The 119852-nt window shown below is 36.1% G+C and overlaps 8 protein-coding genes, 1 long non-coding RNA gene and 1 pseudogene across 21 annotated transcripts; 6 read left to right on the forward strand and 4 right to left on the reverse strand.

Annotated features, from left to right (window-relative positions):
• Positions 1-7434: 7434 nt before the first annotated feature.
• Positions 7435-12507, reverse strand: LOC109052600 (growth/differentiation factor 5-like). Its single transcript, XM_019070013.2, has 2 exons — positions 11588-12507; positions 7435-8535 (listed from the first exon to the last, which is right to left on the reverse strand). The coding sequence occupies exons 1-2, from the start codon at positions 12213-12215 to the stop codon at positions 7673-7675; spliced, it is 1491 nt and encodes a 496-aa protein (XP_018925558.1). The 5' UTR covers positions 12216-12507; the 3' UTR covers positions 7435-7672.
• Positions 12508-20083: 7576 nt separating this feature from the next.
• On the reverse strand, positions 20084-29859 carry LOC109052602 (syndecan-4-like). Its single transcript, XM_042726546.1, has 4 exons — positions 29592-29859; positions 23172-23375; positions 22462-22660; positions 20084-21735 (listed from the first exon to the last, which is right to left on the reverse strand). The coding sequence occupies exons 1-4, from the start codon at positions 29652-29654 to the stop codon at positions 21575-21577; spliced, it is 627 nt and encodes a 208-aa protein (XP_042582480.1). The 5' UTR covers positions 29655-29859; the 3' UTR covers positions 20084-21574.
• Positions 29860-46070: 16211 nt separating this feature from the next.
• On the reverse strand, positions 46071-49110 carry LOC109052601 (oxidative stress-responsive serine-rich protein 1-like). Of its 2 annotated transcripts, none has more exons than XM_042726547.1 (4): positions 48775-49110; positions 48178-48274; positions 47954-48070; positions 46071-47197 (listed from the first exon to the last, which is right to left on the reverse strand). In XM_042726547.1, exons 2-4 carry the CDS (start codon positions 48261-48263, stop codon positions 46495-46497), a joined length of 906 nt encoding a protein of 301 aa, XP_042582481.1. In that variant the 5' UTR covers positions 48264-48274; positions 48775-49110; the 3' UTR covers positions 46071-46494. The 2 variants fall into 2 exon arrangements, with proteins under 2 accessions (XP_042582481.1, XP_042582482.1); XM_042726548.1 differs by having other exon boundaries at positions 47954-48064; positions 48775-49107.
• A 768-nt stretch (positions 49111-49878) lies between these two features.
• On the forward strand, positions 49879-56092 carry LOC122137711. Its single transcript, XR_006155057.1, has 3 exons — positions 49879-50111; positions 53625-53830; positions 55046-56092. It is a non-coding gene; the product is annotated as an uncharacterized LOC122137711 (long non-coding RNA).
• Positions 56093-58135: 2043 nt separating this feature from the next.
• LOC109106609 lies at positions 58136-66081 on the reverse strand (annotated as a pseudogene).
• A 3018-nt stretch (positions 66082-69099) lies between these two features.
• On the forward strand, positions 69100-88017 carry LOC109091206 (matrilin-4-like). 12 transcript variants are annotated; one of them, XM_042726549.1, is made up of 17 exons: positions 69100-69278; positions 73470-73586; positions 74518-75081; positions 76399-76521; positions 76612-76734; positions 77813-77935; positions 78191-78313; positions 79511-79633; positions 80679-80801; positions 81119-81241; positions 81535-81657; positions 82020-82142; positions 83259-83381; positions 83856-84269; positions 84998-85150; positions 85414-85518; positions 87708-88017. In XM_042726549.1, exons 2-17 carry the CDS (start codon positions 73514-73516, stop codon positions 87764-87766), a joined length of 2598 nt encoding a protein of 865 aa, XP_042582483.1. In that variant the 5' UTR covers positions 69100-69278; positions 73470-73513; the 3' UTR covers positions 87767-88017. The 12 variants fall into 12 exon arrangements, with proteins under 12 accessions (XP_042582483.1, XP_042582485.1, XP_042582486.1 ...); XM_042726551.1 differs by lacking the exon at positions 80679-80801; XM_042726552.1 differs by lacking the exon at positions 79511-79633.
• Positions 88018-94610: 6593 nt separating this feature from the next.
• On the forward strand, positions 94611-96367 carry LOC122137712 (fibroin heavy chain-like). Its single transcript, XM_042726562.1, has 4 exons — positions 94611-94664; positions 94786-94921; positions 95152-95448; positions 95501-96367. Exons 2-4 carry the CDS (start codon positions 94816-94818, stop codon positions 96220-96222), a joined length of 1125 nt encoding a protein of 374 aa, XP_042582496.1. The 5' UTR covers positions 94611-94664; positions 94786-94815; the 3' UTR covers positions 96223-96367.
• A 3531-nt stretch (positions 96368-99898) lies between these two features.
• Positions 99899-100849, forward strand: or90a1 (odorant receptor, family 90, subfamily A, member 1). The gene has a single exon (XM_019122690.1). It carries the CDS (start codon positions 99899-99901, stop codon positions 100847-100849), a length of 951 nt encoding a protein of 316 aa, XP_018978235.1.
• LOC109052257 (odorant receptor 131-2-like) lies at positions 99946-107928 on the forward strand. The gene is made up of 3 exons (XM_042726564.1): positions 99946-100081; positions 106690-106719; positions 106819-107928. Exon 3 carries the CDS (start codon positions 106859-106861, stop codon positions 107894-107896), a length of 1038 nt encoding a protein of 345 aa, XP_042582498.1. The 5' UTR covers positions 99946-100081; positions 106690-106719; positions 106819-106858; the 3' UTR covers positions 107897-107928.
• A 6485-nt stretch (positions 107929-114413) lies between these two features.
• LOC109052258 (odorant receptor 131-2-like) lies at positions 114414-115882 on the forward strand. The gene is made up of 2 exons (XM_042725189.1): positions 114414-114520; positions 114605-115882. Exon 2 carries the CDS (start codon positions 114706-114708, stop codon positions 115627-115629), a length of 924 nt encoding a protein of 307 aa, XP_042581123.1. The 5' UTR covers positions 114414-114520; positions 114605-114705; the 3' UTR covers positions 115630-115882.
• Positions 115883-119852: the final 3970 nt, after the last annotated feature.

The raw sequence follows: 119852 nt of genomic DNA on the forward strand, positions 1-119852 counted from the left end.
AAATTATATTCGATCAAAAAAACACATGAAAATTCTGTCATTATTTACTCATCTCATGATTTTCCAAGTCTGTATGATTATCTTTCTATATCTTTTCTAGACAATGAAAGTGAAACCGAATGGATTTTAGAAAAAGCACAATAAACCGAGTTGTGCACTGTTTAGAACTGAATTTAGAATCACTTTTAAATTGTAGCAAACAGGATACAGAATTTTAATACAAACATAAGGAAGTAAAATGAATTTACAGAAAACAGATAGATAATAAGATACAATATGATACAAGCATATATTCAAAAGGCTATAGAATTTCATGCACAAGTGACAAGTCATATGAGCTACTTTTATGATGTTTTTTTTTTTTCTTTCAGTTTTATACTTTCATTATATGGACTAAACTGCGCTGGACAACTCTTGTTTTCCACAAAGGAAAGTCAGTCATACAGGTTTGGAAAAACATGAGGGTTAAAGATGATTTTGAGGTAAATAAACCCTTTACTGGCAGCATTTTAAAGCAGAATTTTATAATGTTAAACTCATCCGTTTTTTTACTTCATATGCTACAGGGGGTGCACACATTTTACATGGGAGATGACATCACTGTGTACATGAGCGTCAGGTGGTTCGATGCCTAACGCAGCTGCATTGTTTTAAATGGCATAACTGTGTGTTTACCCACCAGGCTTAGGTTTCATACTTCAGCCAAATGCAATAAAAGTTATAACAAAACATACCTGCATTCTCTAAAAATCCCAGTACATGCAGCACTCAGTTTCATTTGACAGCTGATACTAAGCCATGTTATTCCCAGCGGAACCTGTTTTCTTGTTGGAAATCTACTTCCTTTCTATTTGGGGCCCAGAAGGACTCCAGCGAAATGGACGATTGAACAATAATAAATAACTTTTATTGCATGAAGCATGACTTGTGTGATTTGCCACTCCATCAACCAAATAAACCACCACTGAAAGAACGTGGGTGCACAACATAGATCCGGGCCTGAAATACTTTCGTTTGTTCCTACAGTACAATGTTCTATACATCAGTGCTATGGGATGCAATACTCATCTTTCAACAAGCTATAAGCTCTAATGTAAATTCCGCCTCCTCAGCTCCCATTTCCGTCGGGTGTGAGGAGAGAGTGTGCCTGGCATACTACAATAAACACAATAAAACACGATGTAAAGGACAAAATAAATATTCCCACAGGGTGGCCTGCCAATGTTTTGAGAGGCTCCAGTTTCGGTGACAACTGGAAATGTACATGTAGTACTGCAGGTGTTGGCCACATTGGAAAGAATAGAACAAAATCAATGTCAAAGCAAGGAAAAGACAGGCAGACCACAGCGCACAGAAAATAATAATTTTCATATATAATAAATAACTTGCACCTCAGAGTGAGCAGACAAAATGTGGTCATGGCTTTCGGAGGTGGATGCCTGTCTGCTGTTTCGGAATGCAGTCGTGTAAGACTGTTCTGGGTGGCAATTATAAAAAAAAAACTTTGACAGACTTTGCTCGGGCATTTAAGAATATACATAAGTCAAGTCAAGTCAAGTCTGCTTAATTGTCAATTCTTCCACATGTACAGTACATACATACAGAGAATCGAAATTGCGTTACTCTCAGACCCCCGGTGCATACAGATAACACTAAACAGTAGAGCCTAAAATCTAGATCAATATAAAATATAAGATAAAACTATACAATAAGGGAATGTAAAAAAAAGACATAATAGAAAAAAATAAAATAAAAATATGGTTAAATAAAAGCAGCGCAAGGCACATGGCAGATAGAGTGCAAACCAGTGAACAAACAGTGCAGATAAAAAGATTTTTAGTGCATAAAAAAATAGCTTATTCAGTCTGATTAAAGTGACAAAGGGCTCAAGAGCAGTTATTTTCTTTAAACTGACTGATGTGGTGGTAGGATGACGTCAGTTCCATGGTGAATGAGGTAGTGAGCAGACCAATGCTGCACAAAGTGACTGGTGCATTTCAGATGCTGTGCAATGAGATCAGTCCACTGGTTAGTCAGATTATGCCATCCCAAAGCACAAAGTCACTTGACTTTTTTGATGCACATGGAGGAATTTATTCACAAAAACCGTCAAAAGCCACCTCAAGCGAGCATAACATTTTTGTGAATTAAGAGATTTTTTTAATAGTTTTTCAGAATTTGTTGTTTCCATCACTCGTTTCGTTTTCTCAAACAAAATCAGTAGCACCCCAAGGTAAAGCTGCATTAATGGCATTTCATTGCAGATTTTGCAAACTATTATGGTTTGTGCTCTGGAGATCAGTTTCTACAGGCTTCCATAACCTAAAGTAAAAATCATGCTAATCCTCTGTAAATAAACATTCTTTCCAGGGTTAAAAAGATGTTTAGAACGATGATAACCCAGGGTTAAGCACAATGTTAAAAGCTCTGATAGCTTTTAAACTTGTGAACTGGAGTAAAGAACTGCTGTTTTTATTCTTACCTTTATAGTTCACTGGGAAAAAAAAAAATTATAATACGGAGATACGCAATGTTGGAGCCGTTACGTAAACAGGTCACGTGAGGCCTTCACCCAATCAAGAAAACATTATACATGTTTCGCTGCATTAAAAAAAATCCCTATTATAACAGACCTTCGACTCTCCAGTTCCCATTAGTCTCTCACCCTTGTTCCGCAAGCAGATGTGCAATGTGGATATAGTACTAAAGCTCAAACTATCACTGCTAATTCATCTAGCCGTGACAGATCTCTACATTTTGTTCTGATGTCATTTAGTGATAGAAAATAGGAGGAGGCAGATAAAATTATCTGCCTCCTTTGGAATGCCTTGATGCGTGGAAGCAGCTGCCAAATCCAGTGACGGAAGTCATGAAAGTATGCATGCCATTGATCCATCAGGCTCACCCGTGTTTTCTCAACAGCAGATCTCAAAGCTGGGGGTGGAATAATACCGGCCAATCTGCAGAATGTCAGCACAGCAGCCAAAACCAGGAGGTCCAGGCAAGCTGGGAAGGCTATGCATGAACGACAAAGGTGGTCTTTGGCCTGACCAAATGACATTGTATTGGCTGTAATATTAAAGTTTGTCTGGCTCGAATTGCTGATGCTACAATTTTCCAAAACACTGCATGTACTGAAGGGGAATTCATTGAAAATGAATTGTATCTGATGGTAGCGTTGTTGCCTATGTTGTTTTTAGTGATCCAGTATTGAAACTCTGGCCAGTTATTGATAAACCAGTACTTATTTACATGCTGTGAAGGTTGTACTTATTTTTCTAAAAACAAACTAAACTCATTCTTATGCACAAACACAGAGCTCTATCGTTATATTCACTTTTAACACAGAGAGAGTGTTTTTCAAAGGGTTAAATTTTTGCCATAGTCTGTCATTATCCCTTTAAGTTAGTGATAAATGATGACAAAAGTCATCTGCATCTTAAAAATAGGCAGAAACGATTCAATTCCAGGGTTTTGTGCTCTGCTAAACTGCATGTGTTCATTCAGGTCCTGTAAAGACATTGTGGAAGATAGAGTTTCTAGTAACTAAAAGAAAAGTATTTCATCATAGTTAAGGCCAGGATGAGATTCAGGTCTTGGACTTACAGAGGCAAATTATTTTTATATATAAATATTTGACATAAATGCATAACATATAACTCGGAAGTGGAGTCCATAGGCTCTACTGGAGTGTTTGGGTGTTACGTTTTCTCTCTTGAGTTTTATAACCTTGTTAAACTTTATCCTTTTCCCCATCTAACATAAAAAAATCTTCCTAAAACATTGTTTTTCTTGATCACTGCTTGCTTATATCTTTAATTTGTTTTCCAATACATGGTATCCCACTGTATAATAGAATTGTACAGGCATCTGTCAAGGAAATATAAGATTGCGTTGGAAAAATGTTAAACATCGGTCAAGGTTTCCTTGCCAGAGCCGATAACAAGCCAACAAAAATGTTAAGCCTGAAAGACGGAGATGGAGGGAAAAGAAGAGATTAAGGTTTAGGAAATACACTCTCCGCTCAAAGCCGCAGGAACTCTATAAAAGTGAGTGAGTGTAAAGACTCTGTAGTAGTGAGTGTCCATTGGCCAATGTTAATGTAGACGTGTTTTTGTCAGCTTTCCCAAAGTATCATTGTGAAATCTGCTCAGGCTAATGGACGGGCAATTAAAGTTATATTCAATTAGCTCCATGAGTTAAAACTACTCTCGAATCCAAGTGAGCAGGTGGTTCTGCTTATATGAAACAAAACACGTCTCTTTAAGACTATGTGATACTGTACAATCTGATCTAGTTTGACACTTTGCCACAATCCAGGGCCATGTACAGTGACAACCGAAACTTAATCCTACAAACAAGTCCTGTTTCTGCTTAGACAGATGTTTTAATGTTCAAATTTACAATAGTCTGTGCTTTAAGAAATAAGAATGTACAATAAAGTTCTTTTAAAGGAATAGTTCACTTTAAAATTAAAATTTGCTGAAGATGTGCTCACCCTCAGTCAGTCCAAGATGAGTTATCTGTAAAACTGTAATGTGTTCTTTATCAGAACGGATTTGGAGAAATTCAGCATTATCACTTGATTATTGTGTCCTCTGCAGTGAATGGGTGCCGTCAGAATGAGAATCCAAACAGCTGATAAAAACATCACAATAACCCACAAGTAATCAACACCACTCCAGTCCCTCAATTTACGTCTTGTGACGCGAAACGCTGTGTGTTTGTAAGAAACAAATACATCAAGGTTTTTAACTTTAGAACCATTGCTTTTGGCCAAAATACTATGGAAAGTCTATAATCCATAATAACACTTCCTCCAGTTAAAAAGTCCATCACCTGTTGTCCTCTCATGTCAAAATCCACCAACATACTTGTTTAGAGCTGTTTTGGACTGTTTCTGCTTGCAAATGATGCTTGACCTGTGCAAAATTTCACCCCTGATTCTGACAAGTTGACTTTTCACTGGAGAAAGAAATATTATGGATAGAGGACTCATATTTTAGCTAGAAGCAATGGTTTTGAGTTAGAAATGTCTTAATGGTGGATTTGTTTCTTAGAAACATGCAACTTTTCACTTCACAAGACTTCAGTCAATGGACTGTAGTGGTGTGGATTATTGTGATGTTATTATCAGTTGTTTGGACACTCATTCTGACAGCACCCATTCACTACAGATGATCCACTGGTGAGCAAGTGATGTAATGCTAAATTTCTCCAAATCTGTTCCCATGAAGAAACCAACTTATCTAAATCTCGGATGGCCTGAGGGTGGGTATATTTTCAGCAAATTTTCATTTTTGGGTGAACTATTCCTTTATTGAATTGCCTGGTATTTAGGAATGTTCAATATTCAAATGCATAATTTTAGATGTCTATGTTTTTATAAATGAAAATGTTTGAATTTTTAAATTATGTGAGTTTTGCTTTAGATGTTTAATAATTGATTTCTGTAAAACCAGACTATAGCAGTAGTAGTCCATTAATCCATTGACTGAGTGATTGGCAATGCATTGCATAGAATATTCAGTGTCATCCTTGTTGTAATGTATTTTCCTGTCATCAACAACAAAGCCACATATGGACCGATTTTGGTGTAAGCGGTGCCATACAAACATTTGTTATCTTGTCACATTTCTCTGCCATTTTTTTCTTTCTTATTTTCCCTCTTTTTTTCAGACAAATTATTTGATGATAAAAGCATTGTACCTGTTTAGGATGTCACATGTGCATTGTCTCTCTAGCAAAAAACTTTTACAAAGAAAAATCACTCGAAACTATTTAGTTCTGAGACCTTTTGTTTATTATGAATATCTGCTTCTATCAGTTAACATTGTAAATTCCTGGTTTAAAGTTTCCATTTATTTACAAAGTGCAGACATAGTTAAACTATCTGTGGTATGGTGGTTGAATTAAATTCACTCAATTTAAATTCCATGTTTAAATGTAATTATATAGCTTTCTATATTTGTACAAAACCTTTTGAAACCTTTTTGTTCTTTCAGAATGGTTAGCATCACAATATGCGTTACATGCTGTTACTTTGGGAAGTAACTTTGACTTGATCATAAAAACAACAACAACAACAAAACACACGTCCATTATCCCTTCAGCACTAAAAGCAATAGCAACATGTTTCTATTGTAAAACAAAGGTTAAAAAAAGAAGTTTAAACTATTTACTTAGCACTGAAATACATTTAGCTCATTTAAAAACAATTTTTAATACAACAAGACATTTACTCAAGTTTTATCACTTAAAAAAAAAAAAAATACTTAAAATGTGCTTCTGTTGAGCAGCTAATAATGTGAGGATAAAATATCAACATGTGGTGAGTAGTGGTGTCATTTCACCAGCAAGATTCACAATTCTGAAGATGCACTGACTAATCCAGCACTGGTAAAACATCTACTATAAGATAATTAAATATTTACTTGTTGCTTGCATTTACATGTATTCCAGCAAAATATACTGAATGGCTGTCAATGGAGACAGATGTTTTTAGCAGCCAGATGGTGTAGTTATGACATCTACCAGCAGGGGAAAACTGAGCCAAATGTATTAGCACAAAAGCCCTCGGCTAGCTTTGAAGAGACACCTGCGTTTGACTAGGGAATGTGTGGCGTTTTATTGGCACATCAACACAGGTTCGTGTAAACAAAAAAAAATAAAAATGTAAAAGCAACAGTGTTTGTTTGTTCTGAATCCTTTATGTGAACTCCAGATGTTAATAATGATCTACATGACAGAGTTGTGCAAAATTCAGAATGGAAGAAGCGGCTCTCTTTCAATTCATGAGTGTGAACTGAAATTGGCCACATCCGACAGGAAGTTCATTGGAATGACTGGAAGAGGAATTTACTGAATTGCAATTCGTCACAAATAATGCATTCTGGGAAAAGAAGTGTTTTTCCACCCTGGTTAACAGTTAATTCATTAAATATGATGGAATATATGTTCTTTTATTTAGTTTATACATATTTAGAATCTATCTATCTATCTATCTATCTATCTATCTATCTATCTATCTATCTATCTATCTATCTATCTAGAGTCACAAGTTACATATTTCTTTAAATAGCTGTGGATTTGATAATTGTGAATAGTGTAATACATTTATTTATTTATTTATTTATTTTTTTCGTAAAATCATTGTTGTTATTGAAATATAATTTTTTTTTAACATAACATTTTCATTTCCGGATAATTTTACTGTTAAAAAAGAAAATCCATAAAAATAGGGCACAATGTATTAAAATGAAGGCAGTTTCCATATTGTCCTTCTATTTTTTTTTTTTAGTTTTTTTTTTAAAGGTATTTTACCTGTATTTTGGATTTTGCATTGGATTGTTTTATAATTAATGGAAATGTCAATAAAATTAATAAACAATGTCCTACTTCCTTAAATTCATATTTAAATTGCAATTCTATTTGCTTCCTCGATTCAAATTGAATTTAAAACATTCTCAGTTAAATTCTGAATGGTGCACAACCCTGTTTCATTTAGAATGCAAGTGTATAAGCTATTGTTTATAAAATAAAATAAAATAAAAAAAGTTAACAAAAAGGAAAAGTTTTGGTCAAATAACTCTTGACAAAGTAAGTCTGGAAGTCATGAAGACCCAAAATGTATCTCTTCTGGTTGCTCTTTGAAAGTCTTCAGAATATCTCGCTACCTGCAACCACAGCTCTCCACCACCATGTCCTCGTACTGCTTGTACACCACATTATTGGCCGAGTCAATGTACAGAATACTGATGGGGCTGAGTCTGGTCGGGACGCAGCAGGTCGGTGGTGTGGATCTGGGATCCATGGAGTTCATGAGAGTCTGGATGATGGCATGATTGGTAGGCTCCAAATGCGAGCGGATGGGAAAGTCGCAGACGCCGTCGCAGTGAAAGGCCTCGTACTCCAGAGGCGCGATGATCCAGTCGTCCCAGCCCATTTCCTTGAAGTTGACGTGCAACTGCTTCCGGTTGCACCTCTGTTTGGGGTTCTTGGGTGGTTTTTTCACACGTGGCAATGGTGCCCGCCGCATCCGCCGCTGGGTGAAGAGGTACTCGTAGACGGTTTTGTTGTCGTGACCCGAACGGGCTTTGATCTCGTTGTAAAAGAGCCCTCGCTTTTTTGTACGGCCAAACACCACAAAGAAGGCTTTTTCCTTATTTTGCCTTCCCACCCGACCCAGGCCGAGCAATCGCAAGTCAAGCGGTCCGCCTTGATTGTCTGCGTCCAGCTCAAAGCAAAGCTGAGGAGCGTTTCTGAAGTCCCTGAACAGTTTCCAGATGTCAAACACTTCCCAGTACGGGACGCTATGAGGTTTGATGTATCGGGTCTGCAGCAGGATGGGTGTTTGCTTACCTGAGGCACAGGTGTACAGTCTCAAAGCTGCCATGCCCTCAATAAACGTGACCTTGCGAAAGTCCGTGTGCTTCTTTCGGAGGATGCGCAGCTCTGCGCCTAACAGACCCTCCTTCTCCATTGAGCTGATATTGAAGAGGTACCGCTGACGCCTCAGGAGGGGCCCACGGTCATCTGCAAAAGTTAAGGTCAAAGGTCAATAAAAACAGCCCTTGATTTGCTTCAATTGTTTCATTTTAAAACTTATCTCTGTTAATAGCACAACACAAAAAAGTAGTATGATTTGCTTTTCATGTACAATTTTTTTATAATAAGTCCATGTTTTTTGGATGTTACCATGGTAATACCAATTTTTTGTATGGTATTATGGTAATGTTGGATAGTTTTGGACATCTGTAATTTTTTTTTTTATATATATATATACATTTACTGTTGTGATACCATGATTTTATGATCATTTACCATAGTAATACCCTGGTTTTTGCACATGCTTTCAAGATAATACAATGTTGTTTTTGTCTGTACTATGGTAATACCATGTGTTTCGGATATTATCCATGATAATGTTACCATTTACCATGGTAATAGCCTACTATGTTTTTTGAATACAATAATGTTTTTTACCATGGTAATAGCCTACTATGTTTTTTGAATACAATAATGTTTTTTTATCATTTACCATAAGAGTAATATGATTTACCATGGTAATACCATGTTTTTGCACATGGTGTCAGGGTAATACAGTGTTTTTTAATTGGTGTTATTTGTTTTTTTGTTATGTTTTTGTTCTTTTGGTTTATGCCATGTTTTAGAGTAATTATGGACATTTACCATGGTAATACAATGGTATCATGTGCAGTAAACACCATATTACATGAATATGGCAATCATTCAGCAACATGGTATTTCCATCTGATACCATCACTACTTTTTGAAAGGGAAGACATTTATTTTTAAAAGAGTAAAATGATCAGTCACTTTGATCTTTTCTAACAGCACTGCAGCTAATTTTTTCCACAATCAAAAGCTCACACATCGTGATTTTGTGTGTGTGCGTGTGTGTGTGTGTGTCTGTCTGTCTAAGAGAGAGCACTTTCTGAAGGCAATGCAATGCAATATGAAGGCAGTGCATTATGAAAATCAAAGGTTTCATTTTATCCAAGAACAGTTTGCTTTCAAAAGACTATTAAAACCAGATGACCTCGGCCTGGAGACTACAACATACTGTAAACACAGCATTATTATCAACCTGCAGCTATTTACCAGTGGGCCTACCACCGTGACATATGGCTTTCACTAACATAGGCTGAAAAGACCATCTGAAGCGCATGGAGAGGGGCAGAGAGAGTGCAACTGATTAGCTCTGAATGAGTGTGTGTTTGTGTGTGTGGAGATATAAATTACACTGAATGTATGTTCAAAGACATGATGTGCGGTCCATTTTAAAAACTGAAAGAAATAGTTATAACTTAGAGCAAATGTTAATACCAAAAAATGGAAATTTTAACCACAATTTACTCACATTCATGTCAATCCAAACCTGTATGACCTGTATGATCTCCAAAAGGAGATATTTAGCAGAATGTTCCAGGCTTCTCTTTTTCATGCATTGAAAGTGAATGGAGAACTAACATTTGTGCTCCACAGATGAGGTCATACAGGTCTGAAGCAACAAATGTGAGTAAATGATCATTTGTAGGGAAACTTTTCCTTTAGGTGATGGAAAAATGCATGCATTTCTTTCTCGGTGTCTACAGAGGATGTGGTAACTATAAATCTGCAAAGGGCATTTCACACGGCATAAACTAAAACCATTCAAAGCTTCTGAGGAGTCAACCTTGGAGCTACATAAAGCAGGGCCATTTAAATGCCGTTTTAAACAGATTTACTTTGAAAAAATAAAAACATATTGAGGCCACCTACTTGTAACCGGCCCAGGAGTTTATTTACTTTAAGCAGAGGTCCATCAAAAGTCTTATGCCAGATGCATATTGACACAGTTGGTTTGGGTCAGAGACCCGGATTAAAAAACCCCTGATTGTGTCAATTTAGTGTGTAGTGCAAAACTAAGCAGAAATAATATGTTTTAAAAATATATATCCACTGACTGTTCTTTCGTATAAACAGAATAGGACAATTTAACGTAAATGCAGTAGACTTCAAATGGGTAGTTGACGTGACATTTCAAGCAGCGACAGCAGTATCCTGCCATTTGAAAGGCCATATAACATTTTCCTATGCAAGTTTGTTTTTTTATTGTCATACCTCCACTTTTTTATGAGCTTAGTATTTGAGAAAATATATTGACTATAAACTCTATGGGATATTTATTCTCATAAATAATTTATTTTTCACACTGCCAGGCTATTGGGCCTGCAAAAATCTTAAACATGATTAAAGATAGTGTGGCCACTTACTACAGCTTTGCCTTATAAAATCTATTTTAACCTAAAATCTTTATACTAACTAGCTAACTAACTAACTAGGTAAATGGTAATTGGGACTAGGAAAAACTGATACTGATACTAATTGTCTCAAGTGAATATTTCAGTGAGTGGTTTATATATATATATATATATAATATATATATATATATATAGATATATATATATATATATATATATTCATAAGTTTATATATTCTTCTTAAGTTTCACCATCATAGTCAAGGGAAAAAAAAAGTCTGGCATGTTGTCACAATATATGGGGTAAGTAGTCATATTACAAACCTGATATTAAATAGCGAATTATAGGCTTTTCTCATTTTAAATAGTTAAATTGGTATAAAACATAAAACAATTCATGAAGCAGCTACTGTAAATGTACCAGAAAACAAATTCTAATTAATAAAATGTTACATATAAATACATAAAATAAACCATTGTGATTTTATTGTTCATCCTTTTACCCAAAAACTATAAAAAATAAAATAAATAAATATGTTATATATATATATATCTATATATATATATATATATATATATATATAATATATATATATATATATATATATATGAAAATCATATGAAATATAAAACTTTGAATATTAAATATTTGCAACCAACAAGGGAAAAAAAGGAAGAAACACTTTTGATTCAAAACCTCCTAGTTACTGAGATACAGCCCTTGTGACAATTTACCAATGTGACAACTTGCCCCGGTTATCCATATAGTGAGGATATAAAAGAACTCTCCAATGCAAAGCAGAATAAACAGGGATACCATACCTTGTCCTTTATCTACAAAGCTGGTGATGGTATTGGCCATCCCAGCCTCGTGCAGGACACTAGTATTGACCTCTCCGCTGGACAGTGACCAGTACAGGGACAGCATGTAGTCATGGGGCGTCACTAAAAGGTGTTTGGGTTCCTCGCTGCCCTTCAACTTCACCGCTCGCAGGTGCGCAGGTGGCGGTGCGATGCTTTTTATCGCGCCAGCATTGGTCTGACCAGCCCTGATCGCAGCCGGCGCAGGGGATTTCTGAACAGAAACTCCTTTATTGTGCCCCGCTTGGTGCTGGATGCTGGAAGAGGATGCGACTCTCGCTGCATCATTGGGTACCCAAGAGCGCGCGGCTTCTCTGCGCCCCAGACTCACAGGGGCCGCGGCGCGAGCCGGGTTAGCCTCGGCCTTGATCAGAGGTGGACCAGCGCGGATGCGAGAGATCTTGGCGTTATCTGAGGGCTTAACGAGAGTCGTGCCGTTGCGCGCCACCGGTAACTGTGGATTGGCTTTGGCCGTCCCGGCGCCCCTGTGACCGGCCACTCCGGCGATGGAGAGCGCCTGCGGGATGAAGTCCAGGTATAATAGAGTCCAGAAGCCCAATAAAAGAGGGAGACTAGTCAGAACTTTCATCCTCTGATCTTCCTCTGAGTTTCGGTGATGGAGAAATGACCGACGGCTCTACCATGAACGGGTCTGGAGAGGTAAAAATGAAGCTTTGGAAAAGTCTGATCGATTATTCTGCGCAAATCATTGCCATGAGCCCCTCTCTTCAGAACCATAGTGATCCAGCTCTCTGTCGGAGTGGAGATCCAGGAGTAGGTACAAAAGCGCAGTGTCTCTCGGTGAAGTCCAGCGGTTCTGCTTGATATCTTGTAAGGGACTTGTTTAAAATCCCACTTTTTCCAAGAGGGAAGGATGGCGTAATGCGCTCTCTCGCTCACTCTCTCTTTCCTTCTCCGAGTTTGAACGTGGTCCAGTGAAAACAGCACACACACACACACACACACACACACACACACACACACACACATACACAAACCTGCAGGTGCTTAAGTTGCGCGCAAACCTGAGCGCAGGAATTGGAAACGGAATTCCAACGCAAACGGGCTTAATTACTCTCTGATGTCATTCTGTCCAGATTTATTCAACTGCAATATTTCTTTTTAAAGCATGAGTCACTGAATACATAAAACCAAAAGCTTTGCATTAGGTCACCAGAATAAAGCACTGCTTAGGGTCCTCAATCTATGAGCCACGGGTCAGATCTGGTATGCAAATTATCCATGCAATAAACATGATTTTATATGAAAACTTCATTTTAAAAAAAAATATATTTTAAAAATGTTTCACTCAGAAATCGATACATTTCACAATTAGTTATAAAGAAACAGAAAGTAACACACTGGTTTGAAATTTTGAAGTAAAAATTCTTTAATAGTACGTTCTTGTAAAACAGTTTTGTTTTTGCTATAACTTCGCAAATCATATTTAACATTGTAAGAGCTGATGTGCAAATGCTATTAAATATAAGTTTTATTAATGCACCCTTAAGAAATAAGAAAAAAGTTCAATAAATTTTTCAAAAATTTGTGTTTTACCGAATGAACTGAAAAAAGAAAAAAGAAAAGAAAAAAAGTTAAAAATAAAAAGTCAAAAAATATTATTTAATATGAAGGAATTTGTGTTTCACTAGGTTAACTTAAATCACTGAAAATCTTTTTTAAGGGTCAGATAATTGCATCTTTTCACTTTTTACAATGTACTGTATAACCAGAAAATCTAAAATAATAATAAAGATAATAAATGTAATAACATGTCATATTGCATATTTAATTATAATATTAATTTTGATATTATATTGTGTCTGTAATTTTGCATATTTATTTCAAATAAATAATACAATCAAGAAATAAAAAATAGATAAAAATAAATGAAGATAAATAATAAAACCAAGATATAAATATATTAGATAAATACATTAATGAATAGAGTAAGTAAATAAATAAATACATTTTTGAATTATATTATGTGAGCAGAAAGCTGCTATCGGCCAATCAGAATCAAGTATCCCAGAGAGCTGTGTAGTAATATACAGGTAGTTTTCAGAGAGCATTTTTTATTGAACACTAAAAGATCAAATGAGGTGAATGGATTTAAAATTCAGTTGCCACATCATCTAAATATCAGCACACTGCTGGAAGGTCAGAGGTCACATGACAAATTTGAGATTTAAGGTTTCTGGGATGTAGAATCTGGCCCTGCCCTCTGTTTCTTCTCAAGCTCGACCATACATTCGTATTTAAGGCCTGTGGAGAAAGAGTTTATTTCCTCAAGTCAAGTATGTGGACTATTGGTAACGCTATGTTAGACCCCCACACACACCATTCCAATCCATCCCAAACATTAAAAAATATCCACCTCCGTAGACAAACAGAGGAGGGAACGGAGAGTGTTTCAGATTGTGCAGGTGGAGCTCAGGACACACACACACACACACACACACACACACACACACGCACACACACACACACACAAACATGCTCATCCAGGGGTGAAAACCTCAGCTCTGGCCAGCAAACTGAGTGAACGCAGCACATTTCAACCGTCCGAGATGTTCATCTCTCAGCATGTTTTCAGAAGGACGGAGGAAACATGGCCTGTGGTTTAACCCACACCCAGACGCATGGATCACCAGGAAGATTTCTTCTGTGTGGATATACAGTCTGAGACCACTAGTGAAATGTGAAAACTTATTTTTTTTTTTTTTTTTTTTTGCACCGTTTCTAATTTAACACAAATATTTAATTAATCATATTATTATATTATTATATCATTATAATATTATTATTAATAAACTACAAATAATAAATAAATACATTATTGTTTGTTAAGATATTTTATTGATATAAAAAAAAATTGTTTATTATAATTTTAATATTATATTATTAATATGTTTTATTTATTATGCATTTGTTATGTACATTATATTATACATTATATTTTATTATTAATACATTGTACTATTTATTCAAAGTTTGTATTTTATTTATTTTATTTCATTATTAACATGAATATTTATAATAATTATCATCATCATCACTATTAATACTAAAACTAGAAATAATAATGTATTCATTTATTGTAAGTTTATTATATTTAATTATTAATACACTGTATTATTTAATATAAGCTTATTATTTTATTACTTATTATATTTTATTTTATTATTAACTCCCTTAATGTGAATGTGACCCCCTTCACATTCCCTCAGACTGCTGTGCTACGCTGCTATCTTTGTGCACAGAAATGTGCAGCTGTCGAGGTGTTAGACGCTGCAAAACCACAGACATTTCTCAGGTGCAGTCGTGGACAAACGAAATATAAAGGCCTCTTGTTCTGGAGAAGCCACATTCTGCTAATAAACATGTGTTCTCGACTCCACCTGTGCTGTTCTTCATCAACTCAAGTGAAGTTTAAAGAAAAATCAATCTATTCTTTTTTTTCCTCAGTCTTTTTCATTGACTTTTCCAGATGGCAATCACGACTTTAGGTGTCTGTATATCCATGTTTTAACTGCAGCTTGTTCTCCTCGTTGACAGTATGATGAGTGTGTTGTTGAAACAGTGTTGTTCATTCAAACATTTGGCCCACACTATTAATACAGACGATTGATTGAGCTGCTGATAGACTTTTCACAATGACAGACAGAAAGAAATTGCAACATTGCCCACACCTGGACAATTCAGGCTATTACTTTCAAAAATCAAAAAGAAGGAAAGAAGGTACTAAGTAGGCTACTACATTTTCAGTTGAAACGTCTGTAGGGGTTTAAACACTTTATAAAAGTCTAAAAGAAAAGACATTTTATGTAATAAAAATGCGTAACATTTAATATACACAATCAAAAATGGGGAAGACGGGCAGTTTGGGTTAGTTATTGATAAAGTTTTATTTCCCAGTAATTGTTATAGTTTTATTACAGTTATTATGGTTATTGCGCTATAATGAAAGTGCTCCATGTGTCGTGCAAATGTGAAACAGACTGAAGTTTGTCATTAATCATTAAATATCCTCAAAAACTACTTTGCAGAAAATACATGCTTGTACAATATTTTGGTATTTTAAATGAATGTTACAATTACACCGATTTCTAAAAATGTCTCTAAAAATGGCCTTTTGTGATTGATATAGTCCGAAAAACACGACACTTGTAAATTTAGATCTAGAAAGGGCTAAGATGAATGCACTTTAATGTCTTCAACAAACCAGCAGGTGGCAGTAAGAGGCAACTTTTCAAAATCTCATCGGCTGTGTTCTAATATGAACTACGTTTCAATAGTCTTTGATATAAACACTAGTGTACTGCTCCTTACATATTGTATACTGCCGTACAGGCCTACTTTAAAAGCACGTGAAAGAGTATGTAATGCACTACACTGAGGTCATGGGACATCATCGCCTTGTTTAAACTCACAGAGTGGCATCCAATTTTCCTCTCAAAATATTTTTAGCATTTTAATCTACATTTTAATTTTTTTTTTTCCTGTCTGCACCCTGCATTGCCTTTAAAGATGCACACGGTCAACATCATTGTACACTGGAACTGCCCAGTGTTATCTTTGTTTGCTTTTCTTGTTTACTTTCCTTGTCTGACCTGTTACTCATGTGGACCAGAAATGGAATATTATCATAGCTCTGTCTCTCTGTGATACACACAGGCTAACAATTCATGAATATTTGGTGAGACATCCTTACAAGATGCTACGGTTTTAAAATACAGTATCAATATTTTAATGGAGATAAAAGAGCCATGTTATTAGTAAAAGACTGCTGATATTATTAGTCCTTGGCTTGTCAAGTCAAAGCAGCAGGGCTATACTCTCTTAGTAGAGATCCTTAGTAGGGAGTCTGGCACTAGCGGCCTTTTCTTTTTTTTTTCAGTAAATGTATCATTTTAGGTTTATTTTTTAAAGCCAGTAGATGTGAACCTTGAATGCAACTGAACATTTGTGCCATTATTGGTCAGGGTAAATTTTTTATTTTTGCAAAATGTTTTTGATACATGTAAGGGGGGGATGTATATAAATAAGCAATATTTTTAAAATATCAACAAATATTAAAAATATTTATAATAACCTGCTTGGTAACACAGATATGATTAAATGACAGAGGGTTCACCACAAGGTGCAAACAAGGCCAGATTAGACTTTCCCAAAAAACATAAAAAATAAATAAATAAAAAATAAATAAATAAAAAGCCAGACCACTTCTGGAAAAGCATTCTTTGTATGGCTGAAATTAAGATACACCTGCACCAGAATGATGGGAAGAAAAAAAAAAGGTATGGAGAAGGTTTGGAACACCCCATGATCCAAAGCACACAATATGATCTGTGAAACACAGTGGAGGAGTGTGATGCATGAGCATGCATGGCTTCCAGTGGCACTGGGTTACTGCTGAGACAGAAGCAGCTGGAAGAATTCTGAAGTGTACAGGGATATGCTCTCTGCCCAGATTCAGAAAAATGCTGCAAAGTTGATTGGACGGCTCTTTATAGTACAAATGGAAAGTGACCCAAAACATACAGCAAAATCAACCCAGGAGTTTTTGAAGGGAAAAAGTGGAATATTCTGAATGGCAAAGTCAGTCTCCTGATCTCATCCCGATTGATCAGCATTTCACTCGCTGAAGACAAAACTAAAGGCAGAAAGACCCACAAATGCAAACAACAACTGAAGTCAGCTGCAGTAAAGGCCTGGCAAAGCTTCACAGAGGAGCAAACCCAGTCTCTGCTGATGTCCATGAATCCAGACTTAAGGCAGGCATTGCCTGCAAAGGATTCTCAACAAAATTGTATTTATGTGTCCGATTACATTTTTGCTCCTGAAAATGAGGGGACTGTGTATAAAAATGGCTGTAATTCCTAAGCATTTTGAGGTATCTTTTGGTTCAGTTTTTCTATTCCCCATGTGACAACCTGACATTAAGAATAGCCTTGTCCTAAGAGTTAGTCTGTTAAAAGCTACTGTCATTATGTAGTGACAGACTCTTATTTGTGGAATTGTGCCTCATAATCTTATAGTTAAGCTACTGGGAATTTAGTGAAAACTAGTCCTGGTCTTCCTTATGTTCAATCCAAATGTAGGAGTTACTTTAAAATGAGCTGAACTAGTAGCAATGAGAAAAACACTTACATAACAAACGATAAAGAGCGTTTATATGACAAACGGTCGTTTTCTCCAGTCTTTTGCTCCACCTATTGTGTAAACAAACCCAGCCTGCAGTTGAAAGTGAAAAGGCACCATTCATCTTCCAATAGGATGGCGTAATACGTGACATTTGGAACATTTTCTTGTTTTTCTGATACACATTCAAATGCGCAGCAGGAAATGCGTGTGTGTTAATGATGAAACTGTTCCGTGTGCAATGAGAAAAAAAAAAAACAGCATATACTTCCTTGTGTAGTCCATTCAACCTGTGACCGGAGGCATGATGTTTTTTCCCTAGCAGACAAAAGATAAACTCATCATGGAAACAGTCAAATTTTCAATCTGCATTAAGATATTTTTATAGCACAACGTTGCCAGATATTATCAATCACAAGGGAATTTCCCCATGCAGGTCATCTGTGTTACCAAGCAGGTTTTAGTTGGTTTTCCTGAATGTCTCAACCAGGTGTTTGTGCTGAATTTACCTCGTTTCTCGTGGCTCATGCGTTCAACACACCATCATTAACCATTTTAATGTTGCATTAGCATACAGATGATCACTTAAATGGTTATAAAAAAAAAAAAATATATACGGATATCATTGCGTAACAAAATATCAAACCTAATGGCATTTATTTTAAAACGAACGGCAATTCTTTCATCATTTACACACCACCAACTTGTTTCAAAACTGTATGAATTTCATTTTTATGTAAACTACATCTTTAAAAAAAAACACTTATGAAAAGAAGTGTGGCTGAATACTTTTTGAAGCCGCTGTATTTGTTTTTGCCACATGATTAAGCCTGGGCCTAGGTTAAGAAATCTTGTCAATGTTTCTCATTTTAAAAATAGAAACAAAAATAGATATGATCAAGGACCATACATGACCCTTTACACTTTTCAATCAAAACATTTTCTATTTTTATCCTTCAATCCTAAAAGAAAACTAAGAGTCTTTATTCTCTTGGTATGCTCATATGTTTTGGTAGCAAATCAGACAGGCATCAGCATGCTGGATAAACACACACACACACAGCTGCTTACAGTAATTTCTCTAGAGGTGGAAATTCCCAGGTTAACACTGAGGCAATTCGATTACATATTAAAGACTTTCCCATTATTCAAAGTTCATCTATCACAAACAGGTTCACGTTCAAGCAAAATGCAAACCAAACCAACCAACAAACATTTGACTTGTTGATCTGTGAGAGTTATCCAGTCCAAACAAGCTTTCGAAAGCCCTGCATAAGGCCCTTTAGTACACACTCAAACATACAAACAAAGAATCATTTTCACTGTATAAGGATCTCGAGTTGCTATATGGTTCATTTGGGGTGAAAAATATATTGATTGTGCATTATAGAGTCTTCATTCAGGTCATATTAGTTTATGTTAACGGAGCAAAATTCAAGCCTACAGTGTAAAAAATAAATAAAAAGTAAAATATAGCAATATTGTGAAATAATATTACAATTTAAATTAAATATTTTCTATTTGAATATATTTTAAAATGTAATTTATTCCTGTGATGCAAGGCTGAATTTTCAGCTGTCGTCAGGGTCACATGATCTTTCAGAAATCATTGTAATATGCTGATTTGTCACTAAAGAGACATTTCTTATGTCAGTGCTATTTATTATCATTAGTTTTGCTGCTTAATATTTTTGTGGAAACCATGATGCTCGAGTTTCTTCAGCGTTCTCGGATTCTTTAAACACTGTCAACAATACCTCCAGTAAACCCATTTTGTAATTTTTGAGGCATTGAAATATATTGGGGCCCCCTTGATGTTTTCTAGAAGATGCCATCAATGTGGCAATCTGCAGAACCACAATGATGGCTCAAGTATATTCAGTTTTAAAAAACCATAGCAAAAGGACTTTTGCAGAACCAATCCCAAAATTTTGTGCATGGAGTATCCAAAATAACAGGTGAATGTCTTTCTTGACAAACAAAACTACAAAACATCATCTACCTTCTTTCCTTCGCTTCTTGCTGACCCTCAATCGCTGAACCCAAGCCACAGCTTCAAACTCATCTACTCTGCTCATGTGTAAACTGAAGCGTTCCTGATTTCATACACTCTCCTTTTCGATCTAGTGTCTACTGTCAGTGCCTTTCTATACCATACGACTAATTCTTAACTTGATTCAGGTGTGCATTAAAGCAGAAAGATTATTTGACATTACAGCTTAAATTTCCAATGATCCTTAACCATGTTTTAAGAAATATAGTGATGCAACATTTGAGGATTTCTATCGAAAAAAATGCTCAAGACACCTTTTGTTATGTGCATAAAATAGCTTTATTTTTAACAAATCAGAACCTGCATGCAGAAATCAATGATTCATTGACTTCAACATTAGATTTCATCTGGATGTGACCAAACAAAGCAGCAGATTTTTCTCTTTTTTATCATTTTACACCATGCTAGAAATGCACAGCTCATTCACGTTCCCCTTAACTAATCCAGAAAATCCTTCTACAAAACATAAATAGATTCGGCTTAAAAAGTCTAAAAGAAATAGAAACTCTTAAAAAAAAAAAAAAAATCTGTTGCAAGACTAACAGCCTTTGAATTTTCACACTACTGTATATAAAACAAAAATCAAAAAAATAAAATTATCACATGTACAACAGCTGAGAAGAGGGACAAACACCCCCGACCTGAAGGCAGGCAATAAAATATGACAGTTAAATTAATACCTAAAAATAAAAAAATAAAAAGAATTAAGAACATCTACAAAAACACTGAAAAAAAAGTTAGTACTAGCATTCGTCATTGTTCTCAAACTTAACATTTCCATAAATGTTGCTGAAAGATACAGATGCAAAGCATCTGCGTTTCACAAACAGGATTTACACCAAAAGCGAATATCGAGATGAGATATAAGAACAATAAAAAAAAAAAAAAAAGATTTTGGCATTTAAATATTTGGTAAATAAAAGGCTGTCAAGAAATGGCTAAGTACCAAAGTTTTACATTTTATTCAAATGGCTATATACAGATCCCTGGATGTACAAAGTCTGTTTGCAGTGAAATGATTTTCAATCAACAATATCGGTACCTGTTAAAGTAGCTTAGCTGACAGTCAAGCAGCACTGTAGTGGATCGAGTCTCTCGGTGCACAAAACCACCACAACAATGACATACAGAGATGAGGAATGTACCATAACACCATGGTTGAAATGAGTATACATTAGTATAGCACACTGATTTCAGGTTTTGCTCTCACAGAATTTAGTTTCGAATGTATACTGCATGCCCACAATTTGGTTCCACCTCGAATGTTTTACTAAGGAAATAAAACGTTTTACAGCACACCGATTTAAAAACAAAAGACATCTGATAACGTAAAAGGCTACAGTAACCATCCCCTCTGTAACACCAATCGTGACACTGACTGTTTTTCATAACGGCTGCTTCATTGGTCAATCCAAAGCCTTTAACCTGTGAATGGCTCCACTGCACCTCGTAGTGTTTTATTTATATAAAAAAAAAAAGGACACAATGGGCCACAAGGTGAAAAGGCTATAAGTGTGTGAGAACAAAAAGACAAGAACATCTTTTGAATCAAGCAGTTTTGGCAACAGACGCTATCCCCTCCGAGTCACTTTATGATTTCAATGCAAATGTCCAGTCAGAGTGAATTATTCGTGTGAGGTCCTTCTGCGGTTTTTGTGGTTTGAAGAGGTTGGCGGCAGCCCGTCGGGCCGAGGCACTGTGTGAGCTTATAATTCAAAAGAGAGAGAGAAGTTATGTGAAGGTGGGGATGCTCATGCGTAGATTTCTGTGGTAGGAGCTTTCTTGTAGATGGGTGCCTTGCCCAGGTCATAACTTCCTTCGTCTTTCTTCTTGATGCGGAGAACGAAGTGAACCAGCAGGACGATGAGGAGGATGGCGAAGACCAGACCAACTGCTCCTCCTGCAATAACAGCTAGAAAACAGAAATAGAAAATGTGAGAGAGGCATAAGCTTCAGACACGGCCTTAATGGACACCAGCAGCCTGTGTGGATTTTCAAAATATACTTATGTATGAAAATATCAGCTTTGTTATTGTATTTTCAGTCATTTAAATAAATTACAAATAATTGGTGATAAAATTGAAAATTAGAAATGCTGCCTTTTTTTAAAAAATATATAAATAAATAAATACAAGGTAATTGCATTTCTTTATCTCACAATTCAGACTTTTTTTTCCCCAATTCGCAATTTTGATTGAATCTAAAAATAAATTTTTAGAGCTGTGTGACAATAAGAATTGTGAGAAATAAAGTCAGAATCATGAATTATATAGTCAGAATTGTGAGATAGAAACTTGCAATTCTGAGAAGAAAATAGATTGAAGGGTCAGTTACTTTTTTTTTTATTCAGTGGTGGAAACAAAAAAGTCAGAATTGTGAGATGTAAACTCAGAATTCTTAGAAAAAAAAAAAAAAAAAAAAAAGTCTAAAAATACTAAAATAACACTGGAAAAATACTGCATTACATGATAAAACATCAAACCAGTGGAATTTATTCAAAAGCAAAACAGTAAATGCTGGTGTACTAAAAGTTTTATTATATTTAAATATTCAAATTTTGCCTGACAATATTTATTAATTGTATTTAATTTGCATATCAAACCATCACTATTGCAAAGAAATGAAACAGTCTCCTCACCTGCAAGCACTTCTGTATTGTTGAAAAAGGAGTCTTCTCCAGCATGCGTCATGAGCACATTGCCGGGCTGGTCATCGTCTTGCTTTGGTTCTCCACGCCGGCCGACCTCATTGTGTTTAACCAGAATATCGTTATTGACAGTTGGCCTCGGTGTAAATCGACCATCAGATTCAGGGATCTGGTTATTATTGATACCAGTCTGAGAAAGGAAAAAAATGGTCACAAGAAAGTCAATATAGAAGTTAAATCGGTTGCATGTACAACAAAAATCTGTCATATGAACAACCAGTGAGTAATTCAACTGATGGTTTCATAAGTTAAAAGCATGCATAAGAAAAAAATGGCAATTCAAGTCGGATATGACCCATGAATTAGTCATTTTAGACCAACGAGTCAGTCTGTGACTCAACTGAGAGTCGCTTTGACATTCATTAAAAACAATCTGCTTATAAGAGTCACAGATCAGATGACACTGGCTGCATTGAATATCTGTAGTTGTATTAAACCAGTGGATGAAACAAAATAGAAAGATCTGTCTAATTGCTGTAATATAAAATATAATTTCAATTTAAACAAATTATTTAAAGAGCATTTGACTTTAAAATGATTCACTTCTTGTAGGCAAAAACTTCATTAAGATTAATTGTTTTGTTTCCTAACAGGCATTTCTGTAGTATCTCAATAATTGTTACTCAGTTTGTCATATCTACCTCGCTTTCTATGGTCTCATCTATAAACCCAGAGCCTGAGCCATCATAATCATCTTCATCTTCATCGTCCTCAAAGCCATCCTCATCGTCAATTGGGTTTAAAGCAGCAAACTCAAAGTCTTCATTCGGAGAGTCGCCAGAAGACTCCAGATCCTCATGGGGCGACTTGTTTTTCAGAGGTACCCATGTTTCGGTTTCTCGTACCTATAAAGAGAAATCATTTCCATGAGAAATTTACACTTGGCACCATTTGTTCCAAGACAAATCACCAAAGAAAAATATGCAAAATCACTCCTTTCTAATGCACTTCAAAGCAAACATCAGAAATTGAAGGAAGGAAGTGTCACTAAGTGACAAGAATGATTTTAAGACCTCATAAAATCAAAACATCTTATATCACTTTAAAAGTTATGCAGGTTACTTTTGTTCTGAAAGCATACTTAATTTTATTAAGACACACCAATGCTGTTAATCACGTGAGCAGAGCCATTTTGCCAATCAGTGCCAATGATTTTTAACAATTAATGAACTATGCCTATTACCATAACAGGAGGAAGTAGATAACACTAACGTTTTGTCTGCTTTTCCTTTGTCTCTCTCTCTCTCAAGACTCTTTCCAAGAGTCAAGACTGTTTTCACTGTTTCTATGGTTGCAGGACATCAAAACATTCTTTTTTAAAATAAAAAAAAGTTGTAAATTCTATTCTGAATGGCACTCAACTGTGAATCACACTATAGTATTGTATCAATTCAGTCTTGACCTTAAAGCGAGTTGGAGAGGTAAGAGGCAAGTTAGTGCAGGTTTGGCACCATTGTGTAAAACGATGCAAGAATTCATTGGACAGGGGCTGAGGGTCTTTATCTGTCTCGCTCTCCTGCTCGCTGTCAAAAAACAGATTTAAATCAAACCATACTCACTGAAAAAGTTTCACATACCGGGAAAGCAAAAACATTCATAATGCACAGGTGCGCACTCATGACGTAACCACCTTAGACAAATTTCAAACACACCTTACTAAGGGTTTCAGTAAGGCAACAATGACTTCAAGTTTATCGCAAATACAACTTTTTTAAAACAAATTTAATACTTAAAATGGCCCGAGACACAAAAGGGAGGGGTTTTTAAAATGGAGACCGGGGGGACTGGCTGACTCATTTTCCAGGAAAACCAGGATCATGCAAACTCCACATGAAACAGCAAGTCAGTTCTAGCCTACTCTGTTGTTCGAAGATAATAAAAGAAAAAGGGAGAGCGAGAAACAGAGAACGACTGAAACCACAAGAGGGTGTGGGGAGAGAGACCGACATACTTTATGGTTTTCAGCCTTACAGTGCTGTGAAACCCCACTCTAAAATCCCCCTACATTATGAAACACTGAGCTCTGAGGAAAAAAAAACCTGTATAAGAAAAGTACAGCGGATACCCTGACTGTGAAGAGGCGTAAAGCCGTAGCTCAATTAAACCGATGCTTAAATTCTCATAAGCAACCATTAAGTTCTCAGTAAATGTATATAAGCCACTTGAAAGAGTTTAAAAAAAAAATTCCCACAACCCAAACTAAAAGCTCTAGACTAAGACGGACTGCTAAAGAAAGTCCCTCAATTTCTCAGTCGCAAATGCTTTTTGGTTTTATTTCTCAGCGATAACCAAAAAAAACCCTCACCTGCATTAAAAAGAAACTAACTCAATAGCTACATAAAATAACAACAGCTCTTAAAAGAATCAGAGTTCATTTAGTTCACCTAAAATGACAATTCTGTCATCATTTACTCGCCCTCACGTCGTTCCAAAACGTATGACTTTCTTTCACACAAAAGAAGATGTTTATCAATGTTCGTGCTGCTTTTGTCTACACAATGGATGGAGACGGGCGCTGTCAGATCCAAAAAGGACAAAACAAACAATTAAAGCAGTCTGAAACCTGGTGCACAATTGAGCTTGAACTGAAATAGAAATTATTATTCATACCATTGATTTTGCAAATGATATCTGGCATCAGTGACTAGTACACCAAGTCAGTCATACAGATTTGAAACAAGATAAGGGTGAGTAAATGAGTAAAAGCTTTATTTTTGAGTGAACTCTACCCTTAGGCAACCCTCATGACAGCTGTATCATATGAAGATGACAAGTATGACTATGGCTCTTATCCTCAAAGTGAGCTGTAATGCCAGGGAGGGAGAAGCCTGTGTAAATGAACCAGCTTACTAAACCAGGCCCAAGTCAAGACTAGCAAAGCTAGGAGCAAATCCGACCATCTGCTGACAAATTGTCTGGCATCTGTTCCAGTGAGTCACAATGGGAGACGCAAAGAGAAGATAACACAATCAGTGACTCATCCATTAACGTGATAAACTGTCCGCGGTGATCAGGCGATTATTCACCGTTTGAGTTTAAAGGCCAATATTTAAATAACCACGACAGTTTGCATCTTAGTTTTACCAAGCAACTTCTGAGTGTGAAAAGTCACAGAAAGTCAGAACATTTCACAGAATGTCTACTCAAAATGCCTAGATTCTGTCTGGGATTCACTGGTGACCCATTAAAGCTACACTATAGATAATATCCGCTGTTGTGGTTTGAAGACTCTCCTTGTTGTCCTTTCAGGTCACAACCAATTACAACCTCAGTCGTCAAGACAAATGGTGTCGGTCGCTCTCACCAATCGGATTTACCAGTGTATTGTGTCATATGATCTCCTCATGAGATGCTCCTTCCACCTTTACGGGAACTATATATAGTCGTGTTTTCAGTCTTACACTCCCAGCTGAATCTCAGCAGCGGGGTGGAAAGACTCACCTGCCTGTTAAACGATACGTCATTGATCAGTCACACGCCAAATTCTCACCCCAACACCTGTTCAAAGCCCTGAAGCATTGAGGAAACAAGATTGGACTCTTCCTTCGAAATCTTCAACTAAAACAAACAAAAGGACTATTCAGCCTCATTGTCGTCATCCTCTATTCTCTCGCACAGGAAGTGCGATCACGCTTTCCTTCTATCTGTTGGTGGCTTTCATTAATGAAGCTTCTCACCATTAAGTCAAAGACTGTTTAATACACAATGAGCCATTCTGAATAGCCCAAACAATCAGTATTGTGTTATCTGGACATGAGGAGTTCAAGCTTTCTGAAAACAGACCTTCCCTGACTGGCTAAAACCTGAAGTTAACAGAGACTAAGATTGGATTCTGGGATCAAAAATGAGCCAAAAAAGTTCTTGATGGGTTTCAAGAGATTCACCAATTAACTATTACATAAAGAATAGCACCCATAATCACACTATTACACCTATGTGCATTCAACAGGAAACAATCACGTTCACAGGTAAAGTTACATATCTATTTAATACATCCTATGCATAATTACACTTTAATTACTTTTTATAGCAGAAATGAGATTAACACTTAGACACTGCCAAACAAAATTTTGAATGACCATTATTGCATTAATAATATGTTTTTATTTATAGAGCACATTTAACACAACAGAAGTTGACCAAAAAAGTGCTTAACAATAAGAAATATAGTCAATTATCAAATATATTATGAAAGTAAAAAGAAAAGAAAAATCTAATAAGTCTCAAGACTAGCTTAAAAACCATCCAATAATGGGTTAGGCCCTGGATGATTATTACTACTGAAAGGACCTATAAAAGAGCATTCTGAACAATTACAAAACATCTTGAAAGGTAATCCAGGATACTGCAAGTTAGCAGTAAATGTGATATTAGATGTCAAAGACCACCGTGTGTTTGTAGGAACATCAATGGGGTGATTAGACTCCAAGACTTCTTCAACTCAAGTCTGGAGACCTCAGAAACACCCAGACGGGTGTTTATTTGAAGAATGGGTATTTTCAGGAGTACAAACATTTACACGCCAAGAAAGACAAAAGGATGGAATTGCCATTGCTTAGGGGGAGGGTTTAGTCCACAAAAAAAAAAAAAAAAACTTTACCAAAGTCTAGATAGTAAAGCCAATTCAGATGAATACAGATATCACAAACCTAATTGCTAATATGTTATAATGAGCAAACTATTAATTACTACTTAAGCACTAATAAAAGCATCAAAGTGCTCTCATCCACACCAATAAGCAGAAAAAAGAAACAGGTCAAATTAAAAAAAGAGGAACCATCCTAATGAAGGACAGCTGGTGGCTGGTTATCAGCATTTCCAACTAAAGCCTGACTGGCATATGGTTAATAGCTCCACAAGCAACAGAACTGGAACGGTGACGGATGTGGTCTGCTAAATGACTCTAGAACACACAGGATTCCCTTTACATGGCCTCAAGATATTCCTTCAGACTTGCAAAACAAGAGCAGACAGCATAAGGCATTGCATTTATTTTCAATAAACAACTGCGTCCACAAGCATAGTTGCTGTAATAACTAAACTTCTTTCACCCAAGCAGCAAATAAAACACTCACTCAGTGCCAACATTCCAGCCTCAAAAGCGATTTAATAGGCCAGTGGACAGCAATGCAGAAATCATTATTACATCCTGGTGAAAGTATTTATCATGTCCACTGCCTTTCAATAGCCATTCAGATGAGATTGCACCCTAATAAAAACTAAATAAATTAATAAAAGCAAACCTATTCATATGCAAATCACCTCATGTCTAATTCATAACACAATCATTAGCAAGACAGCTAGCAAGGCCATTACACTTTAAAAAAATAATTAAATAATAACAGTTCATGTTATCTTTTAAGATAACAATTAAGTAATTAAGGTGACAAGATACTTTTTGTAATAAATCTAAAATTATTTTTTCCAACTGTTAAATGAAAGATTATTGCAGTATGTTTTATAAGAAAATTTAAACATACTCCTGTTTAATTCAATGTGTTTCTACACCAACATTAATAGCTAGAAAGAAACAAACAAAAAATAAATAAACAAAAGTTTGTTGCATATAGTTATATACAGGACACAAATCCCAAAAGGAAAAAAAAAACACCTTGGGAGGTTATCGATATCACTGCCACTTTTTTCCCCCAACATGTATGTTATACATGTTATATCAACAAAGGTGGTGCAAGCTACACTCAAAAATTCAAATATAACCAACCCCAATGCCAAATCGAGAATATCCACTCATACTTTGCCTATTGCTGAGGTTTAAAGTGTCCAAGTTATGTTGAGTTTAAGCCACACAAACTTGTCCAGTGGCTAAAGAGGAGGGACCTGGATGAAAGAGGTGGACCATTTAAATCCGCCGAACTGTGTGAAATCCCAAAAGAAGGGCTGGTCAAGGTCAGGAGGGGTCACATTCCTCAGAAAAACGTTAAAGAATGGAGAGGGAGGGGGATGAAAGGAACACAGACACTTCTGCATGTTTTTAAGGAATGTTGCGGCCTTCTCTGCCTCGAAGGACAAGGCCTTTGGTGCGTGTGAGCTTGTTCTCACATTCCCACCAGAGATTATATCACACCATCCAGTGTACTACTAACAGCACAGCTGGTTTACTGTTCTATTACACGTGGATTACACAATACTACACACTAAAACCATGGACAGACAAGGTCAAGACGCAATACAAAAGCTGCATCTGTTGGTGTTTAAGTGTAGATAAAGATCTGTGGCAACACCTTTCCAAAGGTCTGTGAGAGAAGGTTTGAGACCAAACAATTTGCATTTTGACTTGTGTGAGGGTGTGTGTGTGGCTGACTGACCCAGCAAGCACACTGGGTGGCGTTTGTCTTCTGTTTGAGCTCCAAAGACATCTGCAGCAGGCTATTCTTTTGAGTTATGAAAGAACTGGCCAACACAAAGCTGTGGCATCCCATTCACAGGTGCTCCAGTGGGTGATTCCACAATGAACAGATGGAAAATTAAACCTCATGGACTGAATCCAGTCTAATCAAAGCTAAAAATAAATAAATAAATAAAATTCCCTGAGGGCAAAAACTGTCACATGAAAGCTAATGCTACTCATGAGGTTACTTAAACAAATACGCGCAAGACTAGCTTGGTGCCAAAAGCCATAAAACTACTCTTAAATATATTTCTTACACACGTACGTACACACACACATACACACATTGAATATCACAAAACCATAACTCCACGACTAATTGTTCCTTGTCTAATCTTACCCTTGAGGTTTATTTGAGGTGCGCGCCCATTGGAAAATGCGACCAAAGACCGAGAAGACTTGCCTACACGTTTAACAATTAAACTAAAGCTAAATGATTAATCTAAAGTGTTACATTTGTTGAGCATTTAACTTAGAAGCCTTTGTTGTTTCAACAGGTCTGTTGTCAGGGAGCTAACGTTAATGCTTTAGCTAGCACAAGTGTTAACACCTTTTTTTCGTCTTTTGTAATTAACGAAACCAATTTTACTCGATTATAACCTTAGTATCTTAACTTAATGTAATATAAAGTTAAAATTCACAAGATACTCACCGATTCAGCGAAAACAGCAGCAGCCGCAGACAAAACCACCAGCATGAGGTAAACTTTAAACATCTTTCTTCAAAATAAAAAGACCCGACGCCAAAAGTTGTTTTCAGTTTTCGAAGTAAATCACTTCTATAAATCAAAATAAACCCGTCCTGATTTTGTAAGTCCTTTTTTATGTCGTATCAATGAGATTTATATCGCGTATTTCTTATTGCTATCCTCTGTGTTTGTACGCAGTAGTCCTCTGTAACGTTAATGATTGATCCGGTTTGGTTTTATCTAGCGCCGTGACCAACCTAAACCCGCCCCCTTCGTGTGCAGCCAATCAAGACACAGACAAAAGTAGTGACGTGATTTTCGGAAACTCCGGTTTACAACACAATACATTAGAATCCATCATGACGACGAAGCATGTTGTAAACAGAAATTTTACGTTGATTAGATTAAGTTCTTTTGACTACAGAAAACAATTGTTTAAAGATGAATCGCTTATAAATACAAAATCCTCCGCTCTCTGACAATTACATGTGGTTATCGTACTTAATATCAAAATTAAATTATGGAATAATGATTGACTATCATGTTTGAGGAAGTTTTAGGAAGAAGAATTAGGAAAGCGAGACGCTCGTGGAAAGTTCAATGACGTTAACTTCCGGGATTTTTAAAGAGAGTACTTTTTGATTGTTCTTCCCTTTTCCCTTAAGCGTTCCGAAAACGAAAACCACAAGGATATTTAGATGCTATTGCTGATAAAAAGAGTTTTCTTTTCTGTTCTTTTATTCTTCTCTACCGACAGAAGTTCTTAAACTAGACCAGACGGCTTTCTGGTCTTAGTTGGTTTAAGATGGTTTTAGCTGGTCAGCGTGCTGATCTCCAAAATCCTCCAGCAAACTGACTAGGCTGAGACCACTTAAGACCAACAAACCATCTTACAATTTGACGAGTTTATTTTCTTTTCATAAATGTCAGATACATTCAGGTTTAGGTGGTGTTGCATCATATAATTAACGGTTGTCATTTACACTAAAAGGTCTCATCCAGTCACAGTAACTGGAAAATGATGGAATAACTCGCTCTCACCACAGCATTTCTATTCTAGCGTGACTTTGAACTTGAAACCACTTTTGCAAGTCCCAACATGACACTGTCAGTAAATAGAGCTTTACTCCCAAGCTACTTTATTACAGTAGCTTAAATCCTCTCTTGGTAATCACTGAAATCATCAATTCTTTGTAAAGTCATTACAAATACACTCTATTACAAAGATTAGAGTTAGGTTAAAAAAAATAGGTTAATCACCTAAGCATGTCTGCAATGTGTCACTATTTATGATTCCCCATTAGTAAGAATAGTGGCTTAGAATGCAATGCAAATCATTCAGTATAAGTCACTTGTAGTTAATCAAGACTGTCATGCTAATAAAAGTCTCTCATGTATGTAAATGGTCAGTGTATAGGACTTAAGGTTCAGAAATACTGCAAATAATTGCTGTCAAAATCCCCTTAAATGCCTAATTTACCTGGCAAACGAACTTGATTCAGATTCAGATTGACTTGTTAGAAGTGGCTGGATGAATGTGATGGTATTACAACAGTGCACACATAATATTCTAATCTTCATTCTAATCTGAATAATTTTAAAACCTCAAACAGACATTATTGTTAATGCAGTCTTAACAATCTAAATATATACATTCATGCACTTCTACAGCAGTCCTCTTTATATATTTCAAAACAACAAATTCCCAATTATCTTCTTATGTCCTTGTTGTCCACTGAAGAATCTTGCAGTATTTCTTGCTTGATTACACTGTGTTCTTCACATCTGCTCATACAGCAAAGTTTAAACATCAACTTCAGATTGCTTGTAAAATCGTGGAAAGTTCTTCTACGCTCAAACCAAGTTGTAAAAAGTACCAGCTGCGTCACTGACCTGCTGCTCATGAGGTCTCAGACTGTCCTATATTATGAAGTGCGAGAAGAATCTGGCCTGACTTCAGCCTTGATTTGTTTAGTCTGGGACTAGAGTACATTTTAAACAATGTGAAGGAAGTGTTCTGAAAACTGCAAGAGATGAACATGTTTTTTAAAGATGGCATTTGCATTAAGACTGAGAGTGCAGAGTGAAATACATCTGTGAATGCACGCAATGTGAGAAATGCGGACATAAGCAAAACAGGACTTTTGAAAACAAAAATAGCCATCAATCACATTTATGATCTAAGTTAACATTGCATACTTATTAGTGATGCATAATGTTCCTTATGTAAGGGTCAAAATAGGGCGCATAAAGAATCTTAGAAATGTGATTTTTATGAACCAAAAGCTTGTGGTGAATCTTCATTCTTTGTTATTTTGTAACTCACTTTCAGTTGTAATTCATTATTTAAGCAGAACAAACAAGTGCGCTCCATATTCTTCAATATGTACAATTCCACCTATAGGCTTGTGTTTAAATGTAGCATTTCAAAGCTCATGGGTTGTCAGCGTTGCTATTATGCCGTCATTGATAATCAGTTCTATAGCGGGCGGCTGCTGATCCAAGAGCAACGATGGAAAAGTTTAGGCAGAGGCAGTAAACACTGCAGCTCGGGTCAGTTCGTTCAAGCAGTTGTGGCAATCAAATCCACATGGTGTACATTAGAGAGAAGCGCCTGGCTCAGTGCTGCTGTACGCTGGCCTTCTCCACATCCCCGCCTCGACTTTCACTCAGTCATAGTCCGTCTTTTGTCTCCATGTAAAAAGCAAATTCCACCCAACCTCTGACATAGTCTGACACACATTCCAATTCAAGTACAACAATGGAGGCCTTTGTGCTGTGCTGCTGTGTGTGCGTGTGTTTGCTTTTCATTTTTTTATTACACTCTAGATTGGCTAGAAAGTTTAATCATTTTTTTGTAGCCATATTGCTGGTACGTGTGTGATCTCACACCTCCATAACAAAAAAAAAAAAAAACACACACACACACACAACTGCAAACTTTATGACTGTTTATGGTGGAAAAAAGAGTTCTGTGTGGTCCCTTCGCTCTTTTGTGTTTCTGTCTTTCTGTGTTTCTTTCTTTAATGGGATACTAAGAAAAAAATATATTTTATTACATGATTGCTTGTGTGTGTGTATATGTATATATATATACACACACAAGCAATCATGTAATAAAATATAGTTTTTTCTGCATATACATCTGTGTGTGTGTGTGTACAATTTATTATAGCCTATTTATTTTTAGATTTTCCTTTTCGGAATTTTACATTATTTATTTTCTCCAAGTGTATTCTTTTCAGATGTAAATATAAATGTACATACATACATACATACATATGTATATATATATATATACACTCCTAATGTGCTGCTTATTAAGAGTTAGTAAGCTAGCTGTTAAGTTTAGGTGTTGGGTAGAATTAGGTATGTAAAATATGGTCATGCAAAATATGTGCTTTATAAGTGCTAATGAACAGCCAATATATTATTAATAGGCATGCTAATAAGCAACTAGTTACTAGTGTGCATTGGTTTGTATAATTTGGACACTTTTTTAAAACTACATTTTCAGGTTTTAGTTACTTGAGGCACATTTCTGATATGTCTGTTTTGCAATCAGAGCAGGTATGTGTGGGTGTGACGTTAGACGAAGTTACTATAAAGTAATCAGTGACATTTTTAAAGTGTTTAGCGCACACAATCCCATCTAATCTCTTTCTCCTGAGGGGTGTTAGACGTGAGGTGATGTTTGTGGTTGTTGTTGTAAACTACTCATTATGAAGTAAATAAGCTCATCACAAACACACATGCCACAGAGTTGAACAATAAAGCTATGCAGTCCCTTTGAGCGGCCTACATAGATTAAGTTAACGCTGTTAGGGGAGGCATTTTTGTCCGGGCTGACTTTTTGTTTGTTTGTTTATTTTTCTTTATCTTCCTTCATCAGTTTACAAGAGGTGCAGACCACATTCCTCTATCATTAACATCATTAACATATTAATTGGTATAGATGTGAATTGTTATCTGTTTTGAACAGATCTGTAACATATTTTATTAGATTACTCAAGTTTAGTAACTTACTCTAAATACTTTGGAATACTGGAGGTTTTAAAAGGATTTAATGTACCAAACAAAACAATTTCCATGTTGCATAACTGTAGTTATGACCAATAAATATAATATTACTGCTATATAAGAATAGTCACAAAGTGCTTGCCATTCTTACTGTTTCTCAGATTTTAGTATATGGTTTATTTAGTACTTACAGATACACAAAAAGCATCATCCATACATTTTTGTTTGATTTTTCTAACCTTAACAAATTTGTCATCTTTAATTTGAAATTTAAATGATTATATTTAATTAGAATAACAAGGCACTATGGGGCTGTTACCAATCAAATGAAATCCGTATCAGTAAATCCATATCCATGTCTGCAATGCAGAGGCAGCATAGAAGAAATGAAGGGTAAGAAAGGAGGGTAAAACTTTATATTACAGTGTCCTTGTTTCACATTACATGTACTTACTATTATAATAACAATAAATTATGCATAATTACATGCACATAACCCTAAGCCACACCCTAATCTTAACCCTAACAATATAGTTAATTAATATTACTCAGTACTTAAATATATAATTACACTGTAACAAGGACACCTTAAAATAAAGTGTAACCGAAAGAAGAAATTATGAAAATAGACATGTTGCGTGAGATCGTGAGATCAGTGTTGGCAGCCCTGGTTTTCAAAGATCGGGAACAATTTACCTCAAGATGCTTGTTCAGATTAGATTTTGTCATTAATTTCATTTAATATTAATGTAAGCTGTTTAGGAATTTTTATAGGACTCAAAATCAGAAAACCATGCAATGTGTTTTGGTAATAGAAAATTCAAAAACAATTTTCCATAAAGTTAAAAAGAGCTGTAAAATCACAGTGCAATGCAAGCTATGTTTACCTGCAAAAAAAACTTTCAGCTACACAGGATTCAACATCTAATCTCAAAAAGCATCTTGAGGTAAATTGTTCTTGATCTGTGAAAACCAGGGCTGCCAACACTGATCTCATGATCTCACGGCCTTTCTCACGCAGTGCCACTGATGTTATTCTGAATTAGTTCTCGTTTATACATATATATATATATATATATATATATATATATATATATATATATATATATATATATATATATATATATATATATATATATTATATATATATATATATATATAAACGAAGTCTCTAATGATCACCAAAGCTGTATTTATTTTATCAAAAATACAGTAGAAACCGAAATATTATTACAATTTTAAATACCTACTTTCTATTTAACAACGTAATATATTCCTTTGATGCAAAGCTGAATTTCAGCAACATTAATCCAGTTTTTGGTGTCACATAATCCTTAAAGGGATACTCCACCCCAAAAAGAAAATTTTGTCATTAATCACTTACCCCCATGTCGCTCCAAACCCATAAAAGCTTTGTTCGTCTTCGGAACACAATTTAAGATATTTTGGATGAAAACCAGGAGGCTTGTGATTGTCCCATGGACTGCCAAATAAATAACAGTGTCAAGGTCAAGGAAAGTATTAAAAGCATCGTCAGAATAGTCCATTTGCCATCAGTGATTCAATTGTAATGTTATGAAGCGACAAGGATACAATTTGTACGTGAATAAAACAAAAATAACGACTTTATTCAGCAGTTTGTCTCCTCTGTGTCACTCCACATCAGCGTAGCACCATTTTGGCGAATCTGCTATGTCAGCTGCGACACAGGATGTGCTGTTTTCTTTCAAATCAAAGTGTAAATATACGTAGAACACATATCCTTGTGGCGTGGCTGACACAGAAGAGTGTACGCTGTCTGCGTACTGCTCAGATTCGCCAAAATGACGCTACGCTGATGTGGAGTGACACAGAGGAGACAATTTGTTGAATAAAGTCATTATTTGTGTTTTATTCGTGTACAAAAAGTATTCTTGTCGCTTCATAACGTTACGGTTGAACCACTGACAGCAGATAGACTATTCTGATGATGCTTTTCATACTTTACTGTACCTTGACAGTGTATTTTACTTGGCAGTCTATGGGACAGTCACAAGCTGTGTTCCGAAGACGAACAAAGCTTTTACGGGTTTGGAACGACATGGGGGTAAGTGATTAGTGAAAAAAAAAAAACATTTTGGGGTGGAGTATCCCTTTAAGAAATAATTCTAATATGTTTGTGATAAAAATATTTTAATAAAATAATATGTCAATATTATAAATGATATATAAATTGTATATATTTGATATTTTATCATGGGCAAAAATACTGTAATAAAGTCTAGCAGAATCATTTTCCTGTTCTGTGGAAATATATATTTTTTCATATTCACTTTTTTAACTGCGAATATGACAAAGCATTTTGCTTTTCCTTTTCAGTGAATTTCTCTTCTTTGGAAATTCACACAAACAGACACGCCCACTTCTTTTACTATGGTATGACTGAAGCCCCACCTATTTTCCATTTGAACTTTGGACTGGATCCTCCTGCTCTTTCTAATCTAACCAGCTCCCTCACTCAATTTTTTATTTTCTCTCTCAAATTCATTTTCATGTTGTTGTTTTTTTACACTTTCCCTTTTCATATCTCACTTTTTCACCTTACGGACTAAGAGATAAAGGCTGTAGAAGGCAACTCTGTTGACTGGGAGCCATAAAAACAGGGCACACAAGAGCTACGCTTCACCCCCTCCAACTACAGCCACCTACCACACTGCCAAACCATATATAGAAGAGTACACGCTAGTTCCCTTTCCCAGCACACACTAAAAGCCAGGAAGACGTCACCACTTCCTGTGCATATGCAAGAAAATGGAATTTAAGAGGAAGCCCATAGGGCATTAAACAGTGGAAGATGTGTGTGTGTGTGTGTTTGTGTTGGAGTATGGATACGAGAAAGACCATGTGGTAACCGAGTAAAGCTGCGATAGGGGAATTGTGTGGAATGGCTGGAATTTCCTGTTAAAACGTCACATGTGCTGCACCGGTCAGCCACAGTTTACGTGTGCAGCTAGAGAACTGCATGATGAGTCACAAAATTTCACTTCATCTTGTGGTGTAATTCCTTTAGGAGTTTATTACGTAGTTGTTTATTCTGTATGCAGAAAGCTGGGTACATCATGTCTTTTAAAATGATTCCTTATTTTATAAAGTTATTAATATTGAGTATGATGAGCCATGCACATTTTTACATTAAAATGTACAATGAAAGATCTAAAACTTATTAGCAGTGCATGCACTTTTCAAAACCACTAAGCCTAAAAATTAAACTTGTATAGTATTGTTCAAACATCATTTTTCAAAAGTAATTGATATTTTTATTCAGCAAAGATGCATTTAGTTGATCAAACGTTAAAGTAAGGACATTCACAAAAGATTTCTATTTGAAATAAATGCTGTTCTTCTGAACTTTTTATTTATCACAGAATCTGAAAATAAAAATTTATGATAGTTTCTGCAAAAATGTGAAGCAACTTTGTTTTCAACTTTGATAATAATAAGAAATATTTCCTGAGCAATAAATCAACATATTAGAATGATTTCTGAAAGATCATGTGACACTAAGACTGGAGTAATGATGCTAAAAATTCAGCTTTGCATCACAGGAATAAATTACATTTTGAAATATATTCGAATACAAAACAGTTCATTTAAATTGTAATAATATTTCACAATATTACTGATTTTCCAGTATTTTTGATTAAATACATGCAGCCTTGGTGAGCAGAAGAGATGTCTTCCAAAAGCATAAAAAAAATCTTACAGACAGCGTAACTTGTACTGCTTCATTTGTACATATTTTAATTATACAGTGGTTTCCAAAATGATTAGAACACTATTATTTTTACCAGCTAAAAATGGTTTTAAGTCAGTTATTTCTATCTTTTGCTGTAGTGAGTGAGTATGAAATATCAGTTTACATTTCCAAACATTCATTTTGCCATTAACTGTAATAATCCAGTCAGGTTTTTGTTTGCACAACAGCCAGTGCTCCACACAGAGATCTGATCCCATCATCATCCAGTCTGTCTGGAATGACATGAAGAAACAGAACAAACTGAGACAGACTCAATCCAGAAGAACTGTGGCAACATCTCCAATATGCTTCAAAAAACCTCCCTGCAAAGCTCCCTGAAAAACTATGAGCAAGTGCACGAGGGTAATAGCTGCTTTAAACGCAAAGGAAGTTCACACCAAGTGTTGATTTAATTTAATTAATAGAAGTTAATTGATAAAGAAAATCTATTTATGACAGTATTTTTGACAGTATACTCATTTTACAGCATTTTTACACAAGTACCTAAAACTTTTAACAGTACTGTTGCTTTGCAGGTAAACTGATATTTCCTACTGACATACTACAGCAAAAGATAGAAATAACTGACTCAAACCTATTTTTAGGTGCTGAAAATACTAGTGTTCTAATCATTTTGGCCACCACTGTAGATCAAATTGTGCAGCTTTTCCAAATTACAAGAGTTGCTAAAACAGGATGTTAAAATCCTTTGGTTTACATTGAAAGAGGAAGGAACCAAAGTCATTGAGAACAGAATATCAACATTTGCATGGGATGATATTCTAGTTCTACAATGATTTAAGGACCAAAAACAATAAATGACTCGTGAAACATGCTTTCTGAAGTGTATGTGTGCATGTATGTGTTTCAGGGTGTGGAGTTTGGATGAATAGAGGTTTTTTTGTCATACTATTCCACATTTCACTGGAGAATTATCCGCGACTGCCTTTGTTAGACAAAAGCTCTGACATGGATCATTTTACCATTTCAGAGTGTTTATATGCCCAGGAGACAATATAGACACTTAACACGTCTCTCTGCTGTTTCACCTGCCCGCTGTGTTTTTGCTCTTGGCCAGGTGTGACATTTCACTGTACAATGAGCGTCTCTCATTTACAAGTCACATGATTCTAATGAGGACACAATATGATTCTCTGTGTGCTCGCCATTATTAAAATGAATCTGTTTTTTTTTTTTTTTTTTGGCAAAAGGTCACAACGTGTAACCGAGTCGGTTCCTGTTCTGCTTTTTGCTGGTGAGCAGACGGCAGGTGCACTCTGTGGTTTTACTAAAAAGGAAAAAGAGTTTCTGGTGCTCTATTAATATTACTCTATTACTAATATTAGGCTTTTCATTTCCATTTTGCTCTCATTGGTGGTGTTTGATTAGGCTTACATCACATTACTTCATACCTCTAACATTAGCTCATATCAAGCATCTTGTTGTGGACAGTAGTGTTGTAATTGTTATTTAAAACTAAAACTATTATTAGATGAAACTTACATTAATTACTCACTTTTATGTTCATTGAAATAAAACTGAAATCAATACCTGATGAAAAATTCAGACAATAGAAATTATAAACTTGGCCTTGGCAACAAACTGAAATAAAATTATAAACTGAAGTAAAACTAAAATGAAAAGAAAAATAAATTAAAGCTAAAAAGATATTAAATACACTAATTATATATTAGTATTTTTTTGTATGTTGTAAAAAAATACCCCCCCCTCCACCAAAAAAAAAAAACCCTTATCATTTTGTTTTGCATGTGTGAGCACCACTCATATTTGCTTGAGAAAAAAAAAAATAAAATAGTAAAACATTTTTCATTTCCACATAAAAATCCCCCAGTTAAAACACTGGCTTTGTGGTTTTCTATTCATATCAAATCAAGTTTCATTCTTTGTTTTTTTCAAGTCTGTTTTTTAATGTCTGTTAGTATCTGCTGCTAAGTGGCCTGTAAGAAATGACTTTTATTTTGTACAGTGCAGTCTCATCTGAAACTGTTTTCAAAAAGTGCATTGATGCATTCAAAAACTACTGCTTTATATGCAACTAAGACATTCATTTGTATTTCTGCTTGGGAAATCAGCAATAAGTGAGCATTTCTGGGAACATAATGTGGAGGTTAATAGAACAAATGTGACCCTGGAGCACAAAACCAGTCTTAAGTCACTGGGGTATATTTTTAGCAATAGCCAAAAAAACATTGTATGGGTCAAAATTATCAATTTTTCTTTTATTTTATGAATAATTTGGTTATTTAGTAAGTATAGTTTTTCATTGGGGTTTTTTTTTAATTTTTTTCTTTTATTATATAAATAATTAATTTTTGATTAGTAATATGCATTTTTAAGAATTCATTTGTTCAAATTTAAAGGTGATTTTCTCAGTATTTTGATTTTTTTGCACCCTCAGATTCCAGATTTTGAAATAGTTGTATATCAGCCAAATATTGTCCTATCATAACAAACCATACATCAATGGAAATATTAATTATTCAGCTTTCAGATGATGTATCAAGCTCAAGAGAAACTTAGGCTATACAATAAGAGTAAGGAGCTATTTACTTGAATGAGAAATGTGCTGAGCTGATATTAAAAATGTTGGTGCCGTGGCAAATCTGTGTTTGTGACCCTGACAAAGTTGAGACCATGTAACCTACTTATGTTTTGGTTTAACAGGGAGAACTTGAATAGATAAGGAATGAGACACTTAAAAATAAGCCACCATCTACCAGCATTGAGCCTGCAGTCATCCAGATGATCATGATTAAGTGCTTGATGCAATCAATGTCCTGCTAAGCATCACTGCATAGAAAGTCTCACCTCATCAGTTAGTGAACTGAGAGACTGTGTTGACTTTACACGCTTCCTCTCTCATTACACAGCTCGTTAGATGCTAGTTTAGAAGGTAATCAGAGCTTTGATCATAAGCAAGATGAATGCCATCACTTTCATTTGCAACTGAATTACTGTTAATTACAATTGAATATGTTGATTCACCTTTTTAATATGGATTAGATTGGAGATCAAAGTCAAGAAGCACTTTGATCTGTATTATACGCTCATGAAGTCTTATACACCTAATACAGAAAAAAATTAAGCGGTTATACACATTTATTTGAAATGGTATTAAAGATGCCCCATGCACAAATGGAAAGCAATTTAAAAGATAATAGACAGCAATTTAAAAAAGTGCCATGGAGTAAATACTAGTCTCATGAAGTTACATGAAATGACCGTTTTAACCTCCTCTTTCTTGTCTGTTATAACTTTTTCTATTTTTTAAGTTGCTTTGGATGAAAGTATCTGCTGTCGATGAAGTTTCTGTATTTCAATAAAGGTATGAGACAAAAGTCTTTTGAAAATGTATTTCTTGCAAGAAATGGTCAAGCAATAAAGTCATTCAAAGTCTACTGCAGAGTGAGACAACCGGAAAATACTTGAACTCAATATTTATACCCTAATCAAATCCGGATACTTCTATCTCATCCAATAGTACGGAACATTCAACAAATGTGTCCTTTTAAGGTATCTATGTCCCCAAAGATGCATTTTACAGAAACTAGAATGTAAGGTCTGTAAAATAGAATTTCTTGTTTCACACTTTTCTTGCACCTTCGACCCTTGGACTGATTTTAGTATATCAAAACAAATTAGGCATTTAGAGAGAGAAAAAAACACTCTTTGGTAAAGTAAAGTAAAGCAAATAAAGCTAATAATCATAATAGTATTTATATTTTAGATAAAAAATAAAACTTTCTCCACACTGCAAAATGCATAAATATGATTTAATTGTGCAAATAATGCATAGATTAGTGGGTATCCTGTTGGCATTATATTAATGTGTTTATTAGAAACTGAATATGAAAAATAATAAAAAAAAATACATCTGAAAGACATTACATCAGATTTTTAATCTCATGTTTAACTACATTTTTTATACTGAATAAACAGGCTGTTATGGTCTGTTGCCAGTATTGTGTGGTTGCTGAGGTCTACATGATATACATATATATACATACATACATACATACATAAATATATATATATATACATACATACATACATACATATATATATATATATATATATATATATATATATATATATATATATATATATATATATATATATATACATAGGTCATGTGAACTACCTTCCAAAAAAAAAAAAAAAAAAAAACAGATTTGAGCATTTCCCCAAATCCAGCCAAACTAAAAAAAAAAAAAAAAGGGAAAATGAGAAATGAGTGGTTTACCCCTTCAAAAACACATACAGACTGATCAGAGCGTTCTACAAAGGTTCAGATCTGGATCTTTCCAGTCTCACTCAACTCTGCTGACCTTTGACCCCTAGTTGCTAGGATCATGCCCCTCTGAGGGTGGCTGTGGGTTGAGTGGCGACAGGATCCTGCTATAGCTGCGCTGCCCTAAACACTTCCATATGAGCATCCAGCCTAAACCATGGGAAAAAGTAGCTTGGGTCAAAAAGTCCATGTAAACATTGTAAAATGTCTATATTTATTATTAGTAGGTCTTGCTGTGAAAACCATCACGGTTACTGACGATTATGTTTTTAAACCCTTAAGCCTAAGTATTCAATTCTGGTGCATAATCTTTCCCACACAGACATTTCCCCCCACATTTCAATTGAATTTTTCCATAGTATCACTATATAGGAAAGTGCAATCATTTAATGCCTCATTAAAACAACCCTCAACAATTACTGGTTAAACTCTCATCATCAGGCAATCTGTGCAGCCACCTTCAAAAAAATAACATCTTATATTACACACACACACACACACACACACAAAAAGAGGGGAAAAAGTCTCCCCAGGGGGAAGCAACCCCACCAGGACAGAACAATGGCGTTCCTCTCCTGAGTCCGTGATTGAATGCTGCCAGGATTCAAGTACAAACATTCCAGCGTACAAAGGGAGCAAAGCTAGGAGGGACGGGAACGGGGGAGAGGGGGAGCGCAGGTGAGGAGACAAGTCTGAACAACACCAGTGAGTGACAGCAGCACGTTTCCTAACGTATAAAGCCTACTGTATCATATCTGATATGCACATTTCCAAGGCCTCTTAATGAGCTACGTGATCAAAACTTTGCTGAAAAACCTGTTGTACGCAATCTACTACTTGCCTTCTGTCATCTAACTGATTATTTATTATTTTAGCAAGTGAAAGGACTTTTAGTGTAATTGTGAAAACGTGGTTCATTGTATTTTGCTGTGAAATCTCATTATCAGTGAAATTCATTGCATTGAATGCTTTGAAACTATAATGTTTTGATCATAAAATTAAGTATTTAAATACCATCTCACTAAGACATATGATTGTTAGATTTAGAGTGAAAAAATATTTTTCTAACTATATTGTTATAAAAATCTAAATTTATATTACAAATAAAATTTAGGTGTTTTCCTCAAGTTTGAACTCCTTATTCTCACTATATCATACTATATGAGTCAAAAATGTTTATGTATTAAATATGATACAAAACATAAAACACATATGGAAACTTTTTTTTTTAAAAAACATCATGCATAAAGTTTCAATATACAGTTCCATTTTAAAAGAGATTTTTCTGACTATTATTTCATATGTGAGGCTGTACAGGGTTAAACATGCATTTCTGAAATGCATGATTGTAAGAGATATGGGAACTTGAAATGTCCACCAAAAAAAAAAAAAAAAAAAAAAAAAAAAAAAATGTTATTATGGGTAAAGTTGAAACAGTAAATTAAACATCGCTTTAATATCTCCATGTTTCTCCAAGACAGCAATGAAAATAAACAGACAGCCAATTGAGATCTTTATTAAAGCTACATGAGTTTTTTCCTGAGAAAATTACCTTAAATAAATATTCTGAAAATAATAATCGTAATAATAATTTGTAATCATTTGAAAACAAAGTGAACATAAATGATCTCCACTAGAGATAAACCTAAAATTGTCTCAAACTTTGATTTATCCCACAATTAAAAACATGAACATTTCTCCTCAAATTCTCTCAAATCACTTTAGCTGCTATTTACATTCATTTATAGCTCTATACTCTAAATACCAAGTGTTTCGAGCAAATTCCATCAAACAAAACAACAAACACCACAATAAAAGCATCCGCACATGTTCGGCCTGCATGTTCTCCCAGCAGAATTCCCTGTGTTTTTTCAATCTGGTTGACAAAAGGCTTGATTATTAGGCAAACTGGTTAGCTGGGCAGCTTTTGTTGACTGGCAACATCCAACAGACTCTTTTGTGTGTTTCCATAGCTTTTCTTGGTATGCTTTGATGCAGTTCCCCTTTTGTAAAAATCCATACAACTTTACAAGTCATTCTCACAGGAGCAGAGACAGAACTGAAATCAGTAAACCAGAAAAACGGGGTGGATTGTTGAATTAGACTTGTGTTTAAATACAAAGCAAATGTTACAGATAAGTGAGAGATGACTTATACCATGACATTTAACACGTGGGTTATTTACAGAGATATTATGGAGTATCTGTGACGTGGTTGGAAACACAAGGTATACCTCATTGGAATGCCCTTTAGGGCGTCTCTCTCGCCCTCTGATGAGAACAAAGCCACCTGACCGGCCCATGTGCACCGAGCTAAAGAAAGTAAACAAGGGAATTTTTTTTTTTTTAATAAGTCAGGTGAACGTCTGTTTACATGGATATTTTCCCCTCGATCTTATACTTATGTCTGAGAGAAGAAGATTCTGTTCTTCTGTTCGTAATGGGGATTTGAATAGTTGATTCTTAAAATATTTGAATAGATTCTTAAAATATTACATAAGGTCCACCCTTTATTGAATACATGGTTACACCCAAACTTAAAAGAATCGCTCACCCAAAAATGGAAGTTTGCTGAAAATGTATTCACCCTCAGGACATCCAAGATGCAGATGAGTTTGTTTCTTCATCAGAACAGATTGTGAGAAATGTAGCATTGCTTGAATTGCTCACCAATGGATCCTCTGCAGTGAATGGGTGCCGTCAGATTGAGAGTCCAAACAGCTGATAAAAACATCACAATAATCCACACCACACCAGTCGATCAATGAACTTCTTGTGAAGTAAAATGCTGCTTGTTTATAAGAAACAAATCCATCATTAAGACATTCTAACTTAAACCATTGCTTCCGGAGAAAATACAAGTCCTTTCTCCATAAAGTCATCTGCTGGTCTGAATCAGGAGAGAAATACGCAAAGATCAAGTGTTTAGAGGCCAAAACAGTTCTAATTGATGTTAATTGATAGACTGGAGTGGTGTGGATTACTTGTGGATTATTATGTTTTTATCAGCAGTTTAGACTCTCATTCTAACGGCACCCATTCACTAAATAAATTTTCTGCAAATTTTCATTTTTGGTGTGAACGATCTAGGCCAAATCATGTCAGTTTAAGAGCCAAGATATCAAATTGAATGTACTAAAAGCGAGAAAATTCTACATTTAGTACATAATTTAAAATGAAGCCATAACTGAGTATACCCAGAGAACAAGATTTTTCTTTAAGACCCAGGTTCAGACAAAAGCCACATTAATGACCACAGGGATCAAGACTCCAACCCTACAATCTATAAATAAAAAAGGAAAATTTGTTTCTAGGATGTTCTGCAGATGTTGTGGTTTGTGGTTCGCACAGATATTTCTTTATGTGGTTAAATGAGATCTCTGTATCTTACTAATGAACAAGCTATTTTATATTATACATAAATATTCAAATGATGTTGCTATCAGAAATCTCTGTATGGCTTCTAGTGGCTTAGTGCTTCAAGAATAAAATAAAGTTTTTAAAATAACTCTATTGCTTGGTCGCCGTGATTTTGCCAAGTAAGACATGTTCCTGGATCAACATCTTTTGCTGATCCTGGATCAACACAACTGGCCAAAAATACAGACTTAACCCAATCCCTACCCCTAAACCTAACCGTACCCATAATTTCTTCCTAAAATCAGTGTGAAATGATAGCTGATTAACAAGGGTGTAGAAGCACCTGACCCTGATTGTAAGCCTAAAACAGATATTTCCTGAAAAGTTATCCCTCAATTCTGATTGGTTGATAGGAATGTTGTTCCAGGATCAACAAGGATGTTGATCCAGGAACATGTTGTACTCGGTGAAATCACGTTCACCCTATTGCTTACCGACATAAAACTTCAAGCACGCCTTCAGCGTGGGAAGTGAAGTGAATGAATGGTGCCATGCCTCCCCCTAGCGGCCGTTACAAAAACACGATGAAAATGACGTCATAAAATGGCCTGTTTATACAGGATTACGCAATCGTGCAGTACTAGTTACAACACTGGATTGGCAGGTCATGTTTCATTCCAGTTTATTGGTGATTCAGAACAAATGCATTGTTTTAAAGAGGAAGCTCCTACCTTACATAACACAGCTTTTTATATAGGCAGGTAAAAATAAAAATTGCATGTTACTTGCATGATGAACACGTTCAAGTGTCTTACTACTTTTGCATTATATCCTTTCAATTGTTATAATGCATTATTTGAACGTTTAATTTCTTTTTATCTTAAATTTATTAATATCCTGTAGAAATAAAACATTTTGGTGATTTAGTTACTAAAGCAGCAGCAGGATGCAAAGCAAGACGGCCAAGACACCAAACGTCATGAACAATCCCCAAAACGCCATTTTATTGACAAATCAGATGACATCACATCCTTGTCATGGTGAACAGAATTCTAACTTGGCATCATGTAAGTTTGCATATATCAGTGAAATCAAACCTGCAGTCTCTGGGATAGACCTTTGGCAACATTAAAATGTAAACCAAACATAACAGTTATCACAAAATCAAACAAAAACAAAGGAAACAGAGTAGTAAATCACAGAATGAGTCATGCTCCCATGATTCTTAGTCAGTACATGTTGTCTGGATGTTCTGGAGAAAGAACAAACATGAATCCTCAATACCACAATAAAGCAGAATTCATCTTCATTACTGCTTTTTATTTATTTATTTTAAATAAATCACTTTTTTTCTTTTCTTTTTTTTCACAATGCTTCAATTTGCTTCATTAAAGGTCATTTTTAGGTGTACATCATCTCAGCCATGTGCGACATCTTCTTGGGGATGTAAAGGTAATATTCCATGTATCCGGAAAGGTCCTCTATCGTGATGTCATCCACGTAGGCGCGGGCCTGTTCGGAACAAGAGCGAGGGGAGCTGGACGCCCCAGCGGAAGTTCTGCTGTTGGACGAACTGTCCTGCGGGCTGGGAAGCTTCCGCTCGCATTCGGAGATCACATCTCGAAGGCCGGTGAATGAGTAAACCTCCACCCCCTGCCAACCGGGACACTGGCATTCCCGCTGCCCACACGGGCACTGACCGGCCTCCTGCAACTTGGACAGAGTTTGAAAGTCAGACAGAACAGCATTACCTGCGCCCGCCTCCTGAGATCCCGGCCCACATCCTAAAGCGGGCCTGTTTTCGGGAGCGCTCTCATCATCCGAGGGCATTCTGGGATTGAGGGGGGATCCCTGACCCTTTGGAGAAGGGAGGTGGGTTTCATAGCCGACGACACCGCATACAGTGGAGCACGGAGCTGAGAATGCTACTTCGTTTTTGACAGCGCCGGTGTCGTCGGGCTCTGGCGGGGTCTTGTGTTTGAGGTGTTCAGGAGGGGGAGACATTTTGCTGCAGTAGGTAAACTTCGGAGGATGAAGGATTGGCGATTTTGATCGTCGTCGTCGCTGGCTTCTCACAACTCCTCTGGAAGACTTTCTAGTGCATCTAAAGAAAAGAAAAAAAGGCAAAAACATTAGTATGAAGTATAGCTATGTGTGATTGTTGTAATCCTACAGAGTCTATTTGATGCATGAGTTTTAAAAGCCTTTAAATGTTCAAAAAAATGCTGAAAGACTTGTATACAATGTACTACATGCCTTCTGTCATTTGATTGGCAGTTCATACTTTTTTAACAAGTAAAAGGCTTTTTAGCATAATTGTAAAACTGTCCATCTTCAGCTCGTGCTTGCAAATCTTTACTGATTTTTATAAAGTAATCATAAGGATAGCTTTAAAATTGTTGGTAATATTTTGAGATGAACATTTACTGGACTTAAGCAAATGTATTTGTTCATCTCTCAATCATGATTGTATTGCACTGTTTTATATGTTTTGAAACTACAGAGCTTTGATAATAAAAGTATTTAAATATAATCTTACTAAATCATACTGAAAAAATATAGAGTGACAACTGATATGTATATGCATTTAATGCTAAGCAGTCTGATATACTGCATATTTTTGCTCATTTTGGGCCTTGGAGTAAAAATGTTCATTCCTATTCTCACTATATAATATCCTATGTGCCATAAAGTCCTGATGTATCAAAAATGATGCTTAACGGAAAACGTAATAGATAGCCTCAGCTTTCAGAATCTTCACTCAGCTGTTCCATTTAAAAGCAACAGAGTTTTCTGATTATTCTTTCTAAGGTCAGGCTTTACAGGGTTCACTAGGTCAGAATCCTAAAGCGGTCCTCACCCAAGCCAGTTATCTTTCGAGGAGCTCATCTTGGATTTGGCTCCTTCCGGGCTGCTTCGAGCAACCAATCTGGAAGCCAAAGTCTCAGAGACGCGGACTGCGGTCGTGGAACTGGAACTGGAAAGGAATACACACATTAGCCGGACAGTTCAAAGAAAACCACTCTGCCAAAAAAGTGAGCATCCATTTCACTTGCAGCTGAAAAAAATCAAAAGATGACAAACCTTTCAGCATCCACACGCAGTTTCTTAAAAGCGGTCTGTAGTGTCTCCTCCTCACACTCCTTTCCTACTTCCTCCACAGCAGCCATTATGTTAGACACTGAAACCAAAACCGAAGAGAGTAATACTAGTGAGCAGCAAATAGCAAACCCAAGTAACATTATAGTTATTATATCACTCAGTAACTTTATTTTAACCCACTCAGGTACGTTTAACCATTATAAGCTTCAAACGATTAGAATAATATAATAAATGAAGAAAACCTGCAGTGGATAAAACTTTATTTGAGAATTTAGAATAACTTCTGCATGGAAGTTATAAAGAACTCATTGAATATCATGCTATGAAATACAGACTTACTGACAAGCGGACTTCAAGTACAACCTATTATTGTAATTTCCTCTAACATTCAAATTATCACAGTGGAGTAGTTGACAAGTTGTGATTCATGTTATGAAACGCTGATCACATGAACACTTCGCATTATGAAGCGTAGCTTAGCATTCTGTTCATCCAGTTGGAGCGGTTTGCATTCTGTGTCTCTTTGCTCGACCAAAATATATAAGCAACAGAAACCGTCCATTAGGAAAATATACTTACGGCCAAAGGACCCAAATCCGTGTAAACCCCGGACATACAGGAGTTTGGTTCTCCTGTTATGAGGGTCTGTGTTCACAAAGCTAACAGGCTAACGTTAGCCAGCCAGCGTGTAGAGACGATATCTGTGAAAAAACTTGCTTTAAACCGCCCGCTGACAGGCCGTCCACGGGCATAACGCGATCTAGATATCACGTCTGTACGGTCAATACTCACAAATAATAGAAGAAATCAACAAATCATACACAATATTCTAGATTTTTCCCTCGCTAGTCTCTTGTTGACACTCAACCACTCAGAGTGACTCTGCAACAACGCCGATCTTGATGACGTAGTGCACGTACACGCAAACGTCAGCAGATTACGAAAATGCTTATAGAAGCTTCTCGTGCCTTTTAATTAATTCATTTTTTAAAATGATGCGATATATTTTGTCTAGATGTAATATTTTCATGTATCGCTTTGGATCTCACATTAGATCTCATATTAATAGATCTCACTGGACATTCGTTATTCGTACTCTAAAAAGTATAATCATTTGAAGTAGACGTTATATAGATTGGTATCTGGGAAACAGATGGAAATCCACTTTAAATATACAAGTATTTGAATAAATAAGCATTATTTAGTAATCGCAAAAGAAGACTATTGCATGAAACATGTGTACAATTAATTAATTAATTGATTTTTAAAGTATGTAAAGTGGCCATATTCACACCAAAATTAAGTGAAAATCATTTAAATTGTGAATTTTCAATTTTCCTACCTTATTTTAGCTGCTTATATATGCACAAAAAAAAAGCATGAAATTTTTTTTCCAACATTTTCTCCCATTTTTTAAATATGTAGCATATTAAACATTTACAAATACAGCCAGCGGCCAAAATAACAACAACAACAACAACAAACACACACACACACACACATACACACACACACACACACACACACACGCACACACACACACACACACAAAATGTACCTAACCATTAATATATATATATATATATATATATATATATATATATATATATATATATATATATATATATATATTTTTTTTTTTTTTCTCCTAATAGAAGCACTGCACACAGCTGAATGGCGTCCTCTTGTGGTGATGAAGTGAATTGTCTCGGGCCTCCATATGCGCACCTTACTAAGCTAGTTTGCACTTGAAACCAGGAAGCTTGGAGTTGTAAAGAAGCCAGACACAAAGTGCATCATAAAGATGGAATTTATAGCGAGGCTGCCATGGAAGAACTGATTGTATTACTGTACAAAAAATCTAACCAGATGCAAAGCACATCAAAACCAGATCCCTGGGGAATGGAAAACGTTTGGTGAGTTCTTGTTTACTCTTTTCTCCACATGTGCATGAATTTATTTTTGGAGAAAGCCATAGGAAGCCCTAAAACCTCAGTGTCTGGTTCTGACCATTAAATGTGGCAGATGTGTGCAGGATCTCACACACAGACCAAGTGTTTTGCCACAAATACTTTACATAACAATTAAAAATGCACTTTCCTTGTTCTCTCCATGTTTGGGTTTGAGCTTGCAGCAAACTTCATGATGTCTGAAGAGAAATGGACCGTGTAATAATAAGCCCAGCATGTACAAATGTTTAAATTGCAATGCCAAGACTTTTAAAGTCTTTAATAAATAAAACCATGTTTAAACATTACAGTTACTGGACAACATTTGCTGGACTATAAATATTATAAATTTTGTTAAGGCAAATATTTTTAAGTTAGAAAGTGGGACCTTTCTATGTACCGAAAGAAAGAAAGAAAGATTTACATGCTATGTATATAATAGTAAATATATAATAGTAAAGAGGAGGAAATTTAATGTACTTGCCAAAATCTTTAATTCAACCTTTAATTTTGTATATTTATTTGATGACATTTCTATTAAATCTAAATACAAATGAAATATTTATGAAAAGTCTAAGACTTTAAAATTATTTCTTATGATGTAAACTATATTCGTATTCATTTAAATAATATATATATATATATATATATATATATATATATATATATAATATATATATATATATATACATACATGCATAATGTTTTTAATGCACAGGCATTGTCAACCTTTAGCTTAAACCTTTATTTTATTTATTTATTTATTTATTTATAAGTTTTATTCATATTCTTTTTATTATTTAGTTAAGTAATGTAATAAATGCTGCTTATAATGTTTTAACATTTGTTAAGCTCTTCACCACAAATAAAACATCATGAATATGTGGTTTTGTTATGGTTAATATTAGTGCTAGACTTTGGAAGACCCGATTGATACATTGTAGCCTAATTAATGACTTCCGTTTATACAATTTTATATCGGCTAGATTGAAGCCAGTATGTATAGTTCGCGGCTGTGGCCTGCAGATGGCGCTGTAGTGCAGGTTAAACTCATTTGTTCAAGAGGAATCTTGGCTCGTAATCTGTCACGTGTTGAAAAGATGATCTGTTCTCTGCAGTAATCAAGAACGAGGTTCCTCCTGCTCCAGAAAATTCCTCACGTTATTGCATTTTATCCCATATATCACATTACATTATTGCACACAATCAGGAATCCTGGGCTTCACAATTACAGCTGATAGAGGACAGTTAAGCCTAGCTTGAAAGATTGATTTTCAAAAGCCCAAACAGTAACAATCACAATCATTATGGGTCCCAATGAAGCGTTTCAAAGGTTATCTGTTGTGTAATTTCCACGAGTCCAGGCGAGGACACACGCGGCATTGTGGAGCTCCTGAGCTTCCCGGAGACTTCATTCTAAAACAAACAAACTTAAACTGTATAAACCATCATTTCTCAATTTATTGAAATGTCAAAGCATGGCGCATACAGACTCTATTCATGAACACAATGGCACTTTGACTTTGGAGAAGGGACATTTCAGCTGTTGTTGCTAGGTTGTTCTGGTCAAAAGAGCCTAACCTCGAGTCTATTCTCTGGTCTTTAGATATTCTTTGGCTCACATCCCTCCATTATAAGTCTAGAGATTTTAGGGGATTTTTTTATGGTAATAGCACAACTCTCCTTGCACAATTTGAGTTCCAGTGTGCAAAGTTTTGAAAAACCCCTAACCTTAATTATGAGCAACAGTATAGTTTTTACTTCAGCAGGCATCGCTAATGAAATAAAACTGAAGCCCCAGGCACTGTATCCAGTTGGGCTTGTATGAGGTTCCTGTGTTTTACGCGGGTGTCAGTTTCTGCATACTAAATAAATGATTTATTAAAGACCTTCATTTTATAGAATTACAGAGCTCCAGGTAAATAAAGACAAGGAACAGTTACTATGAAAACATCAGAGTATAAGAAAGTAACTTAACTGCGCTACATGTACACAGTTTCAACCAAACCTTCTGCCCTACCTAGAGAAATATTCACTTATATTATTTTTGGCTGCTGAGCTACTGGCTATGAGAAATTAATATTAAATGAAAGATTGCATTTTACAGGCAGTTCACTTGTGACTGTTTTGTGCTTGTTTCCAGAGGGAAAAATATAGATGGTCATGCTTTGCAGACAACAGGAATGGGAAAATATTCACTCTTGATCCGTCTGTTAAAGCTTGATGTCTGTATTATGGCCTTGCAGTTGTTTTTGAGGTGGTAAAACGTATATGCATTTTTGAGAGACCACTTTGAAATAGTATCTGTATAATACCTCAGCGCTGTCAGAATATTATTTGATATTAACAAAGATGAATTTCCATTCTGTTCCATGCTTTCAACAAACATTCCAGTCACCTAGCCAATGATGTCTGTGTAAAGAGCAAATAAATATATAAAATCAATCAATACAATACAAAGCAATACAATCACCACAGAAATAGTCCATGACATGTTTTATTTGTAATATTTTTCTTTTTTCCCTAAACTGATTTTGTTATATTTAATTCAATAATTAATATTTATTTAATAATTTATTTATTATTGAGGTTATAATGTTGTGTCTCTGTCCTTGTTAAAGCATAATTGCAATAAAAAACCATAAATCATTACCTGATCTTTCCATATGCAATAGCTCTCAAAACTCATTTAAAATACAACTAGGGTATTATGTGTCTTGCTGTACCAAGTGTAAATCATACTGATTTATTAACATGACAAGCAATAAAAGCAAAAAATAAATATAAATTAAATATTAATAATTAATACAACATAACTAATTCTTAGTAAGAGCAAAGTTAGTGATGCTTGTTCTATGTTTGATGGTCACATTAACCTGTATACTGTATATTGCAAACTGGAGTATTTCCACTATTCTGTGCTAGTGAACAAATGTTGGAATGTTCTCCAACCCTTCAAACAAGTGGCTCCTAAGAGCCCACACACCCACAGCTGCCGGTCAGACCTACGTGAACACGCTCCTGTACATGTGAGTGCGCACGCTGGGCTGGAGTGTAGCAGAAAGGCTTATTGACTCTGAAAGGGGACCTGCTTCCTGAGAGGAAAGAGATTCCCACAGGAATACACCGTTTCCCACAGGAAAGAGGAGGTACAGGGAAACGAGAGCCAGAGAGATGAGGTTCTGCTCTGGACTTAGATGTTTCTCCCTTGAAATCTCATTTCGGCCCACAGGAAAGAAAAATCACAAACGGGATCTCTAATATCTTGTTTCTCGTGGATAGAGTGGGCCCCAAAACGTATTCGGACACTTACCAGAAAATATCAGACCAAGTTTACAATCAAAATCAGACTCTCAATAAGAATATTTCTCTTCAAATTCTTCCAAGGTTAAAGAATCTTCACTGATATACACTTTGATTTTAATACAATAGCTTTTTTCTGTATGTTAAAGCATCACTATGTAACTTTTGTCCATCTAGCGGCTGAAGCATAAAACTACAAGTTACTCGCGGAGGAACATTGTTTTGGTAGTTTCGAGAGTTGTGCTTCGGCTCCACTATTCTGCGCGGATGAATCTGATGGCTTGAGTCACCACTGCTAATGTTTCCAGATAACTATTCCAAAACTCTGCCAATAATCAAAGAAGGAAGAAAATGAAAGAATCTGAAAATTGGCAAATGAGCAGGTAAGTAGCTTATTTTCCATTGTTGTTTAGACCTACTGAAATCAGTTTGTTACAAAACTTTGGCAATGATTACATTAAACAGAAATATTACAATTCATATCAGAAAATTGTGCTAACTATACGATTTCAAGGCTATTTATAGGCAAACAGACCAACATAGTTACTGGCTTAGAGAATGGCACTGTCACCAACACATTTGTTTTGTAATTAATGTTAGTCAGCGCTGTTTTGATTCATGTTTTATTATGGGTACTGTCGCTTATACTTTTTGCTTTCAAACACTTCTCGGTTCCAGGTTCATTCCACTGCATAAAATAATCTGTCCTTCTTTTCTTTATTTATGAATATGACAAACACACACTGTCGAAATGCAAAAAGGGAAAAAAAACAAAAAACGTCATTATTAAATTCTGTGAATGTCATCTCAAAAAACTTACTTAGTGTAGCTTTAAAGGAGTAGTTCATTTCCAGAACAAAAATTTACAGATAATGTAGTCACATCCTTGTCATCTATAAGATGTTCATGTCTTCATGTCTTTCTTTCTTCAGTCGTAAAGAAATAGTTTTTTTTTTGAGCAAAACATTAAAGGATTTCTTTCCATATAATGGACTTCTATGGTGCCCGCGAGTTTGAACTTCCAAAATGCAGTTTAAATGCAGCTTCAAAGGGCTCTAAACAATCCCAGCGAGGAAGAAGGGTCTTATCTAGGGAAAAAGTTATTTTCAAAAAAAAAAAATATATATATATATATTATATACTTTTTAACCTCAAACGCTCATATTGTCTAGCTCTTCGTGAACTCTGTTTTTTTCTGGTTCAAGACAGTTAGGGTAGGTCTAAAAACTCCCAAATCGTCCTACATCGCGTTTTCTTTTTTTTTCTTTTTTTTTGTAAAGGCCGTTTGATCTTCTTTGTGTGTTCACTTTGTAAACACTGTGTTGGTACTTCTGCAGCCATGTAGGATGATTTTAGAGCCCTTTGAAGTTGCATTTAAACTGCATTTTGGAAGTTCAAACTCACGGGCACCATAGAAGTCCATTATATGGAGAGAAACCCTGAAATGTTTTCCTCAAGAAACAGAATTTCTTTACGACTGAAGAAAGAAAGACATGAACATCTTGGATGACAAGGGGGTAAGTACATTATCTGTATATTTTTGTTCTGGAAGTGAACTACTCCTTTAAAAACTGTCTCATTTCTTTATTTCTCCTCAGAAATTGACATCTGTGACATCTAGAAGAAACATTTAAGACATTGTTGACATTTAAATGGGCTCTCCATTATGTCACCTGAGCTACAAAACAGAGAGCTCTTGTCATGATTACATGGGAATGCTGACATTTACAGCAGGTACGCACTAACAAACCCTGATGCTGAGGATGCTGGAAAATGTGCTCATTCTGCATGAACAAAGCGGTGTTCTCTACAATGTTCTGGGCTTTCCGCCCATGTTTTTGATCCACTTGGATTTAAGGCATTCTGACAACATGGAACATTTGTGGGATTGCTGTAGGGAGCGATTCTGTTCCGGCTGGCGGAAGGATGCAAGGTCAGCTGGTTCCCCTTCAAGTCAGGCATCATTACAGACATCCTGTGGAGGCAGAAGGGCTTTCTAGAACGGACCGTTTCCAGGTTCTCATGCAGTCACAACAGAGAGCTCACAAACTCCATCTCACTTAGAGAGCCATGTGATGTCAAATAAATGTACTGGATTTAATAAATGTTCACCTTTAATCGCATCTTTACCAAAGGCCAAGCCTTACTTCATTCAAGTGTCCTCTAAAAGACTTTAAAGTGTACACTGAAATGCCGTCAGAGCAGAAATTACCTTTTAAGGCTTTCTAGGTCTTGGTTAATGCCTCTTTCTTGTTGGTCTGGCAAATTAGCCTCATTCTTCGCTGTCTAGTCACCTAGTCTGTTTGAAAAATCTGCCAGACATCTGGAATCGGTCACTATACATGTCAGCTTGGCTAAGTCACATCTTGATGGTGGTTATCTAAGTGAATTTGGGTCATGCATACCTGTCATAGCTGATAAATGAAGATTATAAGACCTAACTGTATCATATCAGGCCAGTTGGTGCACAAGAATGAGTTAGGATGTCCTTTCCACACAAGTTACCTGCTGGGGAAAGTTGCTGGTACTGAGCATGAAGCCTCATGAGGCTGTATATTAAAGTGATTTTACAGTGGTACAGTCATAAAATCACTGTAATCCACAGATTTGTTTTTTTTATGCACTTCCGTTAAAAAATGTTTGCGGTCAGTAACTTTTTTTTGTGTGTGTTTGAAAGAAGTAGCTCACCAAGGCTGCTTTTATTTGATCAAAAGTAAAAACAAAAAAGAACTGTTTCTATTTGAATATATTTTAAAACAGAACTGAATTTTCAGCATCATGTCACATGATCGTTCAGAAATCATTCTAATTTGCTAATTTGCTGCTCAAGAAACATTTCTGATTATTATCAATGTTCAAAACAGTTCTGCTGCTTCATATATTTCTGTGGAAACCGTGATGCATTTTCTTTCTGTATTCTTTGATGAAAAGAAAATTCAAAAGTACGTTAATTTTGTAATATTATAAACTTTTTCAATTTAATACTGAATAAAAGTTTTTTTTTTTTTTTATCAAATGGTAGTGTGCATTTATTTATTTTATTAAAATATTTTAGAAGTATTAAATGTAGTTGCTCATTTAAAAAATATTTAGATATCAGACTGACTTGTGGTTTTCAAGTCTGAACTATCCACTCCATATTAAGCTTACATGTTTTGTTCTTGTGCGGTGTTCAGGAAGAAGAAATGTAGAGGAAAAATTCTGGGTTCATGTTGTCAAACATGGCAAATCCTTCAAAGCATTTGTAATAATCCATTTCTTAACCTCTTTGCAAAGTCTGTCTACTCTACCGTGCTCTACCTTGACGCACTAATTGGCCCCTTAACACAAAAGTCCCTGCAAACAATGAGTTCAGACATAGTTTTCATACTATTCTCAACTTCTCTGATCAGTCACTGGCCTCTCGGACCTTAAAGGGCATTTCTCAGAGCTGTAAAGGTGCTGTAAATCACAGGCCAGATCCTATCACTGACTGGAGCAGAAGGCTGATCGGCGTGGAATGATGGGAGAGTGGTGATATATTAGACAAACACTCGGCCAAAATAAAGGGACAGAGGTTTCTTTATGCTCAGAGGGAGCAGCATAGGAGACTGGATGCGCCACATACACATGCCCAAAATTTAAGTTTAAGCTGCTATGAGAGTTTCATTTCAAGCAGGAAGGCAAAGCTGAAAGAAATTTCCTTTTTATGGTATTGAATACAATCCTTCCTGTTACATAAGAGGTGTGAAGAATAGGTCCCTTCATATCTCTTGTCTCCGAGCGGAATGGATTGATGTGAAAATAAATTCCAGGGGCCTGTTGGCAATGGTGGACACATGATAGAGATTACTTGATGTGCAGGTCTCTCTCACGCATGTTTGCTTTAGTAATTAGGAGGAGGAAACGAGCCAAAGACCTCTAAGATCCTTCAAAAATGTGCACACACAGTTTCACACTTTTCAACACAATTTATGGGGTATGTTCTTAGCTTTCATCCTTTGAAGATGATCTTGAATGTGGCAGCGGTGCTGTATAATAGCCGCCTTGTGTAAAGTTATGTGCAGTAAAGCAGAGTAAGTTGAGATAGAGGACATAATAATATCAATTACATAACTGCATTAATGATTATTACATACAAGTCATACTGATAATCTAATTACATGCCAAAATACGGTACTGGTGTTTATTATAGTATAAAGTGGCAGGATCAAAAGCTCAAGAATCAATAAGAATAGCTTAAAAGTGCTGGATATTTATACCCATATGAAAATGTTTTGTTTTTATAGCTATGTTTTGCTATGCATCTTATATTTGATGAATTGGATGGTCATATACAGTACAAGTTTCAAATTTCAAATATTCAATTTTTTGGGGTCAGTGTTTTTTTTGGCAAAATTAACACTTTTATTTTTTATTCAGTAAGGATGCATTAAACTGATTAAAAAAGAAAGTAAAGACATTTATAATATTACAAAAGATTTCTATTTAAAAAAAAATGCTGTTCTTTTGAACTCATAAAAAATCATATCAAATTTTAAAGTATCTTGTGCTCACCAAGACTGCATTTATATGATCAAAAATACAGTAAAGACAATACTATTATGAAATATTATTACAATTGAAAATAACTTTTTCTTATTTTAATATACTGTAAAGTGTAATTTATTCCTTTGATCAAAGCTGAATTTTCAGCATAATTACTCCAGTCTTCAGTGTCACGTGATGCTTCATAAATCATTCTAATATGCTGATTTTCTGCTTAAGAAACATTTCTTGTCAGTGTTATTTATTTGAAACTGCTGTGCTGCTTAAAGTTTTTGTGGAATCTGAAACTATGAACAGCATTTATTTAAAACAGAAATCTTCTGTAACATTATAAATGTCCTTACTGTAACTTTAGACCAATTTAATGCATCATTCCTTGCTGAATAAAACATTAATTTCTAAAAAATGTATTCTTGTATATTTTTCCAAGCATTATCTCTTCACCCACACACTAGTTTATGCTGTGAATCCATTGATTTTAATGTGGATGTTGCACAGCAAGGCAGTAGAAAATAAAAGTGTTTAATGGAAGTGATGCTCAGTTAGAATTGAAATGTTTGCTGCAACAACCTCTGACATGAGCATCTAGTGACCAGTGAGAACTTCACAGAGGCAGGTCCAGTTTCATGAATCCATGAACTGTATTCCATCTTTATTGCAGACCGACCCGGTTCTTTCCACAGCCCAAATACACAGATCTTGTGCATTCCTACACGTCAAACGCCCTGTCAGATCTGTCTCTAGTGCGTAAGCTCCCTAAAGCTCTATGTGATTGCATGCTGCGAGAGTTTTCCTTGTTAGTGTAAGTGTTAACAAGACTAGAATGTGAGCCAGGACTGGACATAATCTGACATGAATATTTGTGTGTGTGTGTGTGTGTTCTCAGCTCTGCATAAATAGGTGAAAGTTTGTCCGTGTGAACTCCTGGTGAATGGTGTCTATGAGCGAGTCAGAGTCTGCGGTTCTCTCTGTTGTACAGTTTGCTTGAGAGGGGGCGCTGTGCTCTGGTGTGTAAGTAAATGACCTGTAGATCAGACCGTCCAATCGGATCAGGGATAAAGGCACTGTGATTGGTTGTCTCATCCATCTCCACTCGCCACTCAATATAGATACATCAGGAATGACACACAGCAGAGACCTGGAGGACCTGAGATAAATGAAGTATAAGATCTAGTGTGCAACAGTTTTTTCAACAAAGAACTTAGTTAGCAAACAGCATTGGCTATTATCATAATTAAGTACAATTGTCAAACTTTTACTATTTTGCATGTTTTCTTTCCACTAGAAAGAAGAAATGCTATGGAAGCAAAATGACCCAAAATCTAAAAATTGGCCAGTGCATGAAAAACAATAATTTTGCCTATTGTGTTTTAATTTGCCTGTCCACAGTTTAATTGTGGATTAAATGTTGCATGCATTGCACAAAATAAAATATCATCCTATATATTTTGGTTTTCCAATATAAATATCTAAACATCCTTAAAGGGATCATCGGATGCCCATTTTCCACAAGTTGATATGATTCTTTAGGGTCTTATTGAAAAGTCTATAACATGCTTTGGTTAAAATTTCTCAATGGTAGTGTAAAACCACACCCTTTTTCCTTGTCAAAATCAGCTCTTTTCAGTGCAACCTGTTTTGTTGCATGTTCCTTTAAATGCTAATGATCTGCTCATCCCACCCCTCTCTTCTGTGGGGTGACCAGCAGTACTGTTTACTTTAGCCGCTTTTAGCGTGAAACTTGCTAATTGGCACATTATTAGGAAAGGCGATTTGCAAAGATTCATAAAAACCCCTTATACTCACTTCTTCTGTAGGTGAAGCTTGATCACGAATGATTTGTGCGACACATTTAGACAGATCGGGAGGCGCATTCCCTTCAAAAGCGAAAGTAATCCACAGTGTCTTCAGTGGCTCAGATGTCCGGGTTAAATGATGACTACTATGTTCATTATTACATCCAACAACAGAACACCTCAGTTGCTATGGAGACATTCTTGTCTACGTCCCAGCTCCGGCGTCGAAACAATGCAGGTCAGACTGTTCACAGTTTACTCAGGGCAGGTCTTAGGTAAGACGGCCGTGTCAATCAACAATTGTGGGAGGGGCCTTGGTCTGTGTGACGTCATACAGAAAAGAAGGTGAGAACTGCATGATTTAAAAAAAAGGGATATTATTTTTAGGGATTAAATAAAAACCACTGGGTGGATTTTTATCATTATAGGGTGGATGTGTACAAACATTGCCAACACACATTTATGTTGAATCAACATGTAAAAGTGAATTTTGCATCCGATGACCCCTTTAAATCAGTATGCATTTGTAAGTGAGATGTAAATGTAACAATTAAATAAGTTAATGCTTAAAATAAGAACAAATGTCTGTCAGTGGGGAATGAAAACTTGTTTACCATTTGAATTTAGTTGTTTTCTGAACCCAATGGCAGATATTTGTTCTTGTTTAAATCAAAAACTTACTCCATTTTGATCAGTTTCTCATAAAACAAGACTTCTTGTGTCATTTAGCGTCTCAAACATGTATCATGATATAAGAATCTTTAGATATTTACACTGGAAAACAAGACAGTAATACTGATGAAGAACTTCACTTTTTTGTAGTGTGCTAATACAACTCATTATGTTCTCCATAGACATGTACATTAAACATATAGCCATATTGTGTATATGCCTTTAATTTACATTTTCTTTAAAATTACATGTAAAGTCCAATACAGTTTTTTACCGTATATAGTAGGGGAATTTACCGTAAACCATTTAACAGGTTTTTACTGTAGCATTTTTACAGTGTTTTACCGTTAAATTCACAGTCATTTTTTACAGTGTGGCCTTAAAATTCACCTTCATAAAACCCTTAAAAATAATCTATATATATATATATATATATATATATATATATATATATATATATATATATATATATATATATATATATAATAGTATTGAAATAAATGGTTACAGCGACTCTTATATTATTATAATTCAGTGCAATTGTCAAACTTTGACTGAAGTATTAATCCAATAAATGTTAAAGTCTTGTAACTTAAGACGATGGAAGTTGCACCTCAGTAATTTGCAGTTATTTCAGTTGCAGATCTCTGCTGACCTTCTGACATCTGACACTTGACTACAGCACTAAGAACCTCCCTAAAAGGACCTGAGAGAGAGCATCATTCCATTCTTGCCTGCTGAGACAGGAATGTCGCACCACGGCATCCCTGGAGCCTTGGCAATGGTCACAATGAACTAAAATTATTGCACAGGGAAATGTTTAATAGGAGTATGAAATTGGTTTGTGTCTTGCAAAGAACTTGCTGACATTTAGAACCTCATTGCAATTTATAAAATGGGCAGTTCGTGATTAGATAAACCATGTTCAAAGCCACTTAAAAATATCTGCATCCACACAGTTTATTTCAATATCAAATGGGTATGTTTTTAAAAAGACTCTACAAGCAATTTTGCTTCCTTAACATCGTCTGTCAGATTAGTGGGAAGAAAACATCCAAAACACACATTTATGTGTACATATTATACTTTCCTTATTTGTGTCTTTCAGTTAATACACGTCTTTAAATGTCAGAAATCTCCACTTAAACAGAACCCCAACTGATTTATATAACATTTCCCCCCTAAATACAGTGGTAAAAACATGGTGTTTTTTGTTCGTTTGTGTTTTCTGGCTGTTGACAGTATTTTCTGGTTAAAAAAAAAATATCCAAAATCCTCTCTGTAAAAACTTTTAACTTTAATATGTCAACAAAATGAATTTTGAACCTGGCTTTATTTGATGATTTCTGATTTGTTATTGATTTCTAAAAGCAATAAACCAGTCTGGCCAGTCTTCTACACTAATTTTACCATGTTTTATGCTGGTTTAGGCACTTAGACACTGCTTAATTGTGATAAACTCACTGTTAGCTGACGGCTTTGGTAACTACCTGCCAATTAGCACAAGTAAAATAATCCTTGTGTCATTTGCAGGGATCTTGTGTTGTTCTCATATCTAAAAACCGGTAAATGGACTTCCTCACGGATTGATTCAGTATGAATAGTCATTATTTGTGACATTTGTGCTTTAATGTGCGATAGGATAAATGATGAGATCTGTGGTTTGCAACGACAGATCTTGTGTTACACAGGACCTCCTGTGGTTTACAAGAAGAGGAAGTCATAAACCGAAAAGGGCAGCTTTTAAACTGCACATTCACAAAGCATGTCATATTCAAATAGGGTAAGTTTCCTGTTTAATGTGTTTGACCTGTTGAGGAATAACAAATAAATGTACAATGCTAAATTGTGACAGCAGCTTATCTGTTTACAGAATAGTGCAGTTTTATTAATATAAGTATTTATTAATAATATATTTCAACAATTAACAGTATAGCATGAAAAAATATATACAATTATTTTAGCTCTGCATATATTTGGTTTACATAATGCAACATTTTCAGTTGAATTACATGTGAATTTTTTGAGATCTTTTTTTTTTTTTAACAATCGTTTTTGATTGTATGTAGTGTAACTATCTATTTGGTTGGGTGTCTTGACTGTCGCTTTATTTTAGCTTGCCAAACTACAAGCTAGTCATGATGTAAGTATCTGCCTTATCACTGCTCCAAAATATGATTCTTAGTTCTTACCTGAACATTGTCTCAGCCTGCATGTTACCAAACCAGACTTTTAAGTGTGGACCGAAGTTTTCTCCATGAAACTCCAATATGGCCACATGTCTTTCTCCGTTCAACTAAATAAGCCAAGGACACTTGTTAGTGTTGTTTAGGTAAGTAACCTATTGTTATTTAACATGCATCTCAGAGTTTCATATTAAATTCAGCTCCTGTTGAAGAGATGTAATGAATCTGGCTGGATTTCTGACCTCTAGTCCGTTGATGACAGGTACAGGGCTGATGGTGTTCGGGTGACTGGTCAGACTCTCACTGAAGGTGTATTCAACCACCTCTGCTCCAATGATGGTCCAACAGGAGTTGTCATTCAGTAACACCTTATTACTTTCTTTATGACACAGAGAGGCCTGTAAGTTTGGATTGGAATGACATGGGGGTGAGTAAATGATGACAGTTTTCATTTCACACTGTTACTGCCTGTGTTCACCTGGAACTGTATGATTTTTTCATTAGACAGGCCACAGGTACATGTGGCTACTGTCTCTGAAATGAATGACATTTTTTCATTTGAGACACTGTTACATCCTGTCTTCACCTGGAACTGTATGATTTTTTCACTCATACACAGGCCACAGGTAGGAAACAGGCCACAGGTACATGTGGAAAGCACATTTATGAAGCTGAGACACAGGCTCATCCACGTCTAGACATGCATGCTGCTTATTCACTTTACACAGTACCTGCAAGGAAAGAAACAGAATCACTCATATTTTGGCCAGAAGCAATGGTTTAACATTAAAAATATTTTAATTATTCATTTGTTTCTTTAAACCTGCAAACTGTGGCTTCACAGACATTAAATGATGGACTAGAGTCATGTGGATTACCTGTGGATTATTGTTATGTTTTTATCAGCTGTTTTGACTCTCATTCTGACGGCACCCATTCACTGCAGAGGATCCATTGGTGTGCAAAAGATGGAATGCTACATTTCTCCAAACCTGTTTTGATGAAAATAAAATAAAAAATTCTTGGATGGCCTGAGAGTGAGTAAATTATCAGCTAATTTTCATTTTGGGGTGAACAGTTCCTTTAATAAAGAGCAACAGTGAGCATCCACGTTTTCTTAATCTTGGTTCAGAATATATTCCTTTACATTAATTTACTTAAAAGATTTAAATCTTTAAAAATGTAACTCATGATTTCTGGATTGTACAGAAGTATTTGATCAACATCATCATCTACCAAGGTAGGGCTCTTATGAAAGTAATATATATATATTTTGTTAAAAGGAAGTTTTTTTTGTAGAGACAAAATGGGGTTTTATTTCCTTGCTGTTTTTCAGATTTGATATATTACACTTTAAAAATAAAGGTTCTTTATTGTCAGTTATGGTTCCATGATGAACATCCATAGATCCTTTCCATTGTACAAAAGGTTTTTAGTTGTGAAAAAAAGTGTTTTAGATTATTCTTCACACTAAGAAAAAATGGTTCTTTTAAGAACAGTTCACTGAAAGGTTCTTTGGGAAAAGATTATGTATAGCCTTTATTGAGAAAAAAAAATATATGGATCAACTTGCAGATTTAATTCAGAAAGGTTTTTTAAAAAATGCATGTAGTTCTGTGTGGTATTGCTAGTAAAACAAACATTACACATTTTACCTTAATTTCAGCTTGGATATCTTTTAAAACGATGATCTGGCTAATTGAGAATCATGTAATTGAAACAAAATCAGTTTTATTTAAGGACAAGAACTCCAAGGCACTCGAATTGTAGTGAAAAGTTAAAAGATAATTTTTTTTTTTTGACAAGAACGTAACCTCTAATAAAGCCAGTGTTGTAATAAAGGCTTTTCACTTTTCACTATAATTCGAGTGCCTTGGAGTTCTTGTCCTTAAAATACATACTATCCCATACAACCAAAGAGCACCGAGATTTCATACCCCATGCAGCACTTCTTGATGCATTCAGTGCTTTGAAAAATCAGTTTTATATTTGCATACTGTACCATTGGTGGCAGCGCCACCCCTGAGTCAGTGCATACCAGCTGAACCACACAGCCATAACAGATGTAGCTGTCACACACAGTGTATTCACTATGAGAGGCTTGCATCTCCTCCACTATAAAGAAACAGAGTGAGTATTAGGCGATAGCACTGTAGGAGATGAGAATTTAAAATAGACCTCACTCAGATTCGGCCTTAAGTGCTGTATTGGAGTTAAACCCATTTATGCTACATTTATTCCAGCTGTTAAGCACATGTTGCTGACATTTACAATTGGACCTTTTAGATTTTTTTTTGTGAAATTTGATTTTACTCTCAAATGCAGTGAGGTGCTATAGGCGTTTGTTAGAGTTTATTTACACTGGACATCCAGTGTAGAGTATTAACCTATTTGGCCAGTTGTTTCCAAACTTGTTTGGTTTTCTTCCGTTTATTTAGCTACTGTGGTGAACAGTGGATTAGTCACTAGAACTGTGCAATAGGCAACAGCATATGTAAGGGTGAACCCGGGTTAATGGGAAAAGTTCCGCAAAAGAAGTTTCCCATGTCATTAGTGTGAATTAGAAGTTGTTAGTATAATAATACTGTTAGAATATGTTATGTTTACAGTATATGTGCCGATTTAGTTTCTCTGCACATAAATGCCCAAATTGCATGCAATTATTACTATTACATTAATGTTATTAAATATGTGAATGTTAGGAAACATTTTACAGTAAGGTCTTATTTGTTAACATTAGTTAATGCATAAACGAACAATGGTCAATATTGTTTTACAGGATTTATTAACCATCGTTAACATTAGTTAATAAAAATGTTTATGTTTAACATTAACTAAAGTTAACAATATTTGAACTTAAAAAAGTATTGGTAAATGCAGAGATTAACATGAACTGCTGTAGAAGAACTGTTTATTGTTAGTTTACATTAACTAATGTAGTTGACAAATGTTAACAAATTAAACCTTTTTGTAAATTGCTACCAAATGCCATCTAAAAAATGGTAACCCAGGATTTAAAAATATATAGTGTGAAATCTTGAAACCTGACTACCCAGGATTTATTACTTTTGTCACTTAAAATATAATTTATTTTTTTTATTCCAGTTATGAGGATTAAGATAAAGTGTAATAAAGGCAGAATAACAGAAAAAGCACTGGATCTCAAACCTAACGTGACAGTGAAGGCTGTCCATTGCCTCGCTCTGGCAACAAAAACCCCATCTTCCACCGCCAGGTAACGTGCACTGACCATCTGTGATCACAAGCGGTTAAACAACGACACTTTTGAGTCTGATGAAATACACACTGCAGAAACAATCACATACTTTTTAGACATTTTTTTTTTTTTTTAACTGAACCAATAGGCAAACAAAAGAAACACCATTCATAATTTAAACCCTCACTGATCCTAAACATGCACATTCAGACTGACAAGCAGACAGCAAACACAAATGACAGGTATACTGTGACTAATGCCAGTCTGTTCTTTTCCTTAATCTTTGTCTCATTGTCCGTCTCTCACACAGAACGGTGAGGAATTCAACGTCACTTGACAGCTGCTCTCAGATGTCAAGCGCCTATTTCTTCCACTTAGAAGCTCTCTGTGGATCTAGCAGTCAATGTCAACAGAAGATGCCCTCTTAGTGTGTGCTTTAGGATCAGAAGGTTAGAGGTCAAATGTCTGACTCCTGTGGCAATGGCTGGCGGGTGACACCAGTTTGTGGCTTGACCCCTCTTATACACAAAGACATGCAAACACACTTACCCAAACTTACAGGAGTTCGGTTTCGACACCAGTTGACCATTTTTACGTAACGGCACTTGGTTAGAGTAGACGTCATATTTGATTTGACACAAATGAAGGATAGCTGAACAGTCAATTCAATGACTTGTTCACAAAACAAAACAAAAAAAAATTATTACCAAAAAATTCAATTTGAAATAGAAATCTTTTGTATCATTATAAATGCCTTTACTGTGACTTTTGGCCAAATTAATGCATCCATGCTGATAAATTTCTTACTGACCTCAAACTTTTAAATGGTAGTGTAATTGTTAATAGTTTCTAAAGCATGTGAGTTTATTTTGAGATCTTTGATTGCAGACTTCGGTATCTGAGCACAGTTGGAGACATTTTTGAGCTCTCATCTGAAGAGGATCACCCCCCCCCCCCCCCAAACATAAATCTGACAAGTGAATAAGCTTATCAAAATTTTTCTCTCCATTTAATCTTGTTGTTTTGGTGGTATATTCAAGAGATCTTATTTGTGAGTATTATTTTCTATGGTCAGGAAGTTTAAAGATCATTCATCTTCATGTACATCCATCTGCCCTCCTTACATAAACCTGGTTGTAATCCAGGTAGAATAAACATATGATCCCATCTCCAAATCTATCTGTACACACAGCAGTCATGTTCTCTCATAAACCCGACAGACTCTCTCCTCTTTGATCGCTGGGTTTTGGCAATGTATCACCCTCCTGTCTGTCTGCTCCTCAAAGCTCAGCTTGAAACTGTCTCTCCGTGGATCAGCGGAGCTGTCCAGACCCATGTAACCGAAAAGCCGACAACTGGACTCTCCTAGACCTGATGTCGTGTGAAGTGTGAATACAAATGGAAAAATTACAATGAATTACAAGGGTAAGGATGAAGATGTTCTCTCACAGCTCACTGACCTTTCAGCTGCTCCTGTCTGAGTTTCCATCCGTGTCCAGTGAGATACACGCAAGGAGGCGGACAGAAAAACCTATGAAAATGCACAAAACGATTCTTTTTGGAACATGAAGAAAGAGGGTGTGCAGTAGTTTTACTTATAAATGATCTGGTAAGTGATAAAATAATTTCAAAAACATAGTTTTGGAGTGAAATAATTAGCGTTTTATCCAATACAGATCATTTCAAAATAGCTTAACATTAATAAACAGGAAAATAACTATACTACTATACAATACATTACTATGCTACTAAATAATAATACTACTGTTCATTTAACATTCAACTGTAAAGCGGCTCTACAGAAGACAATAGCCTCATTCAGCTCATTATTCAGCTGAATTCAGTTTAAAAAATCAGATAATTGAGCTTTTGAAACATTTGTTATCTGGTCCAAGCTAGTTGACCAGTTGGTGGAGACCTGGTTTAACTGGTTATCCATCTTTATCAAGTTGTTTAGAGCTGGTAGACTAGCACCAATCTCTGTTTACTTTTGGCAACAAGGAGCAATTTTGATCCTCCCTAGTGATGCACAAAAATATTTATTTTAAACTTAGTGTTACAAATTGGTAAAACGGTGGTAAATCCAAATGCATCCTCTCCAAAATCATGCAATTTACTCTTTGAACCGAACTATCTGTGCATTTCTCAGAGATCAAATCATGGAAAAGGGCTTAACCGGTTTCAACATAAATATTGTTATTATTTCAGAAAGTATTGAGGCAGTGGCACATTAACAGCTTTTTTGGCAGTCCTTTATGCCTGTGGTATAGACCTACTGTGCTTTTTACCACAGCGTTAATGATTCAGTAATAGATATTCTGACACAAATACAAGCCATTTTTAGGTGGATGGTTTGAATGTGTAGACTTCAGCAGAGGACAGGAACTTTCCAATTATTTTAAGAGGAAAAAAAAAAACACTATGTGATACATTTAGGGCAATATATTTCAATATAAATCCTTTTTTATTCTAATTTCCTTTTTAAATCCTTTTAGGATAAATGCCAATGACACAGAAAGGGAAACTTGTAATATTTGGTAAAATAAGAAAACATCTCCCTTTGTGCTTTGTGCAGTTTTAATTCTCCAAGGATATAAATGTGATATTTCCCAGCAGAGTGAAGTGCTTTAATTGAAACACACTTAATTCCCCAGGCTTAGGATGTTTCAGTCAGTCTGGCCAGATTTTTATTTGAGGCCTTCCCAGGAGGATACGGGGTCAGAGGGGCACTGATGTTATTTCCCACTTAGAGTGTGTTAAGATAAAGGTCAAATTAGAGCCCAGAGTTTGGCTTTTTTAAATTATTGCACACAAAACTTTTTAATACTTTATTTGGTTAGTTAACATGAAATATGCAGTTTAACATGCTGTACTTTTTCTAGTGTTTTTCTTCTAGTCTCTAAAATACACATTTCCCTTTCATATAAACTGTTCTCTAGTAAGTCATCAGACAGTTATTCGTTGACTACCCTTATACAGACCACATTAATATTTCACAGGAAGCCTATAAAGAAAATAGCATCACTGTAAATTAAATTTAGACTGATAAAAATCAGTTCTGTGTTCACTAATGGCACTTTAAGAGCTGGTGCATCAGCCGTGGACTAAAGCAGAACCGCAAGGAATTTCTGTAGGCTCACTGAAAGAAAGCGTTAATGTTCTCTCTCCTGCTGCAACCCCCCAAAGAAATCCTGCCTGCTCTTCCCATTTCGGACGGGGGTGGGATCTGCATTTTAAGCGTGCTCTGTAGATTTAATACCTGGCCAATGTCTTGACTGTTCACTCTATGCTTAAATAATAGCCTGGAGAGGTTACTACTCACCTTAAGGAACTGTTTGACTCTTTTAACAGGCTTTCTGAACCACTGCCGCGTCGTTTTTGGATACCGTCGCCCTCTTCTACAGGAGAGACTGTACCTGTGTGATTACCTGAGGTGAGTGAAGCACGCGTCTGATGTGTACAGGTGAGACACCTCTGTCGAGTCCACAATGGCCAACCCTGGAGAATTAGGACAAGAAAAAAAAATAATGCATTGTTGCTTGCGATTTAATTGTTTCATTGACTAATTAAATGGTTTGTTTAACGACCTGGACAGTGACCTTCAAAAAAAAAAAAAAAAAAAAAAAAAATAATAATAATAATAAAAATAATAATAAAAAAATTGGGTCGTAAAAAAATTGTTTAAAATCGCAGTTGTGAGACAGTTAAATGTAGTGAATGTGAGAAATTAGCTTAGCTGAGAATTTTTGTGTTATTTTTAAACAATGTTTTTAGGTTAACTGTTTCCCTCAATAATAAAAAAGATGTAGTTTTCATTTAAATACGGCATAGTAAGCTATCATTGTATTTATTTATAATACAATGATTTTCTTCGTCATAAAATGCAATTGGTCCTTCAAATAGCCTAATCAGTTAATTGTTTTTATCTATGGCAATTTTTGAGTATGATGACACATTTTGGAATAAATGTCTGTCACGAGATTTAATAAAAAATATACTTTATTTGATTAATATTTCATTCGTATGTGTAAACTATTTTAAAATGTGACCCATGTTTATGATCGCATCACGTGGTCTTTTTTTTCTTACCCGTGAAAAGTGTATTTATTTAAAATGGCATACTGAAATATTATTTCTGCTGTCTGTATATCGTGCACAGTATGTGAATTTTTGTATCCATGAAATATTATAATGTGTGGTTTACTACCAAAGCATATTGTGGAAAAATGTCTCCCACAATGTAGTCCTCTTAAAGCTCTTAAATTTTCAAGTGGAAGATATGTCAGCTATCATTTTTAATATATATATATATATATATATATATATATATATATATTGCTCAGTATTTGTTCAGAGTGCAAAAAAATGCAATCTAGACAAAGTTTAATTTAATTGCAACATTTTTTTAATTTTGGGATGATGATCTAATAGCATGGAACATCAATGCAGCATACTACTTTTGAAAATAATTCATGAAATAAATGGTTCCAGATAAATTCTTATAAAAACTGTTTTTTTATTTTTCTGAATGTTCTATTAAAGCATCTGTGACAGTACACAGTATATACTGTGCAGTAAGTAGTTAGTATTCCCTTCCAAACACAGCCAAGACTTGAACTGAACTAAATATATATCAGCATGTAACAGGCTGTCTGTGTCTCAAAACCTAGTGAGCTGCCAACCTAAACAGCATATTTGGGCATCATGCTTTCCACAGTGCTATCTAGATAGGCAGCTCACCAGATTTTGGGACACAGCCACATGCTTTAGGTGCACAGTGTTGGCTGGAGGCAAAATGCTATTAGTCATAAAGCGTCACATCTGCTTTCAATCCCACTTTAACAAGAAGCTGCTGTTAGTTAATCTAACTCTGCTCTGAAGCTGTCAGTCAATCGGCTGCCAAAGAAACCATGCTTTAATGCTCCTGTCTTCTCCCTTGCTCCCTCACGATGGGTTTTTCTTTGGTCTGTCTGTGCCCCATGTCAAGCTGAGAGAAATGTTTACACCATGGGGCTTCACCTCATGGAGATCCCTTTGGGCGAAAGCTGGGATCCGGGAAGCTTAAACAGTCTTCTATATATATATATATATATATATATGTATATATATACATACAGCATGCTGGAAGAAATGTGTTGTTGCTCTTTTTTTACATACGTATATATTATAAATATTATATAATATAAATAAAAAACATTAATTTCAGTTACTTAAAACACTGGCCACCATTGTTACCATATTTGTCGCATTGACCTGTTTCTCTCTCTCCTTTCCTTTGGTCCTGCATGGCGTATGCAACAGCCACTTTGAAATCTTCATAAACTCTTCTATAGTGCCAGACACTTCACTGCTGTTCATGCCAACTGGTTTTACTTTATTCTGTCCTTTCGCAATAGTGTAACTGTCAGAGTCCTGTTGTGAGAGGACTTCTCCATCTTCATTTCCAATAACTGTGTTATCAGCCTCATAGAAGTATTTGTAAATCTATACGCGTATTTGTTTTCAGAGATAGTCACCTGCACTCAGGCGTAAAGTCCAAACAGAAATGAATGTGGGTGACATTTAGTGCAGATGTTGATTATTGGTGGGAGTAAAATGTGGACACCAAACCTATCTGACTTTTAAGTTACGACCTTGAATAACAAGCAAACAGGAATCATGGTTGAAGAGGATAAGTGATTTTACACAAGTTGGTAGTGATGTGGTCACATGGAATTTGCATTATTTCCAGATGCAGGACCTGAAATTGTAAAATATGGAGGGTGTTTGTTCATTAAATCAGCAAACCCATTTACAAGGGGCTGCATGTTCTTCAAAGCCAGCTGAATGGAAACAGTTTATCAGTAAAATATCAGTACATGCAAATGGTTTGGAATAACAGCACCTCTTTGTATGCATGCTAGACGTACTCCATAATATATTGCAGTTAAATATGACATTGGCTGCCATCCAAAAGCCAGTAATGATGCTATATTCTCTTAAACATACCTCTTAAATCTTCTGAATCTGCTAATATGATGAGTGTGACCACACAGTGTAGAAATAATCAAAGCCGAGTTAAGGGCCTCGGCAGCTCGTACTCACACACTCAAAGCCTAATGTACACATATAGCACAGAGGATTCATTGTATTAGCACACAAGGGACTGAAGTTAACCTGGATGCCACTGAAACGACAGTCATGTGCAGAGTCTTTATCAAGGCTGAGGGAAACCACAAACCAGTCCTGCACTCCTGGTCATAGAGGTCATGCTCATGCTGAGAGAAGTAAAGTAGTACAGTATATAGGGAAGCATGTGTGATATCTTTTGAAAGAGGTTAATTCACCCTGAAATTAACATTCTTATTTACTTACGTTATACTGTTTGATTTTAATCTTCCAGACTGAGCAAAAATGAAAACTGAGATTTTTATATTATATTCCAAGTCCTTTGAAGCTATACTATAGACCAAAATGATTGCATTTTGCCTTGTAGAAGATCTTGTAGAAGATTGTTTCACAAAAATGTTTTAAATGTTTTTATTGTCTCTTATGCTCACCAATGCCTACATTTATATGTATAAACTTACATTAAAAACAGCAAAATTGTGAAATATTATAAAAAAAATTAAATAACTGTTTTCTGTTTTAATATATTTTTAAATCGTAATTTATCCATGTGATGCAAAGCTGAATTTTCAGCATCATTACTCCAGTCTTCAGTGTCACATGATCCTCCAGAAATCATTTTAATATTTAAAACCAGTTTTGCTGCTTAATATGTTTATCGAAACTCTAAATTGTCTGAAATAAAATCTTTTGTAGCATTATACTGTAAATGTAATTACTGTCATTTTTTATTCAAATTAATATGTTACTGCTGAATAAAAGTTTCAATTTCTTAAAAAAAAAAAAAAAAATCAATAGTGACCCCAAACTTTTGGCCTTAAAAAGGGATTTGAGAGCTATGGAGAAAAAAAAAAGCCAATTCATTGCATTAAGCTTTCATATGACTTCAGAAGTGGCAAATATATTTGCAATAAAGTGCATGTTGTATAGAAAACCTTTATGGTACTTTACATGGTGCTGATTGACATGAGGGTGGATAAATGATGACAGAATTTTCATTTTTGGATGAATTATTCCTACAAGCATATCAGCTTCAACTGCAACGTTTGTACAGCTGAAATGCTGTTTTAAATTGAATAGCGAATAGAAAAGCACCAATCTGTCAGGCTGTTCATCTGCCGAGTTCAAAGACAACAATTCATGCCAAACCATGACACACTCCTCCATTCTGTGGCCCACTGATAGTGATAACTCTTATCAGGGCTTTGGAGCAGCAAATCCCTTTTTGAAAGCCAAATTGACTGACAGCACGCCATTTACAACGCCAACGTCGCAGACGCTGTTATTTTCCAGCAATTACTTCACACAGCGTTTGAACTTAGTGCCTGTGGTGATGTAACCGGCCCAAAAGTCTATTAACTCTTCCATGTTAACGGCCTGTTTAGAACTGCTGCTGTGGACCATCTGTTTGGTGTCGCCGTTTTATTGCGAGCTCAGACTGGAATGTGTGGCTGCTTTTAAAGCACAGATTTCCTTTGACCTGCAATTTTTCTTTCTTTCTTTTCTCCACCTACAGCCAGTGGGATTTTTGCGGTTAGACTGGGCCTTTGTCAACGAAACATGACACGTGCGTTGGTGTACGTTGGTGTGCTAATAGCCATAATGGCTGTGACGGAAGCAAGACCTAAATCAGGTTGGTTAAACCGTCGTCATAACGCTTAAAAATCAATCTTGGCAGTTAGTTTTACATGCAAAACTAAACCAAAATATATTAATATAAGCATGACCAGCATAGCTCTAATATGCAAACTTAATAAACCGTAATGGGGCTGAAACAGAAAATTGACTTTGTCTTTATAATTTGAATATTATAATACTGATATTGGAAAACTACGGAGCCCCACACATGGCAAGCAGGAGAAAAATAGTAGGCTAAATCTTGTGCATGATTTACTATTTCGTTCCCACAATTTGCTAAATCGTGCACATGATTTATAAATCGAGAGAACGAATTAGTAAATTGTGCTCACAATTTAGCAAATTGAGCGAACGAAATAGTAATTGCGTGCACGTTTTAGTACATCGAGGGAACGAATTAGTAAATCGTGCACACAATTTATTTATTTTGTCTTGCATGTCATGTGCGGGGCTCCGTAGAAAACACTGTACACTCTTAAAAATAAAGGAGGTTCTGCCATTGAAGAACAATTATTGGTTCCCCAAAGAAACTTTAAGTAACAGTTCTTAAAAATTAACAAAGTGTGATTTTAATAATCTAAATAAAACCTTTTCCATTATAAAGAACCTTTTGTGCAATTGAAAGCTTCCGTGGATGTTAAAGGTCCTCCAAAGAACCATCTATACAAATAAAAAACATTATTTTTGAGAAAACCATTATTTGGTTCCCAAAGGGCATTTCATTAAACAGTTCTTAAAAGATCAATTTTTGTTTGAAGAGTAATTTAAACCTTTTTCTACTATAAACAACTGTGTAATGTAAAGTTTCCATAAAGGTTCTTTATGGAACCATCAATGGCAATAAAGAACCTAGTGTACTTGTTTTCTTTAACTAAATCAGTATTGTCATTATGTGTTTTTCCTTTTTTTCTACCATTTTTTCACAGCTGAACCAAAGTGTAAATCCGGCCCGGTTGACCTTGTGTTCATCATCGACGGCTCGCGCAGCGTTCGTGCCCATGAGTTTGAGACAATGCGCAAGTTCATGATAGACATCATCCATGAGCTGGACATTGGCCTGGAAGCTACAAGAGTTGGTGTGGTCCAGTACTCCAGTCAAGTCCAGAACGTGTTCTCCCTAAAAGCCTTCAGCAAGTCTGCTCAGATGGTCAAAGCCATCAACGAGATCATTCCATTGGCACAGGGAACCATGACCGGCCTGGCCATCCGCTATGCTATGAACGTAGCCTTCTCTGCTGAAGAAGGTGCCCGTCCCAACGTCCCCCACGTAGCGGTTATCGTGACAGATGGCCGTCCTCAGGACCGTGTGGCTGAAGTGGCCGCTGCTGCGAGGGACTCTGGGATTGAGATCTATGCCGTTGGTGTTGCCAGGGCTGATATGACCTCACTGCGAGCTATGGCATCTCCACCGTTTGAGGATCACGTGTTCCTGGTGGAGAGATTTGACCTCATTCACCAGTTCGGTCTTCAGTTCCAAGACAAGCTTTGTGGTAAAGTGTTCCTCCATTTGATATATATACTCCACATTAGAGACAGGATCTAGGCATAAAAGTTGAACTCTTAAGGATTCTTTTCTAAAAGGTTTTAACTTCAAACCTCAACTCAAAGGTATCATTTCTTCTTAGCAATAACAAAGGATGTACCCTAACATGCAAATATTTTAGGGTCTGTTAATATTGTTAACGATTTTGAAAAAGTCTCCTGTTGTCACCAAGGCTACATTTATTTGAGAAAAATAAAGTAAAATCAGTCATTTTTATTTGAATATATTTTAAAATATACTTTATTCCAAATTATGATGCAAAGCTAAATTTACTCAGCATCATAACTCCAGTCTTCAGCATCACATGATCATTCAGAAATCATTCTAATATGCTGATTTAGTGAATAAAAAAAAAAAATACCAATATATATTTTTTTTATTATCAGCAATGTTGAAAACAGTTGTGCTGCTTAATATTTTTATTTTCTAGGAATCTATGATGAATAGACAGTTTAGACATCATTTTTAAAATAATCCTTTGTAACTTTATAAATATCTTTACTGTCACTTTTGAATGATCAATTTAATGATTAATTTAATGCATTCTTGCTGAAAAAAAGCAATAATTTCTTTAAAAACTTTTTAACGGTCCTATATACATTTAGAGATAATTAAATATACAAATAAAATAAAAATAATAATAAAAAATAAGTAAAAATTTTCTTAAATATAGGTAATTAATCACAATCTTAATATTTTTGTTATTTTGTCAACAACAATTATATGCCATTTTGTAGTTGAGTATGATCAGCACAACAGTGTAAACTAATCCCGTATTTTCTAATAATATTAACATGTAAAATATTGAAAATAGCAGAGGACCTAGGACAGATCCTTGTTGCACTTTATACTTTACTGGTGATAATTGTGATGACTTGAGATGACCATTTAAAGCAATATAAGTGAGATTAGCGGCAACCACGCTGGTGATGCTAATGGGCTATAAGCTAATAGCGGACTCGGGTAATCAAAATATAACTAGTGATAACAAGGCGCTCTGATTGTTTTTGTTGTAGAATACGATAGGGGATATATTCACATGTTATAGAAATGAAAATGATGGTCTATAAAATTGATGTTAAGAAAAAAATAGACGATAAAGAATTAGCTTGATGGAGCTCAAACTCAAGTGGCAGCAACAAATAGTCTATACATAAATCTTATGTTGACTAAGCACATGAATGCTGTTTCTTTTACATCCTGTGGACACAAAGATTTAGCTTTTCTTGCTTTCTCAGTACTCATGTGTGCGTTGGATTGGCAGGGATGGACTTGTGTCTGGAGTCTGATCATGGCTGTGAGCACATCTGTGAGAGCTCGCCTGGCTCCTACCACTGTCTGTGTCTGCCTGGATACACACTCAACGAGGACGGCAAGACCTGCACACGTGTGTAGCCTTGCAAATGACACATCATCATAGAAGTATGACACAATTATCATTCCAGCGGTGCTCAACAGGTGTGTGTTTGCCTTGCAGCCATTGATCTATGTGCTGAAGGGAAACATGATTGTGACCAGATCTGTATCGCTTCACCCGGGTCATTCTCATGTGACTGTAACACTGGATACATGCTCAACGACGACAAGAGAACCTGCACAAGTCAGTGACACACAAGTGATATCTGCATAACAATTTAAGTGAAGTGTGAACTTGTAGAATAACAGACAAAGGTTATGTTCAGAATAGCATACTACCATACTATTCATACTATTTTAGCAGTACGCATTATAGGTAGTGAACACAGTATGCAAATGTTCTGTATGCATGGAATATTTAAACTGAGTTTGCTAAAATGTGCAGTATACAATATATTCTGTGCAGTATGCAGTAGTATGTACACAAGTATTCCATTTTGAACATAACCAAAGGAACATACTGTATACTAAATATACACCTGTTCTGCTAATGTACAGCACAGTATATTGTGCCTCAGTACATAGTATGCTTACTTGTACATTTAAACCCAAACTTAAAGATCCCGTGAAATTAGTTGATAAGCATTTTTCTCTCATCACATATTTTTCCATTGAATCCAGTTTTTATTTTAGTGTATTAAAGTATTTATTAATATTTTGATTTAGCTTTCATTTTTATAATTTCCGTTTTTCTTTCATCATTTTTATTCGTTTGTTTTAATATTTTCATTTAGCTTTAATTTATTTTTATTTCATTTTAATAGTTTTACTGCTTCCACTTAAACTTAGAAGTTGTGTTTTTGTGTTATATGCTTTTGATATTTTTATTAGTTTGTAAAATATTTTTAGTTAGCTTTAATTTATATTTATTTTAGTTTCATTATTTTTAGTACTTCAGCTTAATCTTATGTTAATTCACTTTAATTCACTTTGATCCTACTTTATATTAAGTGGCCTTAACTACTATGTACTTACATTTGAATGAATAATTTGGTACAATGGACTTATTGTGTACATACATGTTTTTACATTGTACTTATATTTTTACAACAACAACAAAAAACAACAACAACAAAACAGATTTAGTTTTAGATAACTATAAAAACACTGATTGAAGAAGGAAGTAAACTAGCCAGTAGATGGCTTCAAGATGAATAGACATGGACTAAAACCCAGAAAGCTCCAGTCCTGATTTCACGGGGTCTTTAACACCTGATTGACTCGCCTATAAATCTTCTCTCACCATTCTCTGCCTGTTCCAGTGATTGATTACTGCTCATTTGGGAATGATAGCTGCGAGCATCAGTGTGTGAGTGTGTTCAATGGCTTTAATTGTCGCTGTAACGAAGGATACTCATTCAACGATGACCTGAAAACCTGCACAAGTTAGTGAAAGCAATTCCCTACAACTTACAACGCTTTTTAAAATATAAAAAGTATATGCTGTGTAGTATGGCAATATTCCATTCAGCTTATACCAAATGAATACAGACCAGGTGATGTAAAACAAACAGAAATAATAAATGTCTGCATAGTAGCTGTATGCTAGTATCGCCAAATGCATACATTAATAGACAGCAATGAATTTTGCATGTGTTTTACCATCACCAAAGTCTCATGCTTCTGTCTGCCTGTTCCAGTGATCGACTACTGTTCATTTGGGAATGATAGCTGTGAGCACGAGTGTGTGAGTGTGCTTCAGAGCTTTTATTGCCGCTGCCATGAAGGATACACACTCAATGAGGATGAAACAACGTGCACAAGTTAGTGAGGCCCACGGATACGCATACAATTCACATATGGAGGACTCACAACTCACAATACCTACAACACTACAAGCCTATAATTACATGGCAGACACAGACATTCTCCTAACTAACATTTTTCAAACACATGGAACAGTTATTTATGCATAGACAAAGTTCGCAATGTCATTACAGCTTCCTCTTGGCTGCATTATGCTGCTATAAAACACACGTGCGCTACTTATCTATGCATTTTCTCCTGTGACCAGCTGGTTTATCGATTAAGCCACTGAACAAAAACAATGTGTTTTAGTGTTTGAGCTTCTAGTTCTGTGCAGTTTTTATAGTAAATAGTGAAACATATCCAAATAGTTGAGCGTTTTTAGTTTATAAGCAGTATGGGGAAGCTGCTTCACATTGAGTGGCTTTAGCTTAGCAAGTCAGTTAGCAATTCAAGAACAAGCTACTTTGCTGCAAGCTAAAAAAAAAAAAAAAAGCTGTTAAGGCTATTATTAGTATTATCTGGCACTAAACATTTGTAAGGAATACATTATCTTAAAAAAACTCTAATTTAGAATTTTTACCATGTTGTACTGCTATTTGTTAGCACAACTAACTTTTACTTATAATGCTTAGCAAGCTACAGTTTCAAATTAATAAGAGTACTGTCCACAACTCTTTATCTATGCTACTAGCAAAAAGTAGCTAACTCGGTTAAAATTAATAGTAGTTATACCATTTATAAGCAGTGCCTTAAAAATCTGTGATTTAGCATTTTTGCATGCTGCTCTGCTATTTGTTAGCACAAATATCATGTTTTTGTTACTGTAGCTTAGCAAGCTGCAGTAAATTACTTTACACAACCTACTATTTGTTAGCTATGCTACAAGCTACTCACCTGTTAATAGTAGTTAAGTAGTTATTTTAGAACTGTGATTTAGCATTTTTCCTGCTACACTACTGTTTGTTAGTAAAAAGTAGCTTGTTGCTGGAAAAATACACTGTTTTGAAGGTAGCTAAGCTACTGTCATGCTACTGAAAATGTAGTTAACTTAAGCTAGTTATTCCGTAGCACTGCTAAACACACTCATGCATATAGTTTTAGCAGCTTAAATGTTCTGAAACAAGATAAACACAGCTTGTAGTTTACTTTGATGTGGTTTGCTCTTCCTGCTTTGCCAAAGCTTTTCTCTCACTGTTCTCTGCCTGTTCCAGTGATCGACTACTGCTCATTTGGGAATGATAGCTGCGAGCACGAGTGTGTGAGTGTGCTCAATGGCTTTAACTGCCGTTGTAATGATGGATACTCACTCAACGCTGACATGAAGACCTGTTTAAGTTAGTGAAGTCCATCGTCAGTTTGTACATTCACAGAATCAAAAGGAATTCCCTTAAAGTCAAGTTTACTTTAAATTTTTCTCAATTGTTTACCATCAGTATTGGGTCCATCCATGCTAAATTGTTAAGATGCTAGTTTGAATATCAACAGATGTGGATCCTATTGAGTTTAATAGTATAATATCCTTCCTCTCATTGCTCTCTGTTCTCTCTCAAAGCACTGAAAGCTCTGTAAGGGATTTCAGATGTTTGTCCACATTGGGAATTGGGATTGGGAATTAGGCCACACAGCCTCTCTTGGAAAACCACATCCTCTTGTTTTTCCCTCCAAAACAGCATGTGATGGCCAAAACAAGTTCTTAACCTTAAGCATGGAGACCAATTGAGAAACAATTGGAAGGAGACTTGATTCAAAGTATCTAATCTAAATTAAAAATTAATTGGAATATTTGTCATATTTGTATTATGATCCATCTAATCTATATTTAGTGATTGATTACTGCTGATTTGGGAATGATAGCTGTGAGCATCAGTGTGTAAGTGTCCTGAAAGGCTCTCACTGCATTTGTAATGATGGATACACACTCAATGATGACAAGAAGACCTGTACAAGTTAGTGAAGGGAGAACATCCTTTTGCTTACAATTAATTTGCACAATCCTAAAACTCAATTTCACTGCTATTTTCTCAATTGTTTACCATGAATATTTTGGGCCTTCGATTGCTAAGCTGGTAAGACACCAACATCACCACAAAATTGTAATTTTGAGTGGGAAATTTTCTAAGTTTTGTTGTAGTGAGAAGACATGCCAGCCGCAATGCAGCAGCAATTGTATCAATGTTCAATTTTAAAACTACAATACAACTATACACAACAAGCCCTGCTGTCATATTAATGGTAGACCATTGAGAAAAATTGGGAAGAATTTGGAAGAAGCAAAGAAAAGTTACTTTAAAACACCCAAATTTTAGGAATGAATGAAATACTTACTATATTCAGTACATGTCATATCCTTGAATTCTAATACATCTAATTCATATTTAGTGATTGATTACTGCTCATTTGGGAACGATAGCTGCGAGCACGAGTGTGTGAGTGTCCTGAAAGGCTTTCACTGCCGCTGTAATGATGGATACACACTCAACGATGACAAGAAGACCTGCACAAGTTAGTGAAGGCTTACAATCAATTTATGCATTAACTTATATGTCATTTCTCTGCCTTTTTCTCAGTTGTTTAGTATCAATATTTGGGCCATCCATTGCTAAACTTATAATAACATTTCTAAATGGTGGAGTGTTTCCAGTCTATAAGGGTTTCTGAATTTAACACCAACAGACTTGGGGCCCAATAAGAGCTGTAGTTTTATTTACAATAACCAAAGACAAGTTCTCCACCGAGAAAATTTGAGAACTACAGTATATAAAAGAAAAATGTTTATCCTGTTTGGTCATGTTCTTTAAATCCATCTAATCCATATTTAGTGATTGATTACTGCACATTTGGGAATGATAGCTGCGAGCACCAGTGTGTGAGTGTCCTGAAAGGCTTTCACTGCATTTGTAACGATGGATACTCACTCAACGATGACAAGAAGACCTGTACAAGTTAGTGAAGGCCACATGTTAAAACCCTACACACATACACCTACACACATCGGAGTATCCATAACCCCAATTTTATACTTAAGTACAAAAGCAAAGTATTCAATATCCTTATGAATCCTTGCTTACCTAAAAAATCCATCAAATCTCAGTAGAAAAATAATCATAATAGCATTTTTACAAGTTCCCTTTCTATGCTTCTTCCTCTTACAAAACATTTAACTCTTTGCCAACTACTTTGGCTGCTCGTCTTACTCCAGATTTTGAGCTTCTCTGCTTCTTTCTGCCTGTTCCAGTGATTGACTACTGCTCATTTGGGAATGATAGCTGCGAGCACGAGTGTGTGAGTGTCCTGAAAGGCTTTCACTGCCGTTGTAAAGATGGATACACTCTCAATGATGACAAGAAGACCTGCACAAGTTAGTGAGAGTAACTGATCGACACATACTGTTCCAGATCCATGCACACAACGCTAATCACACTTGCTTACTCTGACTTGGAATCAGGCTCATTAAATTATTCAGCTCTCATAATGTTGTTTTTTTATTGTTGTAATTTTCTTAAAATGGACAGTTACCTTATGCTCTTCTATAACCTAAGTTTTAAGAGAACCTACATTTTGTTGGTTGATCTTGCATGTCATGGATGTTTTTGTTGTCATTTCAATTATAAATTTGAAATTTAACCTGTTCAGAATAGTTAACGTCACATTGAAGCAGTTATAGGATGTTTTGCACCATTTATTCACTAAAACACTATTGCCTTTGTTTCTGTCTATTAGTGATCGATTACTGTTCATTTGGGAATCACAGTTGTGATCATCACTGTGTTAGTGTGCTCAATGGCTTCTACTGTCACTGCAACGAGGGATACACTCTTCAGGAGGACGGAAAGACCTGCCAGTGTATGTATGAAGCTCCAGACAGGTGCTGCATTAAAGAGGATGAAAGTGTCTCTTTTCCTAGTTGAAGATGCAAAGATAACTATTAGTAGGTTTTCACAAACAATTGCAAAAATACTAGTTTAACAAGCAGTGGTAGAATAAGCTTAGTGCATATTGATGTCTGTATTTTATTGTATGCCTTTTATGTAACTGCTTTTTCAAATTATCATTCAGGCTTTCACCACATTTGAGATATGGTATGATTTGTTGATCTTCCAACTTGATTATCTGATAAATTTATTCAGTTCGCTTACTGTGCTCAAATTACTTAACACTGTATGGTGCCTTGGCTGAAACTCTTTTAAAATGGTTCAAAATCAGCTGGCACAGAAATGAAGTGCCCTCTCTTTAAGCCTGATGGCCTTCCTTGGCCTTGAACAGCTGAAAAGACCAAAAATATCGAGTGTGTCGTTTATCATTTGTTAAGTTTGCCTAAAGGCTCTGGCCAGTTGCTTTAAAGAACCCAGTCATTTCTTCACCAGATTTCCGCTTTCTGCTACCAATGTAATGTATAGCAGAAAAAGTTTAATTCATTTTTTTTTTTTTTTTCATTATTATTATTTAATAAAAACTTATGAACAGATAGTGCACTACTATTCAAAAGTTTAGGGTTGGTAAGATTTTTTAAATGTTTTTGAATTATTATTATTATTATTATTATTTTGCTCACCAAGGCTGCATTTATTTGATCCAAAATACAACAAAAACAGTAATATTGTGAAATATTTTTACAATTTAAAATAATCATTTTCTATTTGAATATATTTTTAAATCAAATTTTTCCTGTGATGCAAAGCTGAATTTTCAGCATCATTACTCTAGTCTTCAGTGTCACATGATCTTGTATTAATCATTCTAATATGCATAATATAATATTATTACGAAGTTGAAAATATTTTACTTTTTATTTATATTTTCTTTACTGTCACTGTTGATCAATTTAATGCATCCTTGCTGAAGAAAAGTATTCATTTTCATTATGTAAATAACATTCCTTTTCTGACTTTCTCATAATTCCCTTTCATGTTTATTTTTATTGTGGTTTATGACATGCTCTTCATGTTTTGTGTTCTGCAGCGGATAACTTGTGTAACACAGTTGAACATGGTTGTGAACACCAGTGTGTGAGCACTCCGGGATCATACCACTGCATATGTCCTGAGGGCCATGTGCTACAGGACGACGGCAAGAGCTGTGGAAGTAATGCACGCTTTCATTCAGACAGCCCTCATTACAGCTGAGATTATCCAAAACTTTGTTTTAAAAGGGGAAATACCTAAAGCTGAATTCCTAAAGCTGCAAATTATTGATTGGTGTCTTTATAAACTGCATGCATTCTGTTGCTAGAGGTGAAGTGTGCAATTTTTTCAGTGTTAAAATACTTTGTTATATCTCAGTTTAGCATTCAGAGACCTCTACATGTTAGCTGTAATATTGCTCATGTACATTTTTCTAAACCCCTGGGGCTAAATATAAAATAAGTTTTTTTTTTGTTTTTTTTTTGCACAGGAAAGCAAATATGAAAATGGAACTTATTTTTATAGCTGTTTTGTGGCCTAAATTAGACACTTCATATTTGAAAATACAAAAAAAAAAAAAAATGCCCCACCTTCTCTGCTAATGGAAAAAAATGTTTTAAAATACATGTTTGTTCATTTCTCTTGCCCTCTCTAGCCTGTCGATCCTCCAACATTGACCTGGTCCTCCTCATCGATGGTTCCAAGAGTGTGCGGCCGCAGAACTTCGAGCTTGTCAAGCAGTTTGTTAACCAGGTGGTGGATCAGCTGGATGTCTCCCCTAAAGGAACACGCGTGGGTCTCGTCCAGTACTCAAGCAGAGTGCGGACAGAGTTTCCGCTCAGCATGTATCAGACAAAAGAAGAGATCAAAAAGGCTGTGATGAATGTGGACTACATGGAGAAGGGGACCATGACAGGCTTGGCTCTCAAACACATGGTGGAGAACAGCTTCTCTGAGGCTGACGGAGCCCGTCCTGCTGAGAAGAACATCCCACGGGTCGGCCTGGTCTTCACTGACGGGCGATCGCAGGATGATATTCAGGAGTGGGCCAAGAAGGCCAAGGAAGCTGGTATTGTTATTTAAGGGCTTAAAATAAAAGTGGCACTCAAATTGTGGTATAAATTGCTTTAAAATAAACACGTTTCTTTAATTTAGCAAAATTAAAAAACAAAAAAACTAAATTAAATTTAGCCTAGTATAGCTTTTGAACATTTAGTGTAGTATTTTTATTCTTTTTATTTTTATTTTGGATTTTTTTTTTTTAATATTACTATTATTCCTAGAAAAGATTAAAAGAAATTAAATCAGTTTTTTTTTTTTAAATATAATCTAATAGGTGCTAAACTGTCCAAAATTGCAAACCTGAATGAATATATAAAAAAGAATAGATAAAATAAATAAATAAAATAAATTTTGCATTTATTATAAAATCTGCATTTGTACACAAGTTGTAAGAAAATAACTTTGTAATAAAAAAATATTTTTTAACAGTTTTTATTGTAAATATTTCATACAGTTTTATATTTTTAAATGTATTTATTATATTTTGCATTTAAAACATTAAAATATTTTAATTTATATTAATAAAATATTAGTTTATTGCCAGAAAATGTTGAAAAACCTCAAATAAATAGTTTCTTAATCCCAAATATCCAATATTTTCCAAAAATTGCAAACCTCTTATAAAATGAATAGCTTGTTAAGCATCTTCTCACTGAGCTTTTTTCTGAAAAAGAAAAAAGTGCATCTTTTATGTTCTTTTGACACATTGTTTGATGTGTGTCTTGTATGTTGCAGGTATCACCATGTATGCTGTTGGTGTGGGTAAAGCCGTGGAGGATGAGCTGAGAGAGATTGCCTCTGAGCCCATGGAAAAACACTTCTTCTACACCGCCGACTTCACTGCCATCAGCCAGATCGCTGAGAACCTCAAACTCAATGTCTGTGCAGGTGCGTTTGAAAGACTGAGAACAGGTATACCATACCTGAATCATCTGTGTTAGAGGGCACACTTTTCACTTTCACTTTCACATTTTGTTCAATAGCGCCATCTAGAGCCTGAGGTAAACACACATGCAAAGTTCACATAAGGAGGTGCCAATGAAAGAAATATATAGCCTGTATAGAATGCATAAATGCAAATTTAAGGAAATTATTGATAATGAATATACTGAACATTTCTTCATTTTCACATTTAATGCCTCATTTTCCAGCTGAGAGTCAAGGAGAGATCGAGGTTAAAGACCCTTGCGCTTGTGAAAGCCTAGTGGAGTTCCAGCAGGTTACGATGTCCACCCTAGACCAGCTCAACCAGAAACATATCCTTTATATATTCATCAGTAAAAATCCTTTTAACAACATGCTTTCTTTTCAGCTACACCATGCAGCACTGCAGCGTAACTCATCCAGACTCCAAACTTTCTCCTTTATAACCTGAGGATTAACGCATGATTATTATAACAAGCAAAGGGGTTTAACAGAAGCCCCTCTGTACAGAAAGAGCCCACATTGTGTCCGTTGGTCTGATCTGTTCCAGACTGGCCCCTCTGGTTTGGCTCCTCACATAAACCTCTTCAAAATGCTTCAATGGCTCTTTGTTTAGATCTCTCACTCAGCATCATTCATCAAAGCTCAAAAGAGCCCTTGTCCCACGTCTGAGGCCAGAAACAGATGTTTCTGAACTGCTAGATGCAGATGCACGTCTTCACTGGATCCATTTAACTAGAAGTTGATGAGATTACAAAGGAAGGATGTTGCTTCTTGGCTCTCATCATAGTTTAAGAGCAGATCTTGCTGATGGGAGTCATTTACAGTTGGATCTAGTGGTTAGAGTGCATTGCTCAGATACTTTGATCTCATTTGTTCAAGCGATGCCAATCACAATCCAATTCCCAAATCGTTTTCTTATCAGAGAAGCCAAAAAGCCATGTCATTTACTGTTTTTGAGTGTAAATATGTAAATCAGTGCTGCAGTGATTGTGTTTTTGTAGGCCATCCCAAAAGTTAGCATTACTCTGGTCCCAGTAGGATTTTTCCACTGGCTTTTGGATTATTGCAGAAAATAAGCTGTGCGGCCAACAAAAGTGTGATTCTTACACGTGTTGTTTTTCATGATAATCTCCACACATTAATACATCTTTTATGAATTTGGGAGCCTAAATGCAATCGGCAGAAGTACAAAGCTTAGCGTACGCTATAAACCAACTACACCACACCACCATCTGAGCTTCTGACAACTCTTTCAGTCTTGATACAAAAACATTTCCCCTGAAAGTTTGGGTTAGAATAGTGTGAAAGAGTGCAGTTCTAAACAAAACAAGGCTGTGAGAAAATGAGTTTACCCCCATATGCTAATGTAACATATGTGACCCTGGAGCACAAAAGCAGTCTTAAGTCGCTGGGGTATATTTGTAGCAATAGCCAAAAATACATTATATGGGTAAAATTGATTGATTTTTCTTTTATGCCAAAAATCATTAGGATATTAAGTAAAGATCCTGTTCCATGAAGATATTTTGTAAATTTTCTACTGTAAATATATTAAAACGTAATTTTTGTTTAGTAATATGCATTGCTGAGAACTTCATTTGGACAACTTGAAAGGTGATTTTCTCAGTATTTAATTTTTTTGCACCCGCAGATTCCAGATTTTCAAATAGCTGTATCTCGGCCATCATATTGTCCTATCATAACAAACAATACATCAATGGAAAGCTTATTTATTCAGCTTTCAGATGATGCATAAATCTCAATTTTGAAAAATTGACCCTTACAGCTGGTTTTGTGGTCCAGGGTCACATATGTACAGTATATTAAATTTCCATATATGTAATAATTTTTCATTTAAAGTAAAACTTATTTTCTGTTGGAAATTGGAACAATCTCATATATTGCCATATATACTATATCTAGCCCATACAAATATGTCTGTGTAATAAATTTTTGGACATATACATCATGTACATGATAAAACTCGTCAATACATGTTGAAATTACATAAGTAATAGACATGTAATTTAAAAATAGATTACAAAAACATACAAACTGACAGATATTTTGTGTATATATATTGTTTTATTAAAGTTGAGTATATAAAATATATATATTGTAAGCATATATGGTTGCTACATATAATAGCATAAAAATCATATATACTGTAGATATTGCTGATTTCATATTTGTGAGCCTGGACCTCAAAACCAGTCATAAGTAGCACAGCTATATTTGTAGCAATAGCCAAAAATACACTGTTTGGGTCAAAATTATTAATTTTTCTTTTATGCCAAAAATCAGCAGGATTTTATTTTACACTTGTTTGGAACCATCTTGTTCAAAACCCCAAGGGGTATTACTGATGTATTTTATGCCATAGAAAAACATGAAAATATCTCGTGCTTGTGTTAAACACAGACCTTAATTAAGGCATTTAACCAAAACCCATAAAAAAAAAACCCTAAGTATGGCTGATTGATCATTTTTATAGTATATTTCCTTAACTGTGTTTCACTGTCAGCTATGACCAAGCGATTGGAAGTTCTAGAGAGCCAGCTGCTCACAAGAAAATGAGAGAGCGCTTCACACAACAGTCCAGATGAGGACGGGGCCCGCTGGGTGTGAAGGGCCCCACAGTCACAAGATCTACAGGTGTAGACGCCTGAGGCATGAGGCCCACTATTTCCGGTGCCATTTTTGAACATGGCTGATATTGTTCCCTATTTATACATGATTTGTATTGTATGATTTATAGAGAGGTATGTATTTATGGCAAATGTGATATTAGCATTTATACACTTAAAAGGGAAATGAAGTGTTTGGTACCACTCTGAAATATTGTCATCTTTATTATTATTTGCATCATTTTTGGCACCAAATTTATGCACAATGTGTGACTATGGATCTTTAAAACCTTTATGCACAAATGTATTACAAAAAAAAAAAAAATAGAAATTGTTCTGTTGTACAGTTTTAGAATCATTAGTTTACAGAGAAAATACTAACACCAAAAGAAACAAACACTGCACTCTGTCATATTACCAAAGCTGTTGCCTGTCAATGTTGTGCATGAATATTTTAAATAGTCAGAGGAACATGTCAGATAAGTGTTAAATGTTTAACTGGACTGCAAAAAGATTTTGGACTCAAGAATGACCTAAATGGTTAACATAAAATGAGATTTGAAAAATTGTGTAAACAGGGTAATGTGTACAAGTGCCCCTTAAGATTGCAGTTTTTATGTTTTTATTGAATACAGAATCCAGTTATGATACCTCAGAGTACTCTGGCCTCAGGTTTTTATGTTTTCTAGATGTTTGCAAAAAAAAAAAAAAAAAAGGCCCCATTATAAGGCTCTTATATGTGAATTCTTGTACTTTTTGGATATTTCCTAATAACACTCTTTTTTTTTTAAATGCTCAAAGCGTGTCTGTATTCTTTCACAGTGTGAAATAAAGACTGCTCTCAAGAAACATTCTACTATAATATACAGTATAAGGAATCTACTATCTCTAGTGATATACTAATATCTACTATAATACATATTAAAATATAATTTATCCTATAATGAAAACAAGACATTCACTATATATATATATATATATATATATATATATATATATATATATATATATATATATATATATATATATATATATATAGATATATATATATATATATGTATACACACACACCAATGAAAATCATATACAATAATTATTTAAATAAATAGGATTAATTTTCACTCATAATTACACAGAAATACAAGTAAAGCACTGAGTTAAAATTTTGAGGGAGAAAAAACGTAATATTTTCTCCTAAAACTTACTTAAATAATCTTTGTTTTATTTAAGCTTTAAAAATAATTTTTATGTTTTATATGACACATACATCCACAAACATGGCAGACTTAGTAATTGATCAACATTTGCATCAGCCACAGCGTAATCCAAGAGGCCATTAGCGTTGACATTTCAAAACAATTTTCTCTTGATGCCAGCAGACCTTTAAACATCTAAAATAATCTCTCTTATTACGTTCCATGATCTTTTCTGCATCTCTCCACAGACGTGCTAATCGCTCCCAGGGATGCGAGCTTCAGAACAACAAGTGCTTTGCCCTTTTACCTGCAGACCTCTGGGGCCTGAGACGCTCGAGTCTCTCTTGCCATTACTCTTGCTCAGTCTAGGCTCAGTGGAGGTTGTGAAATGTCAGAGAGTCCCGCTAGCCTCACTGAAAGTGTTTTAATTACCACAAACATACTGCAGCTCAGATGTCGAAAGGACAAATGTCTTGTTATCTCAACAAAGCTCCCTTTTGTGAATTATTGCCTTTTTAGGAACACAAACATATGTTGAGGAAAAGGGCACGGTTTTCCAGAAAGGCTGGAGTTAATTGTTTGTTTGTTTTTGACAGGTGTGTGATGTGAAGAGTAGGTGATGTAAGTTTACAGCCTTATTGGGATGCTAACTTTATTTTATTTACAAAATACATTTAAAAGTCAAGATGCTCCCGTTCTAAAAAATGCTTAATGCTCACCAATGCTGCATTCATATGACCAAAAATACAGTAAAAACTGTAATATTGTGAAATGTAATTACAATTTAAAATAGCGGTTATATATTTTTAAAAATGTATTTTATTCCAGTGATTAAGGCTGAATTTTCAACAATTAACTTGTGAAATGCCTTTTAAAGATCTAAAGAGATAAAGATGTTAAAAGTCTTAATCATGGTACTTTCTTTGTCACACAACTTTTTCTTTATTATTTTTCACATAGACAAAGGATGTTTGCTCCTGAATCTTAGAATCTCATAAGAATCGATATGTAAGAAAGATTTATAAGAATTTATAAGAATAATGACAGGTTGCAAACCCAAAAGTGCACTGAGACTGGAATGTGTTTGCATGCCGTACCGCTATATTAATGAAATAAAACCTTAAAATGTGGAAAATAGTATAGAATATTTACGAGCCTTTTGAAATTCGGATCATGAGAATGATTATTATTCTCAATATTAATGAGATGCTTATTTATTTATGCTAAATTATTTTTTACTATTTTATTTTCTATAAAATAAGTTACTTACTGTATGTCCCTTAGTTTAAATGTATGTTGTTTGTCTTTTAACAGAATGTATGGCTACATTTTAACACCTGTCAGTGGAAAAAGAGCATTTACAGCATCTACCAGCATTGGAAAATGCTATAACCATATTTTCAGGTCAAAATGGTGTCCTGGTCATGTCCATCAGAAAGCATATTTCTCTAAAGCAGAGATGCCCAAAGCAGGGCCTGTGGGCCAAAGTTGAGCCATGATGACCTTTGATAGGAATAAACATGCCATTGAAGCATATTTTCATTTCTAATATCTCTTTCTGCTATGTTTTATTGATCAAGCGTTATATTCACAATGCTCAACACACTGCTGTGTCTTGCTACCATGGCTATATAGTCATATGCAACCCTTTACGTCTCACTCAGATCTGTACCATGTCTAAAATGTACATTCTTGAAAGCCTGATCTGGGTCCTGAGTGCCATTCAGGATCTTCTAAACTTGTTCATCCTGCTGGCTACAAAACCTCTAGCATTCTTCTACACGAGTATCCCATGTCAGAGATTATGTTTGATATCCCATTTATAGTACAAATAAGAAATGTTGTGTACATAATTTATCTGACCTTTCTGTGGCTCACTATAGTGTATACTTGAAGATCACGTTTGTTGCAAAGCCCACAAACTCAGATGCTTGCAAAGCTCGGAGTACCATCATCCTACATGGGATCCAGCTTCTGATGTGCATGCTAACCCTTCCTGGACAGGCTGCTTTTGGAAATGTTTCAGCTGTTCATTATGGATACGAGATTATTGACCGCTACCCTGTTATTTAGTAATCCAGATAATGCCCATGTTCATCAGTCTAATTGTGTATGGTGTGAGAGATTAAATGTTTTGCAAATACCTAAAGAGGTACTTACTGTGTACAATGTTCAAGTTGAGGAGAAAAATACAAAATCTCCAATCCAGTGGGAATTTGGCAAAAGTTGTCAATAAAACCATGTGAAACTTCACTATATCAAAATATTGTTAAGAAAACATTCTTTGTGAGCAATGTTTGTGAATGAATCTGATTTGTGGACCTTTGTGAAATAAATTATTTAATAAATATACATGCACTGTGAATGACTCCTGCATTGACTGGCACACAGTTGTTTAGTCATCAAAGAGAATTGATCTTGTTTTGCAGAAAAAAAATTGCATTTTTAAAGTAAGAAATTGCATAAGATAATGAGACCTTTTTAGGGACGTATTTAGGGTTGGCAGATACATGTTTTAAGCATAAACAAATAATAAAAATAAATGCTTATTCAGAATGTATGACAGCTGTATATGCACTTCACAGACATAATAGCATAATGTCAGTGAAAATATTCCTTTTTTTAAGTTTATTTGTATAGCGCATTAGTGCTTTTCAGGATACAAATCGATGCAACTTTACAGAAAATTACGTTTCTACAATATATTTAGTAGTAGCTTATCAGTGGTGAAGTGTAAGTAAAATTCAGTTAATGACATAATCAAACAGACATTGAACACTATTAACAGCAATGACAGGAGGCTTGGGACTGTCCCATAGACTGCCAAGTAAAATACACTGTCAAGGTCCATAAAAGGCAAGTAAAGCATAGTCAGAATAGTTGCCTCGCCACACGGATGTGCTGTTTTCTTTCAAATCAAAACGTAAATACACGTAGAAAACGTATCCTTGTGGCTTGGCTGACACAGAAGAGCGTAGGCTGCCTGCGTTCAGTTCATATTCTCCAAAATAGTGCTACGGTGATGTGGAGAGACACAGAGGAGACAAATAGTTTATTCACATACAAAAAGTATCCTTGTCGCTTCATAACGTTACAGTTGAATCACCGATGGCAGATGGACTATTCTGATGATGCTTTTCATACTTTTCTGGACCTTGACAGTGTATTTTACTTGGCAGTCTATGGAACAGTCACAAGCCTCCTGGTTTTCATCCAAAATATCTTAAATTGTGTTTCAAAGACAAACAAAGCTTTTACGAGTTTGGAACAACATGGGGGTAAATGATTAATGACAAAATTTTCTTTTTGTTTCGAAAATTTTTATTTTTGTTTCGAAATATTCCCAAACATGTTCAGAGTTGGTTATTTATTTGTTTAGTTATTTATTAACATGTTACTTAAGCATTGAGGGCTGTGCACAATCATAACATAAATCCTGGCTAAATGCAACGTTCCACGGCTATGATTAGCCTATAGTACATTTAAGTTAAATAGGCTATGTATGTAATATTACAATAAGAGTAAAGATAATAACTTTACTTTTCTTGTACAACTTTTTTATTATTTTGGGAAAAATTTGCAGGCTAGATAAGAAGAAGGTCGGGGTTCGAGTCAAATTTCATCCATTTTCTTCAGGAGACCACTGCAGATTTATTAAGCAGTTGATAGTGTCGCCATAGAAAAGCACAATCCTCTCGTAATTATGCTACCTTAATTATGACATGGTGTGAACGCAGCATTCAGGTCATCCAACCCCAATCAAACACACCTGAACAAGCTAATCAAAGGCCTTCCAGTCAGATTACTGGAAAGCTACAGACAGGTGAGTTTGATCAGGGTTGGAGTTGACCAGGGGCCTGTTCTTCGTACGTCCCTAACTCAGTTAGCTGGATTTGATTGGTGATGATTTGGCATGATGATCTTGGATTATTTGGTTCTTCGAAGCTCATCCTGGACTTGATGTCATAGCAAAAGGTCCATAAACTTTAACCTGCTCTGGGTTAAAAAATTAAAACCCATGAATGCGCAATTATCTCAGATAACTCAATCCAGCCATACTAATCATCAACAACAGGTGCATTCGAAGAACTGAATTAGCGCAATGATATCATATTGGATGTGAAATTTAATCTCGGATGTAATAAGTGACGTACGAAGAACAGGCCCCTGATCTCCTTGGATCTTTAAAGCCTGAGACACACTGCACGATTTTCAACAAAAGATTGGCATCGTGAAACAATCGTGGCTCCTAATCGGTGGTCCTATGTTGTACAGTGAGAGAGGTTTAAAGACAGCTGTTGTCACAGTCTTGCAACCAAAGGCAGCCTATGATAATTTTCTGTCAGTGTCAGAAATTCAGCATGATCATCGCACAGTGTGTTTGCAGATATGATGCAAGTTTACTGACCAACCAGTAAAAATGCGACATGAAATCAACGACATGGTCCTAAAACACAAAACTGCTTACCTCAAGCTCTAATTTCTTCCTCTTTCGCAGCTTCCACAATTTTCAGCACACATAAAAACTACAACTGTCAAAGTGTGATTCATTGTGCTCTTTTTGTTTACCACTAGCGCATGCTAATGACGTTTTAATCTTTGATAGAAACGTGCATCGTAGCCTATGAGTCAATAAGTGTCATCATCATACAGTCTACATGCACGTCGTACCCAAGTTTATTAGATCCATGACAAACAGTGCAGTGGTTCCCAACCTCGTTCCTGGAGGCCCCACAACACTGCACATTTTGCATCTCTCCTATGTCTGACACACCCATTTCAGGTCTTGGAGTCTCAACTAATGAGCTGATGATCTGAATCAGGTGTGTTTAAGGTGACATGGAAAACATGCAGTGTTAGGGGGCCTCCAGTAAACGTTGTTGGGAACCACTGGCACAGTGTGACCAGCAATGATCTTATAGGATTGCTAAAATCGTGTAGTGTGTAGAAGGCTTAAAACCCCATTTTACAGAGGTCGATATTGCAGCAACACGTTTATTCATTTTAGTTTTGTGCACTTCACTGTCTGCTTCTCCTGATGCACTAATTCAGCGTGTTTTTCAGCAGAGATCATTGTGAGATCGCAAGTCGGGAGGACAGCTTGAGTGTATTGCTCGTTGATTGCGGTTTTATCGTGTCTGTTCGGATATTTGAGCATAACAAACTCTACTCAAGAACAACCTGTAGGTGAGAAGATCTGTTGACTTCATTACGCAGCCTGAAGAAATGCAGAAATAAGTGACACTCAGTCTTTGAAAGTAATTAATACAGTTTAGGAATGAATGGTAGGTTATAAGACTTTTTTTTTTTTTTTTTTTTTGAAGCAGATAAATGTCATTTGTATTAAGGTTAGAGACACACTGCAAAACCCCTGATTTACGAAAGTTGAAATTGCACTCCCTGGCCTCCTCTAATGACCCTCTTGAATCCTCTAATGCAGTGGTTCTCAAACCTGTCCTGCAGAACCCCCTGCCCTGCACATTTTGTATGTCTCCCTCATCTATCACACCTGATTCAACTCATCAGCTCATTAGTGGAGACTGCAAGACCTGAAGTGGGTTTGTCAGATATAGGGAGACATACAAAACGTGCAGTGCTGGGGGTACTCTGTGGAGAGGTTTGAGAACCACTGCTCTAGTGGACGCAATACAAGTAAAACATTTAATTCAGTGTGTTTTAAGCAGAGAGTGAGATGTTATGCAAAACTTAAGTGAATGGAAATTGAAAAGCATCAGCATTCGGTGACGCTTTCTGTCATGTGTCTGTATAACAGCAAAGCCGGGAGAGTGTCTACCTCAATCATATGGAAGTAGATCGTGTACCAGGTCCTGTAACAGTGACTCTCTGTCCCAACAATGAGAAGCGCTGCAGCAATGGATGTGGACGATACTGTACGGCTCAATATACAGGTATTTGTGTAATGTTGAAAACTTTTTGCTTTGTTATTCTCATCTAAAGTAGGTTTGAATTCATCCCTTAGGATAGTTTTAATGCAGGATGACTTTACAAAATAGAGGAATAATATTTGGAATATAATTCACTCTGTAGGTAAAACTTGCTATTCATGCTTTGTGCTATAAATTGGAGTGACATACTGTCTACATCCACAAACTAAAGCTGACTATCTGTGTCCATGGAGTGAAGCCGGGTCAATATCCCAAACCGAAGAACATTCCAAAGTGTGCTGAAAGCTGTTTCCATGATGGCCAGTGTCCTGCCACACAGAAATGTTGCCCAACCACTAGTTGCCGAGCATGCAGTGATCCATGTGGTCAGGGAGGTTGTCAAAGAAATGATCAGGGAAATAGCGGTCAGGGAAGCGGCCAGGGAAATAGTGGTCAGGGAAGCGGCCAGGGAAATAGCGGTCAGGGAAGCGGCCAGGGCCAGGGAAATAGCGGTCAGGGAAGCGGCCAGGGAAGTAGTGGCCAGGCCCAGGGTAGCAGTCAGGGAAGCGACCAGGGCCAGGGTAGGGAAGCGGCAGGGGAAGGGTAGCAGTCAGGGAAGCGACCAGGGCCAGGGTAGAGGCCAGGCCCAGTGTGGTAGTCAGGCCCAGGGAAGCGGCTATGGTAAAGGAAGCGGCCAGGGAAGCGCTTATGGCCAGGGAAGCAGTCAGGGAAGCAGCTATGGTCAGGGAAGTGGTCAAGGTAGCAGTTATGGTCAGGGAAGCGGCTATGGTCAAGGAAGTGGCCAAGGTAGCGTCTATGGCCAGGGAAGCGCTTATGGCCAGGGCAGTGGTCAGGGAAGTGGTCAAGGTAGCGGTTATGGTCAGGGAAGCGGCTATGGTCAGGGAAGTGGTCAAGGTAGCGGTTATGGTCAGGGAAGCGGCTATGGTCAGGGAAGTGGTCAAGGTAGCGGTTATGGCCAGGGCAGTGGTCAGGGAAGGGGCTATGGTCAGGGAAGTGGTCAAGGTAGCGGTTATGGTCAGGGAAGCGGCTATGGTCAGGGAAGTGGTCAAGGTAGCGGCTATGGTCAGGGAAGTGGTCAAGGTAGCGGTTATGGTCAGGGAAGCGGTTATGGTCAAGGAAGCGGCCAGGGTAGTGGCTATGGTCAGGGAAGTGGTCAGGGAAGCAGCTATGATCAGGGAAGTGGTCAGGGAAGCGGTTATGGTCAGGGAAGTGGTCAGGGTAGCGGTTATGGTCAGGGAAGTGGTCAGGGTAGCGGTTATGGTCAGGGAAGCGGTCAAGGAGATTGTCAGGGATGTGGTCATTGAAATGGCTATGGCAGTTTTGCATAACACCTACTGAACATCTTTTAAATTCAGTGCTTTATTTATATGGCATGTTTTCTGAGATTAGAGAGGATTCTGTCACTCTCCACCCCCCTCCTCAAATAAAAAGAAATTGCTTGATTGAAGAGTTGGTGTTTATCATTTGGCTGTTTTTTATTTTTTTTTTTTTTCCAAAACTGCTTTCTGGAGTCAGTGCTTTGTGCAAGTTCCTCTCCCTTATACCTAGACATTTAGAAGAGTATTGGACCATTTTTGCACAAAATACGCCACATTATGACATGGGGACTCAAATGGCACCAAATGCTAGGAATGGGCCTGAGATGTTGTTGTTTTTTTTTTTTTTTTTTTTTTTTTTTGGTTTTCTGGACCTTCTATATATTTTTTATTTTTTTTTTGGTTTCTATTTTTTTTTTTTTTTTCTTATGGAGGTTTCTTCAGCTGGTCAGGAGTGACCAGTGCTTAAAGTGGGTGGAGTGCCAGTACCCACCCCCCGTATTTTATTTTGTAAGTTTTGTAATCAATCACAAGAGAAAAGCAGAGAGAGAACACAATTCTATCAATCACAAGAGAAAATCTATTCCCAGGGAACACATGTTAGGTAAAAAATGTTAGCCTTGCCCTGGCCATGTTTAGGCCAGGGGCGGATCTACCGGGGTGGCAACTGCCACCCTAAGAAAAGCTGTGCCACCCCAGAATTATCACAAAATAAAATATAAATGTAAGCAGTGTTTCATGAGCTACTTTTCAGCTGCGGCGATAACGGAGTACACAAAATAATGACAAAAAACACGTCTTTCAATAAACTGTGCATGATGGTTACACGCGCAAGCAGCGTGCCAGTGTAGTCTGCTTCATTAAAAAATGACACACCAATCAGAATTTCTACATCCTGAGAGAGGAGAGAGCTGAGCCAATCATCTGCAGGGGTTTTATACCTGCACATACAGTATAATTTACATAAATATGAGAAGTGCCCTTTTTTCCACTTGAGCCCCTGCCCCTCAAAATATCTGTGCATGTCCTGTCTCTCAGTTTGTAGCAGGGTTCCTCAAATCTTACCCTGGAGGTCCAATGGGCTGCAGAGTTTAGCTCTAACCCTGATCAACCTCACCTACCTGTGACTTTCTAATGATCCCGAAGACACTGATTAGCTTGCTCAGGTGTGTTTGATTAGGGTTAGAGCTAAACTCTGCAGGAAAATGGATCTTGAGGTCCAGATTTGAGGATCCCTGGTTTATAGGCTACTATGATTGATGCATATAAACAAACAAGATTTTGAATTTGTATTTTTACATATTTTTGGAATTTAATTTTTTTTGTGTTATATTTATGTTAATAATGGAGCACTAAAGTGTTGTGCCACCTGTTTACTATAGTGGTGACAGGTCGAGAGGCAAGCGCATTCAGCGGTGGCAGGTCGAGTGGCAGCTGCCCCTGCCATGCAAAGATTTTACTCCATCTCCACATGTCATCAGAGCATGCAGTTGAAAGCTGTTGATTAAAGTATATAAAAAAAAAACATCAAAGTCTGATTATTGACTCTAACAACACAACAAGAGCAAAGAACTTACATTATCAAAGAACGTTTTCACTGACTTCAGTCTATAGAGTTCAAGCACTCTCAGAAACTCCCATTATAATCACTGAAGCTGTTTACATTGTGAAATGAATATCTCACTTCAGTACTTACAGTACATTCCTACATCTGCACCTTCTTTCTGATGAGAGAATTCGCCAGAGAATTCAGTCAGCCAGCACGTGCGTGAACAAAACGGTGGCCTTTCAGTGATGACTCATCTCAACGCCTCTGATTGGCCATTGCATTTATAAGCTCAACAGAATCATGTGTGATTGGTTAAAATGCGGTGCACTGTAAAAACGCGTCATCTGGCTCAGCACCAGCCAGCGAACAGATTTTAATTTAGCAGCTGGTTATGTGCAGCACTGAACGTTTTAATCACACAGGTGTGATTGTATCAAATGTAAAAGTATTATTCTGTTATTTTTTGTCTGTTTGAAGCTGCATTTAAAATCCACTTTGCTCAAAAATTTGAGGGGGCATGTGCAGAAACAGAAAAACAAATAGAGACATAACATTCCTTTATATGAGAACATGTATACATTACTAAATCAGTAGTTTTAGTCGCCCTTTTTCTTTTTCTTCGTATGGAAAATCTGACTCATTTTTTTGTGGATGTTTGTGCAAATAGTATAAATCATAAGCTGTAATTCTCTCATCACATATTGTATCAGATCACGTACACGAAATCTGATCACGAAAACTGTGTTTTCTAATGAATATGATGTTGGATATACTACGAAAGAGGCACGATGACCAGCCAGATTACAACAGAAAATTTTTAGTGCCCCGTCCCGTTAGTTAAGCTGATATTACCTCTATCTCACAGAAAAAAAAAAAAACTATAGTATATATATATATATATATATATATATATATATATATATATATATATATATACACACACATTAAAAAAATTTAAATGTAAATATCATATACAGAAAATTTAATATGATAAAATAATATTTTATATAATACATTTTTCAACAAACTGAATTTACTTTTTAAGGAAATGCCATCAGTTATGTAAAATAAAGTAAAACCCCACAAGCTTAGTGAAATGTAGTCTACATGGGGAAAAAATAAGAATTCAGACATATACAGTATGATGGCCTTAAAAATGCCATTAAATTTAAACAATTTGAATTGTTTTCTCTATATTTTCCCTAGTGACATAACTGACATCATCAGCTACTATCAGAGTGTAGGAGCATTTAAAAAGCTTTCACGTCTTCACAGGATGTGCTTGCCAGACGGGTGGGTTCTGCGGTCTGACTAGAAAAGGTAATTTTTCTATTCAATTGTTCTGTTTCTATTCATTCATTCTGTGCTAACTATGAATGATATTTCTATGTTATGGCTCCCAATTGATGATTATTTCACTTTACAGCCTTGGACGACTGCACTGGAGGAATCTATTGTTTTGCTTTTTTTTTTATTTACTCTACTGTTATTTTATAATCAAAAGCACTATGATCTGGAAAAGCAAGTAGCTGATGTTTTTATCTGCATCACAAGCCCAAAATATAAAATCTTATACACATTAATGTACATGGAAGCATAACGTGAGCAATTGTTGCTTCATTTTTATAGCTGATTTACACATATTAATTCATTGCAAGTATGTTAAAATTGGTTTATGTGAGTATTTGTGTTTCATACAGACATCTTATAAGGATATCTTTGCTTTTTAAATATGTTTGCTGTCCCATATTGATATCTTTTATGTATATATTTGTTTTATAATTATGTTTGTTTTAACATTGAAGTGATAGTATTAAAAATATTTATATTTAATTTGATTGATGCTTTTATCCAAAGCAGCTCACACTGCCTTTGAGAAGTGCTTAATCAGATCTATATACTGTATATTCTATAATATCACAAACTGTATTTCATACTGTGTAGATAGATAACCAGATAGGTAGAGCTAATAAAGTGTGTATCTCTCGAGTGCATTGTAAGCCACTTTGGAAAAAAGTGATAGACAGCGATAAAAAAAAAAAAAGAAGTGATGGAAAAAGATAGACAAGCTTATTGTGCATTTACATCTGTTTTTCCTCTTTTAAGGCCTGCGTAATGAATTCAACAGGAGGCCATCAACTCCTCATGAGAGACACGTTTACCATGGCCTTCATGAAGAACTTCACCGTGGTCCTGGTGTGGCTCCTCCTCAGCTACATCAACGGCAGCGTCGTGGCCACCTTCTTCAGACACCAGATCTTTTACGAAGACCCTCGCTATATTCTTTTCATACACATGGTGATTAATGACGCGGTGCAGCTCACTGTAACGATTGCTCTGTTTGTGGTCAGCTACATCTTGTACACTATCAGTGTGGGAGTGTGTTGTTTCTTTGTCCTGGTGGCTGTGTTCACCACCCGCAGCACGCCTGTCAACCTGGCCGGCATGGCGATCGAGCGTTATGTCGCGATCTGCTATCCTCTGCGTCATGCGCAGATCTGCACCGTGCGCCGCGCGTACATGCTCATAGCGGCCATTTGGTTAGTATCCGTGCTCCCTGACATCACTGACCTTTTCGTGACTTTAGCCACAGAGCCTTTGAGTTTCTTCCAAACTAATGTTTTTTGTCTTAGGCAGAATGTGTTCAAAGACCCTGTGCTGCTGTACAAACGCCAAGCGTTCGACGGTATTTATTTCTCGCTGGTGTTCCTCACGCTGCTGTGCACGTATCTGCGGATCGTGTTTGCGGCCCGCGCGCTCTCCACCGAGAGAACTTATGCCAATCGCGCGACCAACACTATCTTGCTTCACGGGGTTCAGTTGCTGATGTGCATGCTGTCCTACGTGTCTCCCAGCGTGGAGGGCATACTGAACATCATCTTCCCGGGACGCATCCTGGAAATCCGTTTCGCCAACTATCTAATTGTCTATATTTTGCCACGCTTTTTAAGTCCAATCATATACGGAGTGCGGGATAAAAAGTTCCGCAAGTATCTGAGGAGGTATTTTGTGTGTAGCCTCACTAGAATAGACACGAGAGTAGAGTGTAAAGATGAAGAAGATTAAAAGGATCTGTAACAATATTCCTAATATTATAATGTGCCAAGGGTTTGGAATCATAGTCTGATTTGTAACAGATTGTGCTTCTGAAAATGTGTAGTTTTAAATGACTCCCCACCTTTGGTTTACAAATGTTTAGTTTTGAATCATTCTCCATGTTTTGTTTACCACAGATATGTTTTACTCCTAATGAGTTGGAATAAATTCTAGCTTTTTAAAGTGTTACATACAGACCACCATTGTTTTGAGAGTATGGATTTGTGCTATATAAACAAATGTCTGTTTATCTATCTATCTATCTATCTATCTATCTATCTATCTATCAAAAATGGAAAATATAAATGAACTGGTTTTATAAATCAGAAATATTATTTAACTGAATCACTGAATCAAGATAAACACATAAGTTTAACACATCAATTTTATGGTTTATATCAGATGAAAATAGCCTTTTAAGGTTGCAGGGTAATGCTCTTTACAGTGTAATTAAGCAACGTTTTTATTGCTTTAAATAGAATATGTATAAAAAATAAATAAATCTTTACTAACTTTAAATTAATAAATCCAATAATTAACAAATCCAAATAGTACATTTGCAAACAGAATTATTTAAAAACAATAACAATAATACCTATATATATATATATATATATATATATATATATATATATATATATATTTATATCACATTCTATAGTCACAGCTATTTTATTTAGAGTGATAAACTGTTTATTAATTAATCAAAACAATGCATTTCCTTTTATTTGTATACTTGTCACACTTATAAAACTTAGGCCTAAAATAAAACCCATTAATGGCTGGCTAACAGCAACCTGATCTCATGATTTTGTACATATAATATGTATGAATCCATAGATAAATTTGAATGAAAATACATGATTTATATAATTAAACATTGTACTATCTGGCAAGATAAAATAAAAACACAGTGTTCAAAAATTGTAAGTCACAAACGTATATTCAGGAATATTTAACAGCCAATTTAACATGTTGGTGTGCACCTCTGTTTACATCCATTCGTCCCTGGGAAAAACAAAACTGCTAACGTCAAAACCCTGAAGAATTTTCTGTGCATCCTCCAGTCAGCTACCCTGATCTTTATCACATCCATAAAGTATGTAAGATTCACCACAGGCCTGGATTGTTAGACAGGGCAGGAGGCGTTTTAGCAAAGATGGTTGACTAACTAGCATCTCTATAAGCTCTAGTTAGATATTTTTAAATGAAGCATATTGGAAAATAAAATTACGCTGAGACACATTTTGCCTTACAAGACATGTTTATGACATTTCTTTCAGGAAACAAAAGCATAGCTATTTAAATGTTAATATTTAATTGTGCAGCAGCTCTGCGCTCAGGTACAGTGAACGCTCACACTACATACGTACCGTACCTGAGCCCAACTAAGCCGTGCTCTGGCCCACCTCTTCCAAGCGAGAAACTTGGAGAGGCACCATTGTAGGGAGAGCAGAACCAGCCTTGGCTTTTGGCCGTGGATGCATGGCAAAGATGCATGGCAATGGCCACTTCAGGTGGGGGGCAGTAGTTTCTCATATGCTTTCTGATTGGAGCCGTCAGAGGAGCAGAGGCCAGCCAAGACTAAAAAATGGACACGGGCTGAGAAGGGGGCGCGCCATGACCTAGTAAGCTCATTATGCACTTTTGGAAAGAACGGAACAGTTCTCTGACGGGAGGCTTGCAGGTATGAGTTCGGTGTCCAAACCAGGTCTGGTGTCACCTGGCTCACTGTGCAGCAGGGAGGTGGAGTCCTTCATGGAGTTCACACAATCCTCCACATTAGAAGCTGTCAGTGACACAATGTCATCGGTAAAATCTTCGGGAAATACCTTGGAAATCGTAAAAGTGACCAAACCACTTGCACCTCACGGGGTTGCTGGTCCTCATGGGTAAATAGCACCAGGGAATCCTTTTGCTATGGGGAGAGTGAGACACGCAGGATCTGAGTCAGCGTGAGCTCACTCTGCTCACTCACTGCTCTGCCCATAACTCCTCTGTTTTTTCTCCGAGGCTCCTGAGAGGAAGAAAATGGGAAGCACAATTCAAGCACAGCAAGGCCAGACTCATGCTCTCGCAATGAGAGCAGCTTGTCTCAGTGAGCAAACAGGCAGTGCACGCAATCGAGGAGGCATGTGCAGCATTTTGCAACAAATGTGCTAGAAATGTGCTGTTTTTGTTGGGTTATATTTTATATTTATTATTATTGGATGGTAGCAGAAGAGGAGTAGTGTTGTTATCTGTTGTGGGTGCTGTCAGCACCATAAACCGCTGCTGGGTCTCTTCTAAAGCGAGAAGGAAGGCTTCTTCTGTGTCTTCTCCTTCTTCTGAGTGAGTGATTAGATGATCTTCATGCTGAAAGAGAAAGATTGTGATGAAATGGCCTAAAGCACTGACTTACAGTATATAGGCAGACGTCCTGCCTGTTTTAGTGGGCTGAAATGGCATTTGTTTGTGCAGCTGCATTAGGGTGCCCATTCATGCCATTTTTCCTGGACACCTCCTGGCCAGAATTTCTATATTGCCTGAAATATCCATGTTTTGGCTTTGTTTGCGCTGCACATACCGATTGGTGTGTGACATAAAAGTATTGTGAAAGCGATAGAGAGCAGATGGCTCCTTATGCTTTCAAATTGCTCTCACAGTACTTTGATGTCATATGCCGATCGGTCTGCACAGCGCCGCTTCAAGACGAACACACCTGATATGTACGCATATTGCATCGCTTTAAACATTCTCTGTAGATCCCACCACCTCATGCGCCACAGTTACTTTTTGATTGTTACCTTCATCAAGTATGAAAACAATACCAAAACCTGGATATGAATTAGAAGTCTCGGCTTGCTTCCATGCTGAAAAAAAAGATGGATCAAAACGATCGTTGATGTGGAAGCTTAGATCCATGTCAGGTACTAAGCAGGTGTATGCACTTTTCCTTGTGGCAGAGTCGTACTGAAGGCATTTGGAAATCTAAGCCATTTATGCCGCTAGCCATTTTCAAGTAAAGAATTTGGAGGTTGACTTGTGCTTTTTTGTATGCTAATTACACTGATTAAGAAAAATCTGAAACCATTCAGTTGCTCACATTTTCAAGAATTGATTTACAATTTATACACTGTACAAAATGTACTGTAGAATTTACAGGATTTTACTGGGAAAAAAGTTGCCAATAAAATCCTGTAAAAATGATGTTAATTGTTGTAAAATGGATTACGGTATATTACTGCAAAGAAAATTACAGTTAATTGCTGTATAAGAAATACAGTAATTTGAAGTATTATTATAGTAACATTGAATTAAACTTGTAGTTTATTTTACAGCAATATTTTGTAATTTCACTAAAGTACAGTATTTACCTGGCAACTAAAGTTGCCAATAAAATCCTGTAAATACCCGCTAAATCCAAGATGATGTTGTAATAATTTAACAATGAAAATGCTGTAAAGAATAATTTTAACAGTAAACTGTAAAATACTGATATAAATGCATTATGAAAGTGAAAGACAGCCAAGTATGGTGACCCAAACTCAGAATTCATGCTCTGCATTTAACCCATCCAAAGTGCACACACAGAGCAGTGAACACACACACACCGTGAAAACACACCCAGAGCAGTAAGCAGCCATTTATGCTGCTGCACCCGGGGAACAGTTGGGGGTTCGGTGCCTTGCTCAAGGACACCTCAGTCGTGGTATTGCTGGCCCGAGACTCAAACCCACAACCTTAGGGTTAGGAGTCAAACTCTCTAACCATTAGGCCATGACTTCCCACAAATCCCCTCATTATCATGAGCTCTATCTTAATACTTTTACAAATGAATAAAAACCAAGTCAATGATGTTGCAAATAAGTATTTATTGAAACTGGCGGAAAGACATTGCAAGGCTTTTACTGGTAAACTAAACATTTCAGTCTTTCAACAGTTAAAATCTTATCATAAAAATAACATAAAAAATAAAAAAATAAGCCATATTCTGTGTAGAACATTAACTTTCTGTAAAAATGAAGGTCAATTTTGGTAAAAAAAAAAAAAAAAAAATTTAAGTTTTAGGGAATTTAGTAATTTAATAAATTCTGTTGTTTGAGCTTATGTTCTATTACATTAAGAATATTCCTGCAAAAGACAATTTAATAAATACATGCTGAAAGTCCATCAACTTTCTGAGATGAGCACACATGAGGGTTGTTCCTCTTCTCTGAGACCTTTCCATTTGTTTTGCCTCTATGTATCCGTCTTGTATCCAGTGAGTGTTGTGATTCCAAGAAAACATCTGCGCATAAAAACAAGCAGAAGCATCAGGATGAAGTTAAGTATTGAATGAAACTAGCTCAATAAAATAAATGTCAAAATGGCACTTATACAATACAATCAGCATTTACCAGTACTTAAAGGAATACTCCACCCCAAAATGAAAATCTTGCCATTAATCACTTATCCCCATGTCGTTCCAAACCTGTAAAAGCTTCGTTCATCTTCGTAACACAATTTAAGATATTTTGGATGCAACTGGGAGGTTCGTGACTGTCCCATTGACTGCCAAATAAATACCACTGTCAAGGTCCAGAAAAGTATGAAAAGCATTGTCAGAATAGTCCATCTGCCATCAGTGATTCAACTGTAACATTATGAAGCGACGAGAATACTTTTTGTAGGCAAAGAAAACAAAAATAACGACTTTTTAGTAACTACATGTAAATGAGAAATTTCACATATTTTGCTGTTCCTCAGTTATTTCGACAGATCGTAGTTACTATGACAATCGTTCACATTGGGCTTTACGTTAAAAGTAAGGTAAACACTACTTTAAATGCTCTCAATAAGAAAATTTAACTGCCAAAATGAAAAAAGACAAAATGAGAATTGCTATAATTTCCAGTTAACTGCACAGAAGTTCCCAAGGCCACTTGTCTAAACTTGTCATGATAGGAGGCTATTGTGACATGATATCGCTTATACACTAACTTAAATAAATATAAAAGGATATATTTCTTAAGTAAAATTAAGTGAATTTACCTGGAATTATGAATAAAGCCTCTAATCTTCAATCATTCTCGTGCTGCTCCAGTCGGCTGGATTTCAGATTTGAATGATGCGCGCAATCCCATAATGCCACACTACAAGTTAGTGTAAAAAGCAGGAGCTACAGTAACAACACCTGTTTCTTGTAAATGAATTACAGTTTACATGGAAATATACTATTAACAACTGTAAACCCTTATTTGACCCATAGCATTATTACAGCTACATCTTGCGAATTACAGCTACATCTTGTAAAATGTTTAAACAGTAATATTCTGTAAAATTTTGCTTTAGAATCTACAGTAATTTTTAACAGTGTTCACATCTAGAAGAAAGATGTATGCACAATTTTTCTGCATACATTTGTTTATCTGAATCACTATATGCACATTTGAGAAATGATCTTTCTGTTGGATGATTTATACGAAACATTATATAAATGAGGCCAATTGGGGAAAATTAAAGGTGACTCTGACCCCCCGGAGCACTGAGGTTTGTTAGCAGCACAGCAAAACAGAGGTACATTTTGACTTGAAGTATATTTATGCTTTCGCCTGCATTTGTATATTTAAAATATTATTTAATAAATTAAGAAAAGGAGGCACCATCGCATTGTACATTGTATTCCTGCTTTATGCCCACCTCAATATTACCAGCCTATGATCAAACTTGGAGGGCCCTCTCTCTCTTTTTCCCTATCTCTGTCTCCCTCCCAAATCTTTTTTTTTCTCCCTCGTTGTCTCCTCTTGCTCATCTGAAGTATTTAAACCTGTCCATTTTTACATCTGCAGGCAAACCAATCGACTACACAAGTTGAGAAGGTGAGCACTCAAAGGTTTTTGTAATGCTGTATTTTTTAATTCATTTGTTGCTAATAACTTCTCACTCTTACATGCTCTGTGTGTCTGTTTTATTTTAAGCTCAGTTGACTCAGATGGAAAATATTCATCGTTCTGCTTGATGGACTTCAGAAAGTTGTGGACATCATTTAGCGGGAAAACAAAAACAACAAAGAAACAAAGAAAAAGAAGTCAAAGAACTTTATACCGGTGCAAAAGGGCAATGAATTCTACAATGTCTGACTACACCGCAGCAGAGAGATATGCAGAAGCTTTTGCAAAAAATTTCACCACCGTTCTTCTTGGGATCATAGTAACCTGCGTTAATGGAATGTTTGTTTTCACATTCTTTAAGAGTTCTGTATTCTATAATGACCCAAGATATATATTGTATATTCACATGGTTATCAATGATATGCTCTTAGTTTTTTTCAGTGTAAGTCTAAGTGTGATGGCTTATGCATGGCCAAAGGTTCCTCTCCCGTTCTGTGTTTCACTTCTAATTATATCCTCAACTACTCACAAGAACACTGCTCTGACTTTGGCCGGTATGGCCGTTGAGCGTTACATTGCCATCTGCAGACCCCTGCATCACCATCAGATCTGCACAGTGCGCAGGACATATATCCTCATCTCTCTGATTTGGGGTGTTGGAGTTTTACCTGGACTGGCTGACCTGATTCTCCTTTCACTTGTTCGCCCTTTGTCTGTTTTTACAACAAGTAGTCTCTGTAGTACAACTAATGTGTATAGCACACCTTATCACGAAGAACAAAGCAAAATTACACATGGGATTTATACATCTGTTGTGTGGGTAATTCTTGTATTCACATATTATCAAGTGCTGATTGCAGCTAGAAGGGCTTCCTCTGATAAATCCTCAGCAAAAAAGGCCCAAAGCACCATCCTGTTACACGGAGCACAGCTTCTGCTGTCTATGTTGTCCAATATCACTCCTGTTATAGACAAAATTTATGGCCAACTTCTACCAACGTTACGGTCAAAGATCACCTTTTTCAATTATCTTCTTACAAACTTGTTACCACGACTACTTAGCCCCCTTATTTACGGTGTTCGAGATAAACTTTTTTTTAAATATTTGAAAGGACTTCTTTCATGTAGATTATTTAATATAAAAGTTGATTCAATCAAGCAGTGAGCTAAAAAGGTATCATCAGATAAGCATTATTAGTAATTACTGTTTATACTTAGTGCTTTCCTTTCGTTATTTCCTTACTCATAATTGTCTCACAAAAAAAAAAAAAAAAAATTTTTTTTTTTTTTTTTTTTTTTTTTTTAAGGTGGGAAAGGGCTTCCATGGTTTGGAAACCAAAAAATATTTGATAGATAATTTATTGTATGGGCTCTGCAGAGTTTTCATTTGCATCTCAGTTTTATGTTTCAGGCTAATGTTTTTCGATGTCTTCTGTAACATTTAATACCAAAGTAAAAATGTCTAAAAATATTTTCATATATACTGTTTTTGTATCCACACTGTATACATATGTATTAGCAGTACCTTAATAGTCTGATTTAATGCACAATTTGTATACAATAATGGGTGTTGATTGTGGCCATTTTATACACACACACAAACTGTAATAGTCAAAATATTAACTTGTCAAAGTTTGAAAGACAGTTGATAATAGGAAAATAATATGCCTATGTTTTCCCTTTCCATTAATGTTTCTTACTTACCCTAGGACTTGAGTTTTACAGCCTTTAATATAGTGTATATTAGATGAAGTGGGGGGCCCCAGGCAAAATTAAAATATGAGGCCCTTCTAAAAGATTATTTTGTTACCTAGATATAGATTTATACAACATACAAAAAGTAGTCAAAACACATATAATAGTACATTATTTTTGTTGTTTTTTTAAACAAAGTGCTTATTCTTTAACAAAATATCAGTCTTCATCTTTATGCCAGAAGATAGAATACTGTACAATACAATCTTGAAGATACACAGTACAATCTTCATATTTACAGTTACGGATTGTCACCTTCAAAATGGTGCTTACAAGCCTTAGTTACAGCAGATGCTGTCACTATGTCCTCCATATCCAAAGACCTTCCTATGTTCCATTCAACTGAAATTAGTGCAGTGCTGACAGCCTCTCTTGGTTCACTGTTGACCTGAGGTATGTTTTTATCAGCTTTACTAGTTTTATTAGATGACAACTAATTATTTTAACTCAACTAATTTAATGTAGAACAGCTAAATAAATAATGTCAACTAAGTAAATGTAATGATGTATATTGATTCATGGGGTCCACACTGACAGCAAGATACAGTACCGAAACTTGCCAAGCGGTGACAGGTGATGTACTTTCCCAGTACAACCTATTATATAGCAGCCTATATTAATACTTGCAAAACACTACCATAATATGCTGCTGCTAAGTGCAACCCTAGCTAACCTGTTTCCCAGTAACCCTATTATCAACTAGACTATTACCCGTGTCAAGCTGCTTCTTTTTGTGCTTGAAAGGGAGTTTAAAACATCATCACCGGAAGCGTTAACTGGATTCCACTCTTCATTTATTTCTGCTTATAATTCAGTTTCAAAATGGCCGACAGAACAAAGGTGAAAAACCTTTAATAGAAACCAAAAATACAAAAAATGTGTAAATGAATTGCAAATAAAGCTTACTTAAACATTCACTGGTATCGTTAAGATATTTGTTTTTCGTGTGACACACAAAACTCTGAAACTGTATTTTTAACAAGCTCAATACACTTAAGGCTGATTTATACTTCTGCGTCGTACCTACTCCTACGCATAGACTCACATCCTAAACAGTAGCCTAGGGCAGTGGTTCCCAAAGTGGGGGTCGCGACCCCCCGGGACCCCGGCGCAGGGGTCGCGAGATGATTTCTATAAAAAAAGTGAAAAAATATATAGGCCCTATATATTTTTGTTGCAATTAATTTAACCCTTTCGCACGTACGATCACACCGGTCAGTGCATGACGTGAAATTCAAATGTGCTCTCGCGCGTTGGCTGGCGCTGAGCCAGAGACAGGCGCGCTCAGAGCTGTCATCAGAACTTTTCAGTGTTTTCAACCACATAATGTTTATTTTAGGTTTCAGACATATACGTACTAAAAAAAAACAATACATTTAGAGTTTGTAAAATACACACTGATGTCAAAGGACGAGGCAATAATAATCCTTTCCATTATAATTAGACACGTTTTATGCATATCAGATACACATTGTGTAAGTAACTTTAAAGTTTACTCTATTATTCTCCCAGTTCACCATCCACTTACTTTTATGTATTTCGGGAGAAGTGGATGAATTCACGTGTTGTAAATCCAACAGATCCGATTCTCTGAACTGCGTCTGCGGCACAAACTAAGATGGCGGCGCCCATCGCGCATACAGCTCAACTAACGCGATCGTTATAAAGGTGTTTTTAAAAAACAACAACACTTCCACTTGCATATATTTGAAAATCGGAATATCAGCTATTTCATGCCATATCTAACAAATTTGTGAATATTTTGAATAAAAAAAGGAAAAAATTACATAAAAGCAGATCATCATTCATTCAGCTCTGTTGTTTCTGCGGTGTGTCACGTGACAAGCAATGACGCGTCACCATGGAAACCATAAAGTGACACATCTTAAATAACGACGGTCGCTACAGGCTCACGCTGGGGGGTCACCCAGAATATTTTAAATTTACGTGTGAAAGGGTTAATTCAATACTTGTTAAATGGTGTTTGCAGAAAAGTCTGATACAAATAAAAAATATATAAATATAATATAATATAATATATATATATATATATATATATATATATATATATATAGATATATATATATATATATTTTAATTCAATTTGTAATTTTGTCCCAGACATTACGAGATTACGTCAGCGTCAATCACAATCAAGTTACGTACGTACATCACGCGCAGCAACACAACGTATCCCGTTGTTTGCTAAAGTTAAAGGTGTTTGGAGGCTCCAAAAAAAGGGGTTGTTGAGGTGGAAGTGGTGGGTTGGGGGGGGGGGGGGGTTTTGTCGCGGGGCAGCAGCGCATTGGGGTCGCGGGCTTAAAAGTTTGGGAACCCCTGGCCTAGGGCGTAGCCTGACGTTCACCTCTCCAAAAATATAACAGCGCTTAAATTCTACGTGGCCCACAATCGCTGTGATTGGTCTGCTAGAACCCCTCCCTCCATATGTGCTTGAGTTTTGTGTGTTTATATGCACTTTAATATATTTTAATGTTACAACTTCTTATATAAATTAAAACGAAGCAAAGAACAAGTGTCTTTTAATTTATTATACTACACAGCATTATACATCAGTAGATGTCTGCGACAAACAGTGTTGATCTAGCATGATACAAGTCCTAGTGGCGACTGAAAGAATGCCATCTTCTCCTGTCTGGTTGTTGTCTCCTTTTTGTAGTTTTAAATAATTTTTAAATAATAAAAGATTTAATTACTTGACGCTGTCACGGCTATAATGCTTCTCCAACAAGCTGCTTCTTCTTTGGCTTTTGCAGTGGTCTGCGGGTTACACAAGCAACATGCCCGTGGACACTGCAGACCAGCGCTCCGCACATCGATGCGGACAACGACGCAGAAGTATAAATAAAAACTGACGCATAGCCTGCGGAGTAAAGGCTACGGCGTAGGTCTGACACAGAAGTATAAATCAGCCTTTACGGAGTATAATCTATAACATACACATATTAGAAAATTAACTTTAACACTGAGAATTACAGTGCATGTATATGGATTCAGATTAATCACGTTACTTTAACGATCAGCTAATTACATGACCCTCAGAAACAATGATTTATCTTCTCTCTCTCCAAAATACAGACACATATAAGCAAATTAACACACCAGATTCATAACAACGTTGATATTTGCTACCCAGAAATACAATTAGCTTGAAATTGAGTAAATATCAGTTAAAGAAAAGTAGGTCACGGAATTTTTCGACGCTCGCGTAGAGCACAGAGAGATTTGCTGCGCCATAAACTGAACCCTGTATAAGCCGCTATATGGGCGTCTTCACTTCAATTCACAGAAGTGAACCGAATTATTAAAGTTCGTCAGTTTCGCGGAGCCTGTGAACGTCTCGTCTCATCACAATACTAGGTGCGTTCGACTTCATGCAGCGCTGCGCAAACCGATCGAAATCTGAAGCAGTGCATGCCGGTTAGAAATTTAGTCCGACTTGAGCCGGCGCCGCAGGACATTCACGTGTGACATCAAAGTACCGCGAGAGCGTTTTGAGAGCAGCCGGCTGACTCAGCCGCAGCAGTTTCTCCAGGTGCGTTCGACTTGAAGCACGGCTACAGGCGGCGGTCAACGAGAGCAGCTGCTTGCAGTCGGGGGCGGAGTTGAAAACAGACAGGTCAAGCCGGACATTAGGCTTGTTTGAGATGTGCCTTGCCTCGCCTGAAATGTAGGCGAGAATAGGCGGCTGCAGTAAGGGGAGGGGTCAAAAAAGACCGTTGAAGTCGGACACTTCCTGAATCTAGCTGTTTTGTCGCCTGCAAACAGGCTTGTTTGAGATGAGCGAAATCTGCGCAGAACCGATCACGTCGGATTCAGGAAGTATCCGACATCAAAGGTCTTTTTTGACCCCTCCTCTTACTGCAGCCGCCTACTCTCGCCTACATTTCAGGCGAGGCAAGGCGCATCTCAAACAAGCCTAACGTCAGCAATGGAGGAGATCGCGTTCGCGTTTTTTATCGCAGACAAAGTGAATGTCATCGAAATACCACTGTTTTGTCATCATGTGCATCAATTCCTTTGTTCTGCTGAACACAAAGGATGAAATTTAGAAGAATGTTTGGAAACAAGCAGGTTTCTGCCACCATTTCACATCCATAGTATTTTCCCATACTATACCAGTCAAAGCTGTTTTGTAGCAAACATTCTTCAGAATTTCTTTCCTTGTTTTAAGCCAGACCCTGACACTTCTCAGATGAAACCACACAAAGATGAGGCATAATGGCTAAACAGTCCATTTAGATATATATGTGTGCATGTAGGCTATATTTTTAATGGATTGATTTATTAATTCACACAAACATACAATAGAATAAAGTGAAAATAACAGCAAGGAAGAATTCTAAATAAGAGAAAAATTAAATAAAATAAACGCATGTCCTAATTCTTAACTTCACTAGGCGTGTTTTGTTTTTGTTTAGTTCGCATGTAATATATAAATGGGTAATCTAATTATTAGAATAAAGAGAAAATGTGTCAGTCGACATTCTCAGCCAATGAGCATGAAGCTGTGTCGTCAGTCAGTCATTTCCCATCATGCTTTAGAATAGCGCAGTCGGTGGAGAGCAACTGCGCTCGACTGCTCAATCTGACACAGCCGCCTCGCCGTCGCGAGAGTTTTTTGGCACACGTCAGCATGACATCAGAGCAAGGCGGACGTAACTCGGACACTTTTCTAACTGGCATGCATCTCGCGGTGATCACCGGTGATCGGTTCTGCGCAGATTTTGCTCATCTCAAACAAGCCTATTTTCAGCTCCCGTTAGTGACACTCACGCGATGTTTGCATACTTTATCACAGATGAAGTGAATTAAATGCAATATTTGTCAACTACAAAGATGTTTCAGAAACATTCTCATGAGCAACAGAAAACCTTTTATATACTGCTTAATACAGCGCCTCAAGCCCCGTTCACACCACCAGCGACTTTTTCGCTGCTTGTCACTTGTGGCTGGCAATCGAGGTCGCTACTGGGCATTCCAACTACCCAGACAGCAAGCAGTTTCGGCCCAGATCCAGCCCTATTTTTTCCCGTATTTATTTGTTGGGGGGCAGATGTGGGCCGGATCTGGGCCGAAACTACTTGCTGTCTGGGTACTGGTTGCCTAGTTACCCCGTAACACTCCACTGCAGCAGATGAATCACGTGCTCTCCACTGACTTCACTCCCATTGGTTGTCGCTCGCGAAATTCGCTGCTTATATGCATAAAGTTGAAGTATTCGGAACATTTGTTGCTTGACATGCCCACATTACTTCGCTAACGGTCACTGTCGCTCGTGTCGCCGGAAGTCGCCAGCTCACCATTGAAAATGAATGGGATTATGTCGCTATGTCGCTGTGTGTCGCTGGCGGTGTAAACCGGGCTTGATTTGTGCGTATCGCGCCGCAGGATGTCTATCGCGTCTTTGCATTGACTTAACATGTAAATCACTTGCGCATAACGCTTCATTCAGGTCTGGTGTGAATGCACCATTAGAAAGCTGATGTAATATTTTTTTTTATTGGGGTTTTTACTTAATATATGATGGAAAAGATAGTGTGCACTGTTAACTTGTACTGTTGAAACAATTACAAAATAAGTATGAGTAACAAAATGATGGGAGGAAAGCAGAAAGTCTATGAAGTCTATAATGGTTAAGTCTGTATTTTTGGACAGTAATGTTGATACAGGATCAACAAAAGCTATTGATCCAGGAACATGTCTTACCTGGCAAAATCACGGCGACCATATAGTATACAAATTCTAAATCAATCATTTATGTCCACATATTTATTTGGTTTAGTAGCTGTAGCATGTGGTCAAAAAAAAAAAAAAAAAAAAAACTCGCTAACTCTCTCACTCATTCACTCACTCTCACACTCACTCTCTCACTCACTTACTCACTCTCACTCATTCACTCACTCACTCACTCTCTCACTCACTCTCTTTCCCTCCCTCTTCTCTTTTCAAATGTGTATATAAACTGCTCAGTTTACTTCTGGAGCTAAATTGATTAAGGAAATCGCCTAATAAGGTGATTTTTATACATTTGGATTTTAAGTCATAACTTGAGTAACATATGCTCTAAAAAAATTGTATCCTTTGTATTTCCTTGCAGGTGACACATATGAAAAAATCTTTGGGATATCAACTTCATGCTTGGTGGACTTTGGACTGTCATTGATATTTTACAACTGCAAAAGGACATTGAGCTCTACAATGCTTCAAAACAGCACCCAAGACAGATATATGGAAGCTGTTGTCAGAAGTTTCATCTTTGTTCTTTTTGGGACCATAATTAACTCCATCAATGGAGTGCTTGTCTTTACATTCTTTAGGAGTTCAATTTTCTACAGTGATCCAAGATATATATTATATATTCATTTGGTTATTAATGATACGCTCATGGTTTTTTTCAGTGTAACTCTTTCTGTGATGAGTTATGCATGGCCGAAGGTTCCTTTCCCATTCTGTGTCATCCTTTTAATAATAGCTGCAGCTACTTATAACAACACTCCTCTGACTTTGGCTGGTATGGCTGTTGAGCGTTACATTGCCATCTGCAAACCACTGCATCACCATCAGATCTGCACAGTGCGCAGGACATACATCCTCATCTCTCTGATTTGGGGTGTCAGTGTTTTACCAGGATTGACTGACTTGATTATCATAGTAATTGTTCGTCCTTTATCTGTCTTTACTACAAGTACCCTTTGTAGTTCAACAAATGTGTATAACACACCATACAATGAAGAACTGAGCAAAGTAAAGAATAGCCTGTACTTATCTGTTGTGTGGGTAATTCTTGTATTCACATATTGTCAAGTTCTGATTGCGGCCAGAAGGGCCTCAGCTGATAAATCCTCAGCAAAAAAGGCCCAAAGCACCATCCTGTTACATGGAGCACAGCTTCTGCTCTGTATGTTGTCCTACATTACTGGTATCATAGACAAGATTTCTGCTCAACTTTCACTAGATGATCAGAAAAAAGTGACCATTCCTAATTACTTTATAACAAACTTATTACCACGACTGCTTACCCCGCTGATTTATGGTGTTCGAGATAAACTTTTTTATAATCACATGAAAAGACTTTTTGCATGTAAATTACTTACTGTAAAGGTTGAATCAACCAAACAGTGAGAAAAAAAGGGTTTTAATCTTGCTGTAAATTGTTTCCTTTTATTTACTGAAACCGTGCTATTTTTAGTAAGTTAGACATCTTTGGTAATGCTTACATATTTTAATGCAATCATAAATTATACAATTTTTAAAAAAGAATGGATGGCATAATATAATATAGCATATATATATAATTTCGCAAATTCTTAATGCAAGTGTATTGCACTTTGATGATAAATGATTTGCAACACTTGATGCAAATATGCAAACTTGAGCTTATGGCATAATTCCTGAAGCTTGGCTGCTAGAGTGTGGTGCTAGAAATGTCAACATGGATAATAACAAATGTAAATCTTGAATGCACTGTAATTTACTTTGCATAAAAGTGTATGTCAAGTGAATGCATATAAATAAAAAGATATACTGCATGCTGTCCTGTCACAAATGGACAAAATTCCTGTTCATTAGCTGAATGCAACAAAACTTAAATGATCATTAAATATTTTTACACAGCTTTTGACATAATGACTTCATAAATGATTTAAAATAAAACTAATGTAAATTGTGTGGTTGATTCTTGTATTCACATATTGTCAAGTGCTGATTGCGGCCAGAAGGGCCTCCGCTGATAAATCCTCAGCAAAAAAGGCCCAAAGCACCATCCTGTTACATGGAGCACAGCTTCTGCTCTGTATGTTGTCCTACATTACTTCTGTGTAAGACAAAATTTTTCTTCCACTTGTGACTGATCAGCAGAAAAGAATCAGTTTTTTCAATTACCTTCTAACTAATATTGTGCCACAATTGCTCACCCCCTTGATTTATGGTGTTCGGGATAAACATTTTTATAATCACAGGAAGGGATTTTATTCATGTAAATTGCCTGTTGTAAAAGTTGAACCATCCAAACAATGAGCAAAAATATTAAAAAAAAATGTTGCTCTTTATTTTTCTATTGATTAGCCCTGCAGAAAACAGACATATTAAATAAGTTCTTGATTATTGGTTTTCTTCATCAGTGCTAACGTATTTTTTGTGCAGTCATAACACATTTGTAAAAAATCCCCTTTTAATTAATGAATTACAACACTTGATGCAAATGTGGAATTTGTGCCTTTGGCATAAAACCTGTAGCTGAACTGGAGTGTTTCACTAGCAATGCCAGTTTCTTATGGAGTGGTGACATTAAAAACACAGACAACATTTATTATATTTTTCACACAAATTGTGATTACGAGGGCAGATTTGATCAATAAAGACTTTGATCAAAGTGAGATTTGTGAACGAATACATTGACAATTGCATCTCATTAACAGCTTCATACATATGGATTTTCTGATGTAGTAAATGTATTTGGTAGCTCACTTGGTAAACTGCACTGTGTATCGTTTGTTGCGTGAATCATAAACTATAATAAATAAGACTTTGTAAAAGCAAGCTAAAATGGCATCGTTTCAGCAAATGTGTTTGTTTGCTAATGTTAACAGTTAACACTAATCTTTTTAACACCACTCACCATACATTTCATTTGTGACATGCTGCAATACATATCAACCAGCCAGGGTTTAAAATGAACACCTACCAACCCAATAAATGCAGGTGACACTCACCCGTGGCATATAACACATACCAACCCACTATCTAATTTGGTGGGTTATGATTCATAAATTATGTCCTCCAACCAGGAGCCTCTGACATTAGTAAAAGAAAGGGTGAATGGGATCAGTGTTAATTTTGACAGCAAATTTTGATTTAGTTTTAATTATAGTCTTTTGACTAAAATGCCATCTAGTTTTAGTCATATTTTAGTCATCTGAATTGTTTTTAGTTTTAGTCTAGTTTTAGTCGACTAAATATCATAAGATTTTAGTCGACTAAATCGACAGTAAATTTAGTTAGCTAAAATCTAATGAGTTTAGTTACAGTGCATTTATTAAGCATTTCTCTAAAATGTCCAAACTCATTATCTAGGTTTGATATTAAAGGGATACTCCACTCCAAATTGAAAAATTTGTCATTAATTACTTACCCCCGTGTCATTCCAAACCCATAAAAGCGTAGTTCGTCTTCGGAACACAATTTAAGATATTTTGGATGAAAACCGGGAGGCTTGTGACTGTCCCATGGACTGCCAAATAAATAACAGTGTCAAGGTCCAGAAATGTATGTAAGGCATCGTCAGAATAGTCCATCTGCCATCAGTGGTTTAACCGTAAAATTATGAAGCGACGAGAATACTTTTTGTAAGCGAAAAAACAAACAAAAATAACAACTTTATTCAACAATTCCTTTGATGACACAGACGAACATAGGCAGTTTGAGTGTTGAGAGAATAAAGTCGTTATTGTTGAATAAAGTCATTATTTTTGTTTTATTCGTGTACAAACAGTATTCTCCTCACTTCATAACGTTACGGTTGAACTAATGATGGCAGATGTAATATTCTGATGATGCTTTCCGAAAATTATGAGCCCAGCGCTTCTGACTCATACCCTGTAAATAGTGTTGCTTTCGTCAATGAAAATTATGACTAAATATCGTCGTCAATAAACCTTTATCATGTGATGAAAATGAGACGAGACGCAATGTAAATGCTGGTCATGTGACGATGACTATAATTAGATGTATAATGCAATACTGTTGACAAATAAAAACAAGACTAAATGTGGTTTACAAAATAAAAACTATGCTAAAATGTCTCTTCATTTTCGTTGACCAAAACGAAACGAGATGAAACAAAATGTTTTAACGTTATATTGTCTTGTTTAGTCGCGTTATTATTATTATTTTGCAGTATTTCTGTTTCCTGTGTCTCACTGCGCAGACTCGACCAACGTCACTTCCGCAAGCCATTACCCATTATTTAGAAGATGACAACAAACAAAGTTAAGCGGGATTTATACTTTCGCCTGGCTCCCTGACTGCGAGCACACCTTCCCAAATGGACGAGGCTTTTATACTTGTCGCGTTCGCCGTTGTACTATTCTTTGAAACAACAGGGGAACGACAAGGAGTAATTGTCCTCTAAAACCGTCCGGAATCACTGGTGAGAAGTTATTTGCCAGTACAAGTCTTGCGATGAATGAGTTGATGAATTGATAATTTCTTTACGTACAAACTTAAAACAATCTTAAAATATTGGCAGTATTACGCATCAAACACAAGACAACTTTAAGCAAATAGTGTATAATTAATATTTAAATGAATTCTAATTCTATTTTATACAATAAAAATAAAACTTACTTCAAAGAAGAAGCCTTGGACAAACTATGAACTCGTGCATGTTCAGATGCAGAGCTGTGCGGAAAGTTACAAAAAATGCTGTGCACTCCGCCACGGCGAAATTAGTTTGCGCACACTCAAAGCGAACTTCCGGCAACACCACAATGACGTCATATTTTCCGCGCTCACCCAAGCGAAATTGCAGACACATCGAGTATAAATCAGCCTTGACACAGAGAAAGGGACAGATGGCCAGCCAGCTGGGTTTCGTCTTTGGGAGAAAAATTTGTAGATTATTATAAAAAGAAATTATTATTGTTTTTATTTATTTTATGTGTGTGTACTACTAACATGTTTGGTTGGTAAAATAAATGTTGTAATTTCAAATTCAGAGAGTCTTCCGTGTCTGGAATGGATGTATTCTTGAGTCTATAAGGTAACAATAATATAAGATAACCTTGTTTGAAATGGGTTTGGCTAAAAGAAAATGTTGGTTTCGTCTATACTTCTAGGTACTTGTACTATATTGACTGGGTTAAATAGAATTGCATTACTAAAAAGAGACTAAAATACCATTATCTATGACTAAAACTAGACTAAATGTCAGCAGTTTTCGTCGACTAAAACTAGACTAAAATGTCATCAGTTTTCATCGACTAAAACTAGACTAGACTAAAAAGAGTATGAACGTGACTAAAACTAATAAAAACTAAAATGACAGGTTCACACAAAGACTAGACTAAAATTAAAACAGGTCGCCAAAAACAACACTACCTGTAAGTAAGTTTTTTATATTTTATATTTGCCACTGATGATTCAAACGTGAGTTAATAAGCAGTGTAAAGTAGCGCTTGGTGTTTGTCGTTTTTCTGATCACAAATGCAGACATGGTTTTATGTTTATGCAGCGCAATACGCAACGCATAAAAACACAGTATAAGTCATTATAACCTGTAATTATGTCCCCACTGAATGCCTCATTTGTAATGTTTTTTTTTTTTTTTGGTTTTGTCTTGTCATGCC

This window comes from Cyprinus carpio, chromosome B6 (genome assembly GCF_018340385.1).
Source record: "Cyprinus carpio isolate SPL01 chromosome B6, ASM1834038v1, whole genome shotgun sequence".
NCBI lineage: Eukaryota > Metazoa > Chordata > Actinopteri > Cypriniformes > Cyprinidae > Cyprinus > Cyprinus carpio.

Bases quoted from the DNA above. Each gene is read 5' to 3' on its own strand.
- LOC109052258 (XM_042725189.1), top strand. From the start codon at position 114,706: ATGCTTCAAAACAGCACCCAAGACAGATATATGGAAGCTGTTGTCAGA.
- LOC122137712 (XM_042726562.1), top strand. From the start codon at position 94,816: ATGGAAGTAGATCGTGTACCAGGTCCTGTAACAGTGACTCTCTGTCCC. The intron at 94,922-95,151 runs GTATTTGTGTAA...GTGTCCATGGAG, and splicing joins CTGTACGGCTCAATATACAG to TGAAGCCGGGTCAATATCCC. The intron at 95,449-95,500 runs GTAGCAGTCAGG...GGCAGGGGAAGG, and splicing joins AAGTAGTGGCCAGGCCCAGG to GTAGCAGTCAGGGAAGCGAC.
- LOC109052602 (XM_042726546.1), bottom strand. From the start codon at position 29,654: ATGTTTAAAGTTTACCTCATGCTGGTGGTTTTGTCTGCGGCTGCTGCT. The intron at 22,661-23,171 runs GTAGATATGACA...TTCCTTTCTCAG, and splicing joins ATGAGACCATAGAAAGCGAG to ACTGGTATCAATAATAACCA. The intron at 21,736-22,461 runs GTGAGGAGACTG...TCTGTTTTCTAG, and splicing joins CAATACAGAAGTGCTTGCAG to CTGTTATTGCAGGAGGAGCA.
- LOC109052600 (XM_019070013.2), bottom strand. From the start codon at position 12,215: ATGAAAGTTCTGACTAGTCTCCCTCTTTTATTGGGCTTCTGGACTCTA. The intron at 8,536-11,587 runs GTATGGTATCCC...TAACTTTTGCAG, and splicing joins CTTTGTAGATAAAGGACAAG to ATGACCGTGGGCCCCTCCTG.
- or90a1 (XM_019122690.1), top strand. From the start codon at position 99,899: ATGAATTCAACAGGAGGCCATCAACTCCTCATGAGAGACACGTTTACC.
- LOC109052601 (XM_042726547.1), bottom strand. From the start codon at position 48,263: ATGGCTGCTGTGGAGGAAGTAGGAAAGGAGTGTGAGGAGGAGACACTA. The intron at 48,071-48,177 runs GTTTGTCATCTT...ATTCCTTTCCAG, and splicing joins CTGCGTGTGGATGCTGAAAG to TTCCAGTTCCACGACCGCAG. The intron at 47,198-47,953 runs GTGAGGACCGCT...TCTTTTCTTTAG, and splicing joins TCGAAAGATAACTGGCTTGG to ATGCACTAGAAAGTCTTCCA.
- LOC109091206 (XM_042726549.1), top strand. From the start codon at position 73,514: ATGACACGTGCGTTGGTGTACGTTGGTGTGCTAATAGCCATAATGGCT. The intron at 78,314-79,510 runs GTTAGTGAGGCC...TGCCTGTTCCAG, and splicing joins GGATGAAACAACGTGCACAA to TGATCGACTACTGCTCATTT. The intron at 84,270-84,997 runs GTATTGTTATTT...TGTATGTTGCAG, and splicing joins CAAGAAGGCCAAGGAAGCTG to GTATCACCATGTATGCTGTT.
- LOC109052257 (XM_042726564.1), top strand. From the start codon at position 106,859: ATGGACTTCAGAAAGTTGTGGACATCATTTAGCGGGAAAACAAAAACA.